This window comes from Phaethon aethereus (assembly GCF_964289735.1).
Source record: "Phaethon aethereus genome assembly, chromosome: 2".
NCBI classification, from domain to species: Eukaryota; Metazoa; Chordata; class Aves; order Phaethontiformes; family Phaethontidae; genus Phaethon; species Phaethon aethereus.
This window is the reverse complement of record NC_138582.1, coordinates 20,412,412-20,556,590: the sequence shown is the minus strand read 5'-3', so window position 1 is coordinate 20,556,590 and position 144,179 is coordinate 20,412,412. Positions and strand designations below refer to the sequence as shown.

At 40.2% G+C, this 144,179-nt stretch overlaps 3 protein-coding genes across 3 annotated transcripts; 2 read left to right on the top strand and 1 right to left on the bottom strand.

Moving 5' to 3' along the window:
- Positions 1-11,304: 11,304 nt before the first annotated feature.
- Positions 11,305-25,537, top strand: TRHR (thyrotropin releasing hormone receptor; the record flags this gene model as incomplete). Its single annotated transcript, XM_082015066.1, has 2 exons — positions 11,305-12,120; positions 25,130-25,537. The coding sequence occupies exons 1-2, from the start codon at positions 11,320-11,322 to the stop codon at positions 25,535-25,537; spliced, it is 1,209 nt and encodes a 402-aa protein (XP_081871192.1). The 5' UTR covers positions 11,305-11,319.
- A 44,711-nt stretch (positions 25,538-70,248) lies between these two features.
- Positions 70,249-116,922, bottom strand: NUDCD1 (NudC domain containing 1; the record flags this gene model as incomplete). Its single annotated transcript, XM_081996854.1, has 10 exons — positions 70,249-70,541; positions 75,276-75,435; positions 82,427-82,552; positions 84,777-84,921; positions 92,517-92,724; positions 95,238-95,423; positions 96,591-96,774; positions 99,276-99,461; positions 108,203-108,357; positions 116,805-116,922. 10 exons carry the CDS (start codon positions 116,920-116,922, stop codon positions 70,249-70,251), a joined length of 1,761 nt encoding a protein of 586 aa, XP_081852980.1.
- Positions 116,923-117,649: 727 nt separating this feature from the next.
- ENY2 (ENY2 transcription and export complex 2 subunit) lies at positions 117,650-122,759 on the top strand. The gene is made up of 4 exons (XM_081996853.1): positions 117,650-117,720; positions 119,590-119,660; positions 121,568-121,642; positions 122,565-122,759. The coding sequence occupies exons 1-4, from the start codon at positions 117,653-117,655 to the stop codon at positions 122,639-122,641; spliced, it is 291 nt and encodes a 96-aa protein (XP_081852979.1). The 5' UTR covers positions 117,650-117,652; the 3' UTR covers positions 122,642-122,759.
- The last annotated feature ends 21,420 nt before the right edge of the window (positions 122,760-144,179 follow it).

The following is a 144,179-nucleotide window of genomic DNA, read 5'->3' as shown; positions in this document are numbered from 1 at the left end:
CTACCTGGGTCCTAAGGAGAGGGAAATAACTTTGCTTTCACTTGATATCTATGAGCTTGTTAGTACTCAGCTCAGTACTCAAAACCCCCATGTAGTAGAGCTCAGGGATAAAGTACATTTGTTTGCACCAGTTCCATGTGCAAGATTTATAAAGAAAACAGAGAAAAATCATAAAATAGACCAGAATTTTCACACATGGTTTGCAAACTGTGCATCAATGTACTGGACTGTTCCTTCCGATTCATGTGTCAAAGGTACTGGGCCTCCATCTTCACACATCTGCGTTTAGGACAAGAGGGTGAGTGACATACCCAGAAATTCTGGACTTGCTGCTTTTGAGGAATCTCTAATGCTTGACCAACTTTGGATAAAGCTAATCCAATTGCCTAGCTACTCTCTGTACTCAAGTATAACTTTAGTAAATTGACTCATCCTTTTCCCTTCAGCACTTGCCATAATGACTTGAAACATTTACCCAATCAGGTACAGCAATGATTAGCTTGCAGCCAAGCCGTGATTTCTGACTCACAGTGCTTCCACCCATACCACATCACCTGCATCCTTGGGCCAGTTATGGCCATCAGGCAGCTAGGATTGACCCAAGAAATTATTGCAGTGATGTGCATTTGGAATAAAGCTTCCCAAGAATCATTGGTATTCTCTCCTGGTTAACGCAGTGGTTTGGAGATCAGTAAATCCTTTGTCCTAAGCCTAGATGTTCCCACTGACTTCTGCTGTGGACTAAGCATGGACACCTACTCTCCTTGTTTCTCTCCCCAGGGGCGTGTAAGGATGAGCTATCACTTGCATAGCTTTCCAAAGACAAAATGCTCCCCAAGGCATTTGCCACACCATTAGACCTCACTGCTGCTGTGAGAAGTGCTGCTGGATATTGAGCACAGGCAGAACGTGGAGACAGGAATGGTGTGCTGGGGCAGAACCCTTTGAGCTTCCCTCCAAATAAGGAGCTTTGGTGTGATGCCTGGAAATGCCTTGAAGATGCTCTGCTGGCAAACACAGAGAGAGGGAGAGGAGAGACATATAAACACACAGATACTTTATTTTTAATTGTTTCTTTCAATGCCCTTTCTGATATGCCTGACACAAGTCTCCTTGGTTTCTTTCCCAATTGCTCTGTGTTTGTTTTTTAAAATTCAGATTTGCAGCCTCTTGTTTTTCTTCAGTGATATTCTCTCTGTCACCATCTTAGCACTGGTTTTCTCCCTCAACTCCTGCAGTGATTTTCTTCTACCACAAGTGCATCTTCGTGATGCACTGCTGAAAGCACAAAATAGATAAGAACCCCTTAATTATTTTTCTCTGTTTACTTCAAAACTGACAAGTGTTTTCTTCTTTATTTTTCCTTCTGGTAAATTTTGTTGTCAAATGTATGTGTCTTTAGTTTCTATTTTGTCTTTTCTCCCCTTTTTCTTGAAATGTGTGAGTTAAATTTTTAAACCACCCTGTAGTTATTTATTCACCGTCGCTTTGCAAGAGGGGGGCAGGTACTGTTTGTTTTCATACTTTGTATCCTGATTCTCAGGTGTATGTGAGTACATAGGAATGAAAATGGAATTTAATTTTACAAGCAGATAAGGCATTATTCAAAACGTAATAATTACGATATACCTGTTTGGGTCTTAAAAAGATAATCCAATTATGTCATGTGTATACAGTTTACGGATTTCTGAAGGAACTATTAAAATAAGAAGCAGCAGCTGCTTATCTATATAACAATGAGCTCTGAATACGTGTTCCATTGAGTTTAAATTTCACTGATGGCTGCAAACAAAATCTCAGTTGTAATAAAAGAAATGAGACCCCAAAGAGCATGAAATTGCACAATTAGAGTGCTTTGTCTACAATATTTGACATGTGCACATTTTAGACATCGTAAGTAATGCCTTGTTCTTAGTGTGGCTCGTTATTGTCCGATTAATCCCTTCAACAAGCTGCTCCGGACTGAAAATATTATTCTTGCATAAAGATGCTTGTCTTGACAGCTATGCAAACCATTTGTTGACATGTAATATGAGACAATGCTTCCAATGTAAAAATAGTAAAATCCAAACTAATAGGCAACTTTCATGCTCTCTTTATACATCATTAAATTATTAAAGAGAGTGATCATCTGTACATAAAATATTTGGATTCATATCTTACTTGCAGAAATATCCCTTCATTTTAGTGGTCCATACTATTTTGTAGTGCTCAGGTCAATTAAATGCTAAAGCTGAAGGTATAGGTGTCATTTAGTAGTGGCAGAACCCTTTTTATCAGCATTCAGTATGCTGAGCCTTAAAGAGCTAATAGCTCTTTTAAGAGCCCCTTGCAAATGTGAGTATATTAGCAAAATTCTAGGCACCCTCTTTAGCTTAAAACAGTATTAAATGACCATTGGAGCTTGCAGCATTTATTTCCTTGCAAAGCACAACTGAATGAATTTATAGAAATGTAATCAATCAATCAGCTTTAATTTTTTTCCTGGTGAAAATTTTGATTTATATAGCATCCAGTATATTAAAGATATTAAAAGGAAGTATTTGTTACATTTTAAGGTATTATCCTTTAAATAATTGATGTCCCAGGGCAGGTATTTTTTTTTTCTTTTCACTGTCGCAAAATGACAGTTTCTTTATGTTTTTAATGCACTCATTATTGGGATTCATAATATCATTTTGATACATATTGTCTCTTTTTCTTTGCAGATAAGAAACACTGTAAAATAGGAAAACAGGCAGATTTCAAACAGGTTCAGTTCCTTAGACTGTTGATAGCCCTATCATATAGGGCTATATTATATAACCCTATATAATTAATATTATATTAATATCAATAACCCTATTCATATGAATATAGCCCTAATAAAATTAACTTACGGATGATCTCTCTGCTTTAAATTTTCTCCTAGAACTGAGTGGCCAGTATTCAAGTAAGTGGCAGAAGTACTTTTGATTTTTTTGGTGACTGCTTGCTTAGACAGCAAGTCTTTTAGTGACCATACTCAGACAAGCGGCTTGGGCTGGAAAAGGCAGGGTAACAAATGTCATCTACAAAAAGTCTCTTAATCTTGATTATAAACTTTGTTTGTAACTTGCATTCAACATCACTGGGCACAAAGCTTTGCATGAAAGTCTGGAAAACACTAATCCCTTCAGATGGTGGTGAATTTACCATACCATGACTCTTCTTCTGCTCTTCTGCACCTTCTCTGGTTTGTATCTGTGCCACTGAAACACAGATGCCCACCCCACAGTGCCACGGCAGAGCAGAGAGCTCAGTAGAGGCCCTGTGGTCCTTCTCAGATTGCTGTCCAACCTTCCCTTTTTGGATGCTTTCCAGCTTGCTCGGAAAGGGACTGAATTTCTCAAGACTGAAATTCCCAGCACGAGGAACCTCAGTTTTTAGAGTACATGCCCATAATTTGCCAAGGTTGGCAGAGTTTAGCTCTTTCTCCTTGCATTGGGTTTGCGTGGCAAGGTTTAGGTAGCAGAGAGGCTATAGGGGTGTCTCCTGTGAGAAGCTGCTAGAAGTTTCCTCTGTGACCCATAGACTCAACAATGCCAGACAGACGGACCCACCACTGGCCAAGGTCGAGCTCATCAGTGATGGTAGTAGCACCTCTGGGGTAACAGATTTAAGATGGGGGGGGGAAACCATCACACAGCAATTGCACCTGGAGAGAGGAGCAAGAATATGAGAGGAACAACTCTGCAGCCACCAAGGTCAGTGAAGAAAGAGGGGCAGAAGATGTTCCAGGCGCTGGAGCAGAGATTCCCTGCAGCCCAGGGTGAAGATCACAGTGAGGCCGGCTGTGCCCCTGCATCCATGGAGCTCCACGGGGGAGCAGATCTCCACCTGCACCCAGGGAGGACCCCACACCGGAGCAGGGGGATGCCCAAAGGAGGCCGTGACCCCGTGGGAAACCCACGCTGAAGCAGACTCCTGGCAGGACCTGTGGCTCCATGAAACGAGGAGCCAGGCTGGAGCAGGTTTGCTGGCAGGACCTGTGACCCCGTGGGGGACCCACGCTGGAGCAGCCTGCTCCTGAAGGACGGCACCCGTGGGGGGACCCAGGCTGGAGCAGCTCGTGAAGAACTGCAGCCTGTGGGAAGGACTCATGTTGGAGAAGTCCATGGAGGACCCCAGGCTGGAGCAGGGGCAGAGGGTGAGGAGTCCTCTCCCTGAGGAGGAAGGAGCGGCAGAGACAACGTGTGATGAACTGACCACAACCCCCATTCCCCATCCCCCTGCGCCGCTTGGGGGGAGGAGGGAGAGAAATCGGGAGTGAAGTTGAGCCCGGGAGGAAGGGAGGGGTGGGGGGAAGGTGTTTTTAAGATTTGATTTCATTTCTCATTATCCTACTCTGATTTGCTTGCCAATAAATTAAACTAATTTTTTTCGAATTAAAGCCAAGTCTGTTTTGCCCATGACGGTAATTTGTGAGTGGCCTCTCCCTGTCCTTAACTTGACCCACAAACTTCTCATTATACTTTCTCTCCCCTGTCCAGCTGAGAAGGAGAGAGAGAGAGCAGCTTTGGTGGGCACCTGGCATCCATACAGGGTCAACCCACCACACTCCTTGCTTTGAACAGTGAGACACAAATGTTATGACTGGACTTTTCACCAGATACCAGGGACCCTTCTCCATTACTGGAGTCTTCAGGGTAGTTCTGTCTTTCCCAGCCTTCACTTGAGGATATTCCAAATCCCATGGAAAGTTTGAGATTCTGTGTCCCACATTTCTTCTTTAGGAAGGCACAAGGCAAATGAACACAGGCATGCCCAGGGATTACAGTCATGGAATCAGAGGGTATCCAGCCCACCCTATTGCTCCCAGACAGAATCAGCCACATCTATGACAGGTGGCTTTTTACTTAACTCTAATGCTGAAGCCTCTAGCTTCCCCAGGCAGTCTATTCCAAAGCCTCTTTACTGTTAAATTATGCAATCTTTATTGGTAAAAGGTTTTTCTAACCTGAATTTTCCCTGTTGCTCTTTCAGATATATGTGGAAAATAGATTATTCATTTTTATTTTGCAGCCTTGATCTTCTCTTCTGAAGGGCAGATGACCTAGATTTGTTCATTATTTTCTCATAGGTCCTGCTGTCATAGACCTTTCCTCCAGCTCTTCTCTGAGTTGTATCCGCATATCGGAAGGTGCCTCCCAATACTCAACACAGCTCAGGGCGGGATGAGTTCATACGTTGTGTTGGATATGCTCCTGCTGATACACTCCAGATGAAAGTTTGATTTAATACAGCTTCTCATTAGCCCTTTGTACTGATGGATGCATGGGTTGGGATCAGATGAGCTGCTTCTACAGAATTGTTCTACTGACAGTTATTCCACACCGAATTTGTGTACCTGCTTGTTTCAAAGTGCACCACTTTGTCCCTATTGAACTGTGCCCCCTCTTTCTTCAGATCACTTTTCTGTGATGATTTTGATTTAGCTGATAGTGTATTAAGAAGTAAAGTCCAAGCAAATGCAAATAATTCATTAAATCTGAATTATCTTTGTGATATTAAACTTTGTGAAGGCAGTCTTTCACAGATATCTGAAAGCAGGTATCTTTGTGATTTAAATTTTGTGAAAGCAGTCTTCCTCAACCTTTCTTTTGTGTGATCTCTACACTTATTCTGGAAAAGTTCCTTCTGCTTCATCAGGTTCTTGTAACAGTTTCTCTCTGCCTGAGTTGACAGACATTAGTGAAGAAGAGAGTGGACCTCTTTAAAGTCCTTTCGGTGTTTCCTAAACAGAATTAGTCAGACACACGTAGGAATCCCCAAGTCATCATAAGTCCTAAATCACTTAGGCACTTCTAGAAAACCTACACCGGATTTTAGTTACAAAGGATTGCTGTCTTGGTAATGAGATTTATCTTCTCTGGGTAAAGAACTGTCTGGACGGCCGAGCCCAGAGAGTTGTGGTGAACGGTGTTAAATCCGGCTGGCGGCCGGTCACAAGTCGTGTTCCCCAGGGCTTGGTTCTGGGGCCGGTCTTGTTCAATATCTTTATTGATGATCTGGATGAGGGGATCGAGTGCTCCCTCAGTAAGTTTGCAGATGACACCAAGTTAGGTGGGAGTGTTGATCTGCTGGAGGGTAGGAGGGCTCTGCAGAGGGATCTGGACAGGCTGGATTGATGGGCAGAGGTCAACTGTATGAGGTTTAACAAGGCCAAGTGCCGGGTCCTGCACTTGGGTCACAACAACCCCACGCAACGCTACAGGCTTGGGCAGGAATGGCTGGAGAGATGCTCGGCGGAAAGGGACCTGGGGGTGCTGGTTGACAGCCGGCTGAACATGAGCCAGCAGTGTGCCCAGGTGGCCAAGAAGGCCAACAGCGTCCTGGCCTGTATCAGAAATAGTGTGGCCAGCAGGAGTAGGGAAGTGATTGTGCCCCTGTACTGGGCACTGGTGAGGCCGCACCTTGAATCCTGTGTTCAGTTTTGGACCCCTCACTACAAGAAGGATGTTGAGGTGCTGGAGCGTGTCCAGAGAAGGGCAAGGAAGCTGGTGAGGGGTCTGGAGCACAAGTCTTATGAGGAGCAGCTGAGGGAACTGGGGTTGTTTAGTTTGGAGAAGAGGAGGCTGAGGGGAGACCTTATCGCTCTCTACAACTGCCTGAAAGGAGGTTGTGGTGAGGTGGGTGTTGGTCTCTTCTCCCAAGACACTAGCGATGGGATGAGATGAAATGGCCTCAAGTTGTGCCAGATAGACTTGAGAGATTGGTCAAGCGTTGGAACAGGCTGCCCAGGGAGGTGATGAATTCACTGTCACTGGAAGTGTTCAAAAAACGTGTGGATGTGGCACTTCAGGACATGGTTTAGTGGGCTTGGTGGTGTTGGGTTGACAGCTGGACTTGATGATCTTAAATATCTTTTCCAACCTTAATGATTCTGTGATTCTGTGATCTCACAGAAAATGTCCCCTCACAATATTTACTCATAAAAGGCTTTTCCAGGTGCAGATTCGTCCCACGAACCAAACACTTTGCCACATGCCCACTACATTAGCACAAAAACACAGCCACGTTGGTGCAGCAGATGTAGGAGAAAAATTCTAGTTGACTGCAGTTACTACAATATTTAACCATGCCAAGTGCAAATCCAAAACACATTTGGAGCTGATAGTGCCAGTAGCTAGTTACCAACTTTACTGAAGTTATATCTATGATGGTGATGATCAGAGGGATGGAACACCTCTCCTGTAAGGACAGGCTGAGAAAGTTGGGGTTGTTCAGCCTGGAGAAGAGAAGGCTCCAAGGAGACCTTACTGCAGCCTGACAGTACTTAAACGAGGCTTCTAAGAAAGATGGGGACAGACTTTAGCAGGGCCTGTTCTGATAGCACAAGGGGTAATGGTTTTAAACTAAAAGACAGTAGATTCAGAATAGATATAAGGAATGAGCGTGGTGAACCACCGGCCCAGGTTGCCCAGAGAGGTGGTAGATGCCCCATCCCTGAAAACTTTCAAGGTCGGGTTGGACGGGGCTCTGAGCAACCTGATCTAGTTGAAGATGTCCCTTGCAGGGGAGTTGGACTAGATGACCTTTGAAGGTCCCTTCCAACCCAAACTGTTCTATGATTCTATGGTGACTTTTTCTTTCTGCAAACTGCAACTTTGGAGATGTTTGTACAGCAGTAAGTGCTTGGCGCTCCCTCAGAGGTGCACACAGAGTAAAGAATCCAAGTTACTTATGATTTTTTATGAATCCTGAGTAGAGACAGGTAATAGAGTATGAAATTGCCATTTTTGCAGATTCACTTTTCAGAAGAGAAAAGGCCAGCTGGGGAAGTGATTTGAGTTAGAGAAACAGAATTAAGAAGAATTCATAGCTAGTGGGGTAAAGTGTTTATAGTGATTCATTGTTCCATCTCAGCATGTGCTTAACGTTATGAGACAGTTTGTTATGGGTTTGTTGTTCCTCAAGTGTGCAGAGATGCATTTTAATTGAGACAAATAGGAAAAAAAATTGGACAAGAATTATGCCGGGTAAGTGGTATACAGCATGGGATGTATCAACAGGATGCCTCCCCCTCTCCCGCCTGCCCAAAGGGTTGTACCAACAGAAATGTATTAGCAAGAGTCAGCACATTTCAGGGGCTTGTTTTCCTGCCTGTTGTTGTGGACTTGCTGATTGCATCTGTACTCATTTGCTCATGTAACGTCAATTGATGCCTAGACTAACAGGTATGTCTGTAAAATGGAGTAACAGACAAACATTAAAAGTTTCACAGTGATCTCTGGTCCATCTGCTCTCAAAATTTCTCTGGCACAGCTGCTGGGTTTGCATGTATTAATGCTGAACCATTCTTGAAACTAGCCAGTGTGTTTTGAAGGTTGCATCAACACAGCATTAACTGGGAGAAAAAGCTGATCTTTTACTGATTCCCAGGTTTGGTATCTGATCTCTGACTGATGATAATTTAAAATGATAATTTAAATGCATCAGGCAATGCACATCACATGATGTTTGTGCCAAACCCATGACACCAGATACTTTAGTTACACAGAACTTGTATTTACACTGTCCTGAAATCCCTTCCGCAATTAGTGAAGATTTTATAGAAATATTGTAGCTTGGGGAAGTACTGTATGGAAATAAAAGGGAAGTGCTCCATAGAGGATGTTGATAAACACTGTTAAAGTCCTCTGAACATCTCCTGTAGATACACTTCCCTATAGCGATACAGTGACAACTCTATACTTTTTTCTTTACCAGAATGCAACACTTTTGGAAAAAATCCTTAAAAAGTGAATGACTGGCTGAGACAAGATGGTCTGTCCCATCTCCCATATAGACTTGTAGCGGATGCAACAGAATAACCAGGCAAGCATCAGATAATACATTTCTTGCACACATTCTAGACTTGCCATATTCACTTCAAAGTCATGTGGGCTTTTAAATATACTCCAGATTTTCTGCATCCCATGTCCTCAGCCATTACTTCTGGTACTGCAAACCCTTATGTACCCTCAGATGCACTAGTTCCTCAGACCCCACTCAGACCGTCCATGTTGCCGGCAGAAGCTAGCAGAATCCATGTAAACATGAGGAGTAAGACTTCATGGTGGGATGACGTGGCAGAAAAGCATCAGTCACCCTTGAAAGAGAAATCAGTCTACGGAGGTGCCAAAAACTTCTTATTTGGCTGAAATCACTGAGGCTTAAGGGTTTATCCCGGCTTTATCCCGGCTGTCGGCTAACTCCATTTCCTGGTTTGAACTCCGGCTCAGCGCCTGCTGGGTTTGATCCCTGCTGGGTCCCCGATTCCCGCTACTAAATCTGTGCCGGCTCCCTCCTGGGCTCCCTCCTGGTGCATTTTATGCCGCGTGGTTGGGCATCTGGGGCTACACCCACTATCGCCACATAGCTTTAGAAGCACGCATTGCTAACAGGGAACCTGTCCACTCTGAAGGATAAAATGTTGTGGAGTGTGAAGGGGGAGGAATCCTTCCTCTGTCAGCTGCGGCCGGGATACCGGGGTCTGCAGGCGCCATGCAGCAGAACCTCCGCGAAGCCTGTGGCACAATTCCGCTGGTTCTCCAAGTAACCAGAGACCTGAATTTTCCCGCAGGCCACTGCTTGGCCACTGGTAGTGAATCTGGTTCTTTTTGCCCCTGTTTCTTTATCTGTTAAATAGGAATAATGCTGTTTGCTTTACTTCATTAAGTACTTTGGGGTCTACAGATGAAAAGCATCCGATCACAATTGAAGTGTCAACAGGCCAACGGAAAAAATGACTCGAAAACTTTACTGAGTGGCTTCAAGCCTCTGGAAAAGTTTGAGTCTAGTTTCCAGCTTTGATTCAGGTGCTATTCTCTTTTTGTCACCACCTGTTTCAGTCTATTTAAAATCCTAGTTCTGCAAACGTTTCACCGTGTGCCTATGCTGATCCTACTCTCTCTACACTAAGATCTGTTTTGAAATCCAAGTTGCCTTTCCCCAGTTGTGCAACATTTTATTTTTTTGAAACCTTCCTGAACAAAGAACAGAAACAATTGCCCTGAATGGAGGAAAAAGGGGATTTTAAGGCAGATTGAGTCTTCAACCTCTTAATACAACAGCATAAGAAGAAACAATGGGTTGAAACGCTGTGATGGGGAGCTGGCAAGGGCTCTTTCACAGAGCCCTGCAGAAGGGTTTGCAATTGCTTCTCTCACTGAGGCATCAAGACTGGCAGCGGGTGCAACAGGAAAGCTCCGCATCCCTCTCCAGGTGTAGGGCTTTCAGCAGCGCGTCTCAAAGCGGTGATTTCCATCAGCCTTCGTCTGTGGTTTTGCACAACCCCGAGTGAACAAGGAGGAGTTTATTCAACCAGAGGAGACTTTTCATTGGGGAAACGGTGGTGGATTAGTAACACTCTGTGTGTGTATGTGACTGATCTCATTAAGAAGCAATTTGTGCTCTGATGGTTTTATTGTTTCTGTGCTACAATCCAGAAAAGAGCTGAAAGGGCTGAGGAGTGATGACAGCAATAGCAATAGGTGTTTTGAAGAGAATTATCCGTAAAACAGAGTAAAGTAAAGAAACCAATTTTCTCTTGCTGGCTTCAAAAGTTGGGGTACGTTTCTTTCTGTCAGCTCTGAAGGGGTTGTTACAGCTCCCTGCAAAGCAGGAGGTAAGTGTAAATTACCATTACTTTCACAAGGATAGGGACACACGGGAAATCAGAATTTTAGAAATCACTGCATTTTTATTGCCAGTCAATCTCCCCTTTGTTTGCCAGGGTAAATCAATATGAGCTGTGTGTGAGACAGCCATCTGAGAGCAGAGAGGGAAAGCGGCATGAAGTAGCAAACCTGTGGGGCTTTGCAAGTCACTCTCACCTCCCGCTGCTGTCTCCACCCTCGGTACGTTGTGACTCCTCCTGGAAAACAGTGATGCTGAAGTCTGCCTGGACTGGATCAGCTCAGTCCCGTGCGGTGCGTTAGCCCGCTGGCAGTGCAGGAGGGCTCTGCTTTCCCTGCCGCCGCCTCCTCCTCCTCCTCTTCACTGGGGAAAGCTCCCAGCTCCACATGCTGTGTTTTCATGAATGCCTCGAACCAGCTATGAGAAAACAGCTTTTTAACCCATGCAATGAGCTGGAGTCCTTGAGGGATTAGCCTCTCTGGTAATTCAGTTTACAAAGACTGAAAGTCCAGGTTCTTTTGGGTCAGTGGAGGACAGTAGAAGAATGGGACTGTGATTACATGGAGAATGTGCTCTGGGACTACAGCTCACCCACGCCCTGCTCCACTCACCCTTCGGCAGAGGACTGTGGAGAACATGTGCTGAGACCAAGTGCTGGGCAGAAGCAGCAGTGGGCTGATGAAGATGGAGAATGGCACAGGGGATGAGCAGAACCAAACTGGGCTGCCACTATCAAGCCAGGAGATTGTTACAGCCGAACACCAAGTGGTTACCATCCTCTTGGTCCTCCTCATCTGTGGACTGGGCATCGTGGGCAACATCATGGTGGTTTTGGTGGTCCTCAGAACCAAACACATGAGAACTCCCACTAACTGCTATCTGGTGAGTCTGGCTGTGGCAGATCTCACGGTACTTGTGGCTGCAGGACTACCCAATATCACAGAAAGCCTCTATAGATCCTGGGTGTATGGCTACATGGGATGTCTCTGCATCACATATCTCCAGTACCTAGGGATCAATGCTTCTTCTTTTTCCATCACTGCCTTCACCATTGAGAGATACATAGCCATCTGCCACCCAATCAAAGCTCAATTCCTATGTACTTTTTCAAGAGCCAAAAAGATCATTATTTTTGTCTGGGCTTTCACCTCCATATACTGTATGCTCTGGTTTTTCTTGCTAGACCTTAATACAGTAGTCTATGAAGACACTACTGTTGTGTCCTGTGGCTACAAGGTGTCCAGGAGCTATTACTCTCCTATCTACATGATGGACTTTGGTATATTTTATGTTGTGCCAGTGGTATTGGCAACAGTCCTCTATGGCCTGATTGCTAGAATACTGTTCCTGAACCCCATCCCTTCGGACCCAAAAGAAAACTCTAAGACATGGAGGAATGATGCGGCTCACCAAAGCAAGCCTGTGAATTCCAAGATGACTAACAGGTGTTTCAATAACACTATTGCTTCTCGAAGGCAGGTAGGAATAGCAGTTTGAAATGCCTTTCTGAAACCTAAACCCCACTTGTTTTAGAGCTCACTAGTCTAAGTCTGTGGAAGGGGGTAAAATATATTCTCCCTTTTTGCTAAGTAGTCAAGCTGAAATTCTGTGATACATAAACACATGTGTATAAATATGGGTTTTTTTCTTGCCTATTCATTATTACCTACTGCAAGGACTGAAAAACAAATAGTATTTTATTTCCTGTATCAAAAAACAATTAGGAAGTGTCAATAAAGGATGAAACATTTTTAACTCTAGTTTCTTTATATTACAGCCTGTTAGTAATCCTGCCAAATATACAAAATGACTCTTGAGTTATTTTTGAGATCTGAAGAGAAGAAACTAACCTGGGACTTTAGGAAACTTGAGGTTTTGTCCCAGCTAAGGCACTGTGTCAGTCTGCAAATGCAGTCAAGTTGTAACTTTTCCTGTCTCTAACTCTCCTGTGAAAAGTCTACTTAAGCAAGTCTGTATATAAAAGTGCTTTGGAAATCCTAAGTATCTTTGTTATTCTGTCTCTTGTAAAATATTTTTATGTATTGATGGCTCAAAACCAAGGCACAGGTTTGACTAGCTTCTTTTTATACCGTTAAATATGTATGCTGCAACGTGTAATTATACAAGTAGAATACAGTCGGTAGATTAATTTCTGGCTATTTGCAATACGCCGTACTGCCTCATACTCACGCAGCAGGTTGCACAGTCGGGTGCAGCGCTGAGAAACGCAGGGTGCACCACTTTGCAGCTGGCTCTCGGGTGCCGGCTCCGGGCCAGGCGGCTGGACGTGAGCTGGGGAAGCGATGCTCCGTGCCGAGGGGCTCGGCTCACAGCCCTTGGCAGCCGCTGCAAGGCACCCCGGGGGGCTGCGGTGCTGAGCGGGAGAGCCTCCCTGCACCGTGCGGCTCCCTCGGGAAACAAAGCCGAGCTGTGCACCCGGTCAAACAAGATGAGTGCCCCACCTTGGGTGATGGGTTGAACTTCACATTCTTCTTATTTTATGTAGATTGCTGCTGTTTAATGAGAGGGACCGTTTTCCCTTTTTACAGGGACGGCATTGATCTCAAAAGTTAACTGAGCTGCCTGCTAGAGCACGAAAGCTCGCAGAGGACTAGAGCCACACTTTGAAATGCACAGCTGAAACACGTGGGCTATGTTATATTTAATTATGTGTCTCCAGTTATAGCTAATAGTCAGATTAGAAGTGTTTAATTTTGGTTTTCTTTGTCCATTAATTAGTAGAAAAAGAAAATCTGCTTTCCAAGTTCTCAATATCACTTTAGTATATATGCTTGATTATGTTGTGCTTAGCATCACTTGAAAAACAGAGAAATCTTTTACATTGAGCATAGCTGAATGTGGATACTGTTATATTATGAAACCCAAAAGTGAGGATTATAATGTGATATCTTGTAAAGACAACAAGACTTTTTATAAAAGCCTAAATAACCTGATTGTTTAAAGCAGCATCATTATGAATAAATCTAGCATTTGCATATAGTACAACATAGGAAGGAAAGCAAGGATAGTGTGGCATTATTAGTAATATTTTTTATATAATAACAGCATGCAAAATATAGCCAGTGGTGAAAAATGGGAAAACACAAGTCCATATTCAAAAAAATCTGAAATCTCAATAGTTAATAAGACACACAACTGAAAATTTCCTGCTGCTCTGGCAGAGATATATAGAGCTGACAGTATAGTTTGGCCTCATAATGAGTTCCACTGTCATGTAAAACTGCCTATATGCCTTCTTGGAACTGTGCTTGCACTACAGTGATGGAGTTGCATACGATGTCCATCATGTGATCTGTAGAAAAAGTGACTGAAAATGTGGTGTATACTTCCTACTTCTGTGGCAGTTCTCATATTTATCCAAGAATATTTCTACAAAATGAAAATTATGCATGTTCCTGTGGTGGGTTGGCTCCAGCTGGCAGCCGACACCCACCCAGCTGCTTGCTCACTGCCCCCCACAGCAGGGCAGGGGAGAAAATGGGAAGAACAGGACCGAGAAAGCTCGTGGGTCAAGATAAGGACAGGAAGATAAATCAGTTAGTGAGACGGGCAATGCAGACTTGACTTGGTGAAAATTAACTTCATTTATTGCCAATTTATTGCCCCTTGTTGTAGCTACAAGTTACACTCAGTCCCTTCTGTGAGCCAACTGGCAGTGTGGGAGAGTTGCGATCAGGTTGCAGAGGTTTCTCTCTGCCACTCCTTCCTTTTCACTCTTTTCCTCTGTTTCAGTGTGGGTCGTCCACAGGCTGCAGTCCCTTCAGGTGGTGCCTGGTTTGCCAAGGAGTCCCTCCTCCTCCTCTGTCTTTGGTGCTCCCTCTGCTGTTTCTCACTCTTTTGTTCCCTTCTCCTCTCTCTCCCTCTCTCTTTCCAGCATTTTTGCCATTTCTTAAATATATTTTCACAGAGATGCTACCAGCTTTGTTGATGGGCTCAGCTGTGTCCTGTGGTGGGTCCACTGGATCTGGATGGAACCATCTGTGTCTGGCATGCGGCAGCCCTGACCCTGTTCTCAGCAAGGTCACCCCTGCAGCCACCCCACTGTCAAAATCTGGACATGGACATTCAGTACTGTTCCATTGAGTGGTTATGATTAATTATTATTATAATTAACCTATTATGAGCTCATATTTATATCATGTACCAGAATGAAACAGTAAGTTAGATAGGTTTCCTCAACCTTCATGAAGGTTTGACTCAGGAATTTCATAACTGTTTTTGACAATGATTAATCCAACATGACAGTATGTGAATTGATTTACCTACTTAGTCCGACCTGAGTTTCTTGACTAGTCTGGATTTAGTTTGACCCAGACTGCCTGGTCATACCATTGTCTTTAATTTTCTTGGGACTTCTCATTAACTGTTTTGAAATTCTTCCCTTGTTAAAAACAGTCAAAACTTGATTTTACCTGGGTAAGAAAGCGTTTTTTCTCCTACCTTGTCATATAGTGGCAGCGTTTTAGTTTAAGAGCACTATCTGAAGCAGTTTCCAACTCATGGCTGAAATAGATTCCATCATTCTGTTGTTTTTTTTAACCTATATTATTGTGCTAGCGTATAGTTATGTGTACTGTCAGCTTTGTGTTTCTATATCAGAATTAGTCTTCTATATACAGTCAATACTTTCTATTGTGAGTCATACAGCTATGCAATTTCAGTTGTTTTCTTCAAAAATGGCAATACATCATTTAGGTTTCTGGTATGAGAGTTAGCCCAGAATTAGAAGCTGATGGACTGAAAATGTGAAGACCGCTTGGAAACCATCCTGGATTCAACATCTAGGATGCTTCCTCACACCTGACAGCAACAGAAAGAGCAGGGCAAGAAAGGAACAACCTTGATATGCTGTCTAGAATAGCTCTACGCTCAGGGAGGAAGCAAATACAGAGTAAAATAACCATTTCCTCACAACTGTGGAGGACAGCCACCTGAGATGAGGCAAGGTGGGATGGGAAGCTCAGCAGTGAGATAAACAGGAGGGATGGAAGTGTCTAATACTGAAGAAGAATAGATGGACCTTATCCAGTTTTGTTAGATATTTTCAGTCTCTGACATAAACAGAGATAGCACCAGCATTGCAGGGGAAAAAAGTGGTCAGGTGATCAGAGGACTTTTGTTTTCAAAATAGAATGTCAATTAGATCATTCTATAATTTAGAAAGAAGGCCTGGAATATATATTCAAATGGTGAGTCAAGCCTATTTTAACATATTTTTCGTAGGAGTTGTCTAGGGATGAGCTCAGAATGAGGCTATATTACAACTCCAGTGAATGCAAATCAGCTCTTCCAGGTAGCAAGTGGTCCTCTGCTTACTTGTTCCATTCCTTGCCTTCACCCTTCCACCCACACAATTTAAAAGTCACTGAACTATGTTAGTTCTAGGAAATATTTATTTTGTTCCAATATTTGGAAAGCTAACAGGAAAAAAATCTGTTTGCTAAAAGATCAATACCCCCATATCAACAACCACCAACAGACAAAACCCCTTCAGGGCCCCCTGAAGTTTTTATTCAAACCACTGCAAGACAAAACTGAACAGGGAAGACAAGGAAAAACAACACATATAAAAAAATCAGTCCTTTTTTTTAAACATCAAAAGAGAGGGAAAGGCACAAAATAAGCTTTCTTTTCCCATAAATTATCTGTACTCCTAACACATCTTTGTTTCACTGAACAACACCTCTTATCACTGATATTGGACAACTACTGAAATTATGAGTTATGTGTTTACACTGCAAACTAAAGTTCTACCAAGGAAAGGAGCACCAATAGGTACCCATAGGATGTGTCAAACTCCATCCTTATATCCACTTCTGAAGAGCTAAATCAATCCCACTATTTTACAGAACTGTACTGGATAGCAGGGTGTGACAGATGTATTTTAAAGGTTTTCAAAAAGAAAAGTAGTTTAATTTGACAGTCAGGCACTCCTTCGTACATGGGAGTACATTTCCAATTCACTTTGTATTTTCCATCAAGATCCTGGTGTCCTAGAAGGAACAGAAACCAGTTCATTCTGCCTCTTCTTTGTCAGAAACTGAAAACAGCTGATCCAGTCTTTATGGAAAGCAGTAAGAGTCATTTATTGCCTTTGCAGAGATTTTGACCAGCCACTACAAGTCAGTAGGCAACACCTGACTTTCTCCTGAGGGAAGATCTCTGCCAGAAGGTGGCGAGATATTGGTATGCGTCATTTTCTGAGGGATCAATTTGTGCTCAAGGCTACGTTGTGGTAGCCCTGAGGAGTCAGCTAGTGTTTTTAGTATTGAAACATGTGGGTAAAACCTGCATAAAAGGTAAAAATGTTTTTAGTTCGTGACTTCAAGAAAAATCTTAAATACCTATTAGGTCTGATGGATCTGGTCATGACTGTGTTGAATGGGCTTTCAGCTATGCTTTGCAAAGGAAATAACAGTGCTAGACTGAAGTTTGTATATAACTGAACAATACTGTGGGACAGCATTTAACTGCCAATAGGGTGTCTCTGATAAAAAGTGGCATAATTTTTTTTGCAATAGAAGATTAGGAGAAAATGAAAAGGTGACTAAGAGTAAGAAGAGAAGCCTTTGACCACAGAGAAACTATAGAGTATTTCTGCTGAGCCATTTGCAACTGAGAAAACAGAGTGAAATAGTCCTGGTGTACATGTTTCCTCAAGTTAAACAGGAGGGAAGGTGAGAAAGCAAAATTTTCCAGCACGCTTCAGTTGAACGCAGGTCACAGTAGCTGAAACTTCAAAGTTTAACAGATGAAAGGTCAATATGATTAGAAGATGATATCATGAAAAAGAGTATCTCAATGACAGAGATTTCAAAGTCCCATTTACTTCATTCAGAGCCAAAGAAGGAACTTCAATGCCAATTCAATGTTAAGATTCGTTTAACAACTGTATGATGATTTGGACAGATGATCACAGGTCCCGAGGAAGTGAAGTTGATTTCTACCCACTCACTGGAAAATACAGACTACGAATTTGAAGCTCTCCAATTGAACACATAATTTGAACTTGTAAGGAATCCTGGACCTCATGAAGCACTGGGAAACTGTAATTGTGGCCATGGAACTAGGGTAAAAGCTGCATGTAATGGCAAGAAAGACTGAACATGAGCCAAAGGATCATGAGCCAACAAGGGATTTTGCCCCAGACCCCTCAGGACCTTAGATTAAAGAAATTTCCCTCCAATACTTTGTTATAATTTCACAGAATCACTGAGGTTGGCAGACGTCTCTGGAGATCATCCAGACCAACCTAGGGGTAGTACCACTTTCAGTGGCGTTGTGGTAGACTGAAAACATCTGGCTTGTTACCCTACTAGGTAACTGTTCTTCTGACACTTTGTTTTAGTTTATTCATTGCAGTTGCAAAGGCAGATGCAACAGTTTGATCTCTTACTTTTCAGGCATGGATATGATTGCATTAGCCTACCAGTTTGTGTCTTTGCTGTTCCAAAATGGCCTGTTACTGGTACTTGCAAACCATCCATATTGTTAGGTCTTCCAGAAAACATGTTCACTGACTGTACCCTAATCGAAATGAACAGCAGTTGAGCAAACACTAACTGCAGTTACAGGCATTTTTTGCACATAAATAGTAATGTATGTGCATAAATTTAATCTGGAAAACATACAGGTGGCTGTACCAAAGGTTTGACCAGATTGTCCATTACCAAAGTTGCAGACAAACCAAATTCAATACAATCAGCTCATTGCCTCTATCAAGCAGCAGTTCATATTCAACTTACATTCACACATGTTACAGCTTCAGCTTTACACATGCCTGAAATTCAAGGCATAATAATAATGTAATAAAACCTAATAATTCTTTAGTTTTTACTCACAGCCTTCCTTTCTGTATCTTTACACCATAAAGTACCATAAGTATAAAAATAAATCTCAACATTTCTTCTTCTTTGCTTTTTCATACCCAGCACCACCACAATTCCACTTCTAAACTGTCTTTGCTAACAGAAATAAAAGAAATAATGGTTCCTATTTGAACTTTGGAAGCCTTAGCCACTTATTTTATAGTTGCTGTTTAGGACAATGAATTCAGAGCAAATGTGTACCTGTGATGGTAAAAGGTGAAGGTTGATCACAGTTTCCCCTCTTATCCATTTTAGGCATTCTATTCCCAAGCCTTTTATTAAAAAGACAAGAGGGAAAGACAGGTTTCATTTCATGAATAGAAACTGTGTTATGCAAAGTATTCAGAGCAGATTTCACAATAAAGCAAAGGTTCACTAAGAAGTAACACTAACCAACATTAAGTGTTTCTTTACAACATACAGTATGAGGAAGAAGCTATTTCTGGCTTTTTTCTTTTTGTGTGTGCTTAATTTTGAGGGTCAATTTTTTAGGCGGGTCACCTGGTCATAGAAGGAGATCAGGTTGGTCAAGCAGGACCTGCCTTTCATGAACCCATGCTGGCTGGGCCTGATCCCTTGGTTGTCCTGCACATGCCCTGTGAGCACCCTCAAGATGAACCACTCCATAATCTCCCCCTGCATGGAAGTCAGGCTGACAGGCTTGTAGTTCCCTGGATCCTCCTTCCGACCCTTCTTGTAGACGGTCATCACATTGGCAAGGCTCCAGTCTTCTGGGACCTCCCCTGTTAACCCGGACTGCTGATAAATGATGGAGAGTGGTTTGGCAAGATCCTCTGCCAGCTCTCTCAGTACTCTTGGGTGGATCCCATCAGGCCCCATAGACTTGCGGGTGTCCAGGTGGCATAGCAGGTCCTGAACTGTTTTCTGCTGGATTATGGGGAGTTTATTCTGCTTTCCATCCCTGTCTTCCAGCTCAGGGAGCTGAATACCCTGCAGATACCTGGTCTGGCTATTAAAGTCTACAGCAAAGAAAGCATTAAGTACCTCAGCCTTGTCCTCATCCTTGGTGACAATGTTCACCCCATATCCAGTAGGGGATGGAGATTTTCCTTGGCTCTCTTTTTGTTGATAATATTTATGTAAAATCATTTTTTGTTATCCTTTATGACCGTGGCCAGATTGAGTTCTAAAGCCCAACCAAGCACAATAAAGAAAGATACTATTACATGCTTTTAAAACACCAGAGTGACTCTAAGGCACAGTAATTTACTAAGTATTACTATTACTTTTACCTATCAATGTAAGAAAGATTAGTATTCAAAGGAGAAGGAAGCAACTACCAAACTGTGAGTACCATGGTAATGAAAACATCTCGTAAAAGCACTTCCTTGAAATGACAAGGTTTTGGGGCAGAAAGGAAAAGGAGAATACTAGTTCAGAATTAGAATATTGTGAATCTCTTTAGTAAAATGTTTTTCAGAACATTCTCAGAAACCAAAAGATAGGGCTTGAAGAATGGTTGCATGCAGCCAGGAACACATTTAATCTCAAGAACTTTGCTGTCATTCAAAGTACCATTGAAATTTGGACTAAAATGGATTTGCTCGAAGCCTTTTAATCATGTTTTCAATCTCTTTAACTAAACATAATTTGTACTGTACATATAGGATACGCAGTGTACATCCACAAGAAAGGAGCAATCACTGTATGCTTACCTTCTCCTGACTAATGAATGAGGGTGCTAATGCCTCTGCTTTCAAGGAGCTTTGGTGTACGGTTACAGGTAACAAAAAGCAGGTTCTTCAAAAAGTTTATCCTCTTAGCACTCCACTGATGTCAAATAATTAGCCCCTCTTCAAATTATATTTAGTTATGTTTCCTGCTAGACCAACCTGATCTCCTAGGTCCTGCCTAGTGGATGAGGGAAAGGCTGTGGATGTTGTCTACCTGGACTTTAGTAAAGCCTTTGACGGTGTCTCCCACAGCATTCTCCTGGAGAAACTGGTGGCTTGTGGCTTAGACAGGTTTACTCTTCACTGAGTAAAGAACTGGCTGGATGGCCGAGCCCAGAGAGTTGTAGCAAACGGCGTTAAATCCGGCTGGCAGCCGGTCACAAGTCATGTTCCCCAGGGCTCGGTTCTGGGGCCTGTCTTGTTCAATAACTTTATCAATGATCTGGATGAGGGGATCGAGTGCTCCCTCAGTAAGTTTGCAGATGACACCAAGTTGGGTGGGAGTGTTGATCTGCTGGAGGGTAGGAGGGCTCTGCAGAGGGATCTGGACAGGCTGGATCAATGGGCAGAGGTCAACTGTATGAGGTTTGATAAGGCCAAGTGCCGGGTCCTGCACTTGGGTCACAACAACCCCACGCAACGCTACAGGCTTGGCGGGGAGTGGCTGGAGGGCTGCTCAGCGGAAAGGGACCTGGGGGTGCTGGTTGACAGCCGGCTGAACATGAGCCAGCAGTGTGCCCAGGTGGCCAAGGAGGCCAACAGCGTCCTGGCCTGTATCAGGAATAGTGTGGCCAGCAGGAGTAGGGAAGTGATTGTGCCCCTGTACTCGGCACTGGTGAGGCCGCACCTCGAATCCTGTGTTCAGTTTTGGGCCCCTCACTACAAGAAGGATGCTGAGGTGCTGGAGCGTGTCCAGAGAAGGGCAATGAAGCTGGTGAGGGGTCTGGAGAGCAAGTCTTATGAGGAGCGGCTGAGGGAACTGGGGTTGTTCAGTCTGGAGAAGAGGAGGCTGAGGGGAGACCTTATCACTCTCTACAATTACCTGAAAAGGGGTTGTGGTGAGGTGAATGTTGGTCTCTTCTCCCAAGTCACTAGCAATAGGATGAGAGGAAATGGCCTCAAGTTGTGTCAAGGGAGGTTTAAACTAGATATTAGGAAAAATTTCTTTACTGAGAGATTGGTCAAGCATTGGCACAGGCTGCCCAGGGAGGTGGTGGAGTCACCGTCACTGGAAGTGTTCAAAAAACATGTAGACATGGCACTTTGGGACATGGTTTAGTGGGTTTGGTGGTGTTGGGTTGACAGTTGGACTTGATAATTTTAGAGGTCTTTTCCAACCTTAATGATTCTGTGATTCTGTGATATGAAGTGATTTGAAAAAGGATATGGCAGTTTACGTAAGTGGACCAAACTCTCTTCTAAGCTATTTCTGCACAGTCCCTTCCATCCCAGTGAAGATTTTTGGGGTGGATAAAGAAGCAACTTTGGTCTAAATCATGTGTTTAGAAGCTGGGTTCATCTGTAAAGGTAAATTCAGGTGCAAAAAAATCCAGCGCATGTTTGCAGCATGTTTGGGTCAAAAACCCTGAGGGGTGCCTCAGCCTGCAGTGAAGTGACAAGCCCTCTTGTCGTGCTGGGGACAGAGCACTTTCTAAGAGCTGTTGTCATTTGCACATAGGTCATGCTCTGAGGTAGCTGAGCATGAAAAGCCACTGCCTCTGGAGACAGTTTAGGGAGGATTTACCAAGGAGCAAATAACTATCTCAACTCAGGGCCTCGTAGTGAGTCTCAGAGACGCAACCACACTGGTCAGATGGATCAGGTAACTAAATTTCTGCCTGGCAATAGAAAGCTTGTGCCATACGTGTGATTTTTGACAGCTTTGGAAGGACATGCACTGCAGACTGTTTAAAATTATGGTGAATTCTCCTCATTGTTCTGCACTGACTGAACCACTGAGACGTGCCACCAAAGAGGTGCCATCCATGGACACATGCTTCTGTCTCTTCTCTTGCACTGACTGTATACTCTGTGGCAGTGTATGGGTACATGAGTTGGATCATTGACCTGAGCAAACCAAAAACCAACTCTACAGAGAAGTTCTTAGTTTTCAGTTGGACCAGCAGTCTGATCTGGCTCACGCCCTCACCTTTGGAGGGTGGTGGTAACAAGATTTTTTTTTTAGTTGCAGTCACAGATTACTTTGGCTTCAGTTTATGTCAAGACCAGGAAATTGTGGAGTCTGAGCACTGCAAGACAATGTCTTACCTGGCATAAAGCCTGACGGTGCAAAGCTAACCTCTTGGCATTTTTAAACACATTCATACTTGGAGACTGAATTGATCTCAGCTCAGGGCACTTTGTGCTGTGACCATGATTTTTTTATCTGGTGCTAAGAGACAGTTCCAATATAGTGTCAAATCACAGCCTCAGTAGGCTGAACATGTCAGAAGTACAAGCTGGTGATGTTAGGTCGAAGGAAAACAAACATCAAGCTGCCACTATACATAAATTCAGCTAATAGTCTGCACACTACATATATATACGTCTTTGAGGCATATAGGATGCAGTCTCTTGAAGAGTAACAGCCTTTTTTTTTATTGATGTAAAGTATTAATCGTGTGACTAAAATAGCCCCTTTCTGACAGTAAGATCGATTTACTTCTAGTTCAACCCACGATTTAAACTCACAGCTGCACCATTGTGATTGTCTGAGCATTGTTCATTAAAGTCAGGCTCAGAAGAAACATAAATTGCCAATGATCAGTAGGTGTGATAACAGTCCCCGGCTGCGCTTCTGGTAGCGAAGTACTTTGATGCCTGTGTAGAGTATTATCCACTTGCCCTCTGAATGCCTGAGCTAATGCAACACATCTGTTAGTTGGGCTCAGTCCCATTGTTAATCCAAGCTCCACAAACTGTTACTTTCTTCCTTTAAATGTGGATTATTTTCCATGCTGAATGATTATTTTCAGTTGAATGGATTTGCTCAGTTTGGAGGCACAGGCTGGAGTTGAGCTGGAGGGAGGAGAAGCAGCAGGTGAGGAGTCCTGAGTCTTCCTCATCCAGAGCAGGTCAGTACTGGGTCACCTTGCTCTTTGCAGCCATGTCCGCAGGACCGGTCGTTTCAGAATTGGTTCAGAGACCTGGAAAAATCATCCTTTTAGCCACCTGAGACATTGACAGTTGCATTTTGCTCTATTATGATGATTGTTTGTGCACAGCAAAAAAGAAATGCAGTCTAGAAGTCATGAGGAAATGTATCAGTCAAGTGACAAAAAGGAGATAATCTTTCTCAGTCTCATTTTTTACTTCCACTGAACACAGCTGTAGGGATATCAAAAGTGAGGGTGAAGGGAGAATTATAGGATAAAATTGTAGCCTTTGAATGTGTACATTTGAAAATAGAGAGATAAAGATACATCAGTTTCTAGAGCAACTTTGTTCTTCATTCCATCCTTCTATAACAAAAACAACAAATTGGGTTATATATGTATGTGTCTTTCTAGATGGTTAGAAGCAAGTACATCCCTTAGGCAATGAGATGGCAGGCTTTCTATATAAAGAGCTATATAAAGCTATATAAAGACAGGAGAATTATATACTCTCTTATAACTTCAAACTAACAAACACACCTATAACTAGCATGCATTTATGAGTGATTTTAATGGAGTTATCTGTTTGTCCCCGTGGAAACAATTGAAACTCTTATTGATCTACATCTATCCTTTCTGCAAGCAATGGAATTATAACCCATACAGCCAGAATGCATCCTGTGGTTACAGGATTTGCTGTTTCATTGAAATATAACTTCAGGTACCCATTCAGAAGGAATAAAGCAAAGGTAACAAGAAGTTCTTTAAACTAATCTGTCGATAGGCAACAACAGTTTTACGTCAAGAAGAAAGGCAAAGAGTAAAAAAAAGAAAAAAAAAAGTCAAAAGAATCAGTTGTAGCTCACGAAAATCAGTGCCCATGCTTTTCAGTTCATGCACACACAGTTAACAAGGTCACCTCCTGACTTACATGAGGCTGTGCCACCGTACTATCCCACTGTCACATCTCACTGTACCTTCTACCTTGTTTATTAACATCTTTCAAACTTACTTTAATGTAGAGACTAGGGAATGCCATATTAAATTATTTAAAATTAAATTATTTACAAGACTTTTTAAAGCGGTTTTTTTTCTAATTTTTTTAATTATTTCTTGCTCATTTCATTTCAGCTATGCTGGGTATCCCCAAAGGTTTGGGTTTTTTTTCCTTTATTCAAAACAAATTTACACAATAGATGAAAGTTCTTATAATAATCAAGTTTTATTGCTAATCCTTTTTTTCCCTGGCTCTATAAACTTTAATTGATATTTCAGAGTAAACATCAAATAATGAAGATCTAATTAAATATTGAGAATTTGAGGAGTAGAAATAAATTATTTTTGCTTTTTTTTTTTGGCTTTTGGAAATTCTTTTAGGGTGGCTTTTAAAGCAGATAATCTAAATAGACTTCGGGTTCAATTACTCTACAGACTATACTAGTCTAAAGGAGGTAATAAAATGTGGTTGGAAAAAATGGTGTTAGATACCTTTTTTCTCCATGTAAATCCATACCTCCTTCCAGCTTCGAGAAGTTGCAAAGTTTAAGGTCTACAACAATTAGCTTACTGGGATGTGACCTGGAAAGAGTCACTTACCAAAAACTGGGAGGAATTTGGAGCCAGGTTTTTTTTGTCCTTTTTATTGTAGAGAACGTTTCTGAATCAAACATTGATCAGAAATTCCCAGCTGAAGAGTCTGTCTATAGTTTCTGTCTATAGTTTGGCCCTGGAGACGTAGAAATGCACGTGTTCCTTCCAAGATGAGTACTAACCTTCTGCCCCTCTTCTGTCTACCTCTCTGTTCACCCAGGTTACCAAGATGTTGGCAGTGGTTGTGATCCTATTCGCATTTCTATGGATGCCCTACCGCACGCTGGTCGTGGTCAATTCCTTTCTCTCCAGACCCTTCCAAGAAAACTGGTTCCTGCTATTTTGCAGAATCTGTATTTATTTAAATAGTGCCATCAATCCTGTAATTTACAATCTCATGTCCCAGAAATTCAGAGCAGCCTTCAGGAAACTCTGCAACTGCCAGCAGAAACAGGAGAAGAAACCTGCCAGTTACAGCTTGGCCTTAAATTATAACGTCATCAAAGAGTCTGATCACTTCAGCACTGAGCTAGAAGATATTGCTGTCACCAATACCTATCTGTCCTCTACAAAATTGTCCCTTGGTGATACCTGTTTCTCATCTGAGGTAAGAGTTAATGCATTTTAAAGTTCGGTGTAGAGATCTCATGAACCAGAGCATGTTCATGTGCTGGGCTAGCTTTCAGCTGGGGCAGCACAGTGAAGGACCAGGGAAGCCTGGCCGGTGACAGATGATACACCACCAAACAGGGCATGGTGGGGAGGGAGAGCTGCCCGGCTCTGGAAAGTGACGCCCTCAAAGTGCCTTGTGCTGAGCATGGAAGGATGAGGAGAAACACGTGGGCTAAGCCTTACCCCTTGAGGAGCAGGGGGCAACAGTGGCGCATCAGAGAGCGGTGCTCAGGCACGGCGCCTCGCATCCATGGCTGGCAGGAGGGTGTTGGTGTGTGAGCTCGGTGATTCCTCCCAGGTGCGCTCTGGCTGCCTGCAGGAGGGCAATGGGGCATTTTCTTGTGCCTCACTCCCTGGCTCCAGCTTGGCGTTAGCTAGCCCGGTGCCACCGTGCAGCTGGTGCTGAGAGAAGACCTGGATCTCCCCCACACCAGCACACTGGACCGGAGAGTGCTGAAAGCCACATCCATTTCCATGTTACCTGCACCATCCCCGTGTGTAGCACATCTCTCTAACGCAGCGCTCCTCTACATGATGATGCATGTTACTGTTTTCATGGTGCTTTTTTACATAATACTACTTAAATGCTGTTTGTAAACCTGTATACCTTAGATCTTACAATATAGATGATCCACAGAGAGGCTTAGTTTTTCATTTCCTTTTGCAGATGATATGAGAATGAAAAATACGCCTTTTTCAGTTTGTTTCTTCTCTCCTCGTTTTCAGGCCTGAGGCTCACCTTGTTCTGAGTATGCAGTCGTATAAAACCTTTAGATATCCTGTTCCCACCAACCTTTATGAAATGTAAAGGCATTTCTGCTCACAGAATTGCAGGAGTTACCATATATCTCTACACACTTCTCTGTGTCCTACAAGAAAAAGCAGCCTCTTGGGGAGTGAACAGAACATGCTGCTGAGTCTAACTGAATGAAGCACTCAACACCATAACTTTAAGCAGGTGAGTTGGCTTCAGTGGAATATCTAAATCCTTCATCTCATGTGTTGGCCAAAGAGCGGTCTGCGTTCTTGGAAAGAACAAGGCTACCTGGGACGTCTCCACGGACGCAGAGAGGAGCAGTGGATGATGCTCCCCGTGAAGGGGAGAGGTGAGGTGAGGAGCTGCCCTCCTGCGTGGCCGCACTGGGCAGCACCAGCGGGGCCCGTCCGACAGCGACCAGAACTGCTGCCGGTTACAGTGACTACCCGCTGTTGACTCCCTCATCCCACAGCACTGCAAATCCAACTGCAGGCATCATAACATGCTTCAATAAGCAGATATCTGATGTGCAAAGAGCACAAACTCTTGTTTGTTGGTTTGTTTTACCTTGAACAGCATGAAACAGGAAGACCATTCAATGAATTTGCAGCAGGGAACAAACAAACTAAAAAGTCAATTGGAAGCTTTAAAAAAAATCTTGTTTTTTCAGCAAGCTAATTCACAGATGTACCACTCCAAATGTAAGTTCTCAGCTAACACTGAATCCTGTCAGAACGTGACAGGTATTGAAGAGTATTGGACAGGCTTTTACTAGTTAATTTTACCTTGGTTCAACAGCAGTTTTGTCTCAGACTGCTAAAGGGTGTTTATAGCTTCAATATAGATGATGTCTAGGGAGAAGAGGAAAATCCAGTGAAAAATGGCACTTTTTTCATTTCTGACCGCAAAAGTTATCCTTTAGAATACTTCAGGACATAAAAAGTGTTGTCAGAAGTCACCATGGCTTCTCACGTGCCAGCACAGCTGCCTGCATTCTCCTCCCCGTTGGGCTTGGGGCCATGATCTCCCCGATGTAGCCGCAGTCAAAACATAGCATATCACTTTGGCTTTGCTCTAGACCAGCTCACGTCCTTGCTAGAATTATATTTTCCCATTCCTGTGCAGCAGTAGCAGAAACTCAGGAAGACGCCTGCGTATTCTTGATTGTTATGAACACTCTGCACAACTTTTGTACATGACATTTAAAAAGTTATAAAAAACCTATTTGTTATAGTAATAAAACCTATCCGGCGTGGGATGAAAGAGGTAGCCTCAACAGCGTTGTAAGGCTTTCCTATCCAGTTTTCCTTTGCATATACAGCAGTTTTCTCAATTCAAATCACTTTCACTGACATTCATCCATGTTTGCAAACTTAAAGAGAACTAAAAATACCGAAAGGCCTCACATTTAAATTCTGATGTGAGCCCATGTCTGCTGCATCCAAAAGCCTCTATTCGATGTTCTCTGGATGGCAAGGAGGGAGCAAACAGCCTGTATCCTGCTTGCTTTAACGCCGGTTTTAACCTTGCAGAACTCCACAGGTATTTTCTAGCTCAGCAGAAGGATGTCAGGGCATGGAAGGGACCGACAGCAGGAGCTTTTTAACCAGAAGTGCAGACATGACAAACTTAGTCCAGAAAGCCCTTTCTATCTTTTATTTCCATCAGAACTTACCTTTTCATTTTGGCAAGCAGAGAGAGCGAGAGCAAGGGGGTATCCTGTTTCTTGAGACTTTTACCTCAAATTATGAGGAGTCAGTGTCAAACCCAGGCAGAACACCATGCCAGAGGCAGGTTGTATGCTGGACCCTCTCCTCTGGAGAAGGGAGAGCTGGCAGAGGCTTGGCTGGAGCTGGTGGAGTTTTGGCTGGAGCACAGCCGGCAGCTGAACACGCGAGGACTGCGTTGAAATGTTTTCTAAATCCTCTGCACTGGGGCCCACTCAGCTGCAAGAGGGATGTCCGGACTCTTTGGTGCTTTTAAAATAATAAAGAAAAAAATAAAATGACAGAGTAAGTCACCTGGCAGCCAACTGAGCAAAGCTGACCGAGGTTCAGTTGACAAAGGAGAAGAATATCAATGTATTCCAGAGGGAGTACCTAGCAGCGATATCTCATAAATCCAATACCATAGCAGTGACGTACACTTTGAACAAACCTTTCCTTTGGAGAACTTGAAGTGTAGTTTCAGATCTATGGCATTTTACTGCTCACTCTTGCTTAAAGCTACAGTTTGCCATCGTAAGAAGTAGTCAAGGAGAGGTACCACAAGCTGTGTAATGTTTTCTCCAAAGCAACTGTCACAGTAAAATGAAATTATCTGGGAACTCTTGCACAGGCATTTATACTTACTTAGCCAAGAGACATATTCAAAGTAAAAGCAAGTTCCTGTATCTGACTGAGCAAAGCCTTTGTGTGCAGTCAGCCAGCACCACTCGCAGCTGGTCACAGCGGATCCCCGGGCTGATACTGGAAGGAGAGGGTGCGGAGGTGGCTGCCGGTGGAGCCGACATGACGCATGGAAATCCTTTCAGCCTTCAAATGCTGTTATCAGTTAGGCATCTATCCAGTCCTCTCAGAGCAGGTCCTACCTCCCAGACCTTCTAAAGAGGTGCCAGAACTAGGACCAGAGGTTCTTTTCTTGCTTAAAAGGCAAGCAGACCTCCAGGACAAGCAGCAGGCAAAGAGAACGCGTGCCACGGAAACCTGGTTATGCTGCTAGGAGCTCAACGGGCTGGGCTAAGAACTGAGCTAAGTCTTCGTGTAATAACAGTAACCCAAACTTACAATTTCATCTTGATCCTTTTCAGAGTACAGACTGAACTACAACTCGTATAGACTGGCAATATCAGAAGTAAATTCTCTCCTTTATTTGCCTTTTTGCTCAAAAAGTAACTTTCTGCTTTCTCAGCCTCCATCTCCATCGTTCTGTTTTTTTCAGATCCTCAGGTGAGGTACTTAAGCCCATATTCTTAGTGAGGTTTCATCAAGGGCTAAAATCTAAGTCGGTGATTTTGTATGCACCATCACTTGGAGTAACAAAGGAAAAGGTATTATTTCATGCTGACATTTATTTCTGCAGAGATGATTATGCATGCAAAACTGAGTGCACAAATGCAATGTCTAAAACTGCAGATTTAAGTTTAAATGTTATTTTAACTTATAATGTGCTGTGACTGTGTCTTTATAGATGTTATTCATGAAATCCGTGCTAATTTTATACTGATTCCTACAGCTAACACTATGAAACTTTGCTAGATATCTTGCTAATGTGATTTTAGATCTATTTCTGTGTTTGCCCTTCTGTTTATAACAGCAACCAACATTTTTTCCTGTACCTAAATGTTGTAGATTAGATATGTGGGCATGTATTTATTTAAAAATTTGTGTGATTTTAAGTTTATTAATAATATAGCAAACTTTTTTTGCTAGAAGTTAAAGTAACTGGATGCAACCACTGACTGCAGTAATATAACTATTTATCTTTATATACTTATTTTGTGGATAACAATTTCCTTTGCAACATTGAGTTTGAATGAATTGTCTGATTGGTAGCAATATTGAAATCCATATCTATATCCTCATTTAATGGTTTTGATGTAAGAGATTGCATCCTTATTGCATTTTTATTTGGAACTTTACCCAGCATGTAACAGAAGAGATGCTGCTGTAGCATCTGCCTTTTGGAGCTACGCTGTTTTCCGTAATGTTGGAAGCTTCAGTGTCGGTAAATTGTGCAGCTGAGAAAGGTTGGGGGTATTTAAAACACACCTTGGTTCAAATCAGTTCATGACCTCTTTGAGGTCAAAGTTAAGGATATATCAAAGCAGCTCTAATGTGTCATGAAAGGACCCTCCTGTGGAAATGAATGGCACAAGTCTAATAATAAAGCTCTCTCTAGCTTCCCTTCAAAAACAATTATCCAATACAACTGACTGAAGGACTGATCCCACTTCAGGAGATGCTGCCGTAGCTCCCCTACTACACGGTGAATGCTCAGATCAGTCGCTTGGCCTTTGGAAGTAGACAAATATTTCTTGGTTGTTTTTCAAAAAGCTATTCTAACCCCGCCCAGATCTGAGCATTGTCATCGTGGAAAGAAACGTATTTTTTCAAGAACGTGCAAAGCTAAATTGTTCTTTCAACAATGCTGCATATGCTTATTTATTTTTCCACTATTGTATGAACTCTACTGTGTACCATTGTTGCATTTGTTATAAACGCAGTTTGTAACAGCATTCAAAATGATCTTTCAGTATTTTGTTCTCTCTTCTTCAGACAGAATTGTTTCTTTGTTTTTTTGTTCTTTTCAATAAGAGATTGTTTTCTCCTGATTCTTTCATTATTACTGGGATACAGTGATACAGTAAATGCAGTGCATTTGTTCAGCTGAAGTGATTGGGACTCTAGAATTCCTTAAGTTGGGAACTGAATCCTGGAAATTTGAATTCACACTAACTATTCAAGAGCAGCTGGTTTAGAAGGAATTTCTTTTTCACCTACCCAGAGTAATCTGATCTCATTCTGTCACTGCATGTAGCTTATAAATTTGTTTATTAATATGATTGTGAAATTGTTCAGAGAAATGTACTGCTGATAAATGTCCGTCTAAAAATGAAGAAAAATTTTTGTTGAAAAGCATTTGGTAATTCTTTGATGCATGCCACTGTGGAGATTGATTTGTGATGGATTTTTCTTGCTACTCTAATAAAATGTTGAGCAAGATAATTGTACTGCAACTTTAGTTTTTGAACAACCACTTGAATACATACCTTTTGCCTTGCTGCCCTTGACAATGGCTAGATAATGTAACAGCATCCTTTGTCATCTGTAGGGGCATGATCATCCTAAAAAAGTGAGATTTGTTTCCTGAAGGAAGAACAGTTTGCCAGTAGTCCAGAAGTTACAGTGCTTAAATGGGAGGGGATTCATGTGAATCCTTGTCTCTGCTACAATGATTATTTATGCATTTTGCACTGGACAGTATTAAACAAAAAAAAAGGGGGGAAAAAATCAACTTGGGAGTAAGGGCAGAGACCAGAAGCCACTTTGTTCTTTAGTCCCCACAAACAACTTCGTTGATTCCCCTACTCAGTGCGTTCTGCCTTGCTTTTCTGATGATGTCAGCCACTTGCGCTTTGACTCAGCCTCAAGCGGATGAGTGGAAGTACTTGGTCTGCTCCGATTTTCCTTCAGGTCATGTATAGGAACCTCACTCTCCTGGGGAGCAGGATTTACACACAGACTGAACTCCCTAGAGGTTAGACTAAAGATGCATGAGAGACAAATGCACGTCTCTCATCTATTGGGGAAATACTCTATCACAAGTACTAAAGACAGGTGGCTCGTTCTCCTGTCAGATCTTGCTGAATCTGCGAATCCCAGGTAGCAGCTTCCTTAATCTTTTAACTTGGTACTCAACTCAAGTTGTCTACATGGGGATGAAAAACCCCATACATTAGTACATGGTGGGGGCTGGCCTGCTGGAGAGCAGCTCTGCAGATATGAGGCACTGTGAGTCCTAGTGAACAAGCTGACCATGAGGCAGCAATAAGCCCTCACAGCAAAGAAAGCCACGAACCTCCTGGGCTGCACTAGACAGAGCATTGCCAGCAGGTCACGGGAGATGATCCTTCCCCTCTGCTCAGCACTGGTGAGACACATCTGGGGTACTGTGTCCAGTGCTGGGCTCCTCAGTACAAGAGAGACATTGACATACCTGGGGTGAGTCCAGTGAAGGACCACATAGATGATGAAGGAGCATCTGACATACAAGGAGAGGCTGAAAGAGATGGGATTGTTCAACTCAGAGGAGAGCAAGTTCAGGAGGATCTTACCAGTGTGTATAAATACCTGGTGGGAAAGAAGCTGGGCGCAGGCTCTTCTCAGTGGTTCTCAGTGACAGGGCAAGAGGCAATGGGCACAAATTGAAATACAGCAAATTCCATTTAAACACTGGAAAAGAAACTTTTACTGTAAGGGTGGTCAAACACTGAAGCAGATTTGCCAGAGAGGTTGTCAAGTCAAACTTAAGTTCCTCCCTACAAAACTCACTCTTTGAGCTTTCCCTAACCGCTCTAGATGGTATCAGCTGAGTGTTTATTTCATTCAGATGAACTTTGTTATTTGGTGAAGGTGCATAATTGTCCTATTCCTCTGCAGTGTATTGCATTTCCCTCTCTTTCTTTTATTGCAAGTGCAAGAGGTAATTTTTCTAATTGTTTTGAGATGTTTTGTGAAGTTTACTATACATGCATTTTTATTGATAATTTGATGTATAGAGCTAAACAGGGAAGAAAAAGTCACTCGGTACATTTTGTTAGTATTGAAGACATAATGATTTGTGCTACTTCAGAAGATTCAAGTTCCCATTTATTGCCACTTCTCCACATAAATCTATGAAATATTTTTTTTTTCTGAGAGCTGTTTCAGTTTTATTTCAGTATTAGATGTTGCCACAATATTGATTAAGAGGGAAATATCACAATATTTGGTATCATAGCTTTCTTATGTATCCTTTTGTGTCAAAAGAACATGACTATATGACTCTGAGACTTCTAAGAAGTCTTTGAGATGGAGTCCTCTGGGTAGGAGAATAACACCTGCGAGGGGATCTTCCCTCATGTTAAAAACAAGTGTTTGAAAAGGTAAAGAATCAGTGAAGCACTGTCTGACTGTAGTGCGCTGCTTGCCAACATGCCATGGTGAAGTGCTGTAAGGAAAGAGGACTGATGCCACGCACACTCTGTCAGACTGTGGCTGCCAGGGTTCATGGTACAGAAGCTATTACTGCTTATAGATGTGAGGAGGCTAAAAGTACAAGTGCTGAAGACTCTAAGACCAGTGGTGTTGCTCCCAAATCTTCCAAAATAGAAAGCACTGCTACCAAGAATGCTCCATTATGGAGCCTGGAAGAAGGGGCCATTCAATGTGCTTGGGCTTCAAGAAGCTTTGGGAAGGGGATTTTACCTCCAGGGTGTTTTACAGGCGTGAACACAGTAATGCTATTTCTTTTAGTCATTCTGATGTGAAAATCCACTAGGCTGCAAAACAAACTCGATGCAAAATAATCCCTGATCAAGTTCTGCCATAGATCTGTTACCTTGCCTTGAGGAAACCTCTTAAACCCTGTCTCGGATCACCTGGAAAACTGGAGTTAATAGCTCGCAGGATTTGTGGTGCATTATGAGGAACATAGCAGAACATTCAGTGCATCGGGTTTTTCCATAGATTTTATCCTTTTATGTACAAACAGGTAATGTATTGGTTCCACAAGAGGCTCACAAAGCACAGAGTATAAATTATGTTATTTCGGGTTTTTTTGTTTGTTGACTCCTTTGCTCCTAGTACAGTTCTGCCACTCTGCTGGCAATGGGCCAGTGTTAGGAAAACACTGCTGGAAGGAACATCTGGGAGGACATCAGTACAAACAAAGGCAAGTAAAGAACATCAACAGCAATTGGCTTCACTTACACTTACCAAATCTGCCATGAAAACAAAAGAATGTGTGATGAGAACTTTGAATCTCTCCGTTAAAACATGAGCAGAACTTCAAAAAGATGAGAAGTCCTAGGTGGCAAATATTGTAAGAGTACAGCCTGGCTGTTCTCTTAGACTTAATTTTTATTTGTAAAATGCATTTGAGGTTTTTTTTTAATGTAATTTGAAAAGTCAGTTAATACAAATGTTATTATGATTTTTAAATCATTCATGGGTTGATAAGAGACAGATTCAATCTCATTCAGACAGCACTTGGAGATAGCAACAGATATGCACTTTATAACCACTAATATCAAAGCATTGAATCATTAGCCATTCGTAATCAAGATACAGACATGAAGAAAACGGGGGGGAAAGACAAGAGAAGGAAGCATCATCCTTTTGGAACTAAATCTAACACATTTGCCATGGCTAATTTAAGTCCAGTGTAAGTTAACATGTTTTCTTCTGAAAGGCATTAACAGCTAGAAACGGAAGGAAAACTATTATCCAAACCTTAGTTTGATTTTTTTTTTTAATGACTGATAATAATTCAACAGCTGTTACAAACCACAAGAAACAGAAATTTAAAAAAATGTTCTTTCTTCTGGGCCAGCAGCTGCCACCCACAGACTTTCTGAGCAATCATCTACATCAGGAATACTTGCAGAGAAATATGCTTAGGCTTTGAGCGTACCCCAGTTATAAGCTCCTGTATGAAATCCCCATTTCAGGTGCTACTGCAGTTTTTTCTGTTCTGTAACAACAGAACTGTTTGGTCTCTCTGAATTATTTGTAGGGTTGCTCTGTGATTTCAAGTTAAACTGCATTCTTTTTTCGTGCCTGTTTCTCAGGGGAGTGAATGCTGTTCAGACACTTAGCAGAGAGCTTGGGACAACCATGGTCCTCAGTTGGGAACTTCAGGAACTTCTCACCTAAAGGATGAGAGCATGACCCAGTCTGGAGTCTGCCTAAATGCCATGGCCTCAAGGTTGGGTGCGAGCATTTGCCAAATAATCAACAACAATAAATAATGAAATCTGGTGGAAACATCTGTACTCACACTTCAAATGAAGACTTACTGAAATACTTCCCATGCAAGGAAGAAAAATTATCCTTTTCAGCTGACAGAAAAAAAGTTGTGCTAGATAACAATTTGATAGAAACCAAAGTGTAATAAGCACTTCATTATTTTACTACAATAAAGTTTATTAAAAACTTTGAATTCCTTTCACATTTACTGTATACCATTACTTCACAATCTTATACTAAACTGAACGTGCAGAGAACCATGAAATTAGAGGAAACAAATTTAAAAGGAGTTTAAAATTAATGAGATAACTTTTAAATTGAATTTAAAATCCCTTTCAAATATAAAGTAATTTTAAATTTAAAAGCAATTTTAATTCCACTTAAAACAAGTATGTGCTTCTATTTAGAAAGCAAGATTCCTGTGATACAGTCGGTGCTGGCCACTGCTGGAGATAGGGTGTTGAACTGGCAAAACAACTCTGACAAAATATGGCAACTTGCATTGGTGTTATTTCAGGAATGAAAAGCTTAAAATTCAAACATTTAAATACAAATATAATTATCTTGGGGTTTTTAAGATTAAATACATCAAAAAGCAGTAATTTATATTGTTATTCTTGATTGTATTCATACATGCATATATATATTTATACATACATATATATGTGTATATCTACTACAGCTTAATATGAAACCACATCTTCCTCTCAAATAAGTCTACTGCATTATTACTAGATGCTTGTGGACATGTAACTATCATGGTAAAATCCAAGGATTTTCAGGTATTTTTGAATTGGGAAATGGAGAACAAATCCTTCTCAAGACTGTGAGAAGACCAGAGGGAAAAAGCAAGAGTACATTTCATTCCCAGACACACCACTAGTTACTCAGTGGCAAAATCAATTCATTCAGACATTCAGTATAAAAGAAATTAAATATTTTTTTTTAGGAATGAACTGTCAAAATATCACAAAGACATTTAGATATAAAGAAAGAGAAGAAACAGAAGATACAGACACATTTTCACTTTGGGTAGGAATGTAACAATTTCTCCTATGTAAGAGGAAAAAGAACTTAAAAAATTTTTAGTTTATGACATGCTTCACCAATATCTATAGCTGTTAACAAGGTTTAATAACTTACCAGGTAAATAGACACACTAGAATGAACAAAGATTGATTAGTTATAAGTCATAATGTCATTTGTTAAAGTCATAAAGGGAGAGTTTGGGCAAATTCTGTTATGAAGTGTAATAAAGACAAGAAAAACAACCTGCTGATTTGCAAGTTATTTAGAAGTTTATTTTATGAACCACCTACATTCAAACTTTAAACTGTTTTGATTGACCTGACGTGAAATCATGTGGAATCTTTCTCTGTTAGAGGAAGACAATTTCCAGGTAGGCATCCAGCAAAGTGAGTGGTTAACAGGTCATAGCAAAATTGGATTAAATATGCAATTGCAATAAGCATCCCAATCAGTAGCTAATTTCTGTTGTACTGAACTAGAAGGAGACCAAAGCACTGTAAAAATGAACCCTTTTCGAAATTCAGTCTTTTCTTGCAAACTTTTACATCAAATAATGTAAAATTAATAGGATAATTAAATATGTGTACCTTTGGAGGCAATTCCCTTGTGAACTTTGATAGAGCAGGGCCACCGATACCTGTTGAAGCTCCAAACTAACTTGTCCATCATGGTCATCACCTGGTGACAGCACAGACATGCGAGCATGTCCTGGCCTCAGCCAAGGGTGCTGGGCTGCTCATGGGGAGGGAGTGCTCAGCAGTGTGGGGCAGGGCACCAGTGTCTGGCAGAGCACCGGCCCCAGACGGGGTCCTGAGGGCCTCAGCATCCTTCACCCACATGGGGACCCAAGTCTTAGCCTACACCTCACCGAGTTTCCCTCCTGAAATCCATGCACTTAAACTCACAATTGGATGTTGTTTCCAAAAGCAATACTGTGATATATTACAACACCAAACACTCTACAAAAATGCACCAGGGCAGCACTGACCTACACAGATTAAACCTGGCAAAAAAAACGGAGCTTTTGTCGTTTGTGCAAAACTAAGTCTTCCCCTGCCCAGTGAGCTCTCAGGCTTACGCTGGCATTTGGAGTCTCTTTCAGCACTTGATTTCAGTGGGGAAAAATGAAAGGAAAGTGAAGCTGCATCTGTGCTGACAGATCTGTACCCCAGGTTCATGGTATTCCATCAGACAGTAAGATATCTCTGCTCTGCACACATTTCAGATCCAAATGGGCAGAGGAGAAAAGAGGTCAGTCAAGGCTAAAGCATGGGGCAAACAGACAGAATGCAAGAAACCATGGAAATATTATATATTTCTATAGCGTGTAGCGTAGATAAATGCTCCTTCTCATTGTTAACAACCATTTATATCCTATAGCTTGGAGAGATATATATATCCAAATAGGAAACTATGAAAATAAGATTATAATAAGAGATTTTCACTTAAAAGCTTCACTTGACTCAATAAAAAAAGTACAGAAAACAGGTAGAGTCTAAAATAAGTGGTATCCATCCAACAAAGATCATTTGTGAGGCAAAAGATCTCCCTGTCTATGACGGGCATACCCTGAGTTTATATCAATTTCAGAATGTAATGATGCAGGTCTGTCAGCTCCACAGCAGAAAAAGGTCCTGTAACAATGAAACAAACCTCGTTTGTCTATAAACAGGTTTTTCTTTCAAGTTCTGGACAATAACTATATGAAAGAAAATAAATAATAACATGAGACAGCTCCCAGTGCCTGAAGGAACTACAGGCAGCATTTTGGGATAACAGATCAGTCTCGTATGCCACTGATTTATGCCTGAAATACAACAAAGCACATTTAGAAGGAAGTTATGGAAAGATTTATTGTTTCTTGAAAGGCAGGCTGTACTGTGTTCAGGCAGACATTGTCATTCAGGAGGACAATGAGCAGAAATTACACCGGGTCAGTGAGTTATTCAGCATATAAGATGCCTGTTTAGAAATGAAATGGGAGAAGATGGCTCTGTTGTGTGGAAGTCTCTTCAAAAATTGACTCTTTACAATGAAAACACAACATTTTTAAATGTAATAGTGGAGCCTGCCCTGTTTGCACAGAACAACAATTAAAAGACCAAGCAACACTGAGAGAGGATACAATGGACGTGTGGAAGAGGCAGATGGCAATGTCCTTCCTGCACTGAGAATCATTAGTCTCATTTTTTAGAGGTCATGTCTAGTTAACAAGTTGCACATCAAAAAAACTTCAAAAGCTGTTGCTGTTATATTAAAATAGGATGCAATAAGATGCTTGAAAGAGACTGCTGTGTCTGACGTACTAAAAAACATAAGGGAGAATGCAGTGAGCTCAGATACTAAGATAGTATTTTACCAAATTACAAACTCTAGTTTAATTTCCCCAGTGATATGATATTCTGGAGTTCAGACAGAAGTCCAATAGGCTACTTCTTATTTTGACTTCTTAAATTAAATATTTTGGTGTTAAGGAAAACTGTTCTGCAGGTGATAATTGCATGTAGTGAATAGTAGTGAATTAAGCAGCAGCTCAGCACGGGGACGGTTCTGCCACCATTGACACTGTTAAGCTGTTATACAGTCTCTGGAGCACCCCTAGCCCCATGGCAAGTAACACTCACAGAGAAAGGGCAGGAGTTAGCCCGGCAATATTCCCAATAAGCACTTTGAGTGTTGCCACCCTCTTTGTGACGGTAAGAGAATTTAGATGGTACAGACAAGGACCACGCAGTGCCTGTTGGGTCTGAAGATAGCAAGCAGATGGTGGTCTAGTTTGAGTGTTAGCATAGACACAGCCACTCTACCTCATGGGAACAAAATGACTTTACTATCTTTTATTTATGACACCTTTTCTTCAAAGGTAGTAACTTACTTTTCTACTCAGTCTCCATAATGAACTCATAGCAGTTGTTCTCTGCCTGCCATTTGGTCCTTTGCATCCAGATCTGAAATTGGACTTGCGTACTAGAAAGCTTGCCTGCTTTCTTGAATGATAGTAGATGGACTAACGAAAGATATTACTTCTCCCTAAAAAATATCATTCTGCTATTATAAACAAGAAGAAGAAAATAAACTTTACTATAATATGGAATTATATTTTTAATACAATAACTGCTTTATACTGTGTGCAGATTATGCTGTTCACCAGAAGCTAATAAAAGGACAAGAGAAATGAGCAGTACAATGTAAAAACAGACGACCAACTTAACCTGGTTAAAAAAACACTATAGAAGGGGTAAATGCCATCTAATTATGCCAGTAACTAATTACAGCTTTGTAAGTGCTTTTCTCAAAGATTCCTAGTTTGTGCTGAAGTGCTATCAACATTCTTCCTACCACCAAATTCATCAAACACAAGCATATGCTTGGTGACCTGCTTGCCTTTGCAGAACAGCATTGGCTAATGAATTGGAACTTTCTTTTTGAACAGGACAGTATATAAAAGCACTCTCATTTCAGTGAGATGAATGCCCTTCGCTCCATCACACGTAATGGTTACCTGGGAAGACAAAACACTACCTCTGAACGTCCCCCACTTCCTTTTTCTTCGCCCCAGCTTTATATACTGTGCATGATGTCATATGGTATGGAATATCTCTTCGGCCAGTTCAGGTCAGCTGTCTTGGCTGTGTCCCCTCCCAGCTTGTGGTGCACCCCCAGCCTCCTCGCTGGCAGGCCAGCATGAGAATCACACAGAATCACAGAATCATTAAGGTTGGAAAAGACCTTTAAGATCATTAAATCCAACCACCAACCCAACACCACCACTCCCACACTGGACAGTCTTTGACTGCTCAGCAGCAACTGAAAACATCACCATATTATCAACATTATTTTCATCCCAAATCCAAAACACAGCCTCACACTAGCTTCTGTGAAGAAAATTAATTCTATCCCAGATGAAACCAGGACACTGGATAAGAGGAACTGTGATGCTACCAGAAATGGTAGCACCACTCATCAGATGTCTACAGCAAATAATAGATAAACTCCGTCTTTTGTTAAAATGTAAGACTAAATCTGGAATAGAAGGTTATTTTCTGCTCCTACCCCAGTAATGAGATGCTGCAGACTTTTCAGGTCTGATGGGATCTTAGTCCTAAACACTAATCTCATTCTGGGGACAACTATCACAGCAAGAGAAGACATGGGGATAAATTCTCTCTTTCCACTTAATGAGAGGTGTCAGAAGGCAGATTTTTCTGATTACGGTTTTAGCAAAAAAGCTTGACTTCTGTCAGTATTTCAGAAATTTAATCTCTAAGACTGTGCTGGAAGCAGCAAGTCTACACGAACTTAATAGATACACAGTGGGGAATAAAAGACTGCATCAAATAATATCTCAAATGGGAAATAAGTGCTTTTAATTCCTTCTATTTCAGTACTGAAAAGACACTCTTTGAGGTGATTAACCCTCAGTACACCCTGGTGAACCGACTGAGTATGTAGGAGAGCTGCCATCATCATCATGCAAATTTATAACATACATTTTGTAAGGTTAAGAACTAAAACCTATGTTAATTAACAGTGGGTTTAACCCACATACCTTGACATCCACAAGAGAAATGAACAACAGGTAACCTCTGAGCTCTGCAGCAGAGATTCAACCTCCAGAGTTCTGAGTGAAGATATTTTTTTCTTTAGTCTGTTGTCAGAAGGATTTTAATTTTTTTCCCCCACAAAGGATGCTATTTAAGGCATCTTTTCCCTTTTGCTCAAGGCAATTTATTATCCCCTAACTGTGCTGTTCAAGCTGCAAAACCCATTTGATGGTGTGGGGCTGAGAGGGAATTGGAGTTTCATTTCTGACGTCAGTAGGTTTCCTTAGTTCACGAAGATAGATAGTGAAACTCTTAAAGCACATAAAAACTAGTACAAGCCCCACAAGCCAAGTGTCCCTCTGCTCTCCAGAGCATCACTCCTTTGTGAAGCTGCTGTTTTAAGAGACTGACTTTGTATACCAGGCTTACACTTGGCAGGTAGATGTCACACCTCTGGTAAATTGTATGCCTCATTTCCCTGAAAGATACTACCTTCTTGATTTTGGCATCAGTAAGGACATTGCAGGTGCATTATCCCATGCTTTGTGCTCTCTGCCACTATGGCTGTAAGAATCAGTGAGTCTTTTTGGGAACATCCATGCAAAAAATGTCTTTGAACATTTATTTCCATGAGTGCCACTTATCTCTCTGCTGTTTTAGACTCTGGTTATTGCAGTCTCTGAGCAGCTCCTGGTCTTGACCTCACTTACTGCCACAGCAGAGGCAGAGAGAGGCTGAGGCTGTGCCCATGATGAAGGCACACAACACATCTCTAACCAGACGTGCGGGCAATTTGCTGCATCCACCCTCAACCCCAAATTAGAGCTCCCAGCACAAGGAGGGCTGCGGTGGCCGGGCTGCCCAGGTCCCTCAGCCCCAGGCTGCAGCGCAAGGTCCTGCCTCCGAGGCATCATCACAGGTCCCCGGGGTGGGGGACGCAGTGGGAGCCCTGTGTGTGCAAAGATACTGAAGAAATCAACTTCTCAGAGGATTGTCCTGATGTCAGAGGAGGCAGGAGCATTTGCATGCAAACTCTTCTTGCAGTCAAAGTTTTCAGTCTTCTTAGCGCCTTTGGATTACGTCCAATAGAAAATTTCTACCAGTTTGACATTCATTTTCAGGAAGGTTTCCAATACTTAAAGAGGCTGTGTAGAGTATTTATTTATTTCACTTATTTTCTTGAGTTGTTTATCTGTTGTTTCCCAAATAATGTGGCTGGGACAGGCTAAGGTATGAATTACAAGGCATATGGCTAATCAACTGGTGCTTTGTATCAACAGGGGCTGTGTCTTTATGAGGTTTGAGTACTGAAAGTTTGCAAAGCTCCTTTGGGAAAGCAGTAATAGAAGTGCTGATCATCAGTACCCTTGCTGCTTATTCTCCCCCTGTAGCAAGTCTGTCAAAGAGAAACAAGTATTGTGGGAGAGAGGCAGGAATTTCCTCTCTAATTAAATTATAAACCACTGTAAAGGTCAAAATGGTGTGTTACTCTATCATCTTTTGCAGAATTACTAAGGGATTTAAAACCTAATTTTTGTGACATGAAGAGAGAATGTCACATGAATCGTCCCCTGCCAGCATGGCTAGGCGCTGTACCAATCTAACCCATCATTGCTACAATATTCAGTGCCATTTTTCATAGTCCCTCATTTGAGGAAATTAATTGAAAATTAATTGAAATTAATTGAAAATTAGAGGCCTGTTTTACCGATCAGGAATGGAAGGGCAAGGCAAAAACACCTTCTGCTTCTACATCTGTTACCAGCAATTCCATCAATAAATAGAAATAGAACAAAAATTGGTTTGAGATTTTCTGAGTTTCAGAACTTGATTGAAAGGTACGGTACTAATTACTTATGAATAGAGCAAATATTCCTACAGTTGATCCAGATGGTAGTAGAAGTGAAAGAAAGCAGTGAAAGGTTTGTGTAGCATAGTATTTGCCTTTCAGGATGAGTAGTTTCAGAAATGCAAAGGGTTGGAGCAAGGAAAACAATAAGATTGCACTACACTATGTCTCCTTTAATAATGCCCCATGAAATCAGAGGATAAAGCTTGAAAAGAAATATTTTTTATTCTGAATTTTCTATCAAGAACATAGTTCAAAACTTGCAAATTTATTCTGAGGAAACTAGAGTCTCCGGACCTGCCTCCCCAAGGCCTTAAAGATACAAGAGTCCATCACAACATGCACCACTTCCAGCTCCCTCTCCCTCCCTTCAGCTGCCACTGCTTCTTTAACAGCTCAGCATGAGGACTGGTCAAGGAGCATCCTTGATTTTACACAAGCTGTTTCTGTTGCAGGCTCTTTCACAACAGATGAACAGCAGATGCGCTCTGAGCAAAACATCTGGACAGTTCAGAAATTGCTTTCTTCAAGCAACACATTTTAGCATCTCAAAAATGTAAAAAAACAAAATAAATTGAAAATTTAGAGTTCTTATTACCATATGCAATGTCAGATCCTGTACTTGCCTTCACATGCAGTGCGGTGGTGAATTCTCCCAGACAACTAAATGGGTGTAGCTAGGGAGTGAGCGTTAAACCTGGTAGGAGGTGGTTTTAGCCTCAGGACCTAAAAGCATTACTCACTGCTAGAGAATAACTCCCAATAAGCAATAAAATAAAGAAAAGACTACATGAGTGGGGAAAGCCATTGAGTACTTGCAGTAGTTCCATGTTTTGTGACAATACTGAGTAAAGGGGTTATTGTATACTTCACACTACACATTGCACATTAATTACACCTCATGGTTACATTGGGAAAAAGGTGTTTTATTTCAGGTGTGATTCTACGTGGCAGTTTCAGTGCTCACTGAAAGCTGTTGTGGGTAAAGGCCTGTGAGTTGCTCAATCCCGCAAGTTAATGTTAGTGCTTTGCTAAGTAAGTATTTTGCTTTTAAACAGAAAAGAAAGATGATGAATATAAAGAGCATATCACTCATTTGAAACAGTCACCTTCTGGTACTCCAAGCTCTGAGGATGCAATAAAGCTGTATTAAGTCTTACATATTATGCACTAAATTCATTCCATTCCTCTTTCTTGCCTATTCCCTCCTCTCAAGGTACTTGAACTTTTCCCAGGTGTAGTGATTTACAGTCATCTACAGGTGATGAGCTTGTTCCAGTATATGGAGCCACGCAGCAGAGACACTGAAGTGCCATCTGGCTATGAGGCTTGCCTTCCAGCAAGGAGGCTCTCAGAGAAGCTATGCTACCAAAGAAGACATAGTCTAACGGTGTGGATCTTACTCCTGAAGTAGACTCAGATGGGACATCCTGGGACTCACTTGCATGTTTCTGCTGGACTAGGTGCCCGGCATGTGGAGCTGCACATATTTCACTGCTGTATCTCCGGATGGAGAAGCTGAGAGGTTCAAGCAGGCCAAACAGAACTTCATGGAGGAGGACAGACTTCTGGAAATTGCAAAGTATTTCTGCAGTTTAACCAATTTAAAATTAAGAAGGAAGTTGTCAGTACATCAACACCTTCCCAGTGGTAGAGGAACATACCCTGTTGGTAATGTGGAGAGCTAACAAAGAGCCCTAGACACATCTCAATTTCTCTCTGACACATGAAGTTTTATAGAGGAAAAAAATAATCCTTGACACTTCTATTTTTGAGGAACACATTCCTTAATTATAAAGGCATCAGTGTTTATCTGATTTTTCAGACAGAAAGAACCAGCAGCTTCAAAGTGCCAACACCAACCCTTCTTTTCACTGGGTGAAATTAAGATGCCAATGATAATAGTGTTAAATGTCAGCATTTTCACTTAATTTGATAACCCTCTAAGTACATAAGAAATGAGAGGAAACATATTATTACAGAGTACCAAACTATCCACTTTGAATGAGTGACAGTTTACTTCTGTGAGATACTGATAATATGTGGTCTTGCTGAAGGAGATTTGGGCTGATTTTATTTCTTTGTAAATCAGATCAACTTTCAGAAGCTGGGAAGATGCTGGGTTTGATAACTGCAAGTGACACAGACTCAAGAACAAATTACGTTTATCATAAAAGACTGTGACAATGTGACCATAGAATCATAGAATAGTTTGGGTTGGAAGGGACCTTCGAAGGCCGTCTAGTCCATCCCCCCTGCAATGAGCAGGGACATCTTCAACTAGATCATGTTGCTCAGAGCCCCGACCAACCTGACCTGGAATGTTTCCAGGGATGGTGCATCTACCACCTCTCCGGGCAACCTCTTCCAGTCGTTCACCACCCTTATTGTGAAAAATTTCTTCTTTATGTCTAGTCGGAATCTACCCTCTTTCAGTGTAAAACCAGTACCCCTTGTCCTGTCGCTACAGGCCCTGCTAAAAAGTCTGTCCCTGTCTTTCTTAGAAGCGCCCTTTAAATACTGAAAGTCTGCAGTAAGGTCTCCCCAGAGCCTCCTCTTCTCCAGGCTCAACAATCCCAACTCTCTCAGCCTGTCCTCACAGCAGAGCTGTTCCATCCCTCTGATCATTTCTGTGGCCCTCCTCTAGACCCACTCCAACAGGTCCATGTCTATCCTGTGCTGAGGGCTCCAGAGCTGGACACAGGACTCCAGGTGGGGTCTCACCAGAGCGGAGTAGAGGGGCAGAATCTCCTCCCTTAACCTGCTGGCCACGCTGCTTTGGATGGAGCCCAGGATACAGTTGGCCTTAAACAGTGGCTGTGCTCTTCAGAGATTCCATCTGTTTCAGCCAGCAAAGATAATAAATAAATCCATACAATCGGGTGGACCTGCTTCAGTCACAGTAAATAGCAGAGTAATGGAGGACTTGGTAATTTTTATCGTCAATGCCTGGTACTTGTGGAGCGCTTTTCAATTCTGAGTCTTTTGCAAGACTAATATATCATCACTGGGAGGCAGGTATTAAGGTTATGCTATAGACTGGGCTCTAAAAGTGGTTTGCTTTTAGAGTCTGAGCATATACGACTCCACAGTGATGTCCCACTAATTCTCCACCTTTAAGTACAATAATTTTGATCAACATGTTCAGATCCAAGAATCAATTGAGATTTAAAGTTATAAGAAGATACCCAAAATGTCTGACTCCCAAGACTACATAGGGTAATTTATAGAGATACCGTTTAACATTTCCATATAATCTAAACAACTTCATAGGTTTCATGGAGTCAAATCGTACTAGGGTACGGTGCTAGAATACCCAAACTGGGGGCAAATGCCATTCAGATACAGTAGGTTCGGGTAGGTTCTTTTGGCAGAACTGCGTGTAGACTGATGTGGATGACACACCATGGATATACCTATGGTACCTTCAGTTCTAGAGCTGGTTCTTTGAAGTTAGCTTGGCTATCTATGCCAGGCACTTGTCTCTATGTTGACATAAACATTTAAAAAAAAAATTCTGTCAGAAATATAGGATATATTCTTACCCTTGTGCAGTATTAACCCGTTGTCCCCTTGCTTTGTACAGCATGCTGAGCTTCAAAAAATTTCCAAGTCAGTTTGCTGGATCAAGCTACATTAAAATATTTCCCCTTCAAATTCCCATCCTTGAGAGAACTGTGTCCCATCAAGCAGCATTTGTGAAAGGCAGGAAAAGCTGACTTCAGACCAAGCATTGTCCAAGCTAAACACATGGAGCTTTAGGCACAAGAAGACATGCAGATGCTGGATGTATCTTCATTAAACAGGGGGAGTAAAGCACTCACACGTCGCACATGTCGCAGAATGCCCACAGGTGTCGATGGGACAAGGATTACTCCCATGGTAGTGTCATTTGACTTCCACTGGTGTGACAGTGACAAGCTCTACGGGTTTATGAATGAATACCAAGGTAGTAGCATTTACAACTATGAATGCAAATCTTAACCACATGCAGTTATAAGGATCCCTTTATAGAGAACTGTGGATTGTTACTTTGCAACAGTTCAGCACTTTTAAAAGGCAGGTTTTTTACTGCTTCATCTCTGTTTCAACCTTTGTTGATTAAGAACTTCTACAGTAAGAAGGTCCGGGACAAACAGGGAAAACTAGATACAATGCCTACCTTTTACTACAAGGGAAAAAGAAGGCGTTAGCAATGATAGATCTAGCCAGCTAACAAAACAGGAGCTAAAACATTTTTGTTAAAAGTCAATAATGAAAAACAAAAAGAGCGATACAAAAGAGCAAATTAAATCTGAAATTCAGAAGGGTTTTTGACACTGTCTGGAATGATGCCCTCATCAGTCAGCCAACGAATTGTATTCTAGAAGAAACAACATAATATAATACAAAGTTCATTGAAAAGCATCTTCCCTAGTGAGCAACCTTCAGTGTCTCAGTGACATTAGGAATGCCTCGGCTAAAACACTTGTGTCTGCTTTTGGATGCTGAACTTTAAGAAAGATGTAGACAAACTAAGAACCTGAAGTAGATTGTTAGCAATGACAAGAGCTTAAATAACAGGGACTCGTAAGAAGAGGTTCAAGAATTTGAGATTTGATGTAGAAAAAGTTAGATTGTAACATGACAATATAATTATCTTCTTATCTATAGGGATCTGATCCCAGTCTATAGGGGACTAGCATCAGAGGGTGCTAAACATGACTAAAATTACCCTCATTTGCATCAGAGATGCTCTAAGTGAGCTATTTCGGAGCCTAATTTTTAAGTTGACAAAACACCGGAACAGACCAACAAGGAGGATTTGAAATCTCCTACACCAGAGATTAAATATGCATTTTCAGGAGTACATACACTAAGGAGTAGCTACACTCGGTCTTATAGTATTGGGATTTTCAGCTGTAGGCTTAATCTGATATCCTGTGGCATGAGCTCTAGAGAATTTATTAAAATAAACTAAGTTACTCTGATGGAAGGCTGTTTGCATTTGCTTTTTTTTCCCATACATCTTTGTTCCTTCACATGTGGCACCAAGCAGCCTTGTTTGTCTTGGGAATCAGTCTAGCTATAATGCACTGAGCTGACTTTGTGTCTACATTATTAAGCGCTATGACATAACAAGAGCTCCTGAGGACCTGATGTTCGTACTGCACAAGAGCTTCCTTTGGACTAGCTCTTATCTGGTCCCGTGGAATGAATGCTCAACAGCAGTTCCAACACATCACATGAGCTTCTGTAGCGCAGATGAGCTACAGATCCAAAAGACACCAATTTTGCCCTTTGCAAGATCACTCCATGGTGCGAATCAGACTGCAGTAAATGGGGATAACCAAGATATTCTCTTCAGAAGACCCAAAACATTAATGTAGTTGCACATCAGTTAATTCAGGCTGGCTCTAGTCTGTGAATCTCTGTACTATACAGACACCAGTAAAGACTCAGGAGATATGTGAGCTTTGAAACTGTTCCACATTGGGTGGATGCACATATTTGATATATTTGGTTATTTGACATTATTTGACATCAAGGTTATTCTCCAATTATCCATTATTCTCCAGTTATTCATTACTACTATGACCATAGTATGACCACAATAGCTCAGCTAAAAGTAGAAGTAATTTTTACTTGTCTGGACACCAAAATTTACCAACTATAAACATGGAAGAGTGCCCTTATATTTCCCCTCAGTTGATAACATTGTTTTCAAAGAAGACAAAGCATCATAAAGACAGAAAAAAAAAATTAAACTACTAATAAATCTGGAAAATTCAGACTTATTCCTTTGGGTTCAAAATGCCATTTGGTAAACAAATAATTGATGTCTTTAGACAGAAAATAAATATAATTGAAAGTGAATATAAATTAATTTTCAGTTACATTTCAGTTACACTGTAAATAGAGGAAACCACAGGTACTTAACTCAAAAATAAATGTTAACTCACGTCCTCCAAAAAACAAAGGGAGTCACTAAAAGAGTTTTAGTTTGGATCAGAAGTTCCCTTAGAAGGTACATCTCCCAATTGCATTCACAATGGCTTCTATCCTGCAAGTTTTGGACCATGAAAACTAGATCACTTTTGGATAAAACCAACCTGGAAACTGTGGTCCAGTAGCAATCCTAATTAACTGCAACCACTACTGGGCTGATCCAAGACTGCCAAGAACGCCAGTCCAAAATAAAATAATAAATAAATTAATACGCTTTGTTTTTTTCTTTATTCATTTTTTCTTTCAATACCAAAAGAACCTCACACATTAGCAGAACTAATCCTAAAATAGCACTTCTGAAGATCTAATTTAGATCTATCACCCAATCTGCACAGTCTTTTACCATTTCAGTTGGTGCCTTAACAGGAAATACACTCTACGAAGTCCTTTATTACCTGAGTCACATTCATCTGCTCGGTATGTCACATCCAAGTATTCTTGCATGCTGGGGTGCTCATCGAAATGTGCTGCTGATTGAAGATGCAGGACAAAAACACAGCTGGTGTCCTGTTAACTGAACAGCTGCATCTGGATCAAAGGATCTTTGAAGCACAGCACAACGGGAACCTGTGAAACAGATTATGTCAATTATATTTGGAACATTGGGAGGTTGGGGCTCAAATCTTATCACAGTGCATAAGCAAAATGTTGGGATGATATTGGATGACACTGCTGCTGGATCAGCCAATATCTAGTGTAATATAGCACTAATATGAAATTCATTATTGCAAATATACTATGACCTTGTAATGTAGTTTATAACAGTATCTTTATTGTAAACAATATTTTTTTCACCCTCAGTTGTGATGCACACTAGGAAATTAAACAATATTAGCTCCTGATAATGGTCTGCCTATTTGGCTGTTAATTGAACAATAAACCATAGGTGTTTGCAATTTTGTCTCCAAGTCTGCATCTGAGGTGTTCTCCATTTAACTATCACTGCCACATACTTAAAATATGATGAGCTTGATGATAAGGAAAAAAAATATGAAAAAAGTAAGAAAATATTTGGTAACATCATGGAAGGTTCCAACCAGAAGTTGAGGTCATTTATCCTAGAAGGCGGCAAAAGTGTAGAAAAGCTTTAGGTCTGGGCTGGTGACAAGGTTGTAAGGAGGTCCGTAACTAGGAAATGAGTGTGGGAGAACAAGTGCATGTTGAAACAAGAAGCCATACCAGAACAGGGTAAAGGTGGGTAGTGTTGAACAGCATTCTCCATCTGTTGTTTCATTTCATTCCTTCTACCGCACCCTCCTACTAAACTCTTCTCTTTCTCTCTCCACTTGCCTCTATTTTTACGTTCTCTGGAAAACTTCTATCACTGTGAAAATATTAGACTGCTGCAAGTATCCCTTGCTTTCCAATGCTGGAAACAAATTTTTTCAACGTGGAAGCAAGAATTACCACCTCTGGTCTTCCAGCATTTCAAGTAGTAACTTAGGATTCTTCACAAGGCTCTCAAGAGGAAAGACAGGTCGCAATTGTTTTGTGATAACCCAAAAGCCCCAAGTGTATCAAAATGTTTTCACTATTTAGAAATTAAAGTTTGTTAATGGCTTTTTCTTTAATATGTATGTATTTTTTATACACATCTTTTCCATTTTCACTTATATGTAAATATTCAGGGAAATTCCCTTCTCTGCAAAATTTGAAAATCATAAATATTTATGTATTTTCTCAATTAAGCACCACATTTAGGTAATGAAGTCGTCGTTGTCTTCCTCTGGCCTACAGACAAATTCTCTGGCACCCATCTTACAAATACAGAAATTCCTGGAGGCATACAAAAACCTTGCAACATTTCTTGTGGTAATTGTACATGATCTTCCATACACCTAGGCACTCATACCCAGTGTCCTACAAGGAAAGTTCCATGTTATCCCTGACATTTCCCCCAAAGAGAAATCACCTACATCACTAAAATACTAAGAAATCACTAAAAAAAGTGAAAGCCACCACAGTGCATTTATTACGTACTGCCATTTCTCTGCCAGTGGATGATTCTCCGTTATATTAAAAATTAATGTAGCATACAGACCATACTGCAAATTCAAATTATAGTGATAAAACCCCTATCATTGTTCCAACAACAATGCTTTTACTGTGCTTCTGTGCACCGTAAGACACAGTAAGTGATTTAGAAGAATGTGAGAATGCACATGTCCAAAACCATAGGTTTTCCTGAAAATAGAAGGCAAGGGATCTGTGATAGCATGTTCTCATCAACTGTGGTCAAACAGTTAGCAACTGTCAAGGGTTTAAAGAATTCTAAAAGTTTCTGAACTTTAACGCTTCTCAGTGATTCGCCCTCTCTTTCTGTCACTGATGACCTCCACACAACAGCCTGCAGGCTTCATTTAAGCAGGTATCATTCAGTGACCTTAAATTTCCCAGTTAGTACTCATCAACAGCTCTTCATTCTCCTAACACAGCATCCCATTTTCGTGCCTAATCAAGAGCAGTGATAACTGGGTGGACTGTGTATGATCACTGCAGTTTGTTTTGTGTCCTTCATGAATTTCTACAGTTGTGGAAATTGAACTTTCATAGTACAGACAACATAATTGTAAGCAGTACCATTTTCTAAACGAAGCTTTTGTTCTGCATGCTTTTTCAACTTTTATGACCCATATTTCTAAGAAAAAGCAGAATTACTGAAGGTAGTAGACCATAAGCTTGTATCTCTCCAGGCCATCCCGGTATCCCACGAGAGAGCCACCCTCCTACTTTTAGAAAAAAATAGGTCTGATTTCCTGAAAACCACAGCATGCACTTTTCCAGACACTGTGGTCAATACAACAGGACCGTCAATCAGCAGAGCACTGTAGAGTAGACGGGGTAGGGATTCTCTAGATAGTCCTATGCACTGAAGCTGTCAATTAACTGGACTGACAAACCTTGAATATGTAGTGGTGTTACCTTTTAAACAACAATGGGTATCTGAGAGAAACTCAGAGAACACCACTTGACATCCCGAAGTTGGATTCAGTTATCCCAGATCTGCAACATAGTCCTTTCTCACCGTCAACATTTACTTTGCAAGACCAAAGAAGAGCACCCCACCAGGAAACTATCAAGAGGAAAGTCCATCGTAAGGTGTTCCTGAATCTCACTACTCTTCTTGCCTTTATCTATGTTGACATCACCTCTTTATGAATTTGTATCCTGTGGTGATATGCAAACACAAATGCATGCAAATGCACTTCTGTGCATTTCTGACCCCAGAATGCTGTGGTGGCGATGTGAAGGGAGCAACAGATACTCAAACAATTGGTAGATCATAAACAGGAAGATGAGAAATCCCATGGATTCTGAATTAAATGCCTGGAAAAGGAATTCAATAATTCCAGATATTTTCTGCTAGATATCCCACATGGCACTGCAAGGAATATCTCCAAAATCTTAAAAATTGGTAGCAAAGAAATGTTTTAAAGGAAATCCATTCTGTGTGGTTTTAGCAAAGTAAAAAACAGACGTTAATTTGGAAGTGGTTATCATGTATCAATTAGCACAAAACCTTTATGAGCCTGATTTCATGGTGTATCAGCTTGCATGATAAGCCACAATTGGGGATAGAAGCCCAGCAGGATCTAGCATTTGTTTTTATATTACACTTATAGATTATTTTACATTTTATACATACATTGCATACTATGCATACATTTTGCATAGAACATTTACATATACACAGAGTTAGGGGCTAATTACTCTAAGGGCAACTTTGATTGCTCTTGATTTCCGCAAATCAGGGAAAAATTTGGATCCACTAAATCCTAGTTCCATCAAATGTCCCAAGGTGTGACAGTTGCACATTATTTCAAAATACTTTCTCGTTGTTGTAGTTTAAGAAGCGCTATGTAGTTTGTAAGGGAGTGCTCTAGCTGCCTGAGCAGTAGGAGCCAAATTTACTTCCACAGAAATCAGAAATTTCTTCTCACTTAAGGCACAGTGACCCAGGATTACTGAAGAGGATATTACCCAGGGAGAACGTGCATGGAGAAATTTAACACCTGCCTAAAATTTTAGAAATTTTCACGTCTAAGGTTTGAAAACCAATCTTGTATTAAGAAAACTGGAACATTTCTTCTTTGAAACACTTACAATTGAAACAGTAGAAACATTTCAAAACAGATGTACGATAGCTCTTCGGATTTCTTAACCCAATTGCCGTTTGCTTCTCAGAAGGTGGATTTTGCTATCCATTTCCCTTGAAATTAAATTTGTGCATGACAGTCAACTATTTGTCATGCTTCCCTGTCTTCCAGCTCTGGCAGGTATTAGCAATGCTCCCACTGTGTAGCTGTGCCTCTACTGACAAATATCTTTCTAAAACTCTCATTTATGACCTATCAATCTTATATTTTCTGAGACAGGCAGCATCACATCTTAACTTTGGAAGAGAAAATCACACATTTTTAATAACTTTTAGTTTGAAATATATTCTGTTATCCGGCGCTATTTTTTAGGACAACTGCTTCCCTGGTAGCTTGCTTTCAAGCTTTTTTTTTTTTTTTTGTTATCGAATGTTGTCTTGTTCTCTCCGCAAAGGGATTTCTCATCCTTCACATTACACAAGAAAAGCAAAACCATCCAGAAAATTAAAAAAGATTACGAGCTGTCTTTCTTCTCTTTATAATAAGGATGGAAATATCTAATCTGTTTGGCTTCAGAACTGATATCGCACAACTACTCTTCACCCTTAAGACAATATCCAGAACTGAAGTGACAGAAAACAGACATGAGCAGCAGGGGAGGGAAAAAAAAAACAAACCACCAACAGGCAACTGGGTCAGGACCTGAAAAGTCAGAGGTTTAATTAATTTCAGACCTAGATAATTAGCTAGATTTTTAGCCATGATAATTTAGAGTGTAACTTGTGGTGTCTTCCTGTCATCACCACTGAAAGGGAGCCTGAACAAACCCGCTCTCTCACTCAGTGACCGAAGGCAAGCCATCTAAATGAACAAAGAGTGCCCGGGTGCTTCAGCACGCGTTTTCTTCTCACCACGTTTAGCCAAGCACTAATCCAAGCAGCGGTACTTTTGTTTTCTAGTCTTTCTCTCATCTGAAAATCCTCTCGCATTTCAGATGCGCCAGCATATACAAAGGGGGGACAGAGTTACATCTGTATCACGGTGCTTCTGCCCGTGTAAGTTATTCCCCTTTTCGTAGCCGGTGTTAGGGAACACGTGCGCGTCGGTGCCCGGCTGCACCTGCTCCCGTACGTGTGCCCACGCACGGGCACGAACGGTGCATTTCACGCAGGGAGATCCACCTCCCAGGCTAGACTGGGCCTCAGGATATCTTATCAAATGTTGAGTTTCTAGGATTTCCACATTGCGGGCCGATATTCAGGGCCAGTTATCACTAATCTGCATCGCCATCCTTTTGAAAACTCTCCCTCCGTATAAATCCATACGGCTCAGCAGCCCGGTATCCCATCCATCCTCGGGCACCTTCATGCTGCCTCTGCATTTCAGTCACACTCAGGACTGGACGGACTGTGCCTCTTTGTTTTTAAGGATTTAATTATACGCACACCCTTTGAAACATATTGTTCCACAGATGCTAAGAATAAGCAAATCAGTCTTGTTTCCTAGAAATTTCTTTGAGGGGCTTCCTGATACTGGTGTGAAAGAATCGTAGCCCTGACTGATGCCTTTGCCTCAGCTGTGGTATTTCTAGTGTTTCTTTCTGCTTCTCAGCAGCTTGTTTTAACAAAATTTACAGAAATCTTATTTTATGCAGTTCTTCACGTTTCTGTTGAACTAGAAATCAGTCAACATAGAAAACCAGGCAAAAAGTAAACTAACTTTTCATTCAGAAAAAAAATCACATTTTTAAATTTAGCTGACAGTATAATAAAGCTGAGAGCATCCTTTACACCTCTTGAAAAATATTTATCTCTTAAAAATTCCATGAGAAACAATTGCAAATGGTACTTGAAAGCTGTGTCATACCAAAGGATCAAAGATTTCTCTTGTGGAGAATGAATGGATGGCCTGTAACACACTAGGTATATAGTCTTTGTGTCACTGAGCATACCACAGAAAACATGTCATTTCTCTTTTTGGAATAAAAAGATGAAAAAAGGAGAGAGAGAATAAACCGGGTTGCTGAGATCCATCTTTTTTTGATATAGCAAGAGAAAAAACATCAACTTGAGCTTTTCCAAGAGTCACAGAAAGAGGGGTAATAGATTTTATTCCTACAGATGTGATACTTCTAGGACATAAAAGATCTCCTCTCTTTTGTGCTTCTTCTCAGGTTCAGATTGATCTTTTCCTTCTCCCTTAGGGTCTTTCTCCCCACCACAGGTGCAAACCTCCTCAGGCAGACAAAGCTATTCGGATGAATACTGAGCTGAAAGTGAGCTCTTACGAGTTGGTTTGCTGCCAGCAAAGGCACATGAAAACCACAAAAATGATGTCTCCGTTTTGACTGTCTTCAATATTTTGTTCTGCTTTGGCAGCAGCAAAGGAAAACTCTCTTCTGCCGGAGAATTACCCCTCTGCATGAATCCACACCTGCTGGTCTCTGGCTGAGGGTCTCAGAGGGCAGGACGGAGCCAGAGGGACGTCTCTGGCTCCACACCAAATGGCAGCAGGCACGGGTCAGATCCATGCATGGAGCCCAACACACTGAAAAGGAAAGCTTGCCAGAAGAACTGCATTTGTACCTTTTGAACTGAAGGAAAAAATTTTTAAAAGTGCTCTTCAACTCATCTCACAGCAGATGTTAGCTGTGAGCTCCCAGGGCTTTCTAGAACACCACCACCATCTCTTTTCAGCTACTTAGCTGAGGAGTGATCGTAAAGAAACACCTAAAGCTAAACCCCAAAAGGAGAGACAAGTGGGATGGAGGGTCTTCTGCCCCCATTCACGGCACTAATTTTAGTGTGTCCTCAGTTATGGTGGAGTTGGGTTTTCTCCACAAGAACAACCGCTTCACTAAGAAATGTTTAATGCTGTAAATCAAATGTCTTTTAAAATATAATTTACTGAGAAAGCAAACCACTCATTTATTTCTCATGGCATTTGTCAAACAGCTCTTCCTTTTTCATATATGGCTGCAGTGATGAACTCCAGATCTTGTCTGTTAATGATGCTGGCCTATAGCCAGTTCCTCAGCTCTCCTTTTGCCTCACCCTAGAAAGACTAAGTCTGATTGTAAATGACTGAATCCTTTCCAGGAAGGAGAAACCTTAGCAGCTGCAAAGTGCCATCATCTGGCAGAAAACCCCGTGCCAGGTGTGTCTGGCACAGCATATGTCAGGAAAAGGCAACTCATACCGCCGTTTCTCCAGCTGACTCACTAGCACCTAGGCATTGCTCATCTCATCAATGCCAGAGCAGCCTGAAGAATGGCAAACTTTAGCATTTCCCTTTGGGATCATTTTGTAATCTTGTGTCAACAACATTTAAGCCCAAGAGAAAATCCAGCCCAATACAATTTAGCATGAGATATATGGCCAAACAAGTGTATGGCCCTTTTTCTCCCTTCTCTCTGCCCTTGCCACCAGAGAAAACTTGTCATGGTTCCACATACCTGTGTTTAAAGTCTAAAAACAAGAGAAGAAAAAAACAAGAGCTGCCAGGTAAGACACCAATTTCTTATTTATCAGCAAGCACCATAAATAAAAGGCTCTGCATAGATAGGAACAAATAAATCCTCTAGTTTAAACAGCCAATTGGCAAAGCTAGAAAGTAGTGTAAAGCTGTAATCCATCCTATATATTAATCCTCAATAAGTGCTAGCTAAGTCATTTCTATTTGTATATAGAGCTAGGTGTACACAGCACTTTACATAGACACATATCCCAAACAACTGATGGTGTGAAGGCCTGAACTTGCCAATATTTACTTTTTTGCATGCAAGCGAAAACCAGACAAAAGGCCTTGCAGTGAAAAGAAGTGGGGTCCATATGGAGAGTATGAATTGAACCAAGTAGTTGATGATTTATGTCATATCCTTACCAGAAACAGCTTTCTACCCATATTGGAACTTGACCTATGTTTTCACACTGCAAGCCTGAAGATTTCTAATGGATTTGGAGTCTCTACAGTTTGTTGTGGAGATCACTGGGTTGTTAAGTTCCTGGGCTTCAGGGTCAACAAAGCAGTTCAAAATATTAAGCTGGCTGGTAATGTCATTGGCAGAAAAATTAAGGTTGCAGCAACAAAGAACCTCTTTCGGCATTCTTATTGTCTTTTAAACTTTTATTGACTGACCAAAGCTCCTTCAGTGTTGAAGGCATCACTTCTTAATTGTGCCTTTTTTCCCCCTGACTTGCTGCAGTCCCCGTTTGCTGATTTACAAGAAGGGCTGCCTTTGAGGTAGAGCCAAACACATCCCTCTCTCTTGATTACAGTAAAATTCAGAACATGGTATAGAACCATGCTGTTACACTCAGACTGACTAGTAACTCCTCAGCAGTCCATGCACATTACCAAACAGCTGAAATGATGACCACAAAAAAAAAAAGCACAGCTGTCTGCTGGCTAGCCCTTAACTGGGAGATGGCATCTGGACAGGGTGACCACAGAGTATGTTTTTGCAGACAGAACAACTAAGAACTTGATGTAAAAGAATACAGGTAGAGAGGGAAGTCATAATGGATGTGCACAGCTATTTCATTTGCAGATAAATGCATCCCGTATCCCCTCCCCAAGAGAGAAACAAAAAAATTAAAATGACAGATGAGGCACATGTGTAAAAAAGTGCTTATGAACACAAGTTATTGACAATCACATCAGCAAGGGGTTGAAGCAATGGGTTTGGACTAGAACCCATTCTTCACATGAATGTCTTCTGCTTTTTCAGGTCTGTAAGGTGCTAGAGGTAACAGACAGTACCTCAAGCAACAGGATTTCCTTAGTAAACATGGACTTGTTCTTGAAATTAATGCTGGTCTTGATCATCAGAGATGTAGGGATATTTAGGGAGATTCACTGCAATATGACCAAAAGAAGGCGTTTCATAATTATCTGAAGCTGTAGACACTTAGGAACTTGAAGTACATGAGCGTATAGCCTTTATCCACTAAATTAAGCTATTCTTTACTGGTCTGAAGTGAAGGGGAAAGGGAAATAATACATACTAGTATATACCATCAGCCTGTGTTCAATAACAAGGGCAAGCAGAACCAGCAGGCTGCGACTAATACACATGAGTTGATCTAGATTTCAAATGAGACGGACATGCCCATGACACAGCTGGTGAGTGAGCCAGCTAGGGAAGGCGCCCTGCTGGACCGGTTGTTTGCAAACAGAGAGGACTTGTGGGTGATGTAATGGCTGGAGGCTGTCTTGGGCATAGCGATCACAAAATGATAGGAATTTTTGATTCTTGGAGAAGTAAGGAGGGGGGTCAGCAGCATGGATACCTTGGATTTCCGGAGGGCAGACTTTGGCCTATTTAGGAGTCGGGTTGACAGAGTCCATTGGGAGACAGTCCTGAAGGGCAAAGGAGTCCAGGAAGGCTGGACATTCTTTAAGAATGAAATCTTAAAGGTGCAGGAGCAGGCCGTCCCCATGTGCCAAAAGATGAGCCGGCAGGGAAGAAGACCAGCTTGGCTGAACAGAGAGCTTTGGCTGGAACTCAGGAAGAAAAAGAGAGTTTATGACCGTTGGAAGAAGGAGCAGGCAAGTCAGGAGGACTACAAGGATGTCATGAGCTTATGCAGGGAGAAAATTAGAAGGGCCAAAGCCCAGCTAGAACTTAATGTGGCTACTGCCGTAAAAGACAATAAAAAATGTTTCTGCAAATACATTATCAACAAAAGGAGGGCTAAGGATGCGGGAAGAAACATGGTGGCAAAGGATGAGGACAAGGTTGAGGTACTTAATGCCTTCTTTGCCTCAGTCTTTAATAGTAAGACCAGGTATCCTCAGGGTATTCAGCCCCCTGAGCTGGAAGACAGGGACGGAGAGCAGAATGAAGCCCCCATAATTGAAGGGGAAATGGTTAGTGACCTGCTACACCACTTAGACACACACAAGCCTACGGGGCCAGATGGGATCATCCAAATGTGCTGAGGGAGCTGGCAGAAGTGCTCACCAAGCTGCTTTCAATCATTTATCAGCAGTCTGGCTAACCAGGGAGGCCTCAGTTGACTGGAGGTTAGCAAATGTGATGCTCACCTACAAGAAGGGCTGGAAGGAGGATCCAGGGCCTGTCAGTCTGACCTCAGTGCTGGGGCAGGTTATGGAGCAGATCTTTGAGTGCCATCATGTGACACATACAGGGCAACCAGGTGATCAGGCTCAATCAGTATGGGTTTAAGAAAGGTAGGTCCTGCTTGACTAACTTGATCTCCTTCTAGGACCAGGTGACCAGCCTAGTGGATGAGGGAAAGTCTGTGGATGTTGTCTACCTGGTCTTTAGTAAAGCCTTTGACACTGTCTCCCACAGTATTCTCCAGGAGAAACTGGCGGCTCGTGGCTTGGACAGATGTACTCTTTGCTGGGTGAAGAACTGGCTGGATAGCTGGGCCTAAAGAGTGGTGGTGAATGAAGTTAATTCCAGTTGGCAGCCGTTCACAAGTGGTATTCTCCAGGGCTCAGTTTTGGGGCTAGTTCTGTTTAATATCTTCTTCAACGATCTGGACAAGGGTATCGAGTTAGTTTGCAGACGACACCAAGTTGGGTGGGAGTGTTGATCTGCTGGAGGGTAGGAGGGCTCTGCAGAGGGATCTGGACAGGCTGGATCAATGGGCCAAGGCCAACTGTATGAGGTTTAATAAGGCCAAGTGCTGGGTCCTACACTTGGGTCACAACAACCCCATGCAACGCTACAGGCTTGGGGAGGAGTGGAGCTTGGAGAGCTGCCCAACAGAAAAGGACCTGGGGGTGCTGGTTGACAGCCGGCTGAACATGAGCCAGCAGTGTGCCCAGGTGGCCAAGAAGGCCAACAGCGTCCTGGCCTGTATCAGCAATAGTGTGGCCAGCAGGAGGAGGGAAGTGATTGTGCCCCTGTACTCGGCACTGGTGAGGCCGCAGCTTGAATCCTGTGTTCAGTTTTGGGCCCCTCACTACAAGAAGGATGCTGAGGTGCTGGAGCGTGTCCAGAGAAGGGCAACGAAGCTGGTGAGGGGTCTGGAGCACAAGTCTTATGAGGAGCAGCTGAGGGAACTGGGGTTGTTCAGTCTGGAGAAGAGGAGACTGAGGGGAGACCTTATTGCTCTCTACAACTGCCTGAAAGGGGGTTGTGGTGAGGTGGGTGTTGGGCTCTTCTCCCAACTAAGTAGTGATAGGATGAGAGGAAATGGCCTCAAGTTGCGCCAGGAGAGGTTTAGATTGGATATTAGGAAAAATCTCTTCACTGAAATAGTTGTGAAGCTCTGGAACAGGCTGCCCAGGGAGGTGGTTGAGTTATCAGCCTTGGAGGTATTTAAAAGACATGCAGATATCATGCTTAAGGACATGGTTTAGTGGTGGACTTGACAGTGCTAGGTTGATGGTTGGACTCGATGTTCTTAAAGGCTTTTTCCAACCTAAATGATTCTGTGATCTCACTTAGGCTACAGACTTTCTAAGTGTGAAATACGTTATAACATGGTCACAGTTCTGTCTCACAGTCAGAGATTTTTTGGAGACCAGGACAATTTAATTTATAGTAAAGCCAGGACAAAATTTTACATAGTAAGTCAGAATCTATAAAGCTCGTGCAATAAAAATGAGTTACTTTGAAAAAAGCTTTGACAATATCTGCAGAGATGACGTTTCAACAACAATACAGAAGGAAAATTAAGGAAAACAAATAGGTAACTATGATGAGAATCATGGAGAAGGGAAACGAGGAAAGAGAAGATAACTCTAACCTACCCTTTAACAGAGCGTCCTTGTGGTAAGAGCCCAGACAATTACCAGTGAGTGCAGCAACCCATCAACGGGGCAAGACCACTCAATATGTGTAAGGGCATGTTCTTGGACATGTTGTATGTTAAGGTGGCCAAGGTAACAGAGCGAAAAGGGATGATCAGGATTGGAAAGGCGATGTATGGAAACTCCCAAAGCACATGAGACAAAGCCCTTCCACTGACGGCACCGGAACGCCAGCTGGTGTGGGGTGTTACACACAGGTACAGCTGCTTGACTGCACTTTCATGAAGAAGTCAGCATTCATTCCAGTGTCAAAACTTTACTCATTCCCGCCGCTGCAAATAACACCAGCCCCAACAGACCAACAGTTAAACACAACAAACCCTCAGCCTTTTGCTGCCTTCTCATGCATTTTGGGAGTACAGTCGCAGCAGTAGCTCCATTGGGGTTGTTCACTGGGGGCAAGATACTGGACACTGGCTGTTCAAGTGAAAACATTTCCTCCTAGAAGATAAAAATAAGAGTTATAGGAAACAATCCAACAAACCAGTGTACAAATAATCATCGATTCAATGTTCTGGTGCCCAGTTTGAATGCAAACACAGAGCAAACATAGAAGCAGTAACAAAACATGATGAGCCGTTCCAGAGCTTCACAGAAAACAGGATAAAAAAATGAGTTGAGGAACATGTGGATCAAATAATCCTCCTGCACTTCAAGTTAAATCAGCTATAAGTTGTAAAATATAAGCTATACAAAACTAAAGCAATTAATTAAAAATACAAACTTCTTGTCAGCATATTGTGTTGAAATACAGGGTTTTCTCTGCAGAGGGATCAAAGAACCATATTGCCATGGATTCACAGCAGCCAGGGTTATTCCTTTGTTAGAAAAGAAACACACGGATGCTCAGACAGGGCGCTTTCAGTGGCTTCACTCAGGTTTACTTTCTTGATGAGGGTGTTGATAGAGACAAGAGTTGATAAATCGCAGGCTGAGTTTTGCTTTCAGAGGTACGACAGGAGCTGCTTGGCAGGAGGTGGCTCTGTGTTTGCTTTCAAGCTGGGTGCCAGCCCCGAGAGACCCCTTGGGGCTGCCTTTCTGCCTCAGCCCTGGGGCCGGGACAGACCTCCGCAGCGCCCGTCCGGCTAGACCGACATCGGTCCTCTCACGCTGCCTGTGAAAAATAATTTACTGGTATCTCATCAATACGCTCACTAAAGATGTTTGTTTGGGTTACTGGAGACACTGAATGCTGCTGGTTGTCAGTTAATTTTATTTAACTGAAGTCTGATTACATTTCCTTATAAGTTTAGTGATACTACTCTCACATGAATATGATTTTTAATATTCCTTCAGAGTAAATCTAAATAAAAAACATAATGTGCTATTACTGTTTACCACGTATGTTTCTTTTCTTTCTAGGAAAGCACAATATTTAGAAGTCCAGCTCATGGGGGTTGGGGCACGCAGGCCTTGCAAAGTCTCAGCTGAAGTGAAAACAGCACGCTACCACGCAGCTTTGCCAGGCCATTTATGTTCTGTTATGGAGATAGCTGGAATATTCTCCATGCAGCTCCCACCCTGGTGCTGTAACAAAGAGCTTCAACATTTTCCCCAGGGACAGCACTAGCCCCAACAGCAAAGTCAACCACAGCCCTTGTAAGATGTTTGGAGAGACTAACTGGTCACGGGAATTCAGGGAAAAGGGCCACCACAGGGTGCATTAGGCAGAATGAAAAATCAAGTTTTCAACGTATTTATTTTCTGTCTCAAAGAGAAAACAAAAATGTTGCTAGAGGAATGTCCAAACCCCATCTCAAGGGTCTTTTGATATGCCCCTATTTCTATGGATAGGTGTCCTGAAGAGAGAGCTCCAAACATCTTTGCTTCGGACTTACCTTTGTGCAATTTCCTCTGCGTTTCTTTTTTGATAAAGCTTTTGTTTTCCTGCCAAAGAAAAGACATAAAGGAAGGAATCTTGTATAAAAACCTTTCTCTCTTTTATGAAGGGAGAAAGTGTGTATTTTCAAGTCCATGAGTAACAGTGATTGATGGCCTAAAGGAATTTTTGAATGACTCTTCTTCAGTAAAGAAGTTAATATTGATGTTAACAGAATATTTTTAGTCTAAGACACAAAACTGCAAACATCAGGAAACACATACTTTGTAACTAGCTACAGGGCAGCACAAATATATAAAAATGAACAAGCTCCTTTTAATCTTATTTGTATTTCAGTCTTAGTAGAAGTCCAGATTTTTTTAAGTCCCTTTTAAGGGCTGCTTCTCTGAATTTTTAAGCTGGATGCTGGCTTGTTTTTTTGTCTTCCAAATGTTTGGTTATTGATTCAGCTAGTTTCTTGAAGCACCAGCATGTGAACATCTGAACCCCAGCAGGCTCATATATATCATTGCTTAGAGTTATTAATTTCCCAAAGCAGTAGAGCCATTTGTAACACACTGCCATATGGCCTGCTTCTCTCCTCATCTTCCGTGCACATTTTCATACATACAAACACATATGACACTCAATTTATTTAAAATATACTCTCAACTTTCTCTGAGTATTTTTCTCTGTTGGCAGCAATGATGTACCTTGTTTCCTCTCAAGTATTCAATGAGAAAAATTCAAAAGAGCTTAAAAAGCAGTGTACCTTCCTTGACCTGGTTTTTGAAGTTTCTCTGAATTTAGGCTCTGTGCTGTTCTCACAGGAACTCTAACCCATGCCACAGCTAAAGGTGCAAAAGTTTCCTCCATTGAAACAGAGAAGGAAGAGAATGCTGTCCCAGAAAGTCTATGAAAGCAACATGGTTTAGCCACGGTTCAGAAACACTTATTGTCTCCCAGGAGCCCTTAGGACCAGACCTGCTCACTACCTATCATGCTACCCTTAAACTCATCTTCTAACAACCCCCCAAGCCCATTCTGAACAGAATTTAGTCTTCATCCCTCTGCCACTGGGAACAGTTTACTGGTGTACGTAGATGGGGAAATCCTCCAGCCAGCAATTCAGCAGTCCCCTCCAGGCTGTTCAAGCTTGGAGACACACACCATTTCCTGAAGCCCAGGAGGGCTCCACTTTTCCATAAACCACTCAAGGCAGAGGACTACAGCAAGTAGTGGTTGAGGAGCGTGGTTTTAACCCGGCACATGACAGTTTCCTCTGATTGCATGGGAGAGACACGAAGAGCTGAGCGTGACCTGGCAGACGAGAAGGAAAACTGGAGCTGTGCCATTTCGCACCAGTGCGACAGCTGGTTACAAAGCCAGCACCCCAAAGCTGAGGGGCTGGGGGCTGCAGACAGCGGAGCACTGCTGCCTGTTTGCTCCTAAGGAAGCACAAGGAATCGTGTACCCAAAAGCAGTTGCTTAAGGGACACGAGAGACAGACAGATTGAGCTTTGGCCCGACCACTTTATTATACATATTTCAAACCCAACCACACACAAATCTTGCATTTCAGAGGGAAGTCCTGTGCCTATGGGCACAGCTGGACATCACTGGTAGAAACACATTATTGTTTTAACTTCGCAGAGTCAGAATCTCTGCAGAGCTGTAAGGCAGCATGGGCTGGGATCTGCAAGTTGCTTCTTCCTAGGCTGTAATCTTGCTTAAGAATGATGAGGGATGCTAAGCTCAAGAAACATCCAGAAGCAGTAGGATTTAAGCAGCTGTGCTCCCTTTGCATTGGCAGGTTGCTTTTAACAGGAAGATTTAAGCACCATGAAGTACTCACTAGTCCTCTCTGGTCTCGTTGACTTTGATCACTGCCAGTACTTAGGAGGCAAAGCTCCGCTTTTGTAGTCAGTAGCAGTCAAAAGTTCCAAAGTGAAGTAGTTTTTACAGGTTTCAAGAAATTTTGTTTACATAATAAAGATTGAGTAACCAACTGAAAGTTAAATACTAATGAGAAGTGCTAATTATCTCCAGTTCTGAATTTATATTCTCATATGTTTACCTACAGGTCGGTGAATAATTCCACTAGAAAATTTGAGTTGTTGGAATTCAGTAACTGTAAATATTAATCAACTCAAAATCAAAAACAATAAATGACTTGTCATGGTATAAATCACATATGATACAGAAATGTACCTCCAAGAATCTACTTTGTGCTCTTGCCTTCCGAAGTAGAGATTGCAGTCAGTTAGCAAGCAAACTTATTTCTGCTACCATAGAAAATAGACTAGTGACGTTAGATAATTAAGAGCCCTAAAATCTGCACAGACACATCAGAAGTGTTCGCACAGCAACACATTGTGCTAGCTAGCCCACAGCTCCCTTCCTTTGGGCACCCCAGACCTTCCAGTCTGTTGAATTACTTGGAGTTCAGAGACTGTAGCCGTGTAAACAGGCAGGGTGAACCTATTAAAAATCAGCTGACTTCACTTTTTCCCCACTTCCCGATGGAAGAGCTAGCAGTTCAAGCAACTCACACACTGGTCTTTCTCTGAAACACAGAGTCGGTGACAGATACGTTAATGTCTCCAGGGCATTCAGACACACCAGGCTCAAATTTTTAGGATATTGCATCTGTTTTTTTAAAGCACAAGACAAAGATTTCTAAGAACAGAGAGAAAAAGGCTATTGATGTACTTCCCAGAAAAAACAGTGAAACAACAATAAAGCAGCCTGAGTTTCAGGGTTTTTTGGTTTCATGTGAAAAGGCAGATTTTAACAGATGTCACACTGTATCCAAAGAGGTTCAAAACTGCACCGCTAACAGCAGCCAATACTTTTTTATTTAAATACCTTGTTAGCTATTATACTTGTGAATTTTTCAGACAGCAGCGAGCACCTGGAGCTACATCAGGCAAGGAACAGCACAAAAGGAGTAACACCGATCACGCCGGCATCCAGGCAGTCTTGCTGACGACTCACCCTTGCCAAATGTGTATGAAATGGGAACAGAGGAAGTCTTGATCACACACGTTCTCCTTCTGATCAATCCAGCTGCTTTGAATGGAGTATTGCATATATTTCTAGGAGATTTTAAAAAGTAACCTGTGTATATTTTATCTTGCCTAAGAACACTTATTCTGTTTTCACTCTTCTTAGAATCTGACACTGCAACAATGAAAATGTCTTCACAGCATCAGCTTCTATTTCTGTTTAGATGGTGATCACCTCTTGATCAAATCAAGAGCCAGTGTTCCTGGTCTCTTTACAACTAGACGTATCTGTCTTGTACCTCATGCCCATATTTTAGATACCCTATGTGCAAGTCTAACTCAGTTATTCAGGAAATTCCAGTAAATTTTTCAACCTTAAATTACCATAAGGTACTCTGTATTTATTAGAGGAGACACATGGAACAGAGAGAATGAACAGCTTCAAAGAGAAAAAATCATTAAAGGCCAATCAGCAGCAATTTCAGTGATAAAGTGACTGAATTAGTATTCAGTGGATCTTATTTCTTTTCCCACTAAACCTCACTTGGTTTGATAAAAATAAATGCTTATTACTCCTGCATAATTTCTTCCAACTTGAGGCATCTGCTCAATACTTGGCCTCTGAGCTGTTTGAGTATAATGCAATACTGAGATACCATATATTTAATCCTCAACAGAGGAAAAACTCCACAGGATTCGTAACGGATGTTTTCACATAAAGCATGTATCACGACATTACAACAGATTTATGCCAGACTTACAGGTGTTTGCATTCTGTTGTGAGACAACAACATGTGCAGGAAAACTTAAACAATAAAAAACAATAAACTAGAAGCATAACACAGATTCCAAGGGGCCTTTGATTTAATAATCACAATTTCTTCACATTCAAGAACGTATTCCCAAGTGTAAATCCATGTTTTAGCATACAGCAAACTGTTTATACTTAAGGTCAGACTGTTGGTTTCACAACAGACTCATGAACAGGTTAATGAAGAATCTATGCTTTGCTGTCAGTAATGTTAAAAGATTCTCTTCTCCGCAATCCACCCCATCTTCCCCAATTCTTTAAGGCAGTATGAATACATACCTGTGTGTGCATATATAGCCATAGACGAAAACACAAATTCATACACGCACAGCTCTTGCACATTCAAAAGGCAACTAATACATTAAGAAAAGCTAGTGGATAATGTATATTCATCATAGCATAACAAAAGTGACACTCTAAAAAAAGATTATTTTTTTTAAATTGAGTTTCTTGTGTTGTTCTTGAGAAGTCCTTGCAAGTGCCAATTTAATTAGATTGCAAAAAACACACTGGAATGGTTTATAAAGGATATTTTGCCTAGAGCATCAGTAAAGACTATGATAAGTATCTTCCAGGTCTACAGCTGAACTTGTTAACTATACCTACCATATTTTAATCGATACCCAGCTACCACATCACGGTAAACATCTTTGTTAAAGTAATTTTTCAGAAATAGCTTAAACCTTTTTTAAAGGGAAAAAAAAAAAAACCTAACTCCAGCAAATACTTCTCCAAGAAAAATAATACTAAACCTTGAGTTTTAAATTATTGCAATAGTCTTGACCAAAAGGCTTGGTTGATATTTGATTCTTCTACCTCAAAGAAGAGGTTGTCTGTTGACCTTGCTGATCGTTATCCGTAGCATAAATATAAATGCATTGCATGGACGAGAGGGGAAACAAATCTCACCAGATTTCCAAAAAGCTGTTACAATGGCACCTGGGGACCGGCAGTACAAAATTTTAAACCAAACTAAAAAGCTGTTATTACATGCTAGTGTGTGATTGATTGCAGGCTTCAAGTTTGCAAACTAATCTAATCTGCAAATGAGAATAGAAAATAAAAATTGACAGAAAGCAAGGAAATTCCAAAAGCTATAGTGGTAATAATGTCCATTATTGAAAAAAAGAAAATATATTTCAGAAAACTGGAAGAAAATATAAGCTTCAACCTTATTTGTTACTCTCCAGGGTCTGTTGTTTCACTAATGAAGACCCACTTTTTGACACAGGACATATGTACAGAGCAAACGCTTCCTCTTTCACTTCATTCTCCTGCAAAAAAGCACCTCTGGGTTGAGGTAGGGGGAGAGGAAGGAAGTGCCGATCATCTCTCCTTCCTCCATTTAGAAGGCTTTGTCCAGATCATTTGGGTCTTGTACACAGCAAAGACACGGGATGAGTGGATGCAATGTGCACTTTAACACAAGAACACACCTGAATACTTATCAGCCCCCTCCAGTAACTACATCTGTAAATTTGTATGTTGGCAGATACCGGACATGAAAAAGACTGTACAGGGGTTTTCACAGAAATGAACAAGGAGTGTCAGGGCAAAGTTCTGATGAGTGTCTAACACAAAGCTCCTTAACGTAACAAGTCTTACTTTAACGAATTTCTTATTTCTATTTTTCTATTTTGTTTCAGTAGCATAGGAAGGATGCGCATTTGAAGTCATCAGAAATCCTTTAATTTTAAAAACCCTTTATTAATAAATTTAACATTTTTTCCATTTATTTAAACTTACAGAAGAATACATGATACATTCCAAATATGCAGCCAAGGAAAACACTGAAAAAGAATATTAGAAATAAATAATATAGGTCTGTAATAGCCAAATGTTTTCTCAGAAATTCTGTAAACAGACTGTGATTGGGACCTCTCAGGAAGTACTGTGTCTTAAAAATGTAAGATTTCAAGAAATAAAATCCTAGAAAAATTGAAGTACGGTTCTTGGAAAATCACCTCTTTTAAATATCCACATTCTATACTTTGTATAAGCCAACATTAACACACTAAGCAAATAAAACTTAAAATTAAGAGAACACAGAAATGGAAATGCTGATAGGAAGTGCCTCCCTGTGGCTTGCAGCCATTTAATTATAGTAGCTTGCTGTGCAAGAGGATGCAAGGTTCCTCAAGGCAACAAATGTTTTAAATAATACAATGTCCTTAACTCTCACAGAAAGCAAAATGAAAGAGAGACTATTTGACATATCCTTTCTGGGAAACCCATGACTGCAAATAGATGAGTAACATGGAAAAAGGGATGTGAGTAACATGGAAAGGGATGAACCTCTTCCTCATGTTCAGTTGCTCCCAGAAGCAAGTAAGAACTCCCTTGAAACAGACACATATTTGGGCGAGTTTTAGTCATTACATGTTGTCAATACAGCCTCTGAAGAGGTAACCATTTTACTTGACTTTTTTCCTCTGTTGCAGGAGACAGCAGAATTGTTTCCAGATATCTAACCCACAGCCAGGAGAATTTAACAGAGCGGCTGAAATCCTCATCTATACTGAAGCTTCCTGCAATAGACCTGAGGTGACAAAAGCATGTTGCGTACAAATCCTTCACTCCTTCATTCCCCAAATATCGCATGTTCTTAGCTCTGTGTTCCCAATGATTAAATCTCAGGTTGCCAAGTAATACTCATATAAAAGCACTTATTTTATGCTGCAAGTAATCAATTACATCAATTTTTTTTCTAAAGGACCTCTGCATGAATTCTACCACCTTGTTTGATATTGTTGCCCAACAATGAAAATTTAGATGGAAAACAGTCATGAAACAGCAGAACATTCACTGAGCCTTTTTAAAAAGCATTTTCAAGACAGTTTTGAAAAAACAGAATGAGAAGGGAAGGTTTGCAAACCAAGTATGTTTTAACTTACCCAGGTAAGAGTAAGGAAGAACTTTTCAGTTTTGGATATACAATATAATACTGCTGTACAGAGGAGGAAAATCAGGTTCTTTGAAAACCTCCTGTATTCAGATGGTTTTTTTGCAAGCCACAACTGCTTGTCTCCTTCTTAAATTCTCACTATATCATTTAATCATTTCACCGATACAAATCTGGAGAATTTACAGGAGTATCAAAAGAATCACAGCTAAGAAACTGTTAGGCCATAAAAAAGGAACACTTGTTTTCCTCTCAATAGATTCTTACAGATATCTGAAATAATATTGGAAGAGATGCAAACTATTAGGCCACTTGTTGTATTTGTATCTTAGTAATTTGTGTCTGTCTCAGTACTTTGGTATCACAGATCACAGCAGCTTTCCTGCCAGTACATAATATTAGGCACTCTTTGCTACAGAGTTCTAAGCAAACTATAAAAAAAAAGCAAGCCCCATCAACCCAGGGTGAAGCTGTCACACATCCAAAACCTTTTTTTGGTTTAACTGTATTGACCATGTCAATTTAAAATAGGTAACAAAAATCTTCAATTACAACTATTCAATACAATTAATCATGCCAGTCTGTTGAAGCATCCTCATGGCCTATGTATTCTTACATTGCAAATAGACCACATTTGGACTTGTGCATCACAGACAGAATGGTTAACTAATAACACAATATTTACAGTGGTATCTGAGGCAGAAGCAGCACTTCTGAGTTTCCCTTCTCATCTTACAGTTTCTGTTAGCCATTTTCCAATTGTAAATTAGTCACTTGAGATGAACTACAATGTCAAATGAAAATGACACAACTGAGAGTATTGACTAGACCTTGACCATCCAAATATGTAATCACCAGCTACACATTCACCCTTACTTTGCTTCATGAAAAAGCTACTGAAAGCTATTCTAGTGTCTCTTAAAACGTGAACAGATTTCACTGCAAGCATGAGGAAGTACCAAATCAAGAATCTAAAATCTGCATATACAATGAAAGTATTCCACTTGAATTAATCACCTCTATAAGAAACGTAATACTCCATTCATTCCATTCACATTTCACTCAAACTACTGAATACTGAAATACTAAATTTTTTTTTTTGGTTAACAGTATTTGAATTTGGGATTATTTTATCTTTACAACACACGCTACTTTGCACATCATATGCTTGTAACTCAAGGCTTTATTTTCTTTATTTGACTACTACTTTTTTCAGTAAACAGTGGTATTTAAAAACAGAACTGAATTCTCAAAATTCAGAAGTATGGTTAACACAGTCATTTGGAAAAAACACTTCATAAATCTATTCACCTATGCAACAGCAGCCTCTGACAATTGCTTTGAAAAAGCTGTTAACATAGAAGACATTTTCCTGTAGCTCTCAAAAACCTTACTTCAGTGACAGCAAAGTTGAAAAACTTTCTCACTATCTTACAAATTCTAATGAAAAAATTTGATTCCCCTCTAAAATATCTCCTTTTTAAGCTGCAGCAAATTGTACTGACCTTCTCAAGGTCTTTAACAAATTGTTAACACAAACTACTGCAAAATATACTGAATAATTAATTTCCAGAGTTCACCTTTATTAAAAACAAGGTTTTTGTTGTGAGAACAAATAATCTCTCACTTGTAGCTTGAAAGCCTAAAATAGGATCACTGGCCTCCAGGGTTGCTACTAGCTGCTTAGCAACCTGTCCTACTTGTCTTCCTTCCTTCCTGTTGTAGAGAACTGTGGACAGAGGAGTCGGCTGACGATAGATGAAAACTCGTCGCAGGCATTCACAAAGAGCAGCGTAAGAGTAATCTGGAGCACAAGCCATGAACTTTTTGTCTTGCTTTGAAGCTTGGACATAACCTGCATAACCCGAAAAGATGGGAGAATGTATATTTTCATTTCAACAACACTTTAAACTGGCTAACACAAAATCAAGCTTAGCTTAAAAAATAATATGCAATAAGTAACAAAAAAAGAACAAAGGAGATATACATTGTTATTAAATAAGCAATAGTTTTTGGTGGTATGCATTCAACAATTTAATACCAATATACAATTCTTTTGTACCTCTTCATAACTGCTGTTTTTGATGCATATTTATGTATAGAGCTTACTATCATAGGATAGTGGTCAAAGTAATTGTACTGGGTCTGGCTAGGATGGAGTTAATTTTCTTCACGGCAGACCATAAGGTACCGAGTTTTGAATTTGTGACTAAAACAGTGTTGATACCACACAAGTTTTTTTGGCTGCTACTGAGCAGTCCTTGCACATTATCAGGACTTTCTCTTTTTCCAACTTCCAATCCCCTGACCATGTCCCAGCCAATAGATCAGGGGTGCACAGAAATTTGGGAGGGGACACAACGAGGACAGCTCACCCAAACTGACCAAAGAGATGTTCCATGCTGTATAATGTTCCATGTTCCATTTGCCTGATTAACCTGATCTCCTTTTAAGACCAGGTGACCTGCCTAGTGGATGAGGGAAAGGCTGTGGATGTTGTCTACCTGGACTTTAGAAAAGCCTTTGACAGCGTCTCCCACAGCATTCTCCTGGAGAAACTGGTGGCTCATGGCTTAGACGGGTTTACTCTTCACTGGGTAAAGAACTGTCTGGATGGCCGAGCCCAGACAATTGTGGTGAATGGCGTTAAATCCGGCTGGCGGCCGGTCACAAGCGATGTTCCCCAGGGCTCAGTTCTGGGGCCAGTCTTGTTCAATAGCTTTACTGACAACATAGATGAGGGAATCGAGTGCTCCCTCAGTAAGTTGGCAGATGACACCAAGTTAGGTGGGAGTGTTGATCTGCTGGAGGGTAGGAGGGCTCTGCAGAGGGATCTGGACAGGCTGGATCAATGGGCCAAGGCCAACTGTATGAGGTTTAATAAGGCCAAGTGCTGGGTCCTGCACTTGGGTCACAACCACCCCATGCAATGCTACAGGCTTGGGGAGGAGTGGAGCTTGGAGAGCTGCCCAGCAGAAAAGGACCTGGGGGTGCTGGTTGACAGCTGGCTGAACATGAGCCAGCAGTGTGCCCAGGTGGCCAAGAAGGCCAACAGCGTCCTGGCCTGTATCAGAAATAGTGTGGCCAGCAGGAGGAGGGAAGTGATCGTGCCCCTGTACTCGGCACTGGTGAGGCCGCACCTCAAATCCTGTGTTCAGTTTTAGGCCCCTCACTACAAGAAGGATGTTGAGGTGCTCGAGCATGTCCAGAGAAGGGCAACAAAGCTGGTGAGGGGTCTGGAGAACAAGTCTGATGAGGAGCGGCTGAGGGAACTAGGGTTGTTTAGTCTGGAGAAGAGGAGGCTGAGGGGAGTCCTTATCACTCTCTACCACTACCTGAAAGGGGGTTGTGGCGACAAGGGTGTTGGTCTCTTCTCCCAACTAACTAGCGATAGGACAAGAGGAAATGGCCTCAAGTTGCGCCAGGAGAGGTTTAGATTGGATATTAGGAAAAATTTCTTTATGGAGAGAGTGGTCAAACATTGGAACAGGCTGCCCAGGGAGGTGGAGTCGTCACCATCACTGGAAGTGTTCAAAAAATGTGTAGACGTGGCACGTCGGGACATGGTTTAGTGGGCATGGTGGTATTGGGTTGATGATCTTAAAGGTCTTTTCAAACCTTAATGATTCTGAGAGATAAAAACAGAGTTCACGGGGAGTTTAGGGAAGGTAGCCATTGCTCAGAGACCGGCTGGTCAACTTGCAAGAGGTGCTGATGAGCGATTGCCTTTGCATCACTCGATTTTTTGCATTTTTTTTTCCCCTTCCTTTCTACTTCCTCTTTCCTCCTTTTAATAAATTATCTTTGTCTCAGCCCAGGAGCTTTCTTGCTTTTGCACTTCCTTTTCTCTGCCCTGTCCCACTGGGAGAATGGGAATATGAAGAGAGCAAGCAGCTGTGTGGTTGCTTATGTGCCCATCAGGGCTAACCCAAAACTGCACCACCACACTTTAATAGTGCATTTTCATGCCTTGAGGGTGGTTTGTTTGTTGTTGTTTGCATGTTAGCCTCAAGACTTCTAAATTTACAAATGCTTGCTACTGTCCTTAAAACATGTTCTCTCTTCAAAGCCAGCTTGACAGTTTTCACCACAAAACAATTACTATATATATAGCTGGACTATCATTTGACATGATTGCTTTACTGGGAAATATTAGGACAGACAGAAAGAGTTTCCAAGTGTAAATTCATTAATTTAATTAATATATTTAAACATTGGCATTAAAAATAAAAGCAAGATTTATGTATAGGCTTGCAGGTAAAAGATGCCTTTGAGCCAGGGGACTTGTACTTAAATAAGATTTCCCAGAAAGAAAATCATAGGCTATTTATTTTAAAAAAAAAAAAAAAATCTAAACAAAATGTCACTGTCCTCTATCTTTCTGGGTTATAGGTACAACCCTGTTAGGAGCAGGGGGTTTATATAGCAAAATATACCCAGACTAATGAGTAGTCAGTGAAAGATAGTGGCTTCTTCAGTAAACTGTGGTAAGAATGGGCAAGATCACACACTGTTCCTTCAGCCAGCACTAAATCATTAGAGGTTAGCAACCAAAGGTCTATTTAAGACCACTTGCTTTTTTCCAACAGAAAGTTGTTGGGACAGATATATGGAAGAAAAACTTTGGTCCCTTCAGCTTCCCTTTGGTTCCTTCCTAAGTTTCAGTTCAAGACCTGAACTGAAAAAAGATTAATTTTTCAATCATAATCTTTGTATAGCTTGTTAAAAAATAATTCCAAAAGTTCAAGCAGAGGAAGAAGGAAATAGGGCTACTACCATTGCTTTGGTCAATATAATGAATACTGTATGGTTTTGAAAATTAGCCTTTTAATCTAGAAAATACTGATTTTTACTACTAGCTCTTGCATAGTACTTCTAAATTTGGCTGTAGATAAACAAGCAGTGACTTACATCATCTCTGGCACATAAAAGGTGAACTAGATTATTACAGAAGTGTAATAATTCAATATAATACTGTAAAATGATAGCACAATAAAGAGAAAGGAGTAACAATGTTGGTTTTTATCACCATAGGTACAAAAAGCTCAGATATCATAATTTCCTTCCTGTTATTTTCAAAACAATAGAAACACATTCTTCACACAGTACTACAAAGTCAGCATAGAAACTGGAAACCAACAGTAATTTGAAAAAAAAAAATCTTATCATCCACTTTTTTCCCAGCATAATGAAATTTGAAATGACTAAACAAAAAACAAATTGTGAAATTGATGTGTTTCATTAGAAGACTTTGTTAAGATGCTTACAGCTTAATTTGATCTCAAGTTAAAATAACAGGCTATTAAAAAAAAAATTCACATTACAAAACTAAATAAATTGCAAAAACTGAGAACAAAATGAATTACGTAATGCCAAAAAATTGTTAATACCAGAACAATTATGGTAACCTATGTAAGCTCTATAAAACAACTAATATCTTCCCTTTCATTTTGGACCCAGACTAACAGAGTGGTGTAGTCAAACACCTATATTTAGGGGCAGGAGAGAGGGAATAAATTGTCACACTCCTGGCATTATTGAAGGAATAGGTCTAGAGAACACCCAGAGAACATGAAGGCTATAGTTGTCAAAGAAGAAGTAAACTCAGGACCAGATAAATTTTAATGAAAACTGATTGATTAGTTTCCTACTTGATAGGTACAATACTGGGCTATGTGGACCATCCTATTTGATCTGATATGGCAATTCCTACCCTTGCATCCATATTTTTCAACGTACTTTCTGCTTCTGAGATTTAGTATTCTGCTTCCAACAGTGACTAAAAAAATTCTTAGTCCTGAGTACAAAAATACAGAAATAACTAACAATTCTTCACAATCACATTGTCTGCTTTTCTGGAAGTCTGTAATTTCAGAACAGTCAGGGGCTTCTTGAGCCAGAGCTGGCACAGTTTTGCTCTTCATTGATTTTTTCCTGTCACAATGATTTCTGCCCCCCTCCCCCCCAAATTCATGAAAACTTTCCATGTCCACAAAGTTTTGCGGCAGGGAGTTCCATAGCTTAAATGCACTTACATGAAGTATTTCTTTCAGCTTGTTTTGAACCTACTATGTACCAGCATCATTTGATGCTCCTAGCTCTTACAACAGAAGAAACAGTGAACAATCATTTCCAGTTCTTCAGACTTGTCACTTGGGACAATGAAACAAGAAAATTCTAAAGGTCACTTACTTAAAATATCTAACCATAAACACATATACACCTAGACAGGTCATTAATGACCTGCAGCTATTTCCCTGATGATTTCTTTGTGAATATTAAGGTGCTGATTGTGCTTTTAAGTCCTTAACTCCAGTTCACTTACCCAAGGAACTCTCCTTTTTACTGTGCCGTACTGCACTTGCATCGTGTATATGGTCTCAAAAGGCTTATTTTCCGCCCAAGGCATAAACATTTTATTTCTTATGCTCCAATATTTCTAAAATTAAGCTAGCATGCTGCTATCAACAGAACTGTAGTACCTTTCAATTCAAATTTAATTAAGTGAAATATCAACAGAAGCTGTACTAAGAGTATTCAAGTAGAAAAGTCTCAGCTAGAGTGTGACACAAAAAAGTTAACTTCCTACCTAAAGCATTAAAAGTTGCAATGTGTTCCCACATGTTCTCTGGTTGGTCAGAGTGGGGCTGCCAGAGAAGAGCATCAACATCATGCCTCAAGCAAAAGCATGGCATTTCTCTGGGATCCACAACAACTGAGAAAAGATACTGGTTGCTTCCTAGATTAATCTGAAAAGAAAACAAATACAAAATATTGATTCAAAACATAAACAGTAGATTCTGTCACACATACTGCTAAAGTTAGATGACCAACAGCTTAATGTTTGTTAGTTAACAAAATGCTTGAATACATCATGCTGCATCCCACTGATCAACAGCTCAATACACTACAACTAGCTAACACATTTCAAGCAGATGCAATTAGGTTTCTTGGGATAATATTTAGGGAAACATTATGTCCACTACATAAGCAAATGGGAATAAAATGGGAATATGTGTTTTGTGTAGAAATGGTTTTCTAGGACAGAGGATCCTAACCTACAATTTCTGATGTTAGGAAAAGATTGTCTCTAAGTAAGCATGTCTGGTTTTCTGCAGTGCCGACAGCGAAGGAAATCCTGTCCCTCTGCAGTGAAAGTTGGTAAGCACTGGAACAAGGATTAGTTAGAATACTAAAATTATGAAATGTCAACATTTTTTCATTTACAATAAATAATTACTAAATTTAAGATTAGCACATTCTTCATAAAATTTGTCTAAATCACCCAAAACGTTCAGTAACCACTTCTATTCAGTAGGAATGATCAATTATACAAGAAAGAAAAGACAGGCATATCATGCTACCTGAATAAACAATAGTAAGAAAGCAATAAAACAACGTATCTTTTGAGTTTGCTATGTGAAGCCTTCTAAAGGAAGCTAATAGCAATGCTTTTAATGTAGCCTTATGACTAGCACATGCTCAAAAAGGAAAGAACAATCTGTTCCCTTAAGGTCTATCAAGAAAGAACACTCTAGAATTCCTGCTGGTACTCACAGCTGATCTATGTTGTTCATGTTATCAAATGAACAAATACATTTGAACTATTTTTTATATCCAGAAGCTATGTCTGCAACAGCAACACGCATTGTTGCGCCCTAATACATGGTATGATACATTAGTGCTCTATGAGCATTTCAGAGGCTGACACTTGTGACTAATCATCCTCAAACAGCTGTCACAGCACTCTTATTATTACGTGTATTGTGTCAATAACTGTGAACTGCAAGCCTTTATGCTATCATTGTACAAATGTCACAGGATGGGGTCTCTTGTCTTGAAGACCTTAAGTTCATCTTAACATGAGATCCAGTGGACAGAAACAACACTTATCGAGACCAAGAAATTTGTTTACTCAAGGTTATACAGTCTCTGGCAGAACTAATGTAATTATTGCAGCTGATTAAGTTCAAGTCTAATGCCTCAACTTTAACACAGGCTTCTATTACTACACCATTCAACAGGCATACAGGTTCTTCAGTTGTATTAAATCTACAAAAGTGAAGTAATCCTCAGTTTCCATTAGGGCCAGCTGCAATCATGAAATCAGGGTTACTAATTTTCTAAGCAAATAAGAGGCAAAGAAACACTAATAAAGATAACATCAAGAGCTCCACTAATAAGGAGAAAAAAGCAGAAAACAGGAGGCAGGTGTTATATTGGTGCAATGTGCTGAGCAAAACAGAGGTATCATGTCCTAGTCCCTCAAATCTGAGAAAGGTAAGAAGTCAGCAGAGGTCAGGCAAGATGACAGCAACAGAGGTGAGTGGAACAGACCTCTGAGGAGCACAGGAAAAATAGGCAGAATTAAGGGGAAACAACTTGAGAAAGGGAACAAGTTGAGACTTCTCAACCTCAGCTGAAGACTCACTCCATCGGCCCCTATTGCATGCTCACAGTGGCACCTGCTCTGCACATCTGGGGAAAAAGTCAATCATGGGGATTGTACATCAAGACACACTGGCATAATGACACTCCACAGGGTCACAGACAGTCAGTTACAGTATAATTTGACCAGAAGAACCTCTCAGAAGGTCCAGCCTCCTCAGCTGTTTTTCATCAATGCAACCTCTGTTTTGCTGCTAGACAGCTAACCTCCCCAAAAGTCATCATTATTGCTTATACTTCATTCCCTTATCTCCCAGGTAAGGAAAGCAAGTTGTTCCTGGAGCACCAGAAAGAAATTAAGCTTGGCTTCCCACACACTGGAATTACATTTCCCCAAGCTTCTCTTCCCCTGAATTCCTTGTAGATGTCATCTCTTCTTGTTTTCAAGCTCTTTCCTCCCATAATCCCCACCTACTTTGTTGAGTATGAGGTAGCATAGTCTATTACTAACCCTAAACTTTGTTTGTGCTTACAGGCCAAACAGCTACTGCCTTTCAAACTGGATATGGACTAAGTTACTGTGGTAGGTTTGACTTTGGGTGGTTCCCAGACACCCATCCAGCCACTTCCTCACTCCCCCTCCTCAACAGGACAGGGGGAGAGAAGATGAAAAACCTTGTGGGTTGAGACAAAGACAGGGAGATCACTTACCAATTCTACCATCAAGGGCAAAATAGACTTTACTTGGGAAAAATTAATTTAATTTATTGCCAATTAAAAATAAAGTAGGATGATGAGAAACAAAGATTAAAAAAAACTCTTCCTCGTGCTCTTCCCTGGCTCAGCGTCACTCCTTCATTCCTGACTCCTCCACCTCCACTGCTACCAGAGTGGTACAAGGAGATGGAGAATGGGGGCTGGGGTCAGTCCTAATGGTTCCTCTCTGCTGCTCCTTCCTCCTCACACTGTTCCCCTCCTCCAGCATGGCGTCCCTCCCATGGGATACAGTCCTTCATGAACCGCTCCAACATGGGTCCTTCCCATGGGCTGCAGTTCTTCAAGAACTGCTCCAGCGTGGGTCCTTGACACAGGGTTTGGTGCTTCAGGAATGGACTGCTCCAGCATGGCTCTTCCACAGGTCACAGTTCCTACCAGAAAACCTGCTCCTGTGTGGACTTCTCTCCATGGACCAGAGCTCCTTCGACGAACCTGCTCCTGTGTGGGCTCTGCACTGGCTGCAACTTCCTCCAAGGCACATCCACCTGCTTTGGTGTGGGGTTCTCCACAGGATGCTTCATGGATATCTGCCCCACTGTGGTCCTCCATGGGCTGCAGAGGGACAAACTGCCTCACCACAGGCTGCAAGGGAATCTCTGCTCTGGCATCTGGAGCACCTGCTTCCCCTCCTTCCTCCTCTGACCTTGGTGTCTGCAGTGCTGTTTCTTTCACATTTTTCTCACTCCTCCCTCTCACTGCTGCTGCACAGCATCTTTTCTTGAATATGTTTTCCCTGAGGAGCTACCAGCATCCCTGACAGGTTCAGCTGTGTCCTACAGTGTGTCTGCTGGAGTTATTTGAACCAGCTGTGTCTGGCACAGGGCAGCCCCTGCCTCTTGTTGAAGAGGCCACTCCTGCAGCCCCCCCACTGCCAACACCTGGATATGAATACCCAATACAGCTCTACAAGATGTAGAGCATCTACATACAGATGTCTCCTCTTTCATATTGTTGTATCTCAACTGATGAAAGTTAATCATCTTTGAGATGGATAACAGACAGAGCACTCATCCACAGATCACTTCATTATGCATCAGTCCTTTAGCTAAGGGACATGGCTGGACTCTGAGGCATGAACTCTTACGGAACTTCTTTGAACTGAGGAAGCAGTTTCATAGAGAGTCAAAAAAATGCCCAAATGTTTATGACACCACAGTAAAATCCCAATATTAGCACAAAAGTAGCTTTGAAGTCACCAGCAATTACCATTTTCAGCCAAATGTACTACAGTATATAAATAAAACTGCTTACATATGACAAAAATAAGATTTACAGCACTGAGTAATTTGTAGGTTTCTTTCAGCAGCAGCTGCACATACTTTTAAGGGTCAAGCAAGCACTTAGTGTTTTGTAAATCCCTTATCTAGTAAAGAACATGTCAAAATTTAAAAAAAGTATTTTTTCAAAAGTACCACGTTGGAAATGTGATAGTTTTACAAACATCAAGTTTTTTGTTTTAATAAAAATAAACATCTGTAGCTAAGTAAAAAAAACCCAAAACCACTCAACATGCAATTTAAAACTACATGTGTCCTAACAATAACATTATTACATATATGGTAAGTACAAGTGTCTTGTTACTTAACTTTTGTTAATTTTTACATCACAAACAGTTTTGAACAGACTAAAGGAATTAAATTTTTTTTTTCTTTCCATGTTTCAGTAAGTTTGTGGAATATGTAGAGAAATATTTTAAATGTACTGCACCTCAGCAAAGTAATTATGAACTTGGATTACTTTTCCCCCCAGAAGTAATTTATAGTGTTTTGAAAAACAAAAAAAATTATCTAAGAGATACAGATCACTTGGACAGACAGCCCAAATGCAAAAAAAGTTTGGTGAGTCTTGTCAGAACATGAGAAACTCAACTGCAACGAAGAACCATTCAAAGTTGAAGCAGTTATTCAGGCAAAGTATCCAGAACCAGAAAAGCTCTTGAGAAAGACCTTGCCTCTTCTCATCTATCACCACTAGAGCATCTCCACTCCAATGGACGTGCACAAATACATGACATGCCTCCCACACTCCCATAGCTCAGGTGTAAGCATGATGTATTTCACAGAATGACATGCAGTTTTAGTCAACAGAGGTCATTCCGGCACCTACTGAGAAGGCACACTCATGCTCCTATATAGGCCTATGAACAAGGAAAGAGTGACCTTATATGTCAGCTAGTAGAAAATAAATGGAAGTTCTTCTGTTGTGTTTCCACAATCCACCTATCAACCAGAAAAGTCTCCTGCCACAAATCAACTGTCCTCTGAAATTACCACTGCAATTAGCTGTTCAAAGACCTACATTTACATAGTCCGTTTCCTATTTTCTCCTTGCTCCACAAATCACTGGGAATACTCTCTTCTATCTAAAAACAAGCAGCACCTCTTCCCTTAAGCCATCCCAATTTTGCTAAGTATTGGGATGCCTGGGTTTCCCCACTGAAACACACAGCACCACTCTGTACTTCAGGCATCTTTCAGCGTTTTTTTCAACTCTTCTGCAGGCTCAAGGTCAGGTTGGACAGGGCTCTGAGAAACCTGATCTAGTTGAAGATGTCCCTGCTCACTGCAGGGGGGGTGGACTAGATGATCTTTAAAGGTCCCTTCCAACCCAAAAACTATTCTATGCTTCTATGATTTCATGGTCTTAAATTCTCTAAGATTCTGGACATGTTCCACAAAGTTCTCTCCAACTTAAGAGCAAAAAGACACATACAGCTATATACTACTGATGATCGTTTACTACAAAGGTGAAAAGCTCTATCAGCCATGCTTCTGAAGGAATAGGCCCCTGAACTGCTAACAAAACCCCTCTAAAAATTTGAAATAAGAACTAAATCAAAGTGAAAATATATTCCTGTATGGTGAAAAATCTACTGAAATACTCATGTTCCTTAGTCCTCCAACAAGGAGGAAAAACACAAGATCACGTAGTGGAGTTTGGAAGAGACTTCTGGACATATTCTAGTCCAATTCTCCCTGCTCAAAGCAGGGTCTGGTAGAGCTAGTTATACATGCATGAAACTTTCCTACCCATAGTAATTTTCCTTTGACCATAATGCTTTAAACACATGAGCCTTCGGCTTACTTTTATGCAACCTATTTTTAAGAGTTCCTTGCAAACACCCTGGAGTTCAAACTTGCTCCACAATGTCTTGCTGCCTGCTAGAAAGCACTATATTTCAGATCTGCCTTTCTTGATCCACGGTATCATGTTCTTCCTGGTCTGTGAAATGTCACTGGGGCACAAACTTCTTACCCTTCAGGGCAAGAAGCAGTAGTTTAGGCTAAATTATTCAAACTTTATCCAGTCTGGTCTTGAAAACCTCAGGGACAGAGGCTGTACAACCGTACTAGGCAACCCAATCTGTGCTACAATCGTGCTACAAAAGTTTTTCCTTCCATCCAGTTTGAATCTCTTGTTTCTACTTATTCCTGCTGTCTCTTGTTCTCTTACTATGCACCAATGAACAGCTAAAATCCATTTGAACTGAGTTGCTATAAAATGTCCTCCTACCAATTACAAATTTTATCTTCTAACAAATATTATCTATCACAATGTATCCACAAAGCAGACTACTTTCTTGGTGGAACATGTTAGCCTTTAAAATCAATCTTTTTTTCTTTGGCAGCACAGATGCATGTACAGGCATACTTATACATATGCACACACACATATGCAGACATATACCTATACACATGTATCTGTATTACACCCATATGTATCTGTACTACACCAAAGGAAAAAAGACATAGATAATTAAAAAAAAAAAAAACCCAAAAAAACAAAAACCAAGATCTGTAAGATGTAGACTGAAAACTTTTTCTAGAGCTTTTCTGAGGAAACAGGAAATTATGAACCCATTCAAAATCTTATACTGTTAGTATGACATTTTCTGTACAAAACACGTTATCCTCATACGTACTTTGAATGCCACAAGTTAGGGATAAGGTGCAACACCAATGGTTATCACAAGCTTAGTAGAGACACCTTGGAAAAAAAACCATGATGACAACTTAATCTTTGATGCTTTCATATGGTTGTTTTGTTTCCTGCATTAGCCAATGGACCAGATCAAGTCCTAACTTACTGTTAGTCAAGGTCGCTTACAACCCAGATCAAGTCTCCTGTTGAAGTACTTTGCTTATAACCTCTTATTTCCAGTGTGACTGACAAACAAGTGATCTATGCTCCCGCTCCTTAATAAAAGGAAGTCAACTTTCTATCAGGATGTATGAAAAGTTACTGAGAAAAATGCAAGTTAAGGAATCTAGAAGAATTTTATGCCACTGAAAAAGACCCCTTTCTTATAATTATTCTGACATAACTTCGCTTTGAAAAAATGTCTCACTTGTGAAAGTATATATATTTTTTAAATCAGAATAAAATGAGCCTTGGTTTTATATTAAAATGACATTGAAGAACACATATGGGTTGGTAATTTCTGTTGCTACTGTGATTTTACATTATGGAAGAAATTTATGTGGTTTCAAGAATTTGCACAGATATTTGTTCTGATAATAGAATTCAACTTGTATATCATAAAAAATGTCTTCTGTAATAATTTGTAAGACTTACTACGTGAGTGACTTTCAAGGTATCACCATCAAATCTGCACAAGCTTGCACTATCTTCAAGAAAAGCATCACATTCTTCTAATTCTTGAGCATTACAAGGTGGGCTTTCCTTTTCAGGGTTTGGATTCTGAAATAAAAAGAGAATGAACTACACTGAAAATCTGAGCTACTGAACATATACATATGAAAGTATAAAAAATCCCTTTTCATAACAAAAAAAAAGTTCAATAGAACAGGAAGAATCATTTGCATACCCTTACATACTTAAAGATCAAGCTATTATATACTTATTCAAAATGAACAGAACCATTTCTGTTGTGAAGGAGAGCGTGAGTGGTAGGTACAACAAAATCCATTTCAGTTTAAGGAAAGGTATGTAAGCCACTAAAACAGGGACAATAAATTCCCTTCTGTAAGTACGAAAAGTACACGATCCTGAAAACCTATGCAGGTTTCATAAATTTACATCAGTGTAAGCTTCTTTTGGATTGCTATTGGAAAGGCTATTAAAGAATGAATTAATTCATTTTGTAAGTAGCTCTCAATACGTGCCTCCTTCTAGCTTTGCTAATCATTATTTAACATTAGTAATGTTGTTATGCATATTTTTCAATGCACTTAAAGCAAAAAAAAAAAAGCACACTTTTTTTTACATTCCACAAGTTAAAGAAATGAAAAAGCATCACTTTTACTAGTAATTCAAGATCAAGATATAACAGTACAGTATACACAGACAGCTTACTTCTGCTAATGACATCTTCCCCGGATAATTTTCAAAACAGCCAAGCTATGTTACTTTTGTGATATACTTAAAGAATTTCAGAGAGAGACCTTTATTTAACAGAAGGCAGAAATATACACTTCCTCATTAAGTATGAATTAATGGTATCTTTTTTGTGCAAGAAGCAACATCTTGACAACCAATATAAGATGAAAGCTGAGGCCAAACACAATGTGTAAGGAAAGATTAGACAGAGCACTGACTCAATTCATCTGACAGGGAGGAGTTCTTGAGTTCCTGTGCTCGTTTCTTCATCTATTTCAGCTGATTATTAAGATCCTTTATTTTGGTTCAGTCCACAAACTTGAAGGAGATCAAAACAACTTTTTTTTTAATTGCTAAGACAAATTAAAACAAAAAAACCCATGAAGAGATAACAAAGAAATGTTCTTAATTGACAAACTAGGAAAATTAATTGTCATATAATGCAGGCTAATGCACAAGACTTAAAACAGGGTATGTGTCTCTTTAGCGGCTAGACTTTGGGGTTCACCTCTACCAAGCATTCTCCATGGTCTCTGGTTTACTGTTTCATCAGGTGCCTTTTAAAAAAACCTTCCAAGTAAACATTATTACACAAACAATTGAAATAACCAAAAAGAATACATGCCTTTAATATACATATGTAGCTAAAGTTGCAGTATAACAAAACATGTAACATGAATTTAAATAAACAGTTACCTAAGGAGAGATTTTTTTTTCACATGATCATTATTGCACACAAGCTGAAAAGTTGTGACAATAAAAAAAATAAATCATCACTTTAAGCTCAGTATGAGTTGCAAAAGAAAAGAAATTTGAAGTTCCCAATAAATCTATGGTTAAAAGATGTACTACGAAGTCTTGCCCACAAATAGTGAAGGAGAGAGGAGGGAAATCAACTTAAAGCACTAAATAGAATTTATTTTAATAACACTTTTCAGCCTTATTAAAAAAAGTAATAATCCAAACTTAATATATCAAGACCCATAGGGAGTCACACTTCACAGAGGAGATGCCATTTTCTAACTAAACCAAAAGTGGAAGAATCACGCAAACAGCAGTTAAAAGTTACATTTTCTTTTGTTTTACGTAGACTTCCTGTAAAACACTAATGCCCAAAAGTTCATGAGTCATGGTTACATTTTCCTAAATTTTCTTTTTTAAAGTGTCATTTACACTCACAGTCTGTCAGTCAAGTACAATATCCCTAGGAAGATGATATAAGAGTGTTGCTAACCTACTGATAAACAGGAAACAGACATCCTTCAAAATTACTTAAATCAACTGCTTTAAAACAAACTGCCACACCATAAGTGGTGGGAACAAAATTTATTTTCAGTGTTAAATCAGACTTATGTTTTGTAAGCTAAATTCAGTCCCCCATGAAGATGATGTTACTGTTCAAAGTATATTCACAACTCTGGTGACATTAGTTTGTTAACAATTTCAGCTAAAAATGAATGTAGAGTTAGGATTCTGAATAGTAAATGAACTGATGAGATATGTCAATGAAGTGCAAATTAGGATATCAAGAGAAGACAACAAGCAAATGTACAAAAATTTTAAATGTTTATTTTCAACTCCTTACCATTACTTCAGAGGTAAGATGCATCAGGCTTTCAGTTATTTCAGAGCGTTGGGAAGAGTCTATAATGAATTCCCCTCTTGTGTCACCAACTATTAGCTCTGGCCACCGGGGTCCCTCATTTTTCTTAATTAGAGAAATTTCCAAACTAAAATGCAAATAGAAGACAGAAAGTAGTACATGAAAACACTGCATCCATTTCTCAGATTAATCAAAAGCTTTAAATGTAGCTTTGAGCACCTCTCTGCTCCAAAATGAATTAGTAGTGAAAATCACATAAGAGAAACCATTAGCATTCAATCTATGAAATAAACTATACTAATGGAAAATATTCTAAAGAAAAACTGATGAAGAACATGTGATTTCTAAAAGCCTAAGAACAAAGAGAGTGTTTTCATGTAAGTGTCCTCAGAGTCTTCAATGTAAATGCAGTTTCCCCTGAAGCAGTCTTATTAAAATATTTTTAAATACCGTAGGATATCACCTGTAAAGAAATCTGTTCAAAGAGTGGCAGAATTTTACTACAGAAGTTTATTTGAAAGCTAAGTAGTACTTAGTAGGGCTACCTAAGTGTGCACTACCTTTACGTAACATTTAGGACAAAAATATTTGTATTTTATAGACCTCAGAAATACTACAACAGTTAATTATCTACATTGTATATCTAAAAACCTATCTCAGAAGAGATATAATTTCTGTATCTTATTAAAAAAAAACCCCACAACCAAACCTTAAGAGAACGTGGTATAACCATTAGGAATAACTAACTAACTAAATAGAAAACAAGAGACTTAGCCCAACGCACCAACACAGCAATTCCATTTAACTGCTGCATTAGACCAACACATGGCTATAACGCTAAAATGATAGTTAATTATATTCACTTTTTAAATACGCTTATAGGGCCTACAATGACAGTCTTTTACCTGACAGAGCAGGAAAATCTTCTACGTGATGAATTACTGCACCATAGCAATAACTATTCGGTGAACTCTGAATCAGTTTCTGAAACAATTACATTGGTAGTAGAAATAGCATACTTTTACAGAAGACATTTGGAGCATGTTTTAGACTTTTAATCAACAGATTTAAAGTGTACCAATATTAAGAACAGAGTGCAACTTATTATGTTGAAATGTGTAATTACTATTTCCTATTAAAATAGAAGACAGATTCATGCAGTATTGCTCATTTGAATGAGTAATAAAAAAATTGTTACTCAGCTGAGTTATTTTTCACTGATATCTAATAATCAATAATTGAAAAGTCACATTTTAGTGGATAGTATTACTATAATCTATATACAAATATTAGTCCCTTTATTTAATTCTTTTGGAGCACAAATACCTTTTACAGTTAACCTTTTGGGAAAAAGCCAAGATTTTTGATGAGGGACACCAAAGGAAAATCATAGATTATCTGAAGTTGGAAGGGACTCATAAGAACCATCAAGTCCAACTCCCTGCTCCTTGCAGGACCACCTAAAACTAAACCATATGACTATCAAAACAAATTGGAAAAAAATTTTAACTGGGACTGTCTTGCAGAAAATGTCACACTAGTTTTCTTATTATAACCAAATCTCACAACGTATAGACACCTATATACTTCACAGAAAAGTTCAAACAATGCATTAATGAAAAATATTGACATCAAGCTTGTCCAAGCACCCAGAAGTCAGTATTATATCTAACATACCTTTTCTCACTTTGTATTTTAAACTATTATAATGGCAAGAATAACTACTGCCATATGTATTACATACAAAGCAATACGCAAAACTATCATAAGAGACAATCTCTCAAACATGTAACACTCTTCTCCCCAATCTCCACAACTGGAGAACAGTAGTGAAAACATATGTATTTAAATGCTTTAATTTGAAACTGTAATGACTTCCTTTCCATTTTTTCTACTTGAAACTCAGACTTAATGGTGTCAGAAAGTTATGGTTAATATAAAGCCTATTTTTCATGGAGTCTTCTCAAAAGCCCTCCTTAGATGACCATATTTTCCATAACATTATGGTTGGGAACATTACTGTGCCATTGAAATAAATCTGTATTCTCCCGACTGCATGTTACTTCAGGATTATAGGATTAAAGTTTGTGCATCTTAAAACCTCTCAGAGGAAACTAAACTGGAAATTCTGCAGGAGAAACTCTGCAGGAAACTCTGTGGACCAAAAATGCCTAATGGGAGACCCAAGGACAGATCCAAACTACACAAACAGTTACAGATTTCTTTTTTTTCATATCAGTAGGCTTCACATATGCAGAAATAACTTCTTGAACTGGAACTCTTGAGACTGGAAAACTGAAGTGCATACACTCTCATAAAACACGTATTAGAAAGTTGAAGGGGATCAATAAAACCACCTGCCCTGCTCTAAGGCTCTACCTGGTAAAAAGTGCAATTTTCCTATTGTATGATTACCTTTATTAAAATATATTGCATTCAGAATATCTGTAAACACAATAAAAAAATCTACAGCAAAAAGGGAAAAAAAACCCAAAGGAGCACTGATTATAAAACAAAGGCAAGACAGACTGAAAGATTCTTTTACAAAGTTGTAACACTGAAATTTGAATCTTGAATTGCTGCAGTCAAAAACAAGATTTCCAAGAAATATACACGGTCAAAGGGATAATTTTTCTTTAGAAGAAATCACTAACTACAGCACAATCATATTTTATTACCAGATGCACAGCAAGAACCACTTCTAAACCACTAGATTATTGGGAATTTCTTTCAACACCTGTACATTTTCACTCAGAGCAAGTATTTGGTGACCGTTAATCAAAGAAAGCTCATAAAGTAAAAAAGTCAGTAAGAACTTGAAGTTTTTAATTTGTAAGTTTAGTTTATGGAAATGCAAAAGGGACTGTAATTCAAGTAGCAAATATTGTTATCTGGTATTTCTCTATATATTTTTCAGAACCCATAGTGCTTCAAAGTAAAACTATATTGGATATTAACGATTGGTATTAGAAAATAGGAGGCCAAGCAGAGAACAAGAGAAACACCTTGGAAATGGACACAACTAATGCATTCCCCCCACTCTTGTCCCACGTATTGATGGTAACAGTATAGCTCTCGGACCTCAGGAGCTTTAAGGCAGAATTTTTCTTAACTAAAGAAACTCTTGATCCTTAAATCTAGTAAATAGATTTAAGTATTTTTGTTGCACTCATGTACTGGCTTATGGCTGGGATAGAGTTAATTTTCTTCACAGCAGCTTATGTGATGCTATGTTTTGGATTTGATTTTGCTTGGATAAAAGATAAATATGCTTAGTGATATAGGCAAGTTCATATTCTGCTAAATTTATGTCCTTTATCACAGAGTATTTGCAAAACTCTCCTAGTGAGAAAAATTACTTTTTATCTTATTTAAACTAAACAACTCTATTTCCACAGAAACTCCTTTCTTCATATATTTTTTTCAGATGATGACACCATATATGGAAATTATTCTTTAAGCAACCATTTAACCAAACCTGCTTGTTTCAAGAAACAGTGGCTCATTACTTTATCCTAGGAGAGAGCAAAAGCAGTAAATGTCCAAATACATATTATATACTGACAGACCTTGCTGCTTTTCTTGTATTTGTGGGAAGATCTAAGTGAAATTCCATCAAGAACCATATCTGAACAATGAAACTTGAAACAGTTTTACTTATTGACTTATTTCCTTGCATTCCCCCTCCCACATCAGCCTATATCCTTTTTCCCCACCCTTTATCTTGTGTTTAAATAATTTTTTTTGGTTCAGGACTTAGCCTATGGTTCTGCATTTACAGAATGATCAACACAAGGTGCTTCCAGTCCACAACCAGTGTTACATGTCACAGAGCTTGTGACAGACTAAACCCCAAGGGGTGGAACATGACTCACTGAACAAATCCCTATAATGGAAGATCCCTGGTGGAGATGGGCAAGTGGATGCGCCCATGAAGCTCATGGAATAATGCAAAGAAGCTGACCTTATCTCAACGCAAAGGATGGCCTTTGTTTTGGATATACAGTAATGACCAGTTGAGCAGATCAACCTGTTTTTCTCCTTGAGTTCATTAAAAGAGTGTGAGTATCTCCCTGAGTTAGCCAGACCAGCATGTAGGGAGTGAATACATACATCAGCCCAGGCAGAGTGTAAAACTACACAACTAACAAAAGAATTTGGAAGAGAGCAATGGGCTGGAGCTGGTTTCAACCAACGTATTCCTTCCTGGCAAGTGGGGATGCCCAGCATTGTGATGGTGAGTATATTATAGAGACTGGTAATGGGAATCACACTGGTATTACGACTAAACTGTGTATTGCAATTGCTATATTTTGCTAAGTGTAACTTACATTTGATTCGAGTTTTCGGTGTATTTTGTATCACTAAATCAGAAATCCCATGTAACATCAACTGTCTTCAACTAAGTAAATTTGATCATGACACCCTCCATGCATGGAATATCTAAAATAACCTGGTCAGAGAGTATTGGGACTCTGACAGAGCAACACATAACTGTTGTTAAGAAAGCTGCAGCTCACAGTCTTATTTTGGTTGAAGTGAACAAACCAGCACAGCTACCTTCTATATCCAAGTATCTTCTAGATCTTAAAAGGAGTACTAGAGGTAGTCAGTTAAAAAAAAAGATTAACTTTTCATCCTGTAGCCCACTACTGCAAATATGGCCTGCAACAAGTTTATGAAAAAAACAGAAAATGAAAACTCATAAACTGAATACTGTAAGAGATGCTGAAAAACAAATTATTTAAGTTCATTCACCCTACTACTCTGAACTCCTTTTGTGATTACACATTAACTATAACAGCTGTGATATTAACTAAGGCTACAATAACCACAAAATGTATAGATGGCCAGCACTGGTTAGAATACTTTATCTGTAGTGAAGAAATATTTGAGTGCCTAGATTCATAGATATTACAGAGAATGCCTGAAGAACCTGGACAACCCTATCTTGCAATAAGACAATACATATCAATATCTGATAGCTGTGGATTCCTGCACAAATCCCTACTTGAACATGTAAGAGACTAACATGAGACTTCTAAATAATGAAAGACATCCCTAGGTTAAATAAACAATGAGCTGAGTTACAGACTTTAAAATGTATGAACTTTTCAAAGTTCAGAAGTATGATCACAAAACTCCTAGAGCAGAAAATATTTTGTCTGTTCCAGGCTTTCAAACTCACCTCCCTCAGGCAGACAAACAGAAACCCACCACCGCCATCGATGAAAGAAGCTATAAAAATTCCAAGATACTTTTACAGGTAATATGGGCTTAGGGTACAAAGATGAACAAGATCATTAACTACTTGGGTTTTTTAATGGACATACTGCATTTCATTCATCACAACTTAATTCTTACTTTGAACCATTTAGGTGCTGCTTGAGTTCTAGCTGTTCTGACCAGGTAGCACAAGGGGAAGAACAACTGCAAAAGATGAGCAAAGACTTTCAATCCCTCTTGTAAGTGGAAGAATCATGCGGAGTATGTTTAGCGGTATTTAAGCAGTCAACAGCGCTCTCAGTTCATGTCCTACAAGGTAGGACAAAGTGGTGCATATTGAATGCTCACTGCGCCTGTTAACCGCAACAAAGAAAGTGGCTTGTAACACAAGCTTTGAGCTTCAAGTCTCAAACAGAATCCTAACTGAGAAGATTACACTTCCAAATATACACCGATTTCACACTCCCTTTTACATGTGCAGAAACACATATGAAAGTGAATCTGAATACTTATATAACCTTCCAGATATGAAGACTTTTTATTAATGCAAATGTTGTATATAATTTGCACCCACAAAAAACCCTAAAACAACTGTATCCTGGGCTGCATCCAAAGAAGCGTAGCCAGCAGGTCGAGGGAGGGAATTCTGACCCTCTATTCCACTCTGGTGAGACACCACCTGGAGTCCTGCATGCAGCTCTGGAGCCCTCAGCACAGGAAAGACATGGACCTGTTGGAGCGGGTCCAGAGGAGGCCACAAAAATGATCAGAGGGATGGAACACCTCTTCTGTGAGGACAGGCTGAGAGAGTTGGGGTTGTTCAGCCTGGAGAAGAGAAGGCTCCAGTGAGACCTTAATGCAGCCTTCCAGTACTTAAAGGGGGCTTCTAAGAAAAATGGGGACAGACTTTTGAGCAGGGTCAGTTGCAATAGGACGAGGGGTAATGGTTTTAAACTAAAGAGGGTAGATTCAGACTAGATATAAGGAAGAAATTTGTCACAACGAGGGTGGTGAACCACTGGCACAGGTTGCCCAGAGAGGTGGTAGATGCCCCATCCCTGGAAACATTCCAGGTCAGGTTGGACGGGGCTCTGAGCAACGTGATCTAGCAGAAGATGTCCCTGCTCACTGCAGGGTGGTTGGACTAGATGAACTTTAAAGGTTCCTTCCAACACAAACTACTGTATGATTCTATGATTCTTGTTGACGAGATCAGTTTAGAGCCCTGCAGAGGCTCTACTAACGATATAGAGTCTAAGTAGAAAGCAAAATTAGATGTCCAAAATTAGGTTGCAGATCTCTACCAGAGAACTGAAGTTCTAGCACTAACAGGTTTTGAAATACATGTATTAAAAAAAAAAAAAGACTATGGTTTAGGGAGCTCTGAATTCTTTCCCCCCCCCGCCCCGCTCCATTCTTTCATGCTTTTATTTCAGAAAGAAGGACAACTAAAATTTAGTTCTCAAATAAAACCATGAACGTTTCTATTTGAGGTCTACAGCATGTTAAGTTAACACAGATTAAGTTTATATCATGTACATAATGTACAGTGGATTATGATAATATAAGAAAGAATTAAGAATTTAAGTCAAACCTGAAGAATTTCTGCTACATTATTAGCAAAAATATCTTCTGTTTGTGGAAAGCTGAAGTAGAAGAGACATTATTAACTAATTGATTCTAAAATCTAGTGTGAAAAAATAATTATTGAACCAATTAACTTTACTCTGCTTTTAAAGCTATGTTTATCATTTTGATATCTGGGTCTTTTTTTCTGAGTATTTGGAAAAAATAAAGTTTTTCATTAGTACTTCAAGATATTACTGAATATACTTAATTTATCACCAAAGTTTCATAACTAGATGATACACTGTCTTTATGGAAATCATTCTCAAAGAGAATAAAAAAAAAAAAGGTAGTCATACAGACATGGATGGGTTAATCTCCAGTAGCTCATATCACCAAATATTGTTTTGTAAAGATAAGTGACAACATTAACTCTGGCTGCCAATAAACATAGGCAAAGCATGTGAAAATAGTGTGAGGAGGTTAATGTTATGAGCATCAGTGTACCCCTAACATTGCACAGAACTTTGCTTCACAGCTCAGTAGCAGAAACTCTTAATTTCCTGGTCTGATACAGGTATAGCTGTCAGCACAAGAAGTTATACGTAATGCCTTTTTTCTGAAATAAAAGAATTGATTATTTTGGAAAGGCTGTTCTGCATTGTAGAAAATAGCTGGTCATGTAGCTTATAAGAAAGTAACTGTACAAGGAGGGGATTACTTTCACAATTAGCTAAAGAAACAGTATTTTGAGACAGCATTGCAAAAGCCAGTGAACTATTTTCAGCAGAGGAGATAGATTCTTGTGAGGAAGGATGCAGGGTGTAGCATTAAATGAGTCCATTCCCAGTGGGGCCACAAGGCAGAGATATGGTACACACTTTGAAATCAATTCCAATCAATAGGAAAACTAAAACCCATATACAACACCTTTTATTCTCTCTAATTATCCATGTGCAGCTTTCATGGTCCACAGACGAATAGAGTTTTCCTTCCATCAAAGGAGGCTGGTCTTTCAGTGTAACACATATGTTATCAGGGGAAAAGCGTACTTTTATATCATCCTTTGTGATGTCTTGAGGAATGTGAATCGTTATTGTCACATCGTCTTCAGTCTGCTGCCAGTAATAGAGAGGGTCTGCAACTGGAAACATGCAGAAAAAATACAAGCTAAATTACAAATGCTGTCCTAGATTCCACAGCATGCAATACTGGGAGATACAGAATAGAAGTTTGTGGAACAGTGGAAATTAACTTTTATTCTGAACAATTTACAAAAAATATATTCTGATTATAAAATGGAGAAATATTTTTTAGCAATCAAGTCCATTTGTGTACCTCATCCGGAAAGCAATTTATATTCATATCTGTACTCAAATATACTGATAGAGTTATACAATGGGCAATTAATTATTGCTTAAATATAATCTAAGTTTATTGTAGCATTACAAATTTGGTAACAAAAAAGTAATTAAATACACTGAAACATTAATGATTAAGAATTTGGTTGAAGAAACATCAGGTGCAGTGGTACTGACAAGCTACTGCATGTTCAGAAGTATATACCATTCAGAGATGTGAACATTTTTTTCTTACCTATTTTGTCACAGTTACCTACACTGACTATTCAACAGAAATTATTTTAGAAGACCAAGTGGTCTTCATCTGCCTCAGTTGATGGAGATGAAAGAAAACCACCTGCCCAGAGATAATGACTGACTTTGCTCCTGAGTCTAGAATCCACCTGATGTAGCAGTTTAATAATCAAGATAGACAAGAAATGGCCTTTTAAATACAAAAGGAAGGCTATGACAGCAAGACTGGGTAGTGCACAGTTGGTCATAGAGAACACAAATACAGGTGAATTCATTTTCCAAAGAGCAATCTTGTACATGTTACCTTCCTATTTAGAGGAAAAGTAAAGTACGGATAGACCCTTTGGAAGCTTGCAAGTTGTCACAACACAATACAAGATTTTTTTGATTTAAGCTTCATGTCAGCAACTACAACTCTGGAAGGACTCTTACCACTGTTGCCTGTTACCACCAGTTTCCTGTTTGCAATGGATCTGTCTCAGTATCTTAATTTATAAGAAAACTGAATGACACCGAAAAAGTAGCTTAGACTTTCCCTCTCCCCCATCTTCAAGACAGCCTTCTCATGATGTCAAAAATGTGCACAGGAGACCATGAGAGAACAAATTATAAACCAAAATACCAACGTACAACTTAACCGACTCAGTATTTCTTTACCTATTGTTGTAAACCCCTACAAAAATTTGGAGTTCTATTGCTAGCACACTTTGTTTCATTATCTGGTGTCTATTATGCCTGCAATTTTATACAACCATGCAACTAAAATGATAGACTACATTAGGTTCAGCAAAAGGCAAATTATCTCTTAAAGAGGTATTAGACTTCCCTCTAAACTAGGAGTTCAGGTTTCAGTACTTTCTCTACAGTTAGATTTCTGTGCCATAAGAAGTTTTCTAAGGTATTGCTGCAAACAGCATTCCACACATTACAGATTTCCGGGCTTTGGCAACACCATATGTGCCCATACATGCATGAAATGAGCTATGCTAAGAGCCATACAGTGCTCTTTATTGTGTTTCTTTAATCACACCTAGCACAGAACTCAAGCAGCTCTTAAAATCCTTCAAACATTGAACTAGCTAATTCAGGTGACAACCGCATAGACATTTCCTTATGGTGCTCAGTGCACCGAAGAAGTCCTTTGCCTCAAGATTTACATGTACAGACTATTCTTAATACAATTACATGTACAACGTCACAGTTATCACAGTGTGTAACATTCATACATCCAGAAAATTAATCTTTTCATATCGTTTCCCAAACAGATTTTTGCACCACTGACAAAGATTGTGCTAGTATCATTCAGTTAAGATTGGTTCATTAACCTATGCCTCATATTCAGAAGCAAAAATCAAATCTGAAATAATACAATATAACTACATAAACATACATATTACAAAGGTCAGTGGTATTTAAAAACAACAACTTTATTAACAGGTTTTTACATACTTAATTTTTTTTTGATCTTAAAGGAAAAAAAGTACGGATGCTTTTTGTTGAAGTTTATTCTTTTCTCTGAACTGCTCACCCACTGGAGACAAGATAATCTTTTACAGGATTCTCATTTTTTAAAAAGAAAAAAGGTGGTGGTTTAGTTGTTTTGTTGTTTGTGGTTTTTTTAATTTAGAAAGGCAGGAATAAATTACATATCAGAGAGCTTTCTGATGAATAACTATGGGGATGTCAATGGGTGCCACACACTCATCTAGGAAGACTGGCTTCTTAATCTGAGTACTTCAGCCAGATGCCTGAATTTAGCTGTTACCTGAGTAATCCAACTAGCAAATACTTACTGTAGTTCTGTTTGCAGAATATCCTTTTTCTTAAGACAACAAAATTCTTTAAGTGTCTCCTATCCAAAAAAAGCACCTCATATAGATTTATGCAACTTCACAGGGTGAAAACAAACAAAAAAAGCCAATCTGACCTTACAAAAACAAATCTGGAACATACCTATTAAGACAAACATTTATTGCTAGCATATCCAAACAGATGCTACACTGACAAGCTATTTTCTAAGTCAAAAGAGAGCAGCCTATCATAATGCCATAATTACCTTTCTTTTCATTTGCTGCTTTTGCATCGTCATTTTCTTCTAATTTGTCCTCTTCATCTTGCATAAACTTGAAAGGTTTGTAGGAAACAATCATTAGACCATCCCCACTCGGCTCTATTGCTGCATAATGGGGGACTGATTTTCCTTGTAAAACTCTCCTTTTAAAGATTGCATATCTATGATCACCTATAAAATTAAAAAATATAAAATCTTAGTGTTCTAGAAGACAAATTATTATATGAGAATCTCATTACACTTAAAAATACTAAGCGGTTCTACCAGTTAAATCACAGTAAGATAGTTTAAAAAGAAATTTCTCTTCTGTTTTCCAATGAGTTTGTTAAATATGTAGACCCTAAAATTAATGTAGCATTGCCCTTTTTTCTTACTTCTTTGTTGATCACAGCTAGACCAGCAATTCACAAAACCACTCACAGTCTCTGTACAAACAAGTTTTCCAAGTACTTTTTGAGCTGCTGTAAGAACTTGAGAAGCAAGTTAAAGAAACTGCTGCTGTAAAAAACTCAAGAAGTAATTAAAGACCTTGTTTCTATCAGTATCAAAATTAAGAGTTTTTGCAAGATAATTAATGAGATCATATCACAGTTTTCCCAAAAAGGTAAGCTAATTTCATCCACAGATACTTAAAACAGACACTGAAGCATGGTGTCTTGCATTCTTTATAGAAATCATCATATTTAATGTAAGTATATATGGTCACATTGAACAGATAAATTACCCTTTGTCAAACTTCATTAGGATAATACATTAATTAGTAGGTATTAATACACTAACAAATATATTTTTAATGTGTTGGTCTAAAATTAACTGAATAACTTCATACTCTCATATTGTAGGAAAACCTAGAATATGCAGTTTTTACTTTTTATGCTACAGTTCTCATATTTATCTCATCCTAATTCCAATCCCATGACACTGTTAACTGGAGGCTAAAAAACCAACAAAAAACCCATATCCAGCTCTAAACATTTTGAAAAGTACAACAGACATTAGTGAGAAATAGTTCTATATAACCTTGATTTTACAAGCTAAACAGCAATTGCATTTCATAATATCAAAGTAAAGTTCGATCTTGTTTTCCAATTACATTAAACACACAGGTATAAAACTTTACTTCCTCCTGTCTTCCAAATGTTTGTCAGAACGTAGGTCTACAACTGATAACTTGATCTCAAAATATAACTAAAAGTTACCTATATAAAATCCAAGCTAAAGTTTTGGGGAAAATAAATATCAGAACCTGAGGAACAATCAACTTCTAAGACAAAGAATAAAAGCATGGGTTTTGTTTTATTTTTTAAATGTTACTCACCAGTAATATTAAACACTTACCCTCTCTGCTTATCTCTACAATTGTAACCCATTCCAAGGTAATATGAAATCCACTGCCTTTTGTGTCCAATTCATCTTTTTCTACCCTAAGCAGCAGCACAGCTACTGAATGCGTATCAGATTTTACAAATGAAACACTGTGTGCTATAATAAATGGACTTCCGAGTTCTTCATTAAACACAATCTAGAAGACAAAATCATAGTAAAAAGGCAATCAGTTAAATCTGGAAGTCTTGCTCTCTCAGAAAGCAGCGAAAGGCTTCAGTGAATGTCAAACAAGTTAAAGTTTGCTTCCCACAAACCTCTCTGCCAATATGAATACATAACTCTCATATGTTTCTGGTTTCTCCCTCCTTGGCTATCAAGCCACTGTTTTAAAATGCTTTAATTATTACTGTTTGTATTATAAAAACATTATTAGGGACCACTGCACAAAGCCCTCTGCATTATGGCTGTTTACTACTACAATAGAGAGACAACAACTCATGAACAGAACAAGATCCATAAAGACAGCATATCAACTGGGAAAAATAGTCTCACACTCAAGATGAATATGCAGACGTTTCACCAAGGCCCTCACTACTTCTCTAGACACCCCAATGTCCTGAAAATCTTTGTAGGTCTTGACATGTGCAAACGAGAAGGTAAAAAGGTCCAGTGCATTGCTGCCAGTGTTTAATCATCGACCAGTACTGAGGGGAGGGGGGCTTGCTTTATTTGGCAAATCTTTACAAAGAGATTCAATTTTCCTTCTCTAAAAAGTTTTATGAAGGGGATTAAAAACCAAAAACCTATAACTATATGAAGGAGTATAATATTAATGTATAGGAGGAGCTAGCGTGAGAAGGTTTTGAATTTTTATGTATATGGTTTGAAAAGTCCATCCATACTTGGATGGGACTAGGTAGGCAGAGCAAGTACTATTGTCATACTGAAAGGCTAATAAGCATCACTGTAAACATGAAATAATTTCATACAGAAGGACTGCATGTCTCATAGCTTGAGATGTTTAACAGTTGGGACCTACAGCTAGAAGTTTTAATTCTAGAAACTATGTGTTTCAGCTTTTCTCAAAAAAATACTCATTCAGCAAAAACCCCAAGAAGATAAAAACAAAATTTATCCAAACAGCAAAGAAAAAGAAGAAGAAATAAAACACTCTTTATTTGCTAGAACATTAACACAAGAAAATGAAAGACTAAATGACAAGGAATTCAGACTGCAGTGTCTGAATGAGTATAGGCTCAATCCAGCTGTTGTTACTGGAACCTGATAAAGTTTTTACGATTTCTGAGGTTGGGATGTTAACATCAGTGTAAACCACTGGGTGCAATAAATACTCAAAAAGTGAATTTAAATGGTGACAGAACCTCAACACAGAAATGTCATGTTTTTGTTACACTAACAACTCCAAAGCAACTTATTTATGTACCTGCATTCTCACACAGAACAGAAAACCAGTTGGTATTTATTACCAACCATCCAAAGAACAGGATGACCAATTTCCTAGTTACTGAACTCTAAAGTAGGGGAAGGAACTAATCCATCATGCTGAAATCTTCCACTTCATGACATACACCTGAGTTCCTGCCAATACTGAAGCCTCCTTGATTGCATAGGAAACCACACTCTATTAAAGAAAACAGATGCAAAATGTGGGCACTTTATACCAGATTAGTCTTTCATTAATAAAGAGGAACTAACCAGAGACCATGAGATTCATAGTAGCTCAGGTAGAAATGTAACTTAATTATATTTGTTGTGTCCAAGCAGGATAACCAATATACCATTATCATTGTAGTAAGATCACGTTGATGTGGATACAAAAAATGTTCCTTATCAAGACTCTTTAAAAGAATTAATCATGTAAAGAATTTTATCACAAGAAACAAAAACATACTTCATCTACAACCAACGATCTTAAATAAAAATAATAAGCACCAACAATTTTCCAGAGCTAAGTGCACAGTATGAAGATTTTCCCTACCAGAGAGGTGGAAACAATATTGCTTACGTTATACTGGCTCTGCAGGTAACCCTCAGGGTTACTTATCAAAACTTTTTAATCAGCAGTTTTGTTTAAGTTTTATTCTAGTCTCTGTGGATGCATTTTTAAGATGGGGCAAAATAAATAGTGAATATTTCAAGCACAATTACATCTACACAGACAAACATCACACAAACCAGAAATTTCCTAACTTAAAAACAAAAGTAGCTTTTAGCTTGGTTGACAATAACTTCAGACTTTTTTAAAAAATATATATTATTCCACAAGACAGTTGAAACAGCAAACAATAAAAGATGGGGTGAAAAAAATCCTAGACAGACACATATGAATAGGGAAGGGAAAAGGGAAACAGTTTTTAGAAAAAGTTCAGGTAGACAAGCACTTAGCCACCGATTCAGAAACACTTTTAGACAGACAGATTCTTCTTCAGTCAAAGGAGATGTTCCCTTTCAAACACTTGAATCTGAGATATTTTGTGCTTAAAGAAATCAGTAATTTAGGCATTCATATAAAAATAATGATTTTCATACTTGATCACAATCCCCTATCAGTGATAGAGTCATGATTTAAAGCTTAGTTCTTCACAACATTACATACATGCAATTCTCATATGAAATTCAAGAGTAGGAATTATTTGGTAGACCTACAATTCTTAAATATGTTAATGCAAGACTTACCTCCCACTTCTCAGATGCACTGTTTCCACGCTTGCCTGATTTAATCAAATACAGTCTTCCTGTACCATCAGAAAGGGTTACCCATGTGGAAGATGAGAAGTGTATTGAGGCACAAAGGCGATCGTCGTAAGCTGTCAAGTCTGTAGGTAGCCTGAAAACTTCTCTTGGTTTTTGAAGAGCAGTGTCCTATAAGCAAACAGTCATGCAAAAAGACTTTATGAGTATTCATCAATTTCAGTAAGTATTACAGACAAATTAAGAACAACAAATCTCAATAGCAATTCACCAGTTTGTTTGTGCAGTTGAGCACATTTGGAAAAAAGTGGGTAGCAAACATCATTCCCACGTATGTGGAAAAGGCAGTGGAATTTTATCGAGTTGGTTTCTCTTTACCGAAAACTTGAGTGTTCTATAATTGCTATCTCAGGACTCAATTTTTTTCCTTCCATTTTACAGCACTAATTACATTTTTCATTAAAAAAAGGCTTTTCACTTCTTTTCCCCAAGCATTCCCATATAATTAATCACTTACCTCAAATAATTCTAGTCCCAGTGAAAATGTGGAGACTTTAAAAGAAATGAAAGCCGCAGAATTGTACTCAAACTAGTTCACCTTTAAATTAAAAACAATTTTAGCCAATTCCCTTACACAACTGTAATTTTCAAGCTGATATTTCTCAGCTTTCTTACAGTATTTTATTCGGTAAGTTAGAGAAGTAATAATTGTGATTAGCTAGAAAAGAAAAGCTGTACTAATTCACATCATATTTGCAAATAACTTTTCAATCACACTACGCATCAGGATAAATTTATTTAGCATACTATATCAGTGGTTCACTGTAATCTTCTTTGTTTTTAAGCCAAACTACAAGCATAGATAGTTTTTGAGCATAAACAGACACTACAGTGAACAAAGTGCACAGATGATACGATTCTCCCGTGAACAAAAAAAAAAAAATATATGGAATTTTTTAAAACTATACATATCACTAAATACTACCCCCAAAAAACAAAAAGAAAATAGCTACTATTCCCTACTGTATAAGCTTTACACAGATCAGCCTGACTGAATAATAGTGCAAAATAAATGTTCATTTCATCTATATTTCTAGTAATTTTTCTCAGAACTCCTGCTTTAGTTCAGTGTTGTTGTCTTCATTTCCTGATAATTCTAACAGAAGAAACTGCTTTTGTGCTGTAAATTGGATTTTCAACTGTTGTCATTAGGTACCAAGGCATGTCTTCCAGGACATCTTTTAGCAATTATCCTTTATCTTGTGCCTTCACTCTTACATACAGCCCTTTCTTTGCAACTCTCTGCTCGTTATTTGGCTTGCAGAATGCCAGCAAGACCGTTGCCTGCTTAGGACTACTATTTACATCCCTTTTGTGAGCTGAAGTAATCTCTGAATATCCAAGAGGCTTGTTAGGAAAAAAAAAAAACCACAGACCAAACCTTTATGATTTGAAAAGAACTTGGCATCACAGTTTAAAATAAAGTCAGGACATGCTATATCAGCAATACAGCTTGATCAGCTACTCACTAAGCAGATCAGGCTGTGGCATTAAGAGCACAAATAAAATATTCTTACAGAAAATGTAAGATGCAGGCTGGAGATTCAGGAACATCACAGTCACAGAAACACTGAAACAGAACTTAATTGCTTGAAGTTTTTCAACTGAACTAAGTAGTTGCTAACTAAAACATGCTGGCAGTCTGTCACAAGTGGGGCCCCTCAGGGACTGGCACCAGGACCCATGCTGTTTCCACATCTTCATAAATTACCTGGATGATGGGATTGAAAGCACCCTCACCATATTTGCTGATGACACTAAGCTGGGTGATGAGGTAGACATGTCACAAGGGAGAGCCATCTTGCACAGAGACCCAGACAGTCTGGAAGAGGGGGCTAGCAAGAACGTTGTAAAGTTAAACAAAGACAAGTGCAAGGTCTAGCACCTGGGAAGCAATAACCAAAAAGAACCAGTGCAGACTGGAATCTGTGTGGCTGGGGGAACAGCCTTGCTGAAAGGGACCTGGGGGTCCTGATGGACAACAAGCTGAACATGAGTCAGCAGTGTGCTGCTGCTGCGGCAACAAAGACAAATTGGATCCTGGGCTGCATCTGCAGGGGCATTGCTAGCAGAGAGAGAGACATGATCATCCCACTCATCGCTTGTCAGGCCATACCTGGAGTGGTCCCCACAACTGACAAAAGACATGGTCAGACTGGAAAGGGTACAAAGGAAGGCGATGAAGACTATCAAAGGGCTGGAGAACCTGCCCTATAGTTGAAGGACTTAGGTCTTGTCTCTGTGGAGAAGATTCACTGGGGGACCTCATCATGGTATTCCAGTACTTAAAGGATGGCTACAAAGAGCATGGAGGCTCTCTCTTCACAAGAAGTCACATAGAGAAGACAAGGGGCAACAGGTAAAAGTTGCACCAGGAGACATTTCATCTCAACATAAGAGAATTTTTTTAAAGTGAGAACAATCAACGACTGAAACAACCTCCCCAGGGACATGGTAGAGTCCCCATCACCAGAGGTTTTCAAGACACAACTGGGCAGCGTGCTAGATAATCTCATCTAGGCTCCTTTTCCCATGGAAGGTTGGGACCTCAAAAGATCATATGGTCCTTCCAAGCTGGACTGTTCTACAATTCTAAAACAAATAGTGGACACTAACAATTTAATTCAAAAAGAAAAAAAAAAATTCACCATCTTGCCCCTTACATGGAATCACAGACTTCAGGATCTGATCTGAGGTCTCCAAAAAGGTCTTTCAGTAATAACAAAACTAATTCCTGTTGTTTCTGTTCCGTATTTTAAAGAAATATTTCTCATGAAGTTATGGTCCTTTCCTTTCATCTCTCAGATAGTTTTATATATATCATAAATAAAACTAAATACAATGCATTTCATAGGTATTGTGCAGGCTAGCATACCTACACATATTTGAGCAAATAAACAACCATCTCTGGAAAAAAAGGTGCCTGACTGGCCTTGACAGATCAACATCTCCCTTTTAAAAACAAACCTATCTTCTTAATCCAACAACAAATGGACTATGTTGAGAACATAACTAATGGTCATAGAGCCAATTAAACTATTTTCAGTTTTATTTTACTAGACTCATATCCAGTCAATTGATCTACAATTATTTCAGAAGCTCCACAAATCAGAAAACTCTGCTTAACAACAAGGAAGTTGTTCCCTTGTTACTAAAAATCTGCATTAGTGTCACTAAAATGAAAATATATTTAAGTAGAAAGACTTATTTTTAAAAATAGAAAAAGATTTTGAAATAAAAACATTACAGGAACAGTTTTGAAGATACTTACAACTATGTAAGAGGAAGTACGAACATACAGAAGCATATTTTTGTATTGAAGACCTGGGGGATAGGGGGAAACAAGTGTTTATCTAGTCTGTGCCACACAAAATGCACTCTCTTACTATTTTAAGGGTGGGCATGAGGCTAAGAAATAGCAATGAAAAAGTATCAGATTAAGCAATGTCTCATTATAGTCCCTGGAATTTCAGCCACAAATTATTATAATATTTTCTAAGCATCTCCTGTCTCTTTATCTCCACTCAAACGATGGACAGCTTCGGGGGGGGAGGTGGTGGAATCTTCTATATACATATCTACTTCTAGTAAAAGAAACTCACTTATACTGATCTATGAAATAAGGCAGGCAAAAATATACATACAAAGCATCACCTTTAAGAGACTTCTCTGCACCTATGCACGTGTACGCAATACAGAAAGAGTACATTTGTGTATGCAAAGCACACCGTGGCCTTATTTGTTGAGAATCCTCTATTTGAGGGGATTATCAAATCCTTCATATTTTCCAGATGTTATTAAAATCAGATATGCATTTAAAACATGTTCGAAGGTAAGCAAGATAAATTGGATTTGCGTAAGCACCATTTTCATAAGCAACAGCAAAAAAGACCAGATGACAAACAGATAGTCTGCTTGCCTTTTGGGCCTACTTGAATTTGTATTAGAGATTACTGTGTACTACAAAAAGGCACAAGGGCTATTATGAAACCTGCAATGGAAAAGACACAAATGTGATTTTTAATTATTGGAAGCATTCAGTGTCACTTTGTAGATTCTGTTGCATCATTATGCCTCTTGAACTATTCCATCCATTTAGAACACATTCAGGAGGGGTGAAAAAAACAACAAAAAAATCAAAATCCCATGCATCCAGTCATGTAAAGAAGAAACATCAGCCCTGTTAACAGTGATTTACAGAGCTATACTATGTAACATTACAGAAGACCACGCTTCTATCAGCCTTCAAGTGAATCACAACAGTAAGCTTCAAATAATTTCGGATGCAATTTTTTTTTTTAAATTATCAACTATCAACTATTTAATCTTCTAAAGCCTACATCAAATTTATCAGCACAGGTTTATCAGAGCAGAAATGTCAGGACTCAGTACATCTGAAAAAAAGTGAAAAATAATCTTCATTACACATTTCAAAGCCTCCCTCTCAATAGGCAAGAAAGGAAATGCTCTTATTCACAACTTTTCTGTTCACTTATTTAACTTATTTAATTTTAGACATTTATTAGAATAATCTCTAATCACATTCCGACAATGAAAAGGATGGATTTACTCGAAGCTGAAACAAAACCTGTCTTCAAAACCCTTCTGTGTCAGATTTGCTTTTTGACTTACTGTTTCTCTGTTCACCAGCTGGTTAACAGGGGTTAATAGTAACTTCCTACTTCAGAAGTATGAGGGGATGCTGAGATACTATAGTCACATATTATACTAGTAAGAACTGGCTAAAACAACTATAGTAATCTTAACAGAAGTCAGATCTACTCACTGTAAGTTTAAATGACAGCAACACAGTTTCTTTAAGAAAAAAAAACAAGATGCAGCTTCTCATCAGACCCATCTCCCTTCACTTCTCTACTAAGATCCTTCCTTTGTTTAATTATTTTTCTCTCCCAAGTGACCCTCTTATCTCTTCTACTGACCCTTAATTCTAGTTCTACCCACTTCTATACTTCTTGCCAGCGTATCTGCTTCCTTTCCGCCTCCATCGTTCTGTTCATCTATTCCAGATTTCACTTGTGAGCCTTCACCAAGACAATCACCCCTTTCCTTTCAGCAGCTCATTTGCCTCACCTGTCTATGACATTAACCCTGTTTTTGAGCCTTTTAAGCAGCCCAGGTTTCAAATTTTTATAGAAAAACTGAGCAAACGGTTCCTCCACAGGCAATGTCAGTCAGACCAAGCCAGGGTATACTCTGGTTGCTCAGGATAAGGAGCCAATGCACAGGTACAAGGGGCAAAATGTAAAATGCAAGCTTAAAAATTACCTCTACTGTTCCTGAGTCCCTCGCACCAGGCTCTATTTAAGTAAGCATATCTTAGCTTAGATGGTTAAGTAGTGAAATTTTACTTAGCTTCCTTGGCATGCCTGTAAGATTTAAATGCTTTAAATTTTATTAAGAAATTGTATCGTTGCAAACTCAGTTTGCCATACTGTACAAACAAGCAATATTTTATATGAGATTTAAAATAACAAATAATTTTCCAAGGAAAAAACAGGGAATGAGAAAAGACAAAACATACCAGAAGACAAAGGAAAAAATAAAAGTTGTAAGTTATATGGCAATTTCAACAAAGTAGCCATAACAGATATAAAACTAGTTGTTATAATAAATCAAAATATCTAGGCACTGGACACATGTCTCTGATGAAAAATGTCCACACACAGCATTCTGAATAATGAAGAACCAAGTATTTAAAAGCCTGATACAGAACTCTCAAAGATTCTGTTGTTCTTCACTTTTAATCTGCTTCCTTATTCTCGCTTGTTTCAAACAGAATTCCCATGTTGTTTCTGGTGCCACTAAACAGTTGTTCTAAGTTGAAGTTAACAGAAAGTTACGGAAACAGCATTCCACAGCTATTTCTTACTGGAATTCAGAAAGATGAAAATATAGATACCATTAAGGATTTTAATTAAGTGTGAGAAGAGTTATAGTTGCAATAATTTCTCAATTCCATTATTTGAATATAAAAAGAAACAAAATCATCTTTGCAAGAAGAGCTGAAGGTCGAGAAATCAAGTCCAAGTATTTAGCTCCTGGCAGAGAAAACTTTGAATTATTTTCCAACTATATTCCAGTATTACAAACATCAAGCAATTAAAAAAGTCAAGTCACACGCAAAAAAACCCACAAGAATCCAAAACACCCAATTCAGTAATCCTGTCACTTATACTAGCCTTTGGGTCTTTAAAACAAAGTATCGATGCTGGCTTATTGAATGAAAGAAGTCTGATAGCTATAATAGAAGAATGTTAAAGCCTTTATACTGTATTTACAGCCAAGTTAGGGGAACAACTTTCTCAGCCTGGTATAAACAACTCACTTGAATACCCATCCACCAACTTAGAAACTGCTCATGTTGATCACTTTTCTTTTTCAATTATGTTTGATTTTGAGCAAGTGGCAAGGTATTATCTCTACTTTCTGCTTTCACAGGTGACATTTTTATACACCTAAATTGCAGGGATAATTCATGATTTATGGATAACTAACACACTGCCATACTAGAATCAAAGTTACCACAGAAATAGGAAGCAGAACTAATTAGAAAGCCTATGTGTTCTTTCATTTTGGATTTAGGATTAGCATGTTAACCCATTCCATCTTCTATTTTAAAGACATAAATTTTAATTGTGGTCTTTGCTAACTTGTAAGCTATACTTGGCTGAAAACAATATTATCTGTAATATACATTTGACTAATATATTGCCAGGTACATTTGTTGATGTTTCTGAACACAGAGTCCTTTTTATACATACACAAACATGTTTCCTTTGCAAAACAACACTGTGTTGTGTATTAGGACACAAGATGGAGGCTATTTATTTCACAGTCCGGTGGAACTAAAACTTGTCACAAGATATTAACCAAGTGACATATTCTTGAAGATTCCAAAGGACCCACCAGTCCTGGGGAAGAATATTTACTATTTCAATTTGCTGCACATAAAAATGCAAATTATTGCATGCTGTAAAACCCTTTATATAGTTTATCTGCTAACACTTTATATAGTTTATCTGCTAAACTCCTAATAAAGGAATGTACTGAGAGTGTGCACTGTGCTGGCAGTGGGGAGCTGCAGGGGTGGCCTCTCTGAGGAGAGGCCAGGGCTGCCCCGTGCCGCACACAGCCGCTGCCTCCAAAGGACTCACCACAGAGCACAGCTGAGCCTGTCAGCCAGGATGGTGACACGGAGCAGAGGTCCGCCTGCAGCCCTTGGAGAAGACCACGGGGAAGCAGGTCGTCTCCCTGAAGCCCATGGAAGACCACAGTGGGGCAGATATCCACACTGCACCCCATGGAAAGCCCACACCTGAGCAAAGTCCTGGCAGGAGCTTTGTGTGGCTTTGTTTCCCGTCAACATACTCTACTTTTAATTAGCAATAAATTAATTTCCCCCAAGTGGAGTCTGTTTTGCCTGTGACGGTAATTGGAAGTGATCTTCCTGTTTTTATCTCAACTCGCAAGCTTTTCTGTCGTATTTTCTCCCCATCTTGTTGAAGAGGGGGAGTGAGAAAGTGTCTGGGTGGGTGTCTGGCAGCCAGCCAAGGTTAGCCAACCACAAGGAAAACACAAAGAATGAGATTGTGACAAGTTCACAGAAAGCTTTCCCTGACAAGGTTCTTTCTTTTAGATGCTCCTACTGGGAATCCAGATTATCTCAAAAGATTTGGAAGAAGTCCCAGAAGATTATTCTGTTTCAGCAAGAGTCTGCCAAAGACTCCAACTGCCTATATGTTCTATGAAAAGTAAAGGAATTATTTTGCAGCTCCAGTTCTGTCTACCATCCTCTGGAAAACTGTATTTTCTGGAAAATCCAGAACTATCATTTCAGGATTTCTCTCACTTTAGCCCTAGCCTAGTAATTTCCACTCCCAGAACCTTGCACACAGTAAGCCACCCTCTCTCAAAAATCACACATCACCCAGTGTTTTCTTTTGTCCCACAGAGTTACAAATCAAATTCCTTGGTAGCATGACAATGGATATTTTCCCTTCCAAACCTGAAAATTACATGTAGTCAGTTATAGCAATGAAATAAGTTTAGGCCAGTACTCTGTGGACTGCAGTGCAAAATGTTCTGTGGAGTCTAGAGAGAACAGTATGAACGGACTCCATAAACTTTTAAACACCTCATCAGTACACAATCACTCTGAATCATTTGATTAAGAAAAGGTTAAAGACTCTCTCCTCCACCCAACTCACTTAAAGATTCTTTCTATTTAACACACACCCAGTCTAATTAATCTTATGTAAACCAACATGATTCCAAAAGTGAGATTACAGTAATTGGAAGAAGCTGCTGCACCAAAATATATGAATAAACCAGGAACGACTATAGAAAGGAGTTAAGTATTAATAGTCTATTAACACTTGTTAAATATTTATTTAACAGATCAGCCTATTAGTATATAATGGCTTTCAGTTCTAATTCTAATGCGTACAAGTTTTTTCTCTCCTTATATCTACAATGACTTGATTTTCAAATTAGCAAACAGACAATCAAGTAACATAGGGGAGAAACAGCGGGCAACTAGAAAAGAGGTGTCTACTATTTCCTTCAGCTTGTCACCATATGTCTATCTTCCCCAGACTGGGAGGAGATGCAATACTATTTCATTACTAATGCAATGCTATTAATGAAAAGATGTCAGAAACCTCACTTAAAATCCTTTCATCCTTCCTGTTGAAACTGAATTTTTGTTAATCTGTCTTCCTGGCAATAGCCTCTCCTAGTTTTTGAATTTGAATCCTCCTTGCCATATTTTCTATCTTGTCTACCCCCTACCCTTTCAAATTCAGTAATTTTTGAAAAAGGTTTATTCTTACCAGAGTCACTGACAGATTCATAACCCTTCCAAAGTGATCAACATAGTAGACATTATCCTGGTACCAGGAATCAAGGTGAAGATAATTATACATGCCAAAAGCACGCATGTGGTCAAGGGTATATTGATCATCACGAAGTTTCACTTCTGCTACAGCTGGAGAGGAAAAAAAAAAAATACTATTTTAACAATTAATTATTTTATAATTTAATAATTTAAAGCTCAAACTAATAATTTAAAAATCACTCTTTCATCCTTAGTCCACAGGTCTGGTTTATTTGAAGAAAGACACATTATGTATACATAGTTTAAAATTTCACCATAAACTTGGAAAGCTGGTCATCCATACTGAAGGCCACTGCAGTCATTCACTCTGATCATGTAGCAACTATTAGCATTTATAGTGGCCTATACTGTCACTTCCCAACATGCATTGAGATCCAATTTGTCAATAACCCTCACAAGACCAAACACACATACAACAACTAAGTAAAATCTACTTTTAAGTCTGCTTGAGAAGAGCACGAATCATTCCCGATATGTACACGCTATTACAGTAAGGGGAAAAAAATTCTGCTTTACAGTAACTCCAAGAAAACAACCGGCAAAAGAAATATTCCATCTAACTACATGGATTTCATAGTCTTAAATTCTGAACCAAGCTGTCAACACTTGCAAGGCAAAAAGATTAAAACAGTACAAAGCAGAATTACTACATAGTCATTACTAAAAAAACTACATTCCTAGCATTCCCACTGAGGTTCAAATCTTGAGAAATGTCCAAGAAAACATCAAAATTTCAGACTAAGCTTTTTCTAACTGAAAGAGGGTGCAAAGAATGGCTGTTCACTATAATGGTACCTTCTTCAAACCAAGAAGCATGCTACTTGCAGTCATGCACCTGAGCAAGATATTTCCAAATAGCAAACCTCTCCTCAGCTACCAGTAATCACAGCTGGGGTTATCTTTCTAAGACTAACCAAATTTTTATTGAAAATAGCTGCAGCTTGCTCTTCCTATTCCATATCTATACAGAGGTCAAGCAGTTGTAGTCCCAACATCTCAAAATACAGAAAATCCTCAAGTTTTAGCAAAGACATTAGCAGAAGTCTAGTCCATCCTTCTACAACTAGTCTCAGACAGACCGGAACTCCAGTTCAGTCTCCAGTACAGTCATCCCAGGATCCTTAGCTTCCCTGAAGGAATTTTATCTTGAACCTCACACAACAAGCAAAATCCTTTAGAAAGTTATAAGTAAACTGTGTCAGAGCATGATGACTAGCCTTCAAACCCAGAGTGTGGGGAAAATACCTCAAGGCTAATCCTTCTCATAGCAACAGTTATTTTAGTTCCTACTTTTTCAGCTTCCACTTTTTACTCTCTTCTGCTCTGAAACTGAGCAAAGCTACTTCCAGTATTTCACTTCCATCCACCCCCGCAACAAGGGCCATTCACATATGCAGCAGTCCTCATCCTGGATTTCTTACACTCTTCTTCAGCATCCACTTAAAACCTACTGAAGCAGTAGTTTATTCCACTCTGTCAGAACACCAATTTACTGCAAACAGTAGTTCACTTGGCAGCACAATCAGTGCCGCTGCATAGCTGTCACAATACCACCAATCAGATAGTCACTAGATGGCTCAGAACTGACCCCATCAGATACTGGCTATTAACATAAGCGGCTATAGGAAACTATGCAAGATTATACTGTCTGATTAATAAAGAAATCCACTCATACTATACAAAATACTTGCAATATGACAGTATAATTTGCAATTAGTCTCCTAATCACTGTTGATATTTGCAAACCAACAGCATTAATTCCACTCAGTTCAAATCGTTATTCATATTCACCACACAGAAGGGATTTCCGTACCTCTGCAATTAATAAATTATTGTTCCCCAAGCCATGGCCTTTCAAAAAAAGCTAGAATATCAACAAAGGACTGAGAAGAAAATACACCTGTCATAGTGGGAAAGACTGTTACCCATTCCAATTTCTACTTCAACTAATTAGAATATGTTACAGTAAATTACACTGTAAAAGAAATTAGAAGGATGGGTTGTGAAAACGTGTTTTAAAGCTGTTTGTACAATCAAGCTTTATCACAGAGATATTCTTCCTAACATGACAAGACATGATGTGAATATTCTGTAAACAATTAAAGACAAACCCTAATTGTCAACCCATTCTCAACCCTCAAATTCTATGATTCTAAACATGCAAAGCTTTTTCAGCACAGAAAAGCTAGAACTGTCTTATTTTGCAAAGCTTCCTGTCTCCACTTCTCCCCCCCGCCACCCTAGAAATGTTGCTACTGTTAGAATTGTAACTAAAACACCTACAAAAAGTAAAAACAGTCCAAACTAGATGCTTCCTAAAGCAAATAAATAACCTTTCAAGAAAATTCTTGGAACAATATACTATTGATTAGCTGACTGTGAGGTGATAAGCTTTATAAAAACTGGAAGAACATGAATATATCTGTCTCTGAGTTTTTCAACCCATAGTGCTGACAAGCTCTGAAAAATAAGGGGTCAGGAATAGGAGATCCACATCCCTTCCATAATTGCAATGTAATTCATTCTGTAATTCTGTCTAAACAGAAGTCAGAAACTGTACAATTTGTAGGTGATTTTAAGCCATGAACTCCAACTGTGTACTGTACTGTCATGAAACGCTTCAAATAAGGTTATCAACTGCTTGCAGAATGTATCTGGTATATACAGCACTCTGACAAGAAGTAGTAATTAGAGAAACTATTCCATCCTTGATTAATTGAAACCCATGCTGTGATCAAGTGAAATCTGTGCACAAATGCCATCTGCCATCACATACCATGTGCTCAGATAGTTTATAGGAGATTTTACACTAGATGAAATTCCTTCCTTCCTTCCTTCCTACAGCCTTCCAGGTTCAACTTTTCTTGATGGTCCTTGGAAAATGAGGAGAAAACCAACAGAGCTAAGTGCAAAAAAATGAAGGACAAAAGAGAGAAGAAATGAAGACTTTTAATAAAGTAAATTCAGAAAAAGAGAAGTTAATATAAAGGGAAAAGAAGAAATACTTCAATCAGATCATCACCTTATTCAGTCACAGAGTTTTGCGGCTTTTTTGTTTGGCCAGGATTTTTCTGATTTTTTTGTTGTTGTTGTTGGTTTGTGGTTGGGGTGGTTGTTTGATTTTTGGTTTTGTTTTTTTCTTTTTTTAAGAGTCAGACTAATTCACTAGCTTCCACTTTTTGGGTTCAATTAACAAACAGCAGTTAATGACAGCTATTCAACAGAATGATACATAGTCTTCTTCACATTTCTGATAGCTAAATCGGCACTACTAAAACCTAGGAACATTGATTCATACCCTGTCATGCCAGAAATGAGAGCAAGTATACAGAATGTATAAATTAAACCCCAGCTTTCAATATTATTTCCCAACAACCCTAGTTAGGTGTGATATTTCAGATTAGTACAAAGAAAATTATGCCACTTTTCTAGAATTGCATTTATCTCTAGCTGCGTGCCTTTCACTCAAAACAAGTAATTTCACTGAAAATATTTCAAAAATAATTAAGCAAAGATTTTCACTCATACCACCTTTACTTAAAAGCAAAAGCACTAAATACAAAGCAACTCATAAGAATAAACAGAAGGAATAAGATGTCCCTAACCTAACTGGATCTTACTACAATTATTACTCTGCATTGCAAAAAAAATCTCCTCTGAATAAAGAACACTGACAAGGGATTTATACTTTAAATGAATAGTGAAGTCTTACATCTGCCATCAAACACTATAAAGCATAACTGGAAAAAAAAAAGTAGAAAAAAAAAGGGTGAGAAACTCCCTCAAACACACATTTTTAGATGTTTTACTGGGTACATCAAAACAACATCTACAACACCAGAAAATACATAAAATAATTGTATCAACATAACATTTTGGGGCATTGAATGTTATATGCTTATATGTCATACTTTGTTTTGCAATGCCACCCAGTGGAAGTATTTAGTATTTCACATACACTTATCTACTAGTGGAAGAGATTACATTAATTTATTTTCTAGTATCAGCCAAAGATCCTTCTAACACTGCATTAATTCTTCTTTTAATAGTCACAAATATGTCTTTATTGTTAATGGCAGAATCATCTCATTGCTGTTGTTGAGTAAAAGTGCCAGTCTTGTTTATTCTGCCGCAAGAAGTATGTTAGTAGACTAAACAGAAAAACTTACTGTTTAATAAACACATACTTTGCTGAAAACAAGCATGGCCTGACAGATACCTGAAGTATTTTTGCCAGATCAAATTACTTACACAGGTGTGAAAAATAAGTGGGATCTATCATGCACTAAATTGAACAAATAAATTGAACAAGATCCAAAACTAGCAAGACATTTGTGAAAGCACCACTATAGCAATGCCTTGATTTATAAGCTGACTTGTACCAGCTGCAAGAACTATTTTCTTTAACAATAGTTACAAGGCAGAACTCACCTCTACGTTATCTTTTTCTTTCTCAAGAAATTGAAGTACAACACAAGAACAGATACACATGTGCCTGAGACCTAAACCTAGGTTTATAAGCTACTGTAAAAGTCTGAAAAAGCCATGGCTCACAGTTTCTTAGTATTTCCCATGCATTATTTTAAAGACTTTTTTTCTATATTTAATTTTTCAAATGGAAATGGAAAATGCAAATAGAAATCTCTACAAATGCTTGAAACATATCAGTGCCTTTCATTCCATAAGCAGACAGAAATGCATGTTTTCAATGTAGCATTACTAATGGGCAGCTACTTTCCATTGAAGTACCGACCTTCTGGTCTAAACAGGTTGCAAATAGGGCAGTCATTTATTAATACCATTTTACAAGAAAGTGTTAAAAAACATAAACAAACATGATCAAAGAAACACATTCTCTACATATTCTCCTGGCTTGCAACAGGACCTCCATGCTTGAGTGAAGGTTTACTATGCCTTTCAGCCACTACTGTATCGAAAACCATACTCTACATCGTATGCATAATTTGGTTCTACCAAATAGACAAGATAGAGAGGAAAGGCATGAGATACCTACATTTGAATAAATTTCAAGACTCTGGGGAAAACAAAAATTAAAAAATCAAGTTACATCTGACCAGTGGAAGTCAAGAGCAAGGTTCTCATTCTTTTAAAAATGTTATGCATTTTAGACACGGTCCTTGTTGGAGACAGGATTTGCCCCACAATCACTGCTTTGGGCTCTGCCAAGATCAGGTCAGGGCAGAAAAGGTGACAGTAAACGAGATGCTCTTTCCTCCTTCCCAAAGGTTCAGTGATCTAAAAGAAAGGTATTACAAAGCTCAATGGAAAGCAAGCATCTGAAAGTAAGTTATGGAAATAAACTAAGGAAAATAAGGAGAAAAACAGACAAAATTTAGGACGAAGAGTTGGAATTAAAGGTATAATAGTGTGGGACTCATTACTAATCAAAACAAGTTACCAGGATGAGAGATGAAAGAAGAGAAATGACTGTGAAAGTTTAGATTGACTAGGACAGAATGGATAGGAATAAGGAGAAAAATAAAAGATGATCATGCAAATCAAGTATTTAAAAGGAAAAATAAGATATCAGAATTTCACCATTCTTCTTCACTGCGACTATATATTTAAGAAATTCACTAGAAAATTCCCCTCTACCACTGATTTAATACATAAATAGATGTTGTAAATTTCTTTCTGCTTCAGCTGCACATCTGACCACAGCAAATTCCTGGCAATCACAGTCTGAGAGTTAAAGGCAAATTAGGACTGAATACTAAGTTTTACACAATGGTCAGAAAATGAAGCTCACTGTAGTCCACATGAGCATGACAGCTACCGTAAGTTGCCCCAGACTACCATGTACTGCTATCCACCTGCTCCAGTAGTAGAAGCCTGCATCAATTCCATGTCTCAATTTTTTTTTGTTCATTTTATTTTATAGTATGCAGTGAAATTCATAAAAATGGATACATATAAAAACATAGATGAAAATATCAACAAAGAAGATTAATACTCTAATGCTTAATACACACATTTGTAATAACACTGCAACTACAGCTGAGTTAACTCAGTTCTACTTAAGAATAAGTACCTATTTCTATTTATTGTCATGTATTCCATGTACTCTAAACCCCACATGTTCATCTTACTAGCATGAAATTTGGGATTCCACACAGGCAGAACTCCAAATCCCAGGTCATTTAAAACAAGCATTCCTGAAGTAATTTCCTGGAAAACAAAAAGAGAGTTCAACAGTCTTTTTACATTAATCTTTCAGATTCTACTACCACATTTTTGTACATAGTTGTGACTAAAATCACAAATCAGTCATGCTGACAGTGTTCCTAAACATTTGACATTTTTTCAGCTATTGTAGTTTACTCACTCCCCCTTCAAGAAAATAAAATCAAACTCTTCACTCAGTGACAAATATTAATTTAATAATCCACAACCTACCACATTCTTCATCATGTTCCTGAGACTTTTAATCGGCTCACAAATATGCTGTAAACTTGAAGCCTTCTCACACAATTTCTTCTTCTGTGCAACAATTTGAAAAAGCCATGGCCTACACACCATTCACAGTCTCTACAACTCAACCCATTATTCCTGTGCAACATAAAAGTCAAGTTATGGAAGGATGACCTCAGTCTAATGCATATGTAGACCCTGACACCAGGATATAAAAAGTTCAGGTACAGAACATCTCTGTATTGTGAAGAAACCACCTTGAAGTAAGCAGAAGAAAACCAGAAAAGAGAGAGACAGCTGTACGACCTAAGAGCAGGCTGAAATATGGACAACAAAACATCTAGAAGACAAATATAGGGACTGGTTTGGTTTATATTTCAGGATACTAATTTTAAAAAAACAATGGGGGGAAAAAAAGCTTTCCACTCTCTAGTGGACCCATATCTCTCTCTATATACATATACATGCAGAACAGAGTAAGCTACTTGGTAGTAATGATTTAGTAGGACAGACAAATAAGTTGGACTGAAATGAGTCAGGGTGTTTGTGCTGTGGGAATGCACAAGAAGAAAAGAACACAGGCACACATACCCATCTTCTATCACACAAGTTACTATAACTATTATGTTAAATATCTGAACGGGCAAGAACTGACTAGATCCGTCTGTCCATTAGCAACTCCATCATTCATATATTTTCATGAAAATTTGTAATCCTCATCTACTTAGGCACATAATTTGCCACCCAAGAACCACAAACCTTGGTCTGCTTGACCATAAGCAGAACATCAAATAAAGGACAAACTAAGAGACGGTACCTTTGCTATGCTAACTGTTGCCATCTTTGACACAGCTGTGCTCTGCTCCTAATACACATACACTCACATTTGGACTGTCTTTGAAAAGGCGACAGCTATAACAATCTTACAGTAGATATGTCAAACTATGTAAGCAAAACTGTTACTCTCATTAAATTTTCCAGTTCTATCAAAGATACATATACAGTATGACCTAACTCTCATTCACTCATCCTTCAATACACAATTCACAGGCAACCTCCATCTTCCTGCTAACAATTCACCATGGCAAATGTACCTTTCTGTTGCACTACTAATATAATGTATTCAACACAAAACTAAAGTAACACATAACAAATAATTCTGTAGATAGGTATATTGTTCAGTAAATATACAGAGGCAGAGAACAGTCCACCCAAATTGCCTATTACTGTCCTGGCTTTATTAAGAAAAAAAAGGAAATTAATTTGTCCACCTTATGAAAGACTTAAATTTCACAAATCAATAAAGCTAAAATAAAGCTAGAGATATTTCAGGGTACATGGCTAAGGTTGTAGATACACACACAACACGACTTTGTGTTAATTCTCTTCTCAGTGAGTTGAGAAGTCAGTGAAATCATACACTAATGGACCAGAACCTCAAATACTAACAACGCTTAACAGAAACAGCAGCGCATGGAATGAATAGCCTGAAGAGCCACCTCGGAACTGTGGGCAGCATAAGAAGAAAAAGTTGTTAATTCCCTCAAATTTGTAGAACATACTCATTTCATACATAGTTGTCTAAATCACATGTATCAATTTCAGACGCCATCACTTTGAGCTCCCTCAGCGGGCCATATGGCCTTACCACATGTGCACAAGCCAAGACGAGATTTAGCACAGATTTTCTTACCCATTTAGAAACTAAGTTCAAACTCACAGAGGCAGACAGCGATGTGACAGCAGTCGGAGACCTTGACCCACCATGAAGCTACATGAGGCTGGGAGAGGGGATCAATGACAACATTGCAGCCAATTACAACGATAAAAAATCAAAACGAGACGCTGAGACTCTTAAACGCCCGCCGTTCCCGACCGACGACAGGCGCGCAGGCCTCTCGGTAAGGCGGCCCGGGCTCTCCCCACCTCAGGGCACGCTTGCACCGAGGGTCGCGGAGCACCACAAGCGAACGGAGAAGCGCGGACGGATCCAGTGCCCTCCCTCGCTGCCTAAGGGGTCGTCCAGGCCGCAGGGCGAAAGGAAGGCCCGGCGGGCGCTTGCCCCCCGCACGGCGCACCCCGCCGGACCCACCCCTGCTCCTCACCCGCGTCGAGCCCCAGCTGGTAGCAGGCCAACGGCTCCAGGGATAGCTTGTAGCCCTCGAACTTGGGGTCCAAGAGCAAGCGCTTGGCCTGCAGGGAGCAGTGGGCAGCGCCCGCCATGCTACGACTCCGGCGAATACTTCGGGAAGAAGCAGCAACTCGGCGGCCCCTCACGCGACGCGCGGCCACCGCCGCGGAGCACCACGGGAAGAGCCGCACCGGCGTGCGACGGCGGCGGGGCACGCTGGGAGCTGTAGTCCAGGCCCGAGCATGGCCGTGAGCCCTGGCGCACGCCGGGAGTTGTAGTCGCCGAGCTGGCGGCGCCTTCCCGGCCTGCGTTTCCCGGCGGCGCTCGCGCGCGAGAGAGAGCGGGGCGGGCGGCGGGTTGTGCGTCCGGGAGGCGGCTCCGCCTCTTGCCGCCCGGGACTGGCGGCGCCACGGCGGGGTGAGCCGGGAGCGCGCCGGGCCTGGGCCTGCCGGCACCGCTCCCGCTTCCTCGGTCCGGCTGCGGCGGGGGAAGCCGCTGGGTGGGCCGGGCGGGGTGAGGCGCCAGGTGGGAGGGCCGGGCGGTGGGGAGGCCGCGCCCGCGCAAACGGCCCGGTAACCTACCGGTCCCCCGGTGCTAGGGCAGCCGGGTGAAGGCGCTTCGGTGCTGCTGTGTGCACGCTCCTCCCCGGAGCTTGCGAACACGTGCCAGGGTTCCGACCGTGAGCCGCGGGGTGTGCCAGGGGGTACGGCACGGCACGTAACCCGTGCGAGCGGCCTTCCTCCGCGTGGTGCTGGCGGCAGCAGCACCGGCCACAGCTCTTCTCTGCTCTGTGTAGGCTCGTGGAATACCGAGGTTTCCAAAATGAATAAAGATGCCCAGATGAGAGCTACCATCAACCAAAAGCTGATAGAAACAGGAGAGCGGGAACGGTAAGTAGGCTTCCCCCTCCTCCCTGCCAGTCAGAGGCTTCAAATACTGCCAGGCATGAACTAGACCCAGAAGTAAAGGTTAAGTAAACTTAACTCTAAATTCCTCAGATGCCTGTATATGAAAATCTTACGCATTATATAAAGCTATATAAACCCCCTTAATTTTGCCTTTTGAACAAGCGTGTTGTTTTAGTTTTACTCTTGAGAAGCTGGGAAAATAAAGGATGGGGTGGTTGGCTTATGGACTCTAAAGCTTTTTCTTATTCTGGTATATTGTGTTGGAAAGCTCTTGGTTCATATAAAAATCGCCATTAAGTGCAATTTTTTGCAGTAGATCTTGTTATTTCCTGATAAAGAGAATGAGGCAAAACTTTCCATTTTACTTTTGAGTTTTTCTTGTGTTTCTATCTCTTCTCTTGCTAGGGAAAGCAAAATACACTGGAACACATAAAACAGCACTTGTGCCAGTCATTGTAGAGATCCCAATAAAGGCAAACAAGTCAATTACGCAATGTAGTGTGGCAGCTAGTTTTTGGGCTTTTGTTGTCTCTTCCGTCTGGTATATTTGCATTGTGTTTACATATCACTAGTGTGCTTATGACATTCACTTCCTCCTCATTTCACTGTGTTTTTAACACCACGCACCAAAAGCTCTGTTTCCTTCATTTTTCAAGGCCTGTAAGTGAAGGAGTCTTCCCAGGTCATCGCGTAGCCCCGTACCAAATATAACCTTTTGTAGACTGACATGGTGTCTGTGCTCTGCTTCTTTCCTGGTTGTGGCCATCCCCTTGGAGACTGCATAGAGCTTCCGCAGAGCAAGGAATTTCTTGAAATGGTATTGGGGCCTATTTTACTCTAATCTAAGACTAAGAAGAGTTTTGACTGGATGTCAAAAACTGTATTATAAACAAGCTTTATCAGAGCTGTACTATGGTCAGAAACAGAGCACTCAGATTTCTTGAATTAAGAAATATCCAGAAGCAGTGAATTTCACCTGTGTTGTTGCTCTGTTTCCTGTCATCAATTCATCTGCCCTCTACATGATTCACTGAGTAAAAAGGATTAGACCTACACAATTCAGCCTCTTGCTGCAGTCCTTTCATTTATAAAAACAGAATTTTGCTAGAGTTATTTAGGACAGTACAAGATAAGTAGGCTTGCTAGCTGATGGAATAAAAGATGAAGATATTAAAGCTTATTTTATCATCTCTTACTTTCATTTTCCCATTGTTTATCAGTGCTAATTTTCACTTTTTTAGCTAGGTTTCAATATTCTCTTCTGATATATGGAGTCGATGCATCATTGCAGCAGCTTGTGTGTTTTCTCTGTTTAATGCCTGAATTCTTGTTGCTTATGCTTATAATTGCTAGATATGCTTAGGAAGATAAGATATACGATGCCTTCATCTTCACCCAACATGAGGTAAAGTGTAACTGGGGAGAGAAACCTGCAATTGAAGACAATAGTACAGAATTCTCCTTTCAGAAAGGAGGGGGAAAGTTTTTTGAAGGCCTGGTTTCAGGTGAAATACTCTAACTTTAAAAGTCAGCATACATTTGCTAACAGAGTAGACTCAGACAGTTCAAGTGATTCAGGGCCTTCTACCTCTTTTCTGTGGCCGCAGCATCAATGCTGCCTGTAGAAATACTGTGAATTAGCTCCTGAGCTGCCAGCTCCTCATTATCCAACATGGTAAACTGAAGTGGGTACTCATTCAGGTTAGGATTCACATGCTGTTCAGCCGTTTCTGCTGCTGGTCTGTGACTTCTGCTATGAGTAGTAATTGTAAGCCTAACTTTCACACTGAAGTCTATTTAAGCCATTGGGAATGTTTGCTGTTCCTAACAAGTTGTATATTGTCTTAACAGCCTTAAAGAGTTGCTGAGAGCCAAATTAATTGAATGTGGCTGGAAGGATCAGTTGAAGGCACACTGCAAAGGTAATGGTGGTCAAATAACTAATATCCTTTGTAAACAGCTGAGGCTCTTGACAAACAAAATCCCCAGATGAAGGCTTTACTGCCTAACATCAATTTAAAGGAGACTTGGGCAAGAGGAAAGTATCTCTGGCAATTGGTTTTGCACGCAAGAAAGTATATTGTCATCATGGCAAAAAAATCTCGAAACCTAATCTCTGATCTGAAACTTAACAAGCTTCTGAGAAAAGTATTGGAATTGGCTCCCTAAACATTGATGATGATAAAGCTTGATACAGCTTTTTGTTTTGAGAGAGATGACTTCCTTACCACAGGAGAATAAAACCAAGAGAAAGGAAAATGGAGCTTAAGAACTTAAGAGAACTTTGTTGTCTGCATATGGGAGAGAAAGAAGTGTATTTGTACTCCTGAATACAATTCTTGAAAATAAGATCATCTACTTAGATGAGAGAAAACAAGCAGATGAACCTCTAAATACCCAAATCTTTTAGTTCTGAGTTACATGTTTAGCGTTACTACAATTTACTGACTTGTAAATTATATGAAACTGTTATAAATAAGCATTCAGGAATATTACTGCATGATGAAATTTCCTTAAAGCAAAGACGAAATCCCTTGATCTTTCACTTTAATTCTGATTTGGCCTATTGTGCCCAGCAACTCAATATTCCATTACAAAATTTTGCTTTTTGTAGGGCTGAGCAAGTTAAATTGTTTTCATAAGTGGATTTGCAGGGAAGGTTGAAATGATGCTTGCAGTAGTCTGCCTGATGCCACTGCCAGAGACTACCCATTTCAATAGTACAGATAGTGAAAGGGATGTTTTTCTGCTTTTTCAACTATACCCTTTAGAATCTGCCATAGTAAAGTTACTTAGAATTGTTTCATTTACATTAGTACTTTGCACTGTAACTGCAGCTGCTGAGAATACAAGTATAAATTCTGTTGTCCCTGTTAAGGGCCTAGTGAACTCCAGTAGAAAGGACAGAGAGGGATTTGGGGGGTTGGGTGGGGGTTTTTTGTTGTTTTGTTGGGGGGGGGGGTAGGTTGTTCTAGAGCCTCTTGCCATTGTGGATTAGGGCCAATAATTGAGCAGCCCAGGATTAATTTCTGCAGGGAATTCAGCCCAGAAAATATTTAGAAATAGTTCATGTGATGTCAGTTCAGAGGCTTGGGGACAATCAATCCTATGTACTGAGGTGTAGTTAAAAATGTTAATGTTTAGACAAAATATTTTAGGTTTGTGCTACTGAATTGAGGTTTCTTCTCAGCATTGACTTCTGCATTTTTCAGTAGTCTTCAACGCACTAAAAGTAGACAATTTGTTTAAATACTGGCATTGTATTAATCATACAGTATATCTTAATCATAGCTTTTATTTTGCTGTAGATGTATACCTTTCTTTCAGATGTGCTTTTTTACTTTGCTGAAATACAGAGAGATGTTGCTTAAACCAGTTAGGAAGAGGAGTAATTATTTACTGTCTCTTTGCTCTCCCTTGTTGTATGTATGAAAATCTTTTTCCAATTGCATCTCTTTCTCACTATTATGCAAATAATGTGTTTGAAGAGATACGCGGACCAACTTATGAACTGCTACAATGCTCCAGTAACATGCACATCTGGTAATGCTCAAATAAGCTTAAACTTTGTAACGTTTTATTTTAAACTATGAGCTGATCAAGATGCATGACAAGTTCCCATCCTTAAACCTATGGTATGAATGAGAGACTAAATCCACTGTACAATGCAGCGTAAGTGCTGAGTTAATAACCTACATTTAGGTCACAAGCTGCTTCATCTTCTCTGATGACGTATGCATGCAGGTTTTGTCTCTTAATCATTGGCACAGGTTTTGGCTTTCAATGAATGGATTAAAAGACTTAAAATATCTGTCTTGGTCTTCCCCAGATGTCATTAAAGAAAAAGGATTAGAGCATGTTACTGTTGATGATTTGGTGGCAGAAATCACTCCAAAAGGGAGAGGTAAGAAAATGCAAACATGGATGTGGTAGTACATCAATAAACATACCTACCTGTATTTCATTAGTGTTTTGAAAACAGTGGTATGAACTTGCCTGTGTTGGATTCAAGGAAAAATATTAAAAGCTTGATATCAACTACAAAGAAAACCTGTGAATATGTATTGTGTGACAGCCATTCAAAATCTGTAATGAGCTGTGTGTGTAGGCTACTTTTGCAGGTTACATTATTTACTCATGAGTCTGGTCTGTATTCATCTTCATAATTGACTTAATGGTCCCAAGACACCTTGGTGTACGAGATGTTTTAAAACGCCAATTATTTTTAAGATGGAAAATCTGAACTAACAGTACTAGTGTAATGGGAAGTGGCAAGAGGAAAGGACATAGCATACTGATACAGAAAAATGGAATCTCTTAAGGAAATACTGCAGTCGTCTTGGTATAGTTCTTATTGGATTTTCTAATAGGTTTTGGTGTTAGTGGGAGAAACTTCATTAAGTCTTAAATAAAAATAGGCCTTCAAAATAACTTGCTGAAGACCCTTACTCTGAGGTTATGGCTAAGATTTTTTTTTGTCTTAGATTTGTGAAGAAAAAAAGTAGGATAATCAAACTAGTTTCTGGTGATTATATCCTGTTTACTGTTGACTAATAACTTCTCTCAAATTTTCCAATTTTCTTGACTATGGCTAGACAAAAAACTACCAATAACAAGAGTGTTCTCAACAGACTTCAATTTTAGCCTATTTTAAATCAGAAAAAAAAAAAAGATATGCTATATGAAAATCAAGTAGCTTCAGTTACGTAGGTGTTAATAGAATTGCAAGAACAAAGAAAGAATAGAAGTAGCTGTTGTAAAAGGTTGGTATTAGCATATTTTCCATTTTGTCTTTTTTACTTTTTGCTTTCTTATTTGTGTTTCAGCCTTGGTACCAGACAGTGTAAAGAAAGAACTCTTGCAAAGAATAAGAACCTTCCTTGCCCAGCATGCCAGTCTTTAACTTTGATGTTCATCTGGGATACAGTATTTCTGTTTCTGTATTATATCAATCATGTCAGGATTGGAATGCAGCTTCCATACTCATGCATGGAAAATCATTATCCTTTTTTTTTGTATGATGAGTTGACGTTTCTTTGCACTGCATCAATTTCTTAAATTTGGTGTTATTTTAATAAAAAATTTTGTGGACTTATGGTTCTAAGGCTCTTCTTTTTATCAGTGCACCGTAATATGGTGTCACCCATTGCGGTTTTTAAAATGCCGTAAGTTTATATGGGTGTACAAACTTGCTCAGATTTTTAAAAAAAGAAGCACGATTAACAAATATGTTAACTAGAAATGCAGAAGGGGGGGGAAAAAGACTGTGGAAAATGGGTTATGACATGCTAGTGAGCAGATCCTTTCTCATTTTCCCTGACTAAGCAGCTGGACAGCATGAAGTCATTAAGACTACATGACACTGTTAGTGGCATTCCTGACAGTACTTCGCTAAAGAGCGAGTAGTTTGAAGTCTGACTTGTGTTGCAGATATTCACTGAGTAATTCATAGAGGTTGAATTCTCCAAACAAAAAAAGGCAATCGTATCTTTCATCAATAATTCTCTCTTAGCTATTAAGAAGAGTTACTATTCTGATCCTTGACAACTACTGTTTTGTGTAACTACTGTTACCGTGTTACTGGTAATTTTTAATTATGTGGATCTTTGGGACCTTTTGAAATTTACGTGTGATACAATAATTTGCCAACATAAGTCTCTTAAGATGATATATTTTAAATGCTCGTGTCTGGAACTGCAACATCAGCCAGGTCTATAAACAGCTGCAAAAAGAAAGTTGATGAATAGAGAGGAGCAGGAAAGGGGCTTTGAAGTGAGAATGTTTAATTTTTGCCAGCTTCAATTTGAGGTAAGTGTCTAATAGATGATGAAGTGGAGGAGAAGCATAAGCAGAAACTGAATGAGCAATTAGATACTGTTGTGACTCAGCTACTGTGAAAAAATGAATTGGCCCAAAATAAATGTTAATAGTCCTAATTAGAAAATTACTCTAAAAACTGTTACTTGGAGTGGAGCTATTATTCGCTAGCTGCTTAGAAAGCCGTGCCTGCGCCAGTGGATTTGTGTCTTGTTCCCCAGTCCTTGGGGCGAGCTCTCACCCGAGCAGCCGCTCGGGGCACCCGCGCGTGGGCCGGGTGGTGGCAGCTGCCCCGCCGCGCTCCAGCCGCGCTGCCACCCCCGGCCCCTCGGCTTTCCAGGAGAAAAATAACACGCTCTGCTACAGAGCAAAATGCTTCCATGCCAGGCTGTGAGCGTCGTATTAACCTGTCTACTCAGACTGAATTAGGGAACAGACGTGAGAGGAGCCTAGCCATAGCCAAAGGCAACGTCTGGCACCAGACCAAAGTCAGTATAAACTGGGCAATGCTGACACTCAGTGGGACAAGATGTAACTGGTCATGAACAGCTTTTGTGTACTCCAGACCAAGTTCCTGCAGAGACTGGAACATTGCAGGAGCCAGGACCTGCTGCAGTACACAGACGCTCCTTCTGAGGGCCTCTGCTGTACTGTTCTAAATCTCCCTTCATGCCGGTTTGAACATGCTTGCTGCATATCATTGTCTCTACACTGTTAAATAATGGTGGATGTCAGAAAGAAGAAAATTCTTTCACTTAAAAGTCCATCTTGTTTTTTAAAAAGTTTATTGGCATTGAGTATCCTAATTCAATGTTTGATTACAACTTCATTTGCAATGAGGATGTTCTGTTTGAATTGCATATATATATATATTTATTCTGAGCTCTTCATTCTAGAATTGGTTTGCCCAGTGCTAGTAACTGATGGAGTACAGGATGTTTCTTTACACTATCTAGTAGAATATACGCTAGCTGAGTGCATGTTTAATATATGGCAAGGCTCTACAATATTTTCTATATTCTTAGTTTTTCGTTCTTAGAGGTCTTTGCTGATGTTCTTCAATATAAAGCATGTGACTTTAAAAGTCTGCTTGATGAATGGCTGCAGTGTGTCATGGGCACACAGTAACTTGCTCCAGAGCTTCTACCTGATTTCCTTCACTGTCATGGGAGAGGGCCAGACTTAAGGTATTCATAGACCAAACTGTGGAAGGTTTGTTGTCTGATTAGGAGATGTTTGAGATTCCACCTAGAACATGACAGTTGAAGTGCAGTTACTGTGGGCAGCTCATGCTTGGCACAGAATAAAGACTGAACGCTGTATGAATTTTCAGAAAGTTGTGCTGACCAATCTGAAGTTAAAGTCTTGACAAATAGCTCTTTCACATGCTTCCAAAAATATGTTGTCAAGTTCTGCCCAGACTGGCTTAAAATGCAAGAGCATTCAGAGACCCATAAGGAAGAGGAGAGAGTGACTGCCTTCCAGACACACACCAGCGGCTCCCGTCGCGGGGTAACACAGGCTGCGCTCTGATGTAATCAAACAGCCCAACGCTGCATGTTCCCACAGTGAGTTCTGTTAATCACACCAGTGCAGCCTCCATTCAGTAGTTAAGCAAAAAGCATGTTTGACAACATGTTCAGATCCCAATTACACTGGAGTGGACTGGTCAGAGGTATCTTGATGGATCTAAGAATTAAGTTAGATTTGGAGTTTCCCATCAACAATGGGAAATGGTTTCTTGAGGAATAAATAGGCGCCCTTAATGGCCTCATGTTTCACTTACTGCAGGTTTTATTCTCAGATGCACCGGGTGGCTTTGTTTTGCAAACTGTTCTCTGCACAGTCTCAGTTTCTACTCATTTGGTTGAGTATTGAAAACAACCAGTAACATTCAGGATTCAGCCAGAACATTATTGTCCTGTTGAGGCTTTTTTTGCACAGTGAAAAAGAAGATGATCTCTGCTGTTAAAGATTCCATAGCTATAGCATATATAGACAGATGCATTAACTACTTTTTCTTCAAATTTTCAGCATTTTCAATGGCATGAAATGCATCTGTTCCTTGCAAGGGCAGAGAGCACCCAGAAGTAGATCGCCAAAAAGTGACAATTTAGGATTGATGTGAATTACCTCAACTTCTAGATGGCAGCCCTATATATAGCCTCTAGTAGCTGATTCAGCGTGGCCTTTTTGTAGACAAGTCTGTAAAAGTTAAAATCAGTTTTTAAATTGACATTGAAATAATGGGTCAGATAACAGCTAGAGTAAATCGGAATAGCTCTGGATGCTCACTAGACCAAATTCTATGTGACAGTGAATTGAATAGTCCTACTGCCATCAATGAAAGACCAATAGAGAAAAGTTAGCTTAGCCTCTCCCTTAGTCAGGCCCTGAGGGGTCTGAAGCACACAATGAACTGTAACTGGTTAGATTCTAATTTGATAATTATTTCCCCATGAATACTTCTCCACATTGACACAGTCCAGTCAAAAAATGTTATAAAACAGTAACATCACCAAGAAATTCTGCTGAGATGTCAAACTTATACTCACATCTTAGACAGAATCATTTTGCCATTGCAGGTTTTTCAATTTTTTTTTTTCTGTTCTTTTTTTCCCATTCTTCTTCATTGCTATTAAAAAATGATTGCTGCTTCTCAGTTCTTCTCTCCAGAGGGTCCTTTGGGGTAACAGCTCTGCACTACCTAGCCCATGTGCTCATCTTTTCTTTCACATAATGGAATATGTTTAATTGTAGTGATTGTGGCACCTTGATAGTTTGGCTCTTAGTGATTGAGTTTTCACTGGAGCAATGAAGAATATCCAGTACTTTTACCTGCTGGCTCTTTACATTTCTAAATATTTGCAATTGAAATCAGAATTGTGTTCTACTTGGACTGTTTTTCTCAGCTATTCAGCTTCTAAAAGAAACAGCTGTGGCTGCAAAGCCAAATTGGTAATGATTGGAGCCCAAAATGAGGAAAAATAAAATCCTTTCTTCATAAATAATTTATCCTTCATCACTTTAGGGTAGTGAATAGGTTAATCAGCATTCTACCTGGAATGAGAAAAGGCCTAATCTCGCTTTAGTGTATTTCACATTTACCATGGTGCTTTCCATCCCAACAGTATTCTTCTTGTTCCTTACGCTTACCTTATCACCAGTGATTTATTAGTAGATCATAAAAAAATCCCCTCGAAGAAATCCCTGCTGATTTCTGTCTGTCGGAGTTACCAGGGAAGCGGTTACCCGGTTCTTTCAACTATCGATCGGGAGGTAAAGTGTGGAGTTGGTGCTGATAAAATCTGTGGCTGGCAGCCTGTGGGTGAATACTGACAAGGGCAGAGCAACCTGGCCTCTTCTGTCGGCTGGCTCCCAGCAACTGCCTGTGTACAAAGTCGGCGCAGGGTTGAGTTTTTACATCTCGTGCAGAGAGCAAAAGCAACGCTTAATTCCCTGGAAAGCAATGACACTGGGAATCATAGTGAAAAACTCATCACCTGCTTCCATGGGACCTTTGAGTATAAGTGAACAGAGACGAGCATGGCGCCGACCTTAGCTTTGTATACTGCATCGGTGAGACTGACACTCATGAGGTACGGCTTACAGTTTTGAAAGGAAAAAGGAAAAAATGGAGTACTGAAAAGAGAAAAAGTAATTATCGGAGGCTAGCACTGCTGGTTAAACTTTAAAATCTCCCAGTGTTAGTTTATTGAAAAGAAAGCTGATTGATCGAAAATATGGTTGTGGTGTATCAGAACGTCCTCAGCAAGACAACAGGGAACAAAGGGCACTTTAATCAAGAAAGGCATAAAGCAGCAGATGGAAATAGAAGTCAGACAAATTCAAATTTAAAACAAGATGGCGTTTGTAAAAGTACAGCTGCTTGATCACTGGAACAAATTATGAAGGAATATCGTGGATCCTTCATTTTTCAATGCTTTCCTGAGTACAAGATGCCTTTCTGGAAGAGCTGCTTTAGCTCAGAGTTACTCAAACTTTCTGGAAACACAGTACTCGCCTAGGAGTGTTCCCCAGAGCTGGCAGCAGCAGCTCAGTTTCTTCCAGCTGAGAAAGGAAAACCAGAATAAATACCCTGTGTTTATACTTCTGCTCCCTTGCAAAGGAACAGAGGCATCCCCAAAAATTTAAGGGCCAGAGCAATTCACTGACTTGTATAAATGTCCTCTGCTTTTTAAATCCTCTGCCCTGGAAAAGCCAAAGGCATCTTAAATTCTATTTTCTAACACTTTCCAGGGTGAACATTTTAATGAATCCTATGGACTGCTGTTTCCATAAAGAGAAATGCTGCTTTAGTTGAACACACGCAGAAGTTATCAGCCTTAGCACAGGTGTAATTTGGTATCATGTAATGCCCTCGGAATCTATGATAGAAGTGGCGGTAGCAGTTAAGCATAACAAAATCTTTTCTCGTAACTGGGATTGAAAAATGCCCCTACTTAGTTAATCTGTTTGTTAACTTTTTTATGTGCATTTCATTTTGAGATAAGCTTCTGCCCAAATCCTGGATGAGTTGGCTAATATTTGAGTAGTTCATATTAGATTTCAATATATCTGTTTACATAATTTTTGCAAGGAGGTGCTTCATCAAATAGTCAACAGGTGGAAGTGGACTGTTATTCCTCTGTTGAATAAAGATCAGAGAGTATTACCTATGCATGGCTTTTGCCTACTGACTGCTGCAATGATAAAGATGACTTAAAAGGCTTCCTCTCTATCATGAGGTAAACAGGAAAACTTGTTGAAGAATAAAAAATGTATTTATTTCACTCATTTCCCTTCTTTGATTGCTGTCTCCTCTAGACTATATAGATAAGGTTACGCAGTTATATTCAAAACCAGTTCTTGTTGTTTTCCCCTCATCAAAACTGGGATCTAGATGTCCCAATCCAAATTTTAACAAGACAGTAAAGTTTGTCTGAAACCGGCATTAATTTTAGTCAGATTTTGGGAGCTCAACACCTGCAACAGCCCCTGGGGCTTGGCATATAGGTGCTCAGAAAAGAACTTGAGTTTTGAAGTTTCAGAGCTATGAACATATGTCTTTTTCAATGAATTGATTTGTTTTAAAATGGGAAAAGGGAGGATTAATGATTAATTTAACTTTTTTTTTCCTGCTAAGTTATTTTCCCAACTTCAGAATAATTCTTCTTGAAATAAGACGATTAGATCTGGCAAAGGGCATGAAAAAGGAAAAGAAACTCACATATTACCAATAGGAAAAAATTCTGAAGTATGAAGAAACAAAGAAAAGCTTCATGATTCTCCCCCCTCAAAAAGAAAAAAAACAACCTAGAAAGAATATCCTTTGCTTTCCTAAATGCTTTCCCCAACAAATTTTATGACCTTATCTTTCACAGAATCACAGAATCATTACGGTTGGAAAAGACCTTTAAGATCATCAAGTCATCAACCATCAAACCAACACCACCATGCCCACTAAACCATGTCCCAAAGTGCCACATCCACACGTTTTTTGAACACTTCCAGTGATGGTGACTCCACCACCTCCCTGGGCAGCCTGTTCCAATGTTTGATCTCACTCTCCATAAGGAAATTTTTCCTAATATCCAATCTAAACCTCCCCTGGCGCAAATTGAGGTCATTTCCTCTCGTCCTATCACTAGTTAGTTGGGAGAAGAGACCAACACCCACCTCACCACAACCCCCTTTCAGGTAGTTGTAGAGAGCAATAAGGTCTACCCTCAGCCGCCTCTTCTCCAGACTAAACAACCCCAGTTCCCTCAGACGCTCCTCATAAGACTTGTGCTCCAGACCCCTCACCAGCTTCGTTGCTCTTCTCTGGACACGCTCCAGCACCTCAACATCCTTCTTGTAGAGAGGGGCCCAAAACTGAACACAGGATTCAAGGTGCGGCCTCACCAGTGCCGAGTACAGGGGCACAATCACTTCCCTACTCCTGCTGGCCACACTATTCCTGATACAGGCCAGGACGCTGTTGGCCTTCTTGGCCACCTGGGCACACTGCTGGCTCATGTTCAGCAGCGCTATGCACTCTCTCTGCTATTATCCTAAGTGCAAATCATACACGTGCAGACGTGCACAAAGAAGCATATCTATGTAGATAACTATTTTTATAAAGCAGCATGCTAGATACTCAAGTATTTAGAGGATTTGAATTCAAATGCTAGCACTATGCCTAAGATCCATCTTCTAGTAAATTGAACTTAGTGCATAGAATCCTGTTTTCCTTAATAAGAAACAGAAGAAAGGCTGTGCATATAAGTCAAGCAAAATTACTTAATGGCTAAATACTACAGGATGGAAATGAAGATTTTCTGCTTAGTAATGAAGTGATAAATTGGTTGTATACAGAACAGGTCCCATGATCCTTTCCCTAATTTGCAGCTGAGGAATATGAGGATTATAAGGAATACAAAGCATAAGCTTTCTTCTCGTAAAAAAATTAGGAATTAATATTTTTTCTGACAATTCTAATACTACTTTCTGGCTTAGTTTATCCACCTGTCTTATCTATTAAAATCAGTAGTAAAGACCAGAGCCAATATGGATCATAAGCACCTATGATACATTTTAAGTGGAGTTTAAAGCATCAATATCCACATTTGCTATCTAAAAGCTGCTCAGTGCAACTAAGTGGCAGTTACAGAAGTTCTTAAGTACTGTAATTGTAGATACATTTATTGATGCAAAGTTAAGTCTATTCACAATCCCCTCTCTGTACATGCTGGAGTACCTAAAGGCACCTAAAGGAAACTGGGATCTAGGAGCTAGAACAAAAAGCTTTAATTTCCCTGAGATCCAAATCCCAAGCACACCTTGCACTTATTTCGGGGATTTACTTCCTGCAGTAGCAGGCATCGGTTTCTTCAGGATGTGGCTGAATGAAGAGGAAATAGTTGGGATAATTTTTATATAGAGCCTAATAGTTGAATCACAGACAAGATCTAAATAGCTACTATTGTCTTTATTTTGGAAAGAGAAGAGATGGGTTGGTCACTCCCTTCCTGACCTTCCAAAATGTGAGTAATCTCTCACTTGAAATCATCTGCCCCCTGGGGTAATGGCCTTATTCACAAGCTACAGTCTTCTCTGTCCGGAGTCATGGCGGGGAAGCAGAACTCCAACACTTTCGTTCACTTGTGCTACTGTGAAAAAAAAAATTGAAAGAGGAAAAGGAATCCTGGCTCTGTAGCCTCTTGGTTAGCTCACTCGCCTGGGAGGGACAGAGAAAACTGGGTTCAGTACCTACTCCTAGCACCAATTCTGTATATTAACCCATCGTCATTAAACACAGAAACACCTTAGGAAGGAGGAGCTGATGCCATCAGCAGGGAGAAGAACCCAGAATCATCTTTCCAGGAAATTTCTCAGCATCAGGCTGAAGTCACAGATTGTTTATCGCCTCTTAAGTTCTTTACAGCACTGAACAAACTGACCAGCCTCTTTCAACCTGATGTGGGTATTCCTCTAGGCTGACTGGGGGTCCTGCCCCCAAGAAGGTCCTGTCAGCTGGCCACACTCCAGTGTGAAGGTCAGTGCAGAGAGGAGTCAGAACACTGGATCATTCTCAGGGGAGCAACGAAAACTGCAGAAGGCCAAACCTCTGCAGCCTGCTCTAAGCTCAGGGAGTCCTAGACATTCACTGCTGCTCTTTGGCCTCTCTTTGGCCACTGCATCCAAAAAACTCACTTTTCCGTTTGGAATATGATTTATATATATGACATGCTTGTTAAAAGTCAATTGGTTGAATTTTTGTACAAAGGCCTCTCACCAAGATCACCGGTCTGGAAATTTCCCCTACAAGGCATATCAAGCCTTAATGTGCATGAAGGAAGGAATTTAAGGTATGCTGGCAGAGGTAGCGGAGAGTAGAGCTTCAGCCTGGAAGACCTTTAAGAGATAAAAGAGGCTTTCATGACTACTTACCGACTTAGCTGAGAAAGGGGACAGATTTTCATACATGCTAGGATACGCATTTGCCTAAACTTAGGCAAACTCTTTGGGCTTTTACCAAAAATGGGTGCTCAGGAATACTATAAAGGAATGGAAAATGTACCTAATGGTAGAACCGTGTCCTCTCATTTAGAGTTTGAAGACAGTTAATGATGAAATTTCAAAGAGCAGAATATGGATTTATAGCAGCAGTATAGAAATTTACTTCTGAATTTGATAGTAAAAACCTGCAGTTTTTCTGTGGTTGAAACTATAACTCTGCTTTGACCAGAATCAGATGCTTGTCAACAGTACAATCTGTTTTGCAAGTATAAAACTCGAGTTACTGCACAATTCAACGGGACTGTAACTGAGGAAAGCTACGCTTAGATAAAAAAGCTATTTGTAGCTTTAAAAAATAATTGAAGAGTTAGAGAGCACACAAATAAACGAAGCACACATACCATAGCAAGGAGGATTCATATTGAGAGACAGACTGTATCCCTTTAATAGACAGAATGAAGTTATTAAATGGAAACATGAATGGATCAGGATGACATCTACACAGTGGCTGTGGAACAATCAACCATGAAGTGATGTATATTGCTTTAGATGTAAAGAAGTGACACTAGCAAACTCGCAGATTGTCAGGTGATGCGATTGATATGTTTAATCCTTAGTATCTGTAAAAGAAAAGAAGAACATTATTTTAAAAAAAAAAATAGTTCCCTAACAAACTTCATTAGTTTACTGTAGCAGTACTACATTTGCTGTGACAACGTAATATCTAAGATCCTTTTGGGAAAACTAACTGATCCAAAGGAATCAAAGTTAAAACCTTAAGAGCTAAGTGTTATTGACGTTTTTGAACAGAGGAGTTGTCGTGGTTTAACCCCAGCCAGCAACTGAGCACCACGCAGCCACTCGCTCACTCCCCCATGGTGCGTTAGGGGAGGGAATCAGAAAAGTAGAAGTGAGAAAACTCATGGGTTGAGACAAGGACAGTTTAACAGGTAAAGCAAAAGCTGCACACACAAGCAAAGCAAAATGAGGAATCCATTTATCACTTCCCATGGGCAGGCAGGTGCTCAGCCATCTCCAGAAAAGCAGGGCTCCATCATGTGTAACAGTTTCTTGGGAAGACAAACGCCATAACTCCGAATGTCTTCCCCTGTTTCCTTCTTTCCCAGCTTTATATACTGAGCATGATGTCATATGGTATCGAATCTCTCTTTGGCCAGCCTGGGCCAGCTGTCCCAGCTGTGTCCCCTCCCAGCTTCCCGTGCACCCCCAGTCTGCTCGCTGGCAGGCCAGCATGAGAAGCTGGACTGACCTTGACTGCTCAGCATCAACTAAAACCATCAGTATGTTATCAATGTTATTTTCATCCCAAACCCAAAATATAGCCTCACACCAGCTTCTATGAAGAAAATTAACTCTATCCCAGATGAAACAAGGACAGAAGTAGCCTGCAAGCATTTCTTTAGAAATTAAGTTATGTTTATATTATTGGGATAAAGCTCTGCAGGGAAGAGGGGCCAGGAAAGCTGGTTAATATTCAAGGATCACCTCCTCCAAGCTCAGGAGCGATGCATCCCAACAAAAAGGAAGTCAGGCAAAAATGCCAGAAGGCCTGCATGGATGAACAAAGGGCTGGAACACCTCTCCTGTGGGGACAGGATGAGAGAGCTGTGGTTGTTCAGCTTGGAGAAGGCTCCAAGGAGACCTTATTGCAGCCTTCCAGTTCCTGAAGGGGGCCTACAAGAAAGCTGGAGAGGGACTTTTTACAAGGGCATGTAGTGATAGGACAAGGCATAATGGCTTCAAATTAAAGGAGGGTAAATTCAGAGTAGACATAAGGAAGAAATTTTTCACAATGAGGGTGGTGAACCACTGGACCAGGTTGCCCAGAGAGGTGGTAGATGCCCCATCCCTGGAAACATTCAAGGTCAAGTTGGACAGGGCTCTGAGTAACCTGATCTAGTTGAAGAAGTCCCTGCTCATTGCAGGGAGGTGGACTAGATGACCTTTAAAGGTCTCTTCCAACCTAAACTGTTCTATGATTCTATGATTCTATTCCTAAATAAGAAGTTGCATAATTCTGTTTTTATGATGACAGTTATTCTTCATTAGTGCTCTGCCAATTTCCGGGATTTTTTTTTCCATTACCAACAGCCACACATGGGTCTGTTGTGCATTTCAGGGGATAGTGTGGGTAAGCCACTCTGGCAGTTTTTATATTGTGTGGGTGTTTATATGCATATTTTAAAATTTTTCATTTTCAGTGTGGCATATTCCCTATTGAGTATATAGACTGTAATGCCAAAAACTGAATGTGTTCTCAAAGGAAATGACACCAGCTATCTTCCTAACCTGGCCTCTCCCAGTGTGCCAAGCTCGCAGTTTTGCTCTTATGTGCGAATGCAGGTGAAGATTACTTTCCATTTCCTGCTTCTTTAGACAAAAAGCTATACTGAAAGATGTAACACTTGGCTACTGAAATGGTTTTTAAATGGTGCTTAAAAATAAACCCAGCATTGCATATATTGAGTAGCTTTTGTTGAATGAAGGTCTGCAGGCGTAAGGGTGTCAATCCCCACCTGAGCAAGGCCACAGGAGTGCCGCCCTTCAGCTCAGCCCCAGCTGTGCCCTGACTCGCTATGGACTCTCTTCATCCCGCACCAGCAGACTGACTCCCTAACTTGTCCTCGGATCTGCCTCATCACCGAGAACCTGCCTGACAGTCTGGACTCTGAGCTGCCACCAGCCTGCCCTGCTCAGGTCCCAGCTGGCAAGGCCCCTGCCCTGATTCCTGATGAAGAGGTGGGGAAATGCTGTTACAGTGTTTGTCAGGACATTGGGAAGAGGGAAACGAAGGAAGCCTGTGTGACACTTATGCCTGCTCACAAAAGCCACCCCCCTAGCATCCACCTCCTCACTGCCTGAAGCAATGGTACTGAAAACAGCAGCCCGCAGGGCACGGCTTGGGGAGGGGTGCCTTGCCAAGCAACACCTGGGTCAACACCTCTCTGGTCACTGCAGTGAATCTGGCAAATAACTCCCCCCTCCAAGCACAAAACAGCTGTAGGAGGAGATGCTGCACACTTGTGGAGGACCTCTGTTACCAGGGAACCTTTTCAGCACACAGAAGAGGAGCACTCAATGTTCAGTACTTCGCATTGCAGGACTGAAATGGTGGCTCCCACTCCTACCCCTACCCACTTGTCAAGTTCTTCTGTTGAAGCTCTTCCTCTCTGAATGGAAAAGTTTAACATTTACTGGCGCAGGATGTGAGTGAAAATAACTTTATAGGTCCAGGGAGTAGTTTAAAATGGGTTGCAGCAGGAACTGAACCCCAGATCTCCCCAGCCCCCAGTGATACACCAAGATCCTATGTCATTCTTTTGCTTTGGCCTAATGAGTTGTGATCTCATGTAAAGGACAACATGGAGATGTGTCTGACAGTGTTTTGAAACTCCGCAGCTACTGACCAGAAAGTAGGAAATAGAGAATAAGGCAGAAAAGGGAACCGACCCCATTCATCTTCAAAAGCAAGATCACTTAAATCACCAAGGAATTTGAAGAGGCGGAACACTTCCTCTAGGAAATGGACTCTCCGTGTCAGTGTTTCCACATAGATTTCCACATTCAGCTGGCTTTTATAGATCCTGTTCTGCAGTACCTGAATTTTCACAAGGACTGGAAAGTAGCTGTGCTTTGATTAGGTGGCAACTGAATGTTACTGCATTCAACAGTACAGCATCTAGCTTCTTTGACAGAATAAAATCTCATAGCGAGAGCTGGAACAAAATGCCATTGCAGAGTTTCTGCAATTTCATGTAAACTCTGCTTCAGTGAATCATGAAAATATTTCTTAACTTTAAAACTGATCTTTCTCATTCAAAAGAATGCTTTTACAGTTTATGGAATTAAAAAAAATGCAAGAATGGAAAGGAAATAATTTTAATACATTTTCCTGGACTAAAGAATTTAAAAACTAAATGTGAACTCAGTGTCCACAAGTAAACAAATGAGGACAGTGTCTTTTGGTAAAAACGCTTAGAAAGATGAGTGATGTAAATGAAGACCAATATTAAACATTAATTACATTTCAGTCCCATATGACTGAAAATTAGTATTTGATTGCCTAATCACTTTCCCAAAACCTGAAAGCCACTGTCACATGGTGAGCTAGATATTTACGGGGAGCTTGGCCCATTTTTCTATTTCCACGACTATTGCTGTATCCTGGTGGTTGAGACAGATGAATACCTGAAGTCTACCAGGGTCAGCTAATTTAGGTATAAAATACATAACCTAAAGTGATGCAGAATAAGAGATTACTGAAACATTTTCTTTGTGTTAGTTGTCACAAAACGTAAAAATGCAGGTTAGCTCCACTGGCAGAACAGGAAGACTTTAAGGGAAGATATTTTAAAAGAGCAGAAAGAACTGGGTGGTATGGTTTGGAGTTGAAGGAACTTCATGTTAGTGCCTTCTTAGAAGTGGACCAGGCCTCCCAGTGAGAAGGGGACAAAGCCTCCCTTTACCTCATGTACTGAACCTATTGAATGTAGCACAACTGGAGGCATACACAGAGCTCTGGAAAATCTTACATTAGATTACTTAACATCTTCCTCCTTCCTTTTTCTGCACATCAGCAGTGAATGAATACACTGTACCCGCAAACCAGCGGGCACAAGCACTTTTTGAAGCATCTGGGTGAACAAACCGAGATTCTGGCAAGTCCTGCTGCCAGCTGAGGCTACATCTTGTCAGAAGTTCCTTCACAGCGAATTTTTTTTAGTAGCTTCTAAATTTACAGCTCAGCATCTAGCCAACTACACAGGAGTACCTTTACAACCACATATGCAGCACCTTGATAACATCGAAGACGAACACTTTTTTATCACAGTTCTCCGAAGTGCAAAGACCTGGTTCAACCCACCCTGGGGCCAGGCAGCCGCTGTGGAAAGGCGCGGCCGCAGCAGCAGGGAGCAGCCCGCCGCGCAGGCGGCCTTTGCCAGGCGCGGTGCGGGCCGCGGGAGGGAAGGAGGGCGGGAGAGAGCGAAGGAGGCTGGCGGGGGCGGGCCGCGGGGCAGCCCGGCGCGCCTGTGCTGGGTGCCGAGCGGAGTCCCCGCAGAGGGGCCACGTCGGCTCGGCCCGGCGCCTCAGCAGCCGTTGGCCCAAAGGCCCGGGGCGGGAGCCGCAAGCACAGGCGCGAGCGCCGGTTGGCGGCGCGAGGGGAAGAGCCGCGGCCGGAAGGGGTGGGACCGTCTCCCGGGTGACAGGAGGCCGAGATGGCGGCGCGGGAGGCGGCGGCGAAGCTGTGCGCGCCCGGCTTTGAATGAGGCGCGGCCGGCGAGGGTGGAGGCTGCGGCAGCGGCCGTCTTGGGCCCTGGCGCCCTACGCCCCCCCGAAGAGCTCTCCTCCGCGGGGCAGGTGAGCGGGGGGGGGGCGGGTAGGGAGCGCGCTTCCTTCGCCGACAGGTGCCCGCTTCCGCGTCGGTGCGGCCGGGCAGCGGGCCCGGCCTTGGCGCCCTCCCGCTGCGGGGCCGCCCTGACGGTTCTCTCTCAGTAACGCCCGCGCCGCGCTCAGGACGCCCCGGCCCTAGGGCGGTGTGGCTGACTTCGTACCTGCGCCCCGGCGGCAGGCCTGCGCGGCCGTCGCCGGCGAGCGAGAGGCCCGCGACCGCCCCGTGCCTCTTGCCCGACTGGCCCGGGACCCCTCTGGGGCGGGGGGGAGGGGGAGGGCGAATCTCGCGGGCTGGGAAAGACATGAAGCGACTGAGAAATAGGTAGGCAGCTTTTGGGAACGGGAGGTTTGGCACCCGATGGAAAACGAGGGGCGGGGGAGCACGTCCTGTCAGAGCTGATGGGGAGTAAGCTTTTTGGTTGTTTCTGGGGACTCTGTGGGACCGCACTGACTGACGAATTGTGTGAAAGGTAACGTGAAAGTTGCTTAGTACACTTCTAAAGAGTTAAGAATCTCTAACAGGTCATAAGAAAACTTACGTGGTACTATTTGACTTAGGTGCTCTCTCTAATAACACTTGAGCCTGGCCTGTTCTGTAGAATGGTGGGGCACTATTTCATGGTCATGAATTCACAATGTAAGTGTCTCAGTTGCACATCTAATGAAAAATAGTGTAGCTTGCTGCTTTATAGTCCTTGTGAATACTCTAGGAATATGGATGTGCCCTGTAGAGATTTCTTTAAGCTGTCTTGCACAGCATGTCTTGTAGCATATCTTGATGGTAAATAGCTGGTGCTTGTCAAGACAGCAGATGTTGGAACATGATTTTGTGGTAGTAACAGTGAGCATGTGTTAATTTTTTGTCTCTGGCGTTCCGTGTAGATACAGATAACTTAAGTCCAGGATGACTAATAAGGACTTGAACAGAACTGGGATCTCCTAAACTCCTGTTCTGTGTCTGAGAACTTCTCCAGAGTTGCAAAGTCAGTTACATGAATCAGTGCGTTATTTCAAAGACTTCTTGCAAATGTGAATAAAATTGTAGTGTAGTATCACAGGATTATGTGACTTCAATCTTTATTCTGTATGCCGGTTTTCAGAAGGCAGTAGCATATATAGGTAAGGAATTGACAAAGAATGTCAGTGATTAGTCAGTGGACATAAGCTTTTGTACTGGGTTTGCGTGGCAAGGTTTTTGTAGAGGGGATCTACAGGGGTGGCTTCTGTGAGAAGCTGCTAGAAGCTTCCCCTGTGTCCAAGAGAGCCAGTGCCAGCCAGCTCCAAGACAGACTTGCTGCTGGCCAAGGCTGAGCGCATTAGCGATGGTGGTAGCACCTCTGGGGTAACAGATTTAAGGAGGGGGGGGAAAAAAAGGGCACACAGCATTTGCAGCTGGAGGGAGGGGTGAGAATATTTGAAACAAGTCTGCGGACACAAAGGTCAGTGAAGAAGGAGGGGCAGGAGGTGCTGCAGGTGCTGGAGCAGAGATTCCCTTGCAGCCTGTGGTGAAGACTCTGGTGAGGCAGGATGTGCTCCTGCAGCCCATGGAGCTCCACACTGGAGCAGATCTCCACACTGGAGCAGATCTCCACACTGGAGCAGATCTCCACCTGCAGCCTGTGGAGGACCCCACAGTGGAGCAGGTGGGTGCCCAAAGGAGGGTGTAATGCTGTGGGAAGCCTGTCCTAGAGCAAGCTCCTGTCAGGACCTATGGCCCTGTGGAGAGAGAGGAGCCCAGGCTGGAGCATGTTTGCTGGCAGGACTTGTGACTCCATGGGTGACCCACGCTCGAGCAGCCTGTTCCTGAAGGATGGCACCCCATGGAAGGCATCCAGGCTGGAGCAGTTCATGAAGAACTGCAGCCTGTGGGAAGGACTCACGTTGGAGAAGTTTGTGGAGAACTGTCTCCTGTGGGAGGGACCCCATGCTGGAGCAGGGACAGAGTGTGAGGAGTCCTCCCTCTGAGGAGGAAGGAGCGGCAGAGACAATTTGTGATGAACTGAGCACAGCCACCATTCCCTGTTCCCCTGCGCCACTCAGGTGGAGGAGGTGGAGAAATCGTGAGTGAAGTTGATCCTGGGAAGAAGGGGGGGGTGGGGGGAAGGTGGTTTAAGATTTGGTTTTAGTTCTTATTATTCTACTCTGATTTAATTGGCAATAAATTAAACTAACTTCCCCAAGTCAAGTCTATTTTGCCTGTGACAGTAATTTGTCTCTCCCTGTCCTTATCTCAACTCACAAACTTTTTGTTACATTTTCTCTCTCCCGTCCAGCTGAGAAGGGGAGTGGTAGAGCGGCTTTGGTGGGCACCTGGTGTCTAGCCAGGGTCAACTCACCACAACTTTCTATTTTGACTAATGTTACCTTGAAAAATAGAACTTATTCAGAAGAGAAAGCTTAAAGGGTTCACATTAACAAGATTGGAACTATATTCAGTTTCTTGAAGAGGGGGTGAGATAAGGTGGTATTACTATAGAAGTTTTATGGCTCTAGGAGTAGCACGTTTAAAAAAAAGTTGGAACTCTGTATGTCGTGTAACAGTGTTGGGTGTCTAGGAATAACTTGGGAATTGCCAGCATGAACCCATTTTTACTGCCTTTAGTTAGAGACACAAACATTCCTCGTTGATTTTTGGTATCTTCTGCAGCTCCCGATATCGTAAAATCTCCTCCTGGATTTGAACACCTTGGATGACTTGGCTCGCTCCCATATGTCATAGGCAGAGTAGTCTTCTCTCACAACTGCCTAGTTAGGGTGCTTACACTGAAAGTCAGAGCATTAGTGTTGAAACTACAGTGCTGACTATGGACATCCCCTGACCACCTATGTATAGTTAGAGGAGATGCCTCCGAAACTTCCCTTTGGATTCTGCTCCTCTATAATGCCATAGTAGCATGGCTTCAAGGTTCAGTCATGCTGCCATTTAATCTATCATTTATCAAACTTAGTGGTAAAGACATTTACCTGGTAAGTTTTTTCCTCCTCCTCCAGTGTTCCCAATATTATGTTTCTTTATACAGTGATTAAAAAAATCCCCAACCAACCAAAAAACACAGAAATCGACCAGGAAGAGGGGACTAGAACATCCTCGTTAGGCTACAGAGTCATGGTTGCTCTCTCTGAAATTCAGGAGATGCTGGTTGTGTCTTTCAGTACCTGACTGAATGCCATTCCTGGATCATTATGTTACCTTTTTTAAAATACAGAATGTCTTTGTACATCTTGTTATGTACGTGATTTGGAGGAAGGTTTGTGTGCTTGAAAATAAACAGGTTTTTTAACTCTTAACTGCTAATTTTCCTAAGATTCTGTCTTCCTGCTTGGTCATCTTCAGATTGATGTGGTCGCTGTATTTCTGTAAAATTTCGTACAAAATGAACGTTTAAGAAATCCTGTCATTGCCACTGAAACTTTGGACTAATAATATGGTACTTGCTAGGTTTTTATCAGATGATATAGTGAAAACATACTGGTTCAGTGATGCTTTTGTGAAGTTTTGGTGCTGACATATGTAAGCACTCAGGGCTATGTTGGTCTTTTGTACTAGGAAATGGGCTTCTCATTTTGCTTTAGGAGGATGAGGCTTTTTTGCTGCTCATGTGAATATGTAGTTGGTGGGGAACCAATTAGTTTCAGAAAAGTTATTTTTAGTCTTCATTTAGATGCCATCCTTTGGCTATTTAGCTAGGTGTGTTTAATATAAGTTAAAGTCGCTGTTTCCAAGATGTCTTAATGTATTCATTCCAGAGTCACAGATGAACTGATGTGAAAGAAAATGCAATCAATTCACAAAGCACTGGTAATTCAGGGCAGAAATTCCTTTCTGAAGATGGTGATATCTAAAGAAATCTACACAGTACAAATCAGTCAGTGTTGTAGAGGAACAGAGGAGAGCAGGATAGGTGCTCTATGAGTGTTTTGACATCTTTTTCAATGTCAGTAGGAGATGAGTTCACTAGGAGAAAACAAGTCTCTAAAGCAATTTTAGTGTCACAAAGTGACTTTATTTTGGAATCAGCTCTGTTTCTTGAAATACTGTTTAAGTGGTGTTTGTGTGTGCAATTAAGTATGAAAGAGGAAGTGCTTCTCCAGATGACAACGTGCTCATTGGCGTCCAGTGAGAGTTGCTTATTGCACCACAGCTGACTAACTCAGCAGGACTATGCGTGTAGCAGCTGATTTGCTGGCTAGTGTCAGTGAAGCCAGAGGTGCCAGCAGTTCAGGGGCCGCTGCTGCAAGCTGAAAGCAATGTAAAACTGTTTCAGTTCAGTAAACTTATGAACTTTCCCTTCCATCACTAGATTTCCTTTATGGATCCATAAAATGCTTTTGGGCATAAGTTGCCTCATTCTTCTGACTTGGCACCTTGCTGCCGTGCTTTAATCTTTTCTGTGCTCATCTTCCATGTGAGCAACTGTTGTGACTTCTTACCAATAGAAGGTAGTATGAGCTGCACAAGTCAAACTCCAGCTGAATTTGGTGTCTGTTACAAAATTGTTGCATTGACTGCTAGAATTAATTAGGATTCATGTTCTGATTTATATACTTATTTATATGGAACTTAAAAGTTCTGTTGACAGTAAGTCTGATAAATGGCATGGAGCTTTCCCTCTCCCATTATTGAGATCGCTTCTAATGTATTACATTTTACAAATGGGAAGCTGAGGTATGAGGTGTGATATGCACAAGGGTGTATCAGGCTGACAGACAGGTTTTCTGAATTCTAGTCCGGTGTTTCACCTTTGTCTCCATCTGTTAAGAAATGTTCTAGGATTCTTGCTGGAGCACTGCCACTTTGTATTGTGTCTCTGTGCTGTCCTGTATGATAGTCAGCTGCTGATATAATTGTAGTTCCTTTTGGGATTGATTATCAGGCAAAGACTTAAGAGAAGAAAAGGAAGAAAGTAAGTTGTGGCTCTGCCATTTAGCATTACACTGTTTGGTGTTTGTTCTCATTCATTAGATAAGATACATGGCTGTGCTTCTTTCCAGTGTTTGAGAAAGATGGACAATAAGAAAAGAATGAGCACTTTGTTTCAGTTAACAAGTTTAGTGTAATGGTATCAGGTGAATTAAGACTGCAGTGAACTCAGGAAATATTAAGGTTCCATGTACAATTGTATTCATACAACTGCTTCAGAATATAAAATTATTTCCCTTTGATAAATTTAATTAACTTTAAAAAACCCCAAACAAATAAAAAACCTAAACAAAAAAAACCCCCTCAAAACCTTTAGTCTACTTTTAACTTTTCTTTTTGGGTAGTGCTGTCTGTAGAGCAACGACGCAAATACTTCAAGCTCTGTTTCAGACACTGGGGAAAATGCATGACATGTCCTAATCTTGAGCCAATAATTGGTTCAAGATTCTATTTTAAACAGCTTTTAGCGTATTGCTATATATATATATCGCATATATATATATATATGCTATATATACTGCTTCATGTCTTAATTAGCAGTATAAAAATTAAATACACTGATGAAAGTACTTTTTTAAAGGTGGAAAATTGCTAATATTGCTATGGCTAGCTGATAGCATGTTGTTGCCAAAAGTCTGGTTGTGCATCTGACAATTTGTAGCGTACAGAGGTTAACTTAATTGGGAAGACTACAATCAAAGTTCAGAAAAGAAGCAGGCAAAACAGTACTTACTGTCTTGAAGGGCCTTGTCTCTGCCATTGTTGAAGTGAAATGCAGCCGGAACACAAATACGTTATGTGATTGTGTGTGTGTCTCATCATAACTCTGAAATCTTTAAATGACACATAGAAAGTGGAGAGGGTCAAGTTATCTGATTGTTCTGGGGAATGATGATATGAGCCCTGCCAAGCAGGCATACTGGTGATATTGGAAGTATAGTTACTCATGGATAGCAATGGCCTGGGAAAAATGGGTTAACTTCCAGTGGCTAACTCTTGTCAGCTGTGGACTTCACAAGCTTGCAAGCTAGAGTTCTTCAGGATTCTGTTTTTTCAGTTGTTTAACTTTATATTGGGAAGTCAATACAGTACACAATTTGATATATATTAAAAAAAAAAAAAAAGAAATCAGTTGAAAAACTAGGGTTATACATACATATGTATGTACATATACATGTCTGTGTATATATATATTTGTGACACTGGAATGTTGTTTTGGTTTTAGTTTTGCACTTAGCTGATAAACTTTCCAGTCCTTTGAACTTATGCACAAATAATACTGAGTCTGCAGAAGTTTTTGAGTAATGGTTGCTTCCTAAAACAATCTTTTCAATCAATAGTTTGTTTTTTAATTTAGGATCTGTCTTGGCTGTCCAGTGTGGCACTTAGGTAGACTAAACAGTAGGAAAAATGGCTTTACTGTTTCTAACGTCGAGTAATTTTCTACACCTTCCCTCCTGCCTCCCAAGTCAATAGAAGAGTTAATTCTGAGAGCTAAGAGTAGAGTGAGCTTCTAAACAAGCTTCCTTTCAGAAAAGGCATACTTTTATTCTAATTTCAGTACTTCACCTGCTCTTTGTGCATCAAATCCCAGGTAGATGGCTTCTAGCTGCCTCTTTTAAACGTAACAATTTCTTTCACTGATTCAGTGTTAGTTTGCAATAATTTCTACATTTAGAGTAGAGAACTGTCCATCTAGTTGCTATCCACTGTTCTTTCACTAACTTCCACTATTTCTGAATCTTTCAAATTCTTAACTGATGCATTCTCCTGTCACATAGATACTGTCAAAATTGCTTATTCCAGAAGGTAAGGAAGTGCTTGAGCACAATACAAAATGATAGTCATGTCTTTAAAAGCTAAATGTGTTGGACATGGTCTGCAGTTCTTGCTTCTTTGTGGGAAGTTTGACTGTTCCCTGTTCCTGTTAGATGGAAAGCTCGTCTGACACCCACTCTTGTATAAGGGTCTCCGCATTTTTTAAGTCTCCCATGAAATGGGTTTAAGACAACGCTAGTGTTGAAGTAGAGGTGAAATGTGTCCTATGAGGCCTTTCTCCTGAGCTACACCTTGGTAGTGCGGTTCATAATTTGGTGGTTACTTACTGACTTAGCCTTTCATTTTACAATAGAAGGGACCTGTTTGTTTCATAGCCATCCTGTATGATTTTTCAGTAGCACAACTTCCTTATCTGGACTGTATGTGAAGCAATGTTTCCAGTACTATGTTACTAGAGTGTTTAATACTAGTTATGTTATCTAGCAAATGAGCACCAATAAAAACTAAA

What these genes read in the sequence shown, in the direction of transcription:
- ENY2 (XM_081996853.1), top strand. Translation starts at nt 117,653, where the DNA reads ATGAATAAAGATGCCCAGATGAGAGCTACCATCAACCAAAAGCTGATA. An exon ending in GTTGAAGGCACACTGCAAAG is followed by an intron (nt 119,661 to 121,567) that starts GTAATGGTGGTC and finishes GGTCTTCCCCAG; the next exon opens with ATGTCATTAAAGAAAAAGGA. An exon ending in AATCACTCCAAAAGGGAGAG is followed by an intron (nt 121,643 to 122,564) that starts GTAAGAAAATGC and finishes TTTGTGTTTCAG; the next exon opens with CCTTGGTACCAGACAGTGTA.